This window comes from Saccopteryx bilineata, chromosome 1 (genome assembly GCF_036850765.1).
Source record: "Saccopteryx bilineata isolate mSacBil1 chromosome 1, mSacBil1_pri_phased_curated, whole genome shotgun sequence".
Classification (NCBI taxonomy): domain Eukaryota; kingdom Metazoa; phylum Chordata; class Mammalia; order Chiroptera; family Emballonuridae; genus Saccopteryx; species Saccopteryx bilineata.
Window position 1 is genome coordinate 97,323,229 of NC_089490.1, and position 121,896 is coordinate 97,445,124.

The 121,896-nt window shown below is 41.7% G+C and overlaps 3 protein-coding genes and 1 non-coding gene across 8 annotated transcripts; all 4 read right to left on the reverse strand.

Annotated features, from left to right (window-relative positions):
- Nucleotides 1–14,243: 14,243 nt before the first annotated feature.
- Nucleotides 14,244–17,144, reverse strand: KCNA5 (potassium voltage-gated channel subfamily A member 5). The gene has a single exon (XM_066261680.1). The coding sequence runs from the start codon at nucleotides 16,871–16,873 to the stop codon at nucleotides 15,068–15,070; it is 1,806 nt and encodes a 601-aa protein (XP_066117777.1). The 5' UTR covers nucleotides 16,874–17,144; the 3' UTR covers nucleotides 14,244–15,067.
- A 17,835-nt stretch (nucleotides 17,145–34,979) lies between these two features.
- Nucleotides 34,980–47,639, reverse strand: NDUFA12 (NADH:ubiquinone oxidoreductase subunit A12). The gene is made up of 4 exons (XM_066253124.1): nucleotides 47,489–47,639; nucleotides 46,590–46,672; nucleotides 44,012–44,099; nucleotides 34,980–35,261 (listed from the first exon to the last, which is right to left on the reverse strand). The coding sequence occupies exons 1-4, from the start codon at nucleotides 47,572–47,574 to the stop codon at nucleotides 35,081–35,083; spliced, it is 438 nt and encodes a 145-aa protein (XP_066109221.1). The 5' UTR covers nucleotides 47,575–47,639; the 3' UTR covers nucleotides 34,980–35,080.
- An 8,148-nt stretch (nucleotides 47,640–55,787) lies between these two features.
- On the reverse strand, nucleotides 55,788–121,462 carry NR2C1 (nuclear receptor subfamily 2 group C member 1). Of its 5 annotated transcripts, none has more exons than XM_066261836.1 (15): nucleotides 121,326–121,450; nucleotides 116,336–116,491; nucleotides 91,515–91,587; nucleotides 88,185–88,430; nucleotides 86,308–86,389; nucleotides 85,046–85,225; nucleotides 83,318–83,465; nucleotides 83,128–83,218; nucleotides 78,627–78,811; nucleotides 77,273–77,438; nucleotides 70,018–70,139; nucleotides 63,418–63,557; nucleotides 61,105–61,242; nucleotides 59,402–59,507; nucleotides 55,788–57,493 (listed from the first exon to the last, which is right to left on the reverse strand). In XM_066261836.1, exons 3-15 carry the CDS (start codon nucleotides 91,566–91,568, stop codon nucleotides 57,319–57,321), a joined length of 1,833 nt encoding a protein of 610 aa, XP_066117933.1. In that variant the 5' UTR covers nucleotides 91,569–91,587; nucleotides 116,336–116,491; nucleotides 121,326–121,450; the 3' UTR covers nucleotides 55,788–57,318. The 5 variants fall into 5 exon arrangements, with proteins under 5 accessions (XP_066117933.1, XP_066117923.1, XP_066117942.1 ...); XM_066261826.1 differs by lacking the exon at nucleotides 121,326–121,450 and adding an exon at nucleotides 120,847–120,935; XM_066261845.1 differs by lacking the exon at nucleotides 116,336–116,491 and having other exon boundaries at nucleotides 88,200–88,430; nucleotides 121,326–121,462.
- TRNAA-UGC (transfer RNA alanine (anticodon UGC)) lies at nucleotides 110,119–110,194 on the reverse strand. The gene has a single exon. It is a non-coding gene; the product is annotated as a tRNA-Ala (tRNA).
- Nucleotides 121,463–121,896: the final 434 nt, after the last annotated feature.

Genomic DNA, 121,896 nt, shown 5'->3' on the forward strand with positions numbered 1-121,896 from the left:
TCTCAGGCCTCCGCCTCAGACCCACCTGACAAGGGACACCCAGCCTGTGTTGCACTCTCCCAGCTCCGCGGACCTCTCCGTCAGTGCTTTCTGCTTTTTCACACAAGCCATTCCATGTAGATTTATAGGATTGTCTGAGTTATGCCCTTCTCCCCCATTAGACTAAGCTCCATGGGGTCAGAAGCCATCCAGCTTCCCCACACCTGGCCAACAGCAGGCACTCAATAAATATTTGTTGAATGGATGAATTCATCTTCACTGCTGACATCGCGGGAGAGAACAAGCTCTGGAGCTGGACTGCCTGGTTTGAATTCCTGGCCCTGCCACATCCTGCTTATGAGAACACAGGCAAATATCACCGTCCCGTCTCACAGATAGTTCTCAGTGGCACTCAGAGCAGTACTTACTCCACCTATGATTGTTTTGAGGTTTGGATAAGATAATACATGTAACACACTTCGACCGGTCTCTGGGAAAACGTAAGTGCTCAATAAATACTGGCTAACAGCAGCCCACTTGCAGATGGTGAATGGTGGAGGCAGAGGTTTTTGTTTTTGTTCTTGGCTAGATACAGGGATGCCTTCCACGTGGGTAAGGAGGCCTTTTGGAGAACTAGGACAAAAGAAAACTTTCTCACTGTAATTGTTCAACAAAAGTACTGGCTGTATCTAGAGACAGCGTCTCCACGCGACACAAGGTGGGCATGGTTGCCACAGGAGACAAGGAGACTGTGGGAGCAATCTGGGTGTAAACCATGGCACCTTGGGAGGGGATAACTTAGCAGAGGTATCTAAGGCCAAAGGAGATGAAGTGAGCATCCCAATAAAAGCCTGTTTTATGAAAAGGGAGAAAAACCCCCTCCAGATGTGATGTTTAGGGTTGTGATGTCACAGAGCAAATTCACAAAGCAGAGTGCAGGGGTTAGAGGAGCACAAACTCCAGGTTTAAATCCCCGCTAAGTTGTTACTTGCTATATATATATATATTTCAGACACGTTACTTCACCTCTCTGGGTTTCAGCTTCCTCATCTGTAAAATGGGAGTGATGAGAGGACACCAGTTTCCCAGGGTTGTCGCCAGGATTGAGTGTGTAAAAGCACGCAGCAGCACTGCAGGTAACAGGTCTGACTAAAATGATCAAAAAAGATTGCAGGTTTGTGACAAAATGCCTATCTCTAGCCTGTGGGCAAAGGATTGTTCATTTTTCCTAGACGGGAAGATCATATGAAGTAAAAAATCTACATAAAATTACAGGAAGGACGCAGTAGTTTGGTCCCATAGTTAATGACCTAGAAAGGCCAAAACCAGAAGGATGGGGACAAAGAGGTTCGGGAAGGAAGTTTGACAAAGGACCATCTGGAAAGGGTTCAGGGTATGTGGAGGCCACCAGAGGCCCCTCAGGTGGAGCTGCTGCTTAGTAATCAGGTGGCCAGGTGACTCGCTGGGATGTCGTTCTTCCTCCTCCTCCACTTCCCAGAGTCTACAGTCCCTGAAACGAGGCTGCCTGCCCCACTCCCCGCTCCCTGTCCTTCCTCTAAAGCTACTTTCCTGCTTAAATCAGACCAGAAGCAGTTTCTATTGCTTTTATAGCAACATGGCCCACTAAGGATGCAGCCTTCCCAGATCTACTAAATCTGAATTTCTGGGGAAAGTGTCCACTGATATGGATGTTTGGAAGCACCCTGGGTGCTACGCACGGAGTAAGGAGAGCGACTGCTGTTGTTAGGCTCTGAGACCCCTGCCCTCCCTGTGCTCTGTGATTCTGTGTTTGGTGTGTGAGCTCCATGTTGGCAGCTCCACTGGGCACAATTTTCAGAGGCTGAAGCCATGTCTCTGATGTGGGCAGGACACGGAGGGCAGATGCCCCAGTGCCTCCTTGCCATCCCTTCCCCCCATGCCCACACACCACTCTCACATCTGCCCTAGGGGTGCCCCCTGAGCCTGGGGTGCTTGTAGCAACCCATAGTCAGGGAACTGACACCCTCTTTGGTGGGCTCCTGTTTTTCCCTGAAGCCCTGACTACAATATAGGAGGGTATAGAAAAAAAATTTTTTTTCTTTGTTCTTCATGGACAACTGTCCAGCAGAAATCAAGTATGATGTTACAGAGTATGTGATTTTAGTCTCCCATTTAAAGCCAGAGCCATCATCTTCCCACCCTTCCCCGAATGGGACAAGGGAAATAAATTATGCCCTAAAATTTCCAAGTTGCTTCTGTAATGGCCGGCAGCATTTTTGGCAAGAGAGCCAGAGGTTTGTACCCCCTGTGCTGACAACACACGGTCAGGCTTCCCTCAGGAAAACATGCCTATGGGATCCGCAAAGGCCCCACATGGCCCGGAAACCCTGGGCATGGAAGAGCCAGGCGGGCGGCCCAGCGGGAGCTGGGAGAGCACCTAGGGAGGGCAGGACAGCCTTGGCTGCTCTGGGGGCGCACTGGCAGCTGCGCTGAAGTGGAGACGCAGAGAGGAAGGGAGACCACCGCCCACGGAGCAGCCAGCAGGTTGGGGGGGGGGCTCGTGCCCCTGCCACCGCAGAACCCACCACCGGCTCCCCACCCCAGATTTCCCACGTGTCATTCTTATGCGGGTCTTCTGGAAGTACCACTTCCTCAGGGCAATTTCCCCTCTTGGAGCCGTCCACAGCTGCCCTCACCTACAGCACAGAACCAGTTTTAAGCTCATTCTGCTCCTCAAAGCCCACCACAGCCCTGCCTCAACTTGTCCAAAACATGGCTCCCACGATTCCCACAAACCCCATCAAATGCTCACAGACCCTCTGCTGAAGCGACAGTCCCTCGCTCTCATCCCAGGACATCTCTCCTGTACTTAGAGCAGGCTTTTGCTGTCACACTGTCCCCTCCCAGTTACTGAGCCCTACCCCTCCCAACCTGGCCCCTCCTTTCCAAATATTCATCCAGTGTTTCCTTACAGCGCATCTTCATTGCCCAACCTCGACCAACCAACACGGGTCTTTGCTCCTCTATGGTCAACCCTGAACAGCCCCTACCAGCTGACTGAAAGTATGGGTTCAAATCTAGCTCCTCCAATTATGAGTGGTGTGGTTTCTCCAAACCTGGCAAGGTTTTTCCTGTGGTTGGGGATAATGTATATACCATGTCCACCATGAAATATGGTCCCCATGCAGTGATCAACAAGTAGTCGCTAGCAGTCACAGTAGCCCCTACCACCTTCAATTCTTGAATCCCATCTTTGTAGCTGCTGAAGCTACAATTTGGCTGTTGGTGTCTTCACTGTACTTCCCCTCCCCATGTGCTTAGCTCCCTTCTGGGTTCTTAGAAGGGGCTCAGATCATATCTTCTGGGTCCCCTGGGTGTTTGTGCTCTAAGATCACTAGCTTTTCTTAAGTAAAATAGCAAAGGGTGTGAGGTCTGCCTGAGACCTGCTTTGCATTAATCTGACAAGCCAGTTTCATAGACAGCCCAGAGACAAATCCACCAGTCTCAGGATGAAGTCATCATGTGCTTCCGAGAGGAGAGGCCCGTGAGAGTTACAGCCACGCTCTGAAAGCCGGAGCCTCTCTGCTGAGCTGCCCGGGAAGCCCAGCAGCTCGCTAAGGAAACCGCTTGGTTGTCAAAACACATGCTGGCTTCTCCTGTCAGGAGTGTCAGTGACATCTTAGAGGAAGGCAGAGTCCAGTGCTGATAAATGATTTGTAAATGTCACGTAGGCCCAAGGGGTGGATGCCAGTGTACGTGAAAGCCACCTCTATTTCAAAGCAATGAAAAATTGTGAAACCTCCAGCTTTCTTGTACAAGCTCATGAACGAATTTTTAAACTCATAAACAGTAAAAATGACCATAAATCTATTAGTCGCCACCACACCACAATCATAAAATTTCCCCTACACCAAAAACAGTTTCCTAATGCTTTATTTTCAGTCCTCAGGACCCATAACCTCATTATTTCCTTCACTGAATCCAGGTATACCTCGTCTCTGAGGCATTTGGTTCAAACAATGAACTAACAAATATTTATCATGCCCCACTGTGTGCCCAGAACCCTGTGGGAGGCCAAGAACGATAACAGAAGAAATCACCGCCTCTGTCCTCATGGAACAACTTAAAATCTAGCTGCTCCGTCACATCTGCATCGTCCCAAGCCTGCAGCCCTCAATCAGTAGTCAGTCGATCAGCAAGTGTTTATCAGACACCGCTATGTCCCTGGGAGGCAGGGTGCAAGCCGGCCAGGCCCTGGTTCTCATGGAGTTTGTGTTTCAGCAGGAGCAAGAGGCAATAAGCAAGTAATCAACTGTTATTACAAGTTCAGCAAATGGTAAGTGCTGTGAAGGAAATTAGGTAAGAGCTAGGGAGATGCGGTGGGAGGGGCTGGGGCCACAGAAAGCATTTCCGGAGAAGTGGCATGACTGGTCTGTCAAAAAGTGCTAAGATATAAGATGAGAGACTCTCTGGAAATTCCTTCCAGGAGAGAACCTGTCCATAAACCCTGGGGAAACACAAAGGACCTGGCGGTGAACTCAGAGTGGCCGCCAGCTGTAATGTCCTATGCCCCTTGGTCAAGGTCTATGCTTATTTGAAGCACTGAGCACAGCCTCTGATTCATAGTGGACGCTGGATGACAGTGATGAGCCCCAGTCTTCACAGCTCACTACATGCCAGGCAACATGCTAAGGACTTGCCACGGGCTGTTTCATTTAACTATCGAACAGCCACACAAAGAAGGTGCTATTATCCCCACGTGGCAGACACAGAGAGGCTTTCACGGAAACTAAGCTGGAGCTGGACTGACAACCCTGGCACACTATTTACAGGCCTGCTGGTCTCCACTCCTGCCCCAGAAGGCATGCAGCGTGACTGTGACCATGACTGAAGAGATAAATGGCCCTTCCCCCTGACCCTACATCTCATTCCTTTCCAGGAGGGATACAGAGGTGGACACTCTCTGTTCCAGGGCTGGGATCGTCAGAGTCCATATTATCAAATTGCCTCTGGAACGTTGCTGCACTCAAACATTCACACCTTTTTGAATTCGCAACCAAACAGCTATTTGTCTCAGACAGGAGGCAGTCAGAGAGGGTTCGTTTCTGAGGTTGGGCAAATGAACCAGCTAAAGAAATGGCATTTTTTTCTCTCCCCTGTAGCTCCTCGGTTTGCAAGCAGATTTTTACAGTTGAGTCTTAATCACTGTGAACTCATTAGAGTATTGAGCAATGGTATACACCGTCCTGCTATGGCCGGGAATGGGCCCAGTTCTCAGACCAGTGTTGGCAGGGAAGCTCAAGCGGAGACAGGTGAGAACCAGGAACGCGGGCCAGGCTTCACACACACTGTGACCCTGTGAAGAGCCGGCTTTCTCTCCGTTTGGCAGGACAGGGCCCGCTGCTCAAGGGCCCGGGCCCTCCTGCCTCCAGCCTCTGCTGGAGGGGCTGCCTGGCAGGCTCCCCCCGCCCCGCCCCTCCCCCCACTGTGTCAGTCTCCTCCGTCCTGCAGAGCAACCTGAACACCTGATTCCCACACCCATTTTGGTCATTTCTTCCCTTAGTTTGTGCTGCTTATTAGATTGTGGACATAGGATTCTCTTCATTATTTTACATCTTCCAGCTCTAGCGCAGTGCAGGAGGTATTGGTGCTCATCAAATGTGGCTGAATTCAATGCGACGGTGGTCCCACTTTGGAGGGGCAGGGCTCATGGTAGGCTCTGTCCTGCTCATCATCATTACCATCACCAACGTTGTAACTAACCTTCCCCAATGGTTTCCTGCCCAACAAATATCTAAGTAGTTTATTTCAGAGTGGCTTTATGACAACTCTGAAAAAAGGCCTTATTTTTATTCCTACTTTCTAGTTGGAAAGACTTATTTTACGGTATGCCACTTAGAAAGGTGTCACTTGCATTTGACCAAGCAGCTAAGACATGACTAAACTAGGATTCGGATTCAGATCTACTTGCCTCCAAGCCTCTCACTTAACCAAAACGTACGACTGCCTGGCTGCCTCCTCACGCACTGGCACCAAGCCCCCTCTTCCTGCCTTCCCCATCCTCTCCTGCCCTGTGGCCCGTGTCCTGGCCCTTCTGTTTTTGACCTCCTAGGGACAGCACATGCCCCAGCTGCTCTCCAGAGGCCCCAAGTTCTCCACTCCTCCTAATTCTTGAGCTCACTCTGCCATCCACCATTCCACTGCCAAGCTCTGCCTCCCTGTCTTTCTGCTTAAAATCTCACTTACTAGACTGCCAGATTATAATCAGTTGCATTTTATTTAGCTAGTTCATACCAAAGTGTGAGTGACTACTAGCCCCTTAAAGGTCAGTGGGAAATTTCCATTTGGTAAGAAGATATCTGCCAACTTCAAGAACTAAATCTGAATGTGTTCTCAAAGGTGAAACCCAAAACGTTTTCAGCAGTGGCAGAATTTTCTAGTTACACGCATGGCCTTCTCCAAGATGACCCCTTAGAACACTTATTTGTATGTTTGAAGGTCTGTATGTATATATTTGCTTACAAAGAAATCTAATGAAATGTCTTGTTAATGTGCACTTTTCATTGTGATTCTATCATTGTTCCTTTGTTTCAGGTTAGTCCCTTCCACCTCTGATATTTGGATCCACTCTATAAATCCCCTTGGTTACCCCCAAGCACAAGGGTGGTCCAGGCCCAGAGTCAGAAAGAAGGATCACTAATCCTCTTGGCGTTTTCCAGAAAAGACCCAACAAACCATGCACGGCAGGAGTGGCACCAGAGCATCCCCTTCAAAGCTGCATAATTAAGGTCTCTGTGTGGCTCTGGGAAATTGTATGCTTCACTCCCACTGAGGTCTGTCATGGTGACCACCAGTTGTCAACATCTGGAATCCATTTGCCTGTTCAAAAAAGCCACCCAGACAGAACCGCCTGTGCCCATGATTGGGCTCAGTGATGTGGGTGATGTGGTCCGGGGAGGTTGGGAAGGGCCCCTTGCTAGCTAGGATCGTGGGTCAGTGCCAGGTTATCCAACAAGAAGAGACAACCTGAGCTGAGGCACCAGCTCAAAAGGGGTATCAAAATTTTTTGAAATAACTTGGGGAGCTTTATTAAAGTCATATTCTGGTTAGTATTGTTTTTATTTTGAATTACATTTGGGGGAGCATCATATTCTTTTCAGTGCTTAAGACTTCTAAATCTCTGGTCCAGGGACCAGGGAGCTATACATATAGGACTGGGACTGAGGACATGGGATAAATGCCACATAGGGTCCCCAAGTCTTCTCTGTGCCTAAATCCCAGCATCTAACAGAGCACCTTGCATATGGGAGCTCAGAAGGTGCCTGGTGGCCTGATTAGGCTTGTCCCTGAAGGCCTCATGGCTGCTGATAACCTAGCCACCCAGGGCTCCCCCCATTGCCCTGAAAATGACAGCAGAGCATAATGAAAAGAGAGACCATCACCACCTCCATTGCCCTCCACCACCTCTGTTTGGGTGACCATTCTATCTTTCAAACTGAGACATCTTGGGAATGAGGGGAATGGAGTGTTAGAATTAATTCATAGGCTTCCTTGATCATCAACAGGTATACTCTTGGTTGTCCTTAGCAGACTTGATGTATATCCTTCTACCCCTCACCAAGATTTTATTTTATGCCAAATGAAAATTTCTCTACTCTTCCACCCCTATCCCTCAGACCATTGTCTCTTCCATCCCCACCCAAGGGCTCTTCCTTGGTCTCTGAAACATCCTGACCCATCACCCAGAGAATGTTCCATTTTTCTAATTCTAGGAGCCTCGACTCAAATCAGGTGTTACCACCCCCCTGGACCTCACACATGGTGAGTGAAGGCAGAGCAATGGCACCTGTCAAATGAGAGCCATTCTTCCACAGCTTGCCAGATGCCAGGGAGGGCTGTATCAATGATAGTTCTTCAACATTCAACATGGGAGGCCCACAGTGTTATTGTATTATAAAACAGCCTGTCAAGGACTTAACCCTGTTCCTCATGCATAGCAGGCACCTCATCAACACATCACACACAAAGATAATGATGAAGCTACTTTATATGCCTAGTGGCTTGGAAGGCCCAGGACCTAAGTCTATGATACAGGCAAGAAGTCATAAAAGGAGTCATTTCAGTCCAGAAAGCCTCATGAAGCACCTGCTCTATTCCAGGCCCAAACCTAGGCACTGAGATGAACAGGACGATGACAAGTGAAGTCCCGCTCTGAAGGAAGACCTGTTTGAGCCTGAGCAGGAGAGAGGTGGGTCAGCAACTGACCCCATTGGAGCAGAATGTGTTTATGACAGGAGCATGGAAGACAGGGGAATGGCTTTGGATGGAGAGACTGAGGATGGCTCCTTTGAGCAGAAGGTATCTGAGCTGTGCACTGAAGGATTTCAATAGAGTAAAGTAAGTGTCGGGTATTTCAACCAAGAGGACAACTGATGGGAAGGCACGCCGATGGGTATCATCTGAGGATCTGACTTTGTCCAGTGTAGCTACAAAGTCTAGGTGTCCTTGGGGATAATGTAGAGAAAGGAAAGACTGAAAGGGAAGATTTAGTATTACATTATGGAGGCCTTTATCATTTTTTCCCCCATTGATTACAGAGAGAGAGGCAAGAGGGAAGAAGAAAAAGAATCATCACCTCATTGTTCCACTTAGTTAGTTGTGCACACATTGGTTGTTTCTCGTAGGTACCCAGACCAGGATCGAACCCACAACCCTGATGCACTGGGACAACTCTCTATCCACTGATCTACCTAGCCAGCGCCCATTATGGAGGACTTTAAAAGTTAGGCTAACAGGGCTGAAATTATTCTGTTTAGGAGCCCTGGGAAGATTGCACAACAGAATTGTCCTCTGGAGAGATGAATTTGGAAGTCACGCGTAGGGTGGACTGGAGGCAGACAGGAAAATAAAAGCAGAAAGGCTACGTAGAGGTGACTACATCCACCCCATACCCATTTCACACATGGGGCCCTGATGATGTGGGATTTATAGGTGACACCACTACCACCAAAGAACAACACATAACAATAATACAAGAACGTGCACACTACAGAAAGTACAACAGAGGAACAGAAGCACAAACCCCTGACCATTGTCCACACTGTTTATTTTGTGAGAAAAACTTCATTACTGGACACCTTGGCCACTTAAGCACAGTTGGGACCACTTGCCCCAATTTCCCAGGTGACACCCATTTAAAAAGTGCAAATGATAGCAGTAATAGAAAGTTTTATCAGCTGGGGAGGGAAGCAAACAAACGCGTAGGGCATCTTCTGTCCTGCTCCTACAAATTAAAAACCAAGACCTCATCACTTGCCTTCCAGCAGAAACTCTTACCGTTTCCTTTGGTGAGATGGCCCACTGCGTTTCCTTTGTGTGCACTGCCTACATCCCCAGTGCCCAGTGGCCAGGGCAGGGCAGCGGCTGGGATGGAAAACCCTGCCTGAAGCTCTCCAGGAGGCCTTAGCTTTTTTCCACCCCCAGTTCTGCCCGACGTCTCCACCCCTCTGCTTCTGCAGAAAACCTGGGCTCCCTCCTAATGCCCCAGCATCTCCACGTCCCTGTCTCCCACTCCTCACTTTATTCAATGCCTTCTCACACTTCACTTACATGTCACTCTTCTCTGACAATGCATCTCTCTAAAGTTGTACATCTCTCCTCCAATTACAACACTGCTTGTTTCCTCCATTGCTGTTACCTCAATTTAAAAGTGTTCTAGTAAAATATTTATTTGCTTACACGATTATTGATTTCCCTGACTGGAAAAACCAATCAGGAACCAGCCCTTGCCAATTATTCCCAGTACCTTAGCACAATGCCTGCCTGTCAAATGAATATTTGTTGAATGAATAGAGGAATGAATAAATGAGTGAATGGGCCTGGCCTGTGGGTGTGCAATGAATAGAGCGCTGACCTGGAATGCTGAGGTTACCGGTTTGAAACCCTGGGCTTGCCTGGTTAAGGCACATGTGACAAGCAATCAACCAATGAACAACTAAAGTAAAGCAACTATGAGTTGATACTTCTCGCTTCCTATCCTCTCTCTCTACTCTCTGTAAAATCAATAAATAAAATCTTTAAGATAAGCAAATAAAATAATGAGTGAGTGGTGCTGAGTGAGCAGTGAGAATGAATGCTAGCCCTAAGGACGTTAAAGTGTTTCCGTTGCCCCTGCAGACAGAGCAATGTTTGTATGTAGAAACCTGTTTATCACAGTGCTATACCCTCATTGCCTACACAGGCTTGACATTTGCAATAACTGCAGGTTGAATTGAACAAAATCAAATTGAAGGAGACAGATGAGGATTTCACAAGCATGACTGGAGAGCCAGGAGGCAGCCTTCCCGAGCAGACTGGATGCAGATACACTGATGTAGCAGCTTGCAGGATGTAGCACCTCAGGACGCAGGCTCGAGGGCAGCCCAGTGAGGACCGAGAGCTTCATGCAGAAGGAGCCGCATGCAGCACGGGGAGAACTCCAGCCTAGGAGTTGGAAAAAACGATTGTGGTCCTAGATTGCTGTAACTGGGGTATGACCTTGGACATACCACCTCTTCTCTGTGGGCCTCAGTTTGCTCACCTGGGAAAGTGGGACAGACCAGATGATTGATAAGATTCCTTCCGCTGAAACATTGCGTGATGCAAAGTTTGACATTGAAAATACATCCCAGTAAAGGGAAGGTAACAAGCATCGTGCTCTGTCTGGAGGCCTGTGGTCTGTCGCTGACTCGCTCCCGGCTGGGCCACACTCCCCTCACTGTGCACACAGAGACCACGCCAGTCCAGGGCCCCTCTCCTCAGCCAGAGAAGAGCCAGGCGAGCACGGACGGAGACATGCAGCCTCCAGGCTCCCCGTGTGATCCCATGTCCAGGAAAAAATGAAAGGCCAGATGGAGAAGGAGGTCCATGCCCTGGAAGTCAGGGCCCAGTTCCACTAACAGTTGGGGAAAGCCCACTGCCCAGAGTCCTAGAGAGAATTTCCAGTTTGACATTTTCTTCCTCTTTCCTAGAAGTCGAGCAGCCTGTCCCAGGGCCGCCTAGAAAAATCTAATTTTCATAAGGAGGTAGAAGTAAGTTCATATTTCTAATAAATCTGTCTCTGGTCTAGAAAATGCCAGCCATGAAACCCCCTGCCTGGGCCAGGGGTTGGCATTTGCAAGAAATGCAAGTTCTATGGAGTAAAATCAAATCAGCAGGCAGGTCAGGGCTCACAGGAACCGTGGATACCCAGGAGGCAGCCTCCGTGTGACCAATCACTGATGTGACAGGGATGGAAGCTCTCAAGCCAAGGCTGGTTTTGATATTTTTAAATGACAGCATTTCAAATAGTTATATAAGTACCTACAATAATAGCTTCACTTTTGCCTCTTAGCCTACAAAGACTATAATATTTACTATCTGGCCCTTTTCAGAACTTGGGACAACACTGGCCCTAAACCATCTCTGAGTCTCTTGCCTTTGGTGATATTGGAACTGGTCCCATGGTCCTGGGGAGTGGCCCCGGACCTCACCCCGGACTCCACCCCTGAATGATGGTGATGGGGCCAGGGCAGCCATACCCCTCCAGCCCCCTCTTCCCATCTCCCTCATCCCTAATGCCCTTCCTTCTCTCTAGCCCCCCTACCACCACCCCCACTTCAAGGTTTCTAGAAGCTTCCCTTTTCTACTCCATTCCTACTTCATTAAACCTGGGACTTCCACACCCCGGGCTGATGCTCTACCACGGAGCCAACTGGCCAGGGCCGGAACCAGGATTTTATAACACGTAAAGGCCCTGGCCAGTTGGCTCCGTGGTAGAGCATCAGCCCAGCGTGTGGATGTCCCGGATTCAATTCCCAGTCGGGGCACACAGGAGAAGCACTCATCTGCTTCTCTATCTCTCCCCGTCTTACTTTTCTCTCTCTCTCTCTCTCTCTCTCTTCTCTTCTCTTCTCTTCTCTTCTCTTCCTGCAGCCATGGCTTGATTAGAGCAAATTGGCCCTGGGTGCTGAGGATGGCTCCACTGCAGAGCAATGGAGAAGCGGCCCCAGATGGGCAGATCACTGACCCCTAGTGGGCGGGCTGGGTGGATCCTGGTCAGGGTCCATGCAAGAGTGTTTCTCTGCCTCCCTCCTCTCACTTAAAAAAAAAAAAAGCACATGAAAAAATTTTTTTTTCAAAACCTGTTATTGTTTAGGGTTCAGCCTCCATAGAAGCAAAAAAACAGGCAGTGAGGGAGGGAGCCAGAGGCTCTGCAGGGGAGAAGCCATCCTTACCCCAGGGCCCAGGCCAGTGCAGCCCACTCTCCTGCTGGGGTTGCTGCAGCTGGGAGATTATAAACCCAGGGTGGCTTCCTGCTGCAGGGGCCAATAAGCAACATCTGGATAAAAAGCTTGGCTGAGGCCACTTGATCTAATCTCCTCAGGAAGGTAAAGGCTGTGGCGAATCAATGACAGCAGAGAAGGGGAAGCTGGGAAAGGATAGGAGGGGCCCTTGACCTCAGAGGCCTGAGGAAGAGCCTCGACATTCAGGTCCCTTTCCTGCTAAGCATGCAAACGGGTGAACCATAATGTATGGAGTAAAACAGTGGAGCCTATTCCAGAACCACAGCAACAGGTGCACTGAGAGACAGAGACCCTGAAATACCTGCACGGCCTAGCGGCGCCCCTCCCAGTGTCCCAGGAGAGATGCCACGTCACTGGCCATGGAGATGAGAGGCTGCAACAGGGCACAGGATGCCCAACTCCAGGGCTCCCTCTGGAAGCCCCTGGTCCCCTTTGTAAACCTGCTCTACAGTATCCCCTCCTTTCACACAAAATAGGGAGACTCACTCTCTCATTTCCTCCACTGTGTCCCTGAGGTTTGTATAAGCTTGCACTTGTTCACTGGGCATTTAAAGATGCAGGCCATCAGGCACCTGGACGTACCTGAGACCTGGGCACTACTCTCTTTGCGGCTTAAGTCTAAATGAGCTGACCTCCAGATCCAAGATGGTAATTTCTCTGTTGCCTTTAAGGGAGGTTGAGTCTGGGATTGGCTGACTCAGTCCTAAGCACAGGTGTGTACTACTCCTCACATTGGCTTTAAAGCCAAAAGCCATAGAGGGCTTGGTGGTGAGACTGTGTGGAGTTGAGCTTTGGCAAGATGCCCTGCTATTAAGCAGATTGTAAATTATAAATAAATAAAGTGTCTCTGCTCTTCTTTCTTTGCCCCAACAAGTAATGAGAAACAACAGAGCCCTGCCTGCACAAGCCTTCTGTTTCCTCCTCAGAGTTGCTACTAAACAGCTCCTGCCTGGAAATGACCCCCGTCAGTCACAGCCACTGGCCCTACTATTGTGTAGGCATCTTATTTAAATCTGCAGTTCCCAAATATCCGGTTAGCAGATCCTCCCTCGCCCCACGGAGACCTGGGTACACCCTCACAACTAGCCAGTAAGCTTGCTCACTGCTACTGTGGGGGCGGAGTGATTGTGGACCACCGGCCCACCTGGGCAGGGATGTAAAACAACCAGTCTTTGGATAATTCAGCAGAAAGAGCAACAGCAGGAATCTGGAGCCCCACGGGAACAGCTAATCCCAGAGAGAAATCACAGGCAGTGTTACACCTACTGTGATGTTTTTCTACAACCACCCAGTGAAAAAAGAAACAAAGAGATTCGTTCTAAGTTTAGAGATTACTCCTGATAAGGCAGAAACCAGCCTTTAATGTGGACAAGCAAATGCTTCCATTTGGCCTCTGGCTGGCTCTGTCTACCAAAGGGCCGTGCCTCCTTCTCTGCCACACCATGGTTGGCAGGGTTGGTATAACAGGTGCGGTTCCCTCCCTCTCTTCATGACTTTCACACCAGGGCCTCGTTTGTGTAAACAGGCTTTCTGTCGGAGAATCCAGCCTGCTTCTCAGAGCTGTTGAGAGCCAAAGCAAGGAGGGCGTAAAACCTGCAGGCAGAGGGGAATTTAGAAATCCAGCACCAGGAGACCACAGTAGTTTGGGGGGGGGGTAGTCAGGAAGAATTGGAGGGCCTCATTCCAATTCTTCTGCCTTCTAAGCTTCACCCCACTGCATGCTGATGGTTGGTTCTCATACTAACATGTTACAGGGGTGTCCATGTCATCAATGGCCTGAGGCAAAACAATTCACTGCTCTATGAGTCAAAGAGGGGACCCAGCAAAAAAAAAAAAAAAAAAAAAAATGTTGATGATCAAACCATTAGCATTCTAAGTTTTCTAAGAATGCTAATGCTCTGACTCCAAAATCAAAATCAGCAAGTGACGGATTATTTTTCTTTTATTAAAAAAAAAGGGGGGGATGCATCTGCTGTAGAAAAACTAACACTTGCCTCAACCAAGTAACATTTTATTTCCTGGGATAAAAATAAAGAGAACGAATTATCAGAAGCCTTCCTCCAACATCATTAACATGCTTTTCGAAGAAAGTTATAAGAATTGTTTAAGGCGTACAGAAAAAAATCAGACCTGCCTTTCTTCCAGAATATTCCCTGCTCTAGATGCAAAGCACCGATACCACATCCCAGAAAAGAGAGGCTTACCGACACAGGAACCAGAACAGCTGTAACCAGGGTCTCTGGCTCTAATGTAAGTTTCACAGAAAAACATCACAGTAACTCTCTCTTCCATAAATACAACATATGTCTTGAAAATATATCCAAAATATCTTCATCTGAACTATAGTACAAAAATCCACTTACCAGCCATAAAAATATTTCTCCCTACACACAAACATAACCATATGTAAAGCAAATTTGGAACACATGGATGGGGGGGGAGGTTACAAAATCTCTTGGGATCTGGGCTATTTAAAGTCATTTTTGTTTGGGTTATTCCTCTGCTGGGTATAGGAAACTGGCTACAAATACATCCATCTCATAGTGCTCACCATCTTAACAGCTCCTGCGTCATGGAATGTGGTATTTTTTAAAAATAGGCGACCCTTGATAATCATGGAAAAAAGAAAAATGGGGGGATCCAGGGAGAGAGGGAGAGAGGGAAGGAGCAAAAGGAAGAGGGACAGACTTTGGTTATAGGCTGGGTTTGAAATACTCTGTGGTATAATGCAGACACCCAGGTTCAGGAGGCTTCTGCTGTCCCCACCAGTCAGCCTGAATCGCCCCTTACAAATCTGTCTCCCTGCTGGTGTCCAGACAGAGGGCATACAGGGACCTTCGCAAGTCCACGTTGCTCTTGGCCTTGAGGTTGCACTTCTCTAGGGGGCAGCTGCCCCTCCGGGCTCTTTCCGGATTCTCCAGGGACCCCTTGCGGAACGACCCCCTATCCCAGCTGGCCTTCCGCGGGCCTCTGCTGTCCGGCCCTGGCCCCTGGCTCTGGCTTCCCTGCTCCTCCTTGAGGGCCACCTGCTCCTCGTGGTCCGTCTCCCGGTGGTAGAAGTAGTTGAAGTTGGAGACAATGACGGGCACTGGCAGGGCGATGGTGAGGACACCAGCGATGGCACACAGGGAGCCCACGATCTTGCCCCCGACAGTGACTGGCCTCATGTCCCCATAGCCCACCGTGGTCATGGTGACTACCGCCCACCAGAAGGCATCCGGGATGCTGGAGAAATGGGTCTCCTGGTTGTCCGCCTCTGCGAAGTAGACAGCGCTGGAGAAGAGGATGACTCCGATGAAGAGGAAGAAGATGAGCAGGCCCAGCTCCCGCATGGAGGCCTGCAAGGTCTTGCCCAGGATCTGCAGCCCCTTCGAGTGGCGGGAGAGCTTGAAGATGCGGAACACCCGGACCAGGCGGATCACTCTGAGGATGGCCAGCGACATGGCCTGCTGCCCGTTCTGGCCACCCCCGCCCCCGCCCCCTGGCTGTTGCTCTGCCAGCTCGGTGCCCAAGGTGATGAAGTAGGGGAAGATGGCCACCACGTCGATAATATTCATGATGTTCCGAGAGAACTCCGCCTTGCTGGGGCAGGCGAAGAAGCGCACAAGCAGCTCAAAGGTGAACCAGATGACACACGTGGTCTCTACAATGAAGAAGGGGTCTGCCAGGGTCCGAGGCAGGAGAGGTGCCACCGTTGGGGCAGAGGGAGGCGCCCCGGCTCCGCTGCCGTTGGCGCCCCGGGCCTGCCCAGCAGGCTGGTGAGGCACCGGGGGATGAGGAGGCAGCTCGCTTTCGTCCCTGAACTCAGGCAAGGTCTCCAAGCAGAAGGTGATGATAGAGATGAGGATGACCAAGACGGAGACAATGGCGATGGCGCGTGCGGACCCCGAGCTCTCTGGGTATTCAAAGATAAGCCACACCTGGCGTTGGAACCCGTTCCGGGGCAAGGGCTTCTCCTCTTCTTTAATGAAACCCTCGTCCTCTCGGAAGCGCTCCATGGCCTCGTCCCCCAGCTGGTAGAAGCGAATCTCATCTGCGAACACATCCAGGGAGACGTTGACCGGCCTCCGCAGCCGACCCCCCGACTGGTAGTAGTAAAGGATGCCGTCGAAGCTGGGCCGGTTGCGGTCGAAGAAGTACTCGTTCCTCAGGGGGTCGAAGTAGCGCAGGCGCTTGGCGGGGTCCCCCAGAAGGGTGTTGGGGAACTGCGCCAGGGTGCCCAGCTGCGTCTCGAAGCGCAGCCCGGAGATGTTGATGAGGACGCGCTGATGGTGCAGGGCCCCCGCGCTCAGCCCCTGGTCCTCCACCATGCCCGGGTCAGGGTCTCCTTCTCCCTCCTCGTCCCCCGTTGGAAGCTGTCTAGGCTGCGGCTGCTCCTGGAGCAGCGGTGGTAAAGCCCGCCCTCCCTGGTTCGCGCTCCTCTGCGCGCTGCGCCCCTTCCGCGCCGGCTCTTTGGGTCCATCGTTGAGGCCAGCCGTCGAGGGGCACTGGAGCTCTCCCCCTGTGGCTTGGCTGCAATCTGCCCGGGCCTCACCTCTTTCTCTGACGGTCATGGCCCCGCCATTCTCCAGGGGCACCAGGGAGATCTCCATGGCCCTAGGGCCGGGGGCATGCTGCGCCCCTGTCCACCGGTTCCTTCGCCCCCACGCGCAGCCGGCCAAAGCCTCGCGTCCGGCTACTCTCCAGCCGTCAGTCGGGAGCACAGTGGGGCGGGCTGGGGTGGCTGGCGCGATCCCCTCGCTTGGTCCTGACGTCAAGAAGCCTCTGCCCTGCTCTCTGCCTTTCTCTCGGTCTGGCAACCCGTTACCAAGCAGCCAAAAGCTTCCTTCCAGCAGATGCAACCCTCAGCCACCCCTCTCTCTGGCTGCGCGGCGGCGCCGGGCCTCCACCCTGCGCGCACTCCCGCCTCCTCCCCTCTTCCCCTCCTCCTCCCGCCCCCCTTCCCGGGGACTGTGGCAGCGGGTGTCTCTCCGGAGGGCGCAGCTGGGGCCCGGAGCCGGAGAGGGAGGGGGGCTGAGAAGGTCGCAGCCCCACGAGGGAGGGAGGATGGGAGGGAGTGGAGAGGATGGAGGAACAGGTTGTACCGAGAGCGCTGAAACTCCCAGGGCAACCAGATGAGAATAGCTCTGGATTTCAGTTCACCTGGGAGCCCGCGGAACACAGAGTGGACTCCAGAGGGAATGAATTGTCATGGGTTGAAGGGATAAGGCTTTGGCTGAGTCGGATTAAGAGAGAGGAGACGACAGTCCTTTTCACTTTTCTGCCTTGGAAGAATAACGCTCTTGTTTAGGGAAAAATTTCACACTGAAGGGGGCCAGACGGAGCTATGGACCTTGACAGATAGGTAGATGACAGATTATCTATCTATCCTATCTATCTATAGATAGATAGGATAGATAGATAGATCTACGGACCAATGGAGAAACATCTCTCTTCCCAGCTTCTCACAAACCCATCGAAAGGTACCCGGCTGAAACCTTGCAGCGTTCCTTCCCCTGCCCTTGCTCTGGGGAAAGCCCTTATTCCCAGTTCAAACATCAGCAGTCAGCAAGACAGACCCTGCTCTGCTGGAGTCTGGAAATTTGCTGCCTAGTCTCATATCCCTGAAGAGATGCCACCCTCTCCGCAAATCCATCTGCAAAAACCTTAACAGGGAAGGGGAGGAGGGATAAAGAGACCTTGGTGAGAGCTGTTCCTGCCTGGTGGTGGCAGCTAGCAACTGTGTGGAAGTCTGTGCAGGGACGGTTTATACCAGAGAACTAGGGAGGCTGTGTGTGTGTGTGGGGGGGGGGGGGGGGTAAGACATTCCCAGAAGTAGACTAATAACCAACACTTACTTTACTCTATGCTTCACCAGGCCCATTCTCAGCACTGCTGTATTCCTACAACAATCTATTTTGTAAGTACTATTAGTATTCTCATTTTATAGATGAGGAAAATAAAACACAGAGAGATTGACTAACTTGCCCAATGTCATACAAGTAGAAAGTGGCAAAGCTGGGATTCAAACCTAAGCAAGCAGAATTTGGGCTCTTATTCCCTCCACTCCACTCCACTCCACTCCTCTGTAGAAATGTGTAATCCCTTTCCGGATACACGCACTCCCTCCCCCCAGCATCAGGCCCCAGAGCGTTAGTTCTCTCCTGCAAACAGCAGGGGGATGCGAAGATAACATCTAAACTCTTCTGGTTAGCACACTAGGGTATCTTCCCTGGCCGGCTCCTACAGGGTTTCAGTGGGCATCAAGAGCCATGGGCAATATCTGTCAAGGCACTTCTGGTTCCAGGTGGTTGTTGGTTTTAAGTTACCATAAAGTCACTGTGTATTTGATGTGTGATTAGTTTTGTTCCTGTATGTTTTGGGGGGTTTGTGTATGTGTATGTTACAGCCTCTTGTCTGTGATCTACACACAGGGAATGTTTTGGAAACTTGATTCTAGGTTCACCAATATTTGTTGAAATAGCAGGATGTGGACATGTCAGGGTTGGAGAAGTATATGTGCATACGGCTTTTTGAAGCGTACATGAATTTGGCGAGTGTAAATTTGTTCATTGTGTGTGACTTGGTGTGTGTAGCTGGCTGTCCTTGCCAACAGTCATGAGTGAGGAAGGGGCATGAAAGTGAAAACCAGTCTGAAGGATTTGCCGGTTGACTATGGGCCTTGCACTCCCCTCCCCAGACCACTGCCGTTCCTGTTCTTCTTTGGGTTTATGTTTTCTCTGGCTCTGAGGTTGCCAGTCGGGATCAGATCTGCCCCTGGGGAGCCTGGGCTCACTGAGCTCGCACAGGGTGATCTCAGACCTGTGGCCGTTGCATTTTGTTTACTGACTTGTGCATCTTGTAAACACAGGGACACCTTATGGTTCACGTGAGTTCTCCCTGGGCTCCATAAGAGAAAATGTCCTTTGGACCTTGCATTCCAGGGGCCCTCAGGGAGACTGTTCCCTGAAGAATCAGTACAATATAAACAGTCCTGGAAAAGCACATAAGTCAGGCTTCCTTTAATGTGGTATTTTCCGAAATCTGCTTTCCATCCACTTACTAGCTTTCATCAATATCTTGCAAAATTACCTTCAGATGTCACATGTGGCAGCCATAGGCGTACACTGTTAGGGTCTCCCTTAAAGAAAAAACTTGCTCGTTAGCTTCAAGGAGTACAATTAGCTGCCAGCCTCAGCTGTGAGCCCCTTCTGGTTCTGCCTGGCTTTCCTGCAGAGGCTGAGCTGCTCCTGGGCAGCCCTCTGCCAGTGACAGGCACAGCAGGGTTACAAGGACCAGGCTGTGTCTGACCAATGCAGGCTCTGCACCTCGGTGGTCTTTGCTCTGGACTTCCCCACTGGATTAGCTAAGTCTTTGTAAGAAATGCACTGCAGCCTGACCAGGAGGTGGCACAATGGATAGAGCATTGAACTGGGAGGCAGAGGACCCAGATTTGAAACCCCAAGGTTACCAGCTTGAGTGCAGGCTTATCCGGTTTGAGCTCAGGGTCACTGGCTTGAGTGTGGGATCATAGACATGACTCCATGGTCGGTGACTTGAGCCCAAAGGTTGCTGACTTGAGCCCAAGATCACTGGCAAAAAGTCATTCACTCTGCTGTAGCCCCCTGGTAAAGGCACATATGAGAAGGCAATCAATGAACAACTAAGGTGCTGCAACAAAGAATTGATTCTTCTCATCCCTCTCCCTTCCTGTCTGTCTGTTCCTATCTGTCCCTCTCTCTGTCTTTCTCTCTGTTTCTGTCACAAAACTCCTAATCCAACTCTTCTTCCTCCCTCTTTCTTTCCCCAGGAGTCAGATGAGCATCATGGTCTAAAGGTTTCCCCTACTGAGTTCTGCAGGTTCCTTTATCTTTCTTTTGTGACATCCTAACAAAACGTCTTACCCTCCAAACTCCATCTCATTGTCTTCCTCAAAGAGGATACAGCTGATATGTCACAGGACTGAACCAGCTTTCTTCTCCAGCCCTCGAGTCCTAGGAGACAGGCTCCGTGACAGCACTGCTACTGCTTACTAGTGCACCATTGCCCGGGCGTCCTCAGTTCATGTGTGGAGTCGAACTGGAGTGGGGCTTACTTAGACTGTACTTCAAACAAGCTCCTCACTGTCGCTGAGGCTCCTGTCTCAGAGTCACACTCTGAGTAGCAACCTCCTCTCAAACCCCAAATGAAGAAAGGACTATGTGCAGCACCTGAACTATGTCCCCCGGAATGAGATACACAGAGGGGAACAAATGGGAGGTCTCCTTTCAATTCCACACTGGTCCTAACAGACCACCGGAGGATTTGGAAGGTGTGCAGAACTAACAGAAAAGAATATTATTAGAAAAAGTAAGGCATTGAAAGAAAGGAAAGCTGGACTGAGAGGGAGAGGGAAGAAAAGAGAGGAGGAGAAAAAAATCCTAAATTCCACCTTTATTAATCTATTCAAAAATATTTTTTGAGTGCTTACTATGTTCAAGGCATTGTTACAGGTTCCGGGACTAAATAGATGAACAAGACAGACATATTTCCTCTGTGGGGTTATATCCTGGGGAAGGGAAAATACACTGACTGAGCATGGAATTTTACAGTGGTTGTTTAAGTACAATTTTAAGGGGTACCATCTAGAATATGGGGTGCTGTGAGAATAGTGGCAAGCTCAGCCCCACCTAGGACCCAGGGATGCTTTCTGAGGTGATGAATGGGAAAAACAATCAATTCCAGGTGGAAAAGTATGTCCCAAGGCCCCAGGGAGGAAGAGACAGGGCTGGATTGAGGAACTGAAAGAGAGCTAATGTAGCTTGACCTGTGCTGGTGCAGTGGATAAAACGTCGACTTGGAATGTTGAGGTTGCCGGTTCAAAACCCCAGGCTTGCCTGGTCAAGGCACATACGAGAAGCAACTACAAGTTGATGCTTTCTGCTTCTCTCCTACCCCCTTCCTTTCTCTCTCTCCTCTCTCTAAAATGAATTATAAAAATTAAAAAAGAAGAAGAAGAAAGTTAATGTAGTTGACACAGAGGCTGGGGAAGAGTCTTGTGAGATCGGGTTAGAGAGGTAGAGAAAAGCCAGACCATGAAGAGCTTGCTAGGTCATGTATGTTCTCCCAGCAAGATATAATAATAGCCCCCTTTTTCCATCCTCAGATGCTTTGCTTTGTCTCTATAAAGCAGATGTACCAATATGCTTATTTTAATTCTCTCCATTACATATTTTTGCCTCTTCTCCCTCTCCACTCTCCCCATTGGAATCTCTCTCTCTCTTTCTGTGTGTATGTGTGTTTATATACACACATCTGTATGTATCTATCTGTCTACTGATCCCATTTATAAATAGTATCTACTATACCATTTATCTGTCTATAGAAGATAGGTAGGTAGGTAGATCAATCAATTGATAGAGATGATAGATAGATAGATAGATAGATAGATAGATAGATAGATAGATAGATAGACTGCTCACAAAAATTAGGGGATATTTTATAGCTTTATATTCACTTTGAAATATCTCCTAATTTTTGTGAGCAGTATAGATAGATATATAGATGATAGATAGATAGATAGATAGAGATAGCAAAGACTATATTTTGCTCATCTCTGATTTGCCTTAACAATATCAAACATGATACTATGTCCAATTGTGAATTTTAATAAGTATGTGTTGAGTGCAATTGTACTAAGAGAAAGGAGTTCCCTGTAGAGCAGAGAGGAAGAGGAAACTGAGGGATAGAAATTGGACCACAATTTCTGAGACTGGCTACATACCTATACTGATGGTGGAGGTGGGACCTAACCAGGCAATTGTAAGACTCACTTACACAGCAGTTGTAAGGCTGTGTAAGGTAAGTGTTGAACTCACTTACACAGCAGTTTTAAGGCTGTGTACGGTAAGTGTTGAACTCACTTACACAGCAGTTGTAAGGCTGTGTAAGGTAAGTGTTGAACTAAATCTGTTTTGGACCTTTGTTCAGGTTATGTGTTACTGCATTCTCAATCACTACACAAACTGCCCCAACTTTATGAACTAAAACAGCTTTGTGGCTAGAAACAATTTAATAGCTTGGACTGTGCAATTTAATTCCTAAATTGGGATTAGTGTTTGAGAACTAAAGTTATTGTAGCTCTGTTTGTTATATAAGGATAAACAAAAAAAACCATGGAATCTGTTAAAATTTCATCTAAGTCAAGGAGATAAAACATTACAGAACAGGAGGAGGCAAAAATAAAATCCTGTTGGGATTATGCCACTAGTCTCTTCTGTCAAACATCAGTTTTGCTCCTCTGCCTTGGAGAGTGACAGACCTGGGAACCTGGTTGTGAAAGTGCGGAGAGGTTCCACGCAGTAGCCTGGACTCACCCCTCTGCAAACCAGGGAAGGTACTAACTGGCCAGCCTGGGGCCCTGGGCTCACGCTGCTTCTGCTGTTCCCTTCCAGGGTCACTCTGGGAGGCAGCTCTAGGCGCTGGGAGGCCTACACCCACCAACATCCAGGCATGGCCGAGATCTTGGATTTCTTTTCTTTCTTTCTTTTTTTTTTTTCTTAGAGAGAGGATAGAGGGGGGAGGGGAGTGGAAAGCTTCAACTCATCTATACTGCTCACAAAAATTAGGGAATGTTTTATCGCTTCATATTTATTTTGAAATATCCCATAATTTTTGTGAGCAGTAGAGTTGTTTCTCATATGTGCCTTGTCCGGGTTTCAAACTGGCGACCTCAGGGTTCCAGGTCAATGTTCTATCCACTGTGCCACCACAGGAGGTCAGGCTTGGATTTCTCGAGGAAGAGGAGTACACTATGAGCTTTTTCCCAGCCCCTTTCCTATCACTCTGGTAACCAGTTATTTCAGATGACCCCTTTATCCAAGTCTCCTGTCCATCAAAGAGGACCCTGAAGAAAACCACTGCGTCTCCTCCACAAGGGAAGCTGTCACCACCAGACTGGGGAGACGTGTTCTCTCCAAACTCCCCACAGTCCCTTGGTCGGCATCTCTATAAGGAAACATGAAGGGGTTTGGAGTCAGGACAGAGGGCTCAGGACTTCTAGACCAGGAAGGGCCAAGTAGAAGGCGGTATAGTTAAAATACCCCAAAATATCTTTAAACAGAAATTTTTAAGAGGAAAATTTGATTCTTAGGTGCTTGGTAGGCTGGGTCTTACTGCTGAATGTTACAAAGCATGTACTTCTACAGCGCATTACTACAATACTAAACAAGTTATCGCAAGGGTATGCTGTCCAGCAATAATTGGGAATAGAGCAATAATCAGCAAAAGGTTAAAGCCCTCTCTCACCTAATCCTCTCCCCCAGAGCCATTCCCCATACAGATTTGTAGTAAAAACATTTTAATGAGGGGAGCAGCTGTTCTTCCTCTCCCTGCCCTTCCCTTCTCACTTGCCCCTCAGTTCAACACCTTGGGAAGGAAGCCCTGGAAGTGACCTTCCTTTCCTGTTTGACGGAAGCGTCAAAGGCGGGGTAAAGCAAAACACACGTTCCAAACGATGTGGTTGTGGGGTGTGGGGAGAGAATGTGACTACCGTGTTACGAGGTGGGAGCAGGAGAAGAGGTTGTGGGTTCGGGGAGAGGGAGAGATTATGCTTAGACTGACCCAGATCTGGGCGAGACATCAGGCGACCCTTATGACTTCCAGTTTAGAGGGATTAGAATGAGAGGCCATTCACAAATCAAGGCTCCCATCTGGAGCTTGGCTTTTCCCCTCTCTGCCTCCCTCCTTCTCTCCCTTGATATATAATCTAGGAATAAATTCATTAATGGGTCCAGTGCATTTTCAGAGGGAAAACATGGAAAGGAAAGTGACCTAGATGCCCAGGGGTTGCCTCGGTCAGCCTGGTGTTCCTGCCCCCTCACTCTCCTGACTCATCGACAGAGACGCAACGTGGCTCTTTTTCTCAGGCTCTCTTTTGCTCACAGTTCATTGTGTCCTCCCTCAACACCTCTCACTATGCTCTCTGCTTGCATAAGATGAACACCTAACTTCAGAACTGTGACCCACTGGCTCCGTCCGTTATTAGGGTTGCAGGTATTCAAACTGTTTTTTACTGTCTCAGCAACAGCTGCAACTTGATTTTCCAGCTCTCTGCTCAGGAATCCCAATCAAGGAGAGCATTAACTGAGCATCGAGTATTCAATGGCTTTTCCAGCTCACATACTGCCCACACTGCATAAAGATACATTTATGAATTTAGGTTATATATCAAGCTAGATGAAAAAAAAAGTATTTTAGAAGTGCTAAGCAAGTGTAAGATGGTCTTATTGTCATGTAAGGAGCATCCCTGTTAAGTCTGGGGAAAAAAAATCTATGGCCACAACACAGTTGCTGCAGGCCAGGCAGACAGAGGCCTGGGTAATAGGAGTCCCAGTCCCAGCCACACGGGGCATCTTAGGGCTCTAGCTCTGAAGATGCACTTCCCTCGCTCCCAGGAATGGCATCTCAAGAGTCAAGGTTCTCAAACTGTGGTAAGGAGTTGGTCACCTCCCACACTGACCCCATGTGAAAATTTTCTCCTGTTGTTTAGATCCCTTCAGCCTCCCAGGGGGAGAGGTCTCAGAAGGAATGCCAAGCCAGAAGCATCAAAATCCACCCTCAGGACGTTCTGGTCAGACCGGTCTTCCAGCCCTCCCTGTTTGCTGTCCAGCTTTCCTGTGGTCTTATAATGCTGGGGGCAGGGGGGCTTGGCACTCCTGCCCTCCTCCCTCCCTCCCTTCTTTCCCACTCCCCTCCCAGGCCTTTACTCCATACCACACACACCCTCAAGAGACACTGCTATTACCTTTAGGTAATGGAATTTGTAGAAAAAGACTCAACTCAATCTGTGTTAAGTCCAATTGCCTGAAGAGGGAATAATCATATAGGGTTTGCCAGGGAGACAGACTTGTTTTTAAGAGAGCTATAGTGGGGTAAATGTCACTTTCTTTTTCACTGAAGACACAGGATTACTACCAACCCATTAGAACTGAGTTTCTTAATCTTTTATTAAAAATTGAGATAAGGGCCCTGGCCGGTTGGCTCAGCAGTGGAGCGTCGGCCTGGTGTGCGGGGGACCCGGGTTCGGTTCCCGGCCAGGGCACATAGAAGAAGCGCCTATTTGCTTCTCCACCCCCCCCCTCCTTCCTCTCTGTCTCTCTCTTCCCCTCCCGCAGCCAAGGCTCCATTGGAGCAAAGATGGCCCGGGCACTGGGGATGGCTCCTTGGCCTCTGCCCCAGGCGCTAGAGTGGCTCTGGTCGCGGCAGAGTGACGCCCCGGAGGGGCAGAGCATTGCCCCCTGGTGGGCAGAGTGTCGCCCTTGGTGGGCGTGCCGGGTGGATCCCGGTCAGGCGCATGCGGGAGTCTGTCTGACTGTCTCTCCCCGTTTCCAGCTTCAGAAAAATACAAAAAATACAAAATAATAATAATAATAATAATAAAATAAAAAAATTTGAGATAAGGCCTTGGCTGGTTGCTCAGTGGTAGAGCATCGACCCAGAGTGTGGAAGTCCCAGGTTTGATTCCTGGTCAGGACACACAGGAGAAGTGCCCATCTGCTTCTCTACCCCTCCCCTTCTCCTTCCTCTCTGTCTCTCTCTTCCCCTCCTGCAGCCAAGGCTCCATTGGAGCAAAGTTGGCCCAGGGGCATGTAGGATGGCTCCATGGCCTCTGCCTCAGGCACTAGAATGGCTTTGGTTGCAATGGAGCAACAGTCCAGATGGGCAGAGCATTGCCCTCTAGTGGGCATGCCAGGTGGATCCTGGTTGGACACATGCAAGTGTGTCCCACTCTCTGCCCTCTCACTTCAGAAAAATTAAAAAAAAAGAGAGATAAAAGTCACATGGCATAAAATTCATCATTTAGACTTTTTAAATGTGTGTCTCAGCAGTTTTAATATATTCACAGTGTTGTGCAACCATCCTCACCATCTGATTCTAGAATCTCCATCAATCCCCATAATCCCATACCTGTTCACAGGTGATCCCAATTTTGAATCTCTTTTTAAACTCACGTGTCCTAACAGCTAAGAACTGTACTGAATTTTGTTTCTGGTAGTTTACATTACAAAAATACTGCAATGGAGTGTTTTATTCATGTCAACAATGCAATATTGTTTTATTGTTCGTGTGCTTTTTCAACCTGGAGATGCCTCCCAGACTCTGATGACAACTCCATCCCCTGTGGGCACCTCTCTTAGCCCTGGTGGAATATTACTCTATTAGATGAGATGACACTTGTGAGATGTGTGTATTTTATGTGGATGGCTTTTATATTTTTTGTTTCTCCCACCTAGGTCGAGTTAGAGTAAAGGGTTCTAGTCATTTGTGTTGCCTTAGATGACAGCTCTTAATACTACACATTTATTAACCCTCCCTGCAAAGAGATAGCTTTTCATCCCTATGAAAACAATTTTCAGGGTAACTTAAAATTTAAATTTCAAGTGAGGATGCAGATTTTATGGCATATAAGTTTTTGTTCTCTTTCCATTGCTTTGAAAAGAATATCATAAATCAAGTAAGATCATGGAGTCACTGCTTAGTCTTATTTAGTGACACAGACATGATTGTTAATTTTTTAGCAATTTTATTGTGGCTCAAAGTTCCAAGTCCAGGCTACATGCAGCCAAACGTGCACATCTGCAGGTCTCTCTGTAACTGGACTCCCTAAGGAGAGCTCTCAGATCCAAGGACTTTAAAGACCTAGATAGATCCTCAGTACACATGCGGAGGCTTTATGGAGTGGATGCATCCACTGCAACACAAGTTTGAGTTTCTAAGATACTTACTAGTTTATACCAATAATTCCTAACAAGCACCACTGGCCTGTCATATGCCCATATTTATGAATCAGAAATTCATAATCAGGGTTACAGCTAGTAAAAAAGGTTGTGCATACCATTAACAAATTCCATTGCTACAGAAGAGAGGTAATAATTTCATAAGGATGTTGTTTGAGTGAAGACATTCAGTTGCAAGTGAAAGAAGCCTAAGTCAATCTAGATCCAGGAAAATAATGCTAGGAAAATGTATTGGTTTACATAACTGAAAAGTCTAAATGAATTCTAGCTCCAGGCCCATCTAGAGCCAGGTGTGTTAAACACCATGGTCAGGAATCTGTCCTGTTACCTCTCCTGACTCCACTTCCCTTTGCACTGACTTCCCTTTCAGACTGCCTTCCTTAATGTAGTGCCTCCCAGCCACCAGTGGCATCTATCCTTCAAGCTTCAAGTCTTATAGAGGAGGAATTCTGTTTCTCCAGCATGTACCGTTAAAGTCCTGGGCTTGAATTATATCGGCCTGTCTTGAGTCACTTATTCATTCCTGAACCAATAACGGAAGACAATGAGATGCAATACTCTGAGAATGAGAGAGTAGGTGCAAATTTTCTGATCCTTATTGTTGCAAGTAGGGCAAAGATGATCCCTAAGAGAGGTCAGGATCCCATAACAGAAGCAAGGGAAAGGATGTGTGCAAGCACAGGCCACAGACGTTCACACGTATGCTTTCCAGGAACGAGGTTGTCTCCCTGACATATCCTGGTGGGTGACCCAGAACAAACGTGTCCACAACTCCAAGGGACACTTTCACACTGTCTGCACATAGGGAAAATGTACAACATAGTGGCCCTGTGTAGCAACTTTGCTCTGAGCCAAGAGGGTGGATCAACACAAGACATCAGTTTGGTCAACAATTTTCCAAAACCAGTTCTGTCCCAATGCGTTTGTTAAATGATCTATCATAACACGTCTCCTTCTGTAATGCCAGTATTTCCATAAGTCTTAGGAATATGACCTTCCCGCAGCCAGAGCTCACAAATGTGGCTTGATTACTGTGGACTTACCATGCAACTCCACTTCATACCCATGGACACTTGGCACCAGTGTATGAATTAACTTTTATCTAAGGAGAATCTTATAAATGGGATTTCTCCATAAGTAGGAATATGAGACACACGCCTAAAGGTCTTTGCAAGCTGATCATACAAGTGATTACAAACCCTTGAGATAATCACCAATCCTTTTGGAAACACAGTACACCATCATGGCAATTAGTGTATTCTTTTCTTTCACCTACAAAAATTGCTCAATAAAACATTGTAAGTTTCTTATTTATAACTGTTTGCATACTTCAATGTTATTCTCCACAGGGCTGCAAACCTACCGGGCTATTGCTTCCTAAAAAATCAGAATTCGCTGTTCAGGGCTGCTGCTAAGTCATCATCTCACCTCTAGCAAAATTATTCAATCTGATCAATACTGTTCCACATCAGGGGGACAGTCGGTGTTCAGTAAATACTGAACACACAGATCATTTACTGGAAAAGTCTTGTTCATGCCTTCTCTCAGAAAGGATCAAAAAGTGTCATGAAGATAAGTATGATGAAACAAGCAAATTTACATAAATTTTTAAAATAATAGGACATTTCAAGAGAGCTGCATTAGATTAGAGGGACACAGATATTGCTGAAGAGGTGATACTGGTAAAGTGAGACATCACTGATACAAAAGAGGGAGCTACACAAAGATTATCACTATTCCAGGCAGAAGGAACAGCAAGTGCAAAGGCCCCAAGACAAGAGTGAACCTGGATGTTTAAAGAAATGCCAATCAAAACCACAATGAGATACTATCCCACACCTGTTAGAATGACTATTATTAACAAGACAAGAAATAACAAGTGTTGGAGAGGAAATGGAGAAAAGAGACTCCCCCACACACGCACACACACCCTACCACCATGACTGGTGGAACTTTAAATTAGTACAGCAATTATGGAGTTTCCTCAAAAAAATTAATAGAGCTATAATATGACCCAGCAATCCCTCTTCTGGGTATCTACCTGAAACATTTGAAAATACTGTTTGTAAAGATACCTGCACCCCTATGTTCTCTGCAGCATTATTCACAATAGCCAAGACATGGGAACAGCCTACATGCCCTCTGACCAATGATTGGGTGAAGAAGATGTGGTACATAGATACAATATATATACAATGGAGCGCTGCTCAGCCGTGAAAGACAATGAAGGGCAACATGGATGAATTTTCAGAGCATCAAGTTAAGTGAAATAAGCCAGACAGTAAAGGATAGAAACCATGTGATTTCACTAACGTGTGGGACAGAAACAGAAAGTGACAAATGAACAAATAAACAAACAAACTTATAGACACAGACAACAGTATGGTGGTTACCAGAGTAAGAACAGGGTAAAAGGGGTCAAATATATGGTGAAGGAATGAGACTAGACCTTGGGTGGTGAGCACACAACACAATATGCACATGATTTATTATAAAATTGTGTACCAGAAATTTACATAATGTTGTTAACCAGTGATACCCCAATGCATTTAATTTAAAAAGGAAAAATAGAAAGAAGGTTGGTGTGCCTGACATATGGTAGGTGTTAAGAGGGAAAAATCAGAAATATGATGTCTGAGAGGCAGACAGGGCTTGTTAGGAACACAAGCAGGGATACCCACAGTCCATTGCCTCTTTCTGTGATGTGGGTTTCTTGGCCAGGGACACTATCCTATGTACAACAAGCAGAGGCATTCTAAGTCCATGAATGTTGGTGTTGTGCAAGGAATGATAGGCGGGGAAGGCAGATCCCAATTTAGAATGACACCCCATTTCCATGAAACAAATCAAGCTTCCCCAAAGTGGAAGAAGTTCAATGAAATGAACTTCCCACCATGAAGCTGTTGCCCTATGATGATGTGTTTTGTCTTGTGTTCTGTCTTGTGTTCCTCTAGAAGCCAACGCTGAGATAAGAACTTGTGCTCAGGAGATGACCCTATCAGCATATGGCTGCTTTGTTCTAAATCTCTGGGGATTCTAGGTCCAATCTTCAAGATTCATTTGTAAAGCTCTTGCCAAAACTTTCACACCAATTTTCAGTGTTGCTCTGTTCAAGTTTCTGGTTGGTTATAAAGCCTGACTCCAGCATGTTCCTTCCAGTCAAAATACATGAGAAAAGGCTTTGCTTGAAATCCTGCCCGATTCCTGCTGAAATCCTGCCCTCTGCTGTCCTTCAGGGCAGCTGCGGATAGGGGTGTGGGGCCCAATAGCACACTTTATCTGGTAGTGCATACTGTTCAACAGCTACAAACCGGGCTGGGCTTCTTTTCATTCTCAGTTCATTGGCCAACAACCCTCCACGAGGGCACAGGGGCGGATTGGGAGGCACAAGGTGTGGGAATAGTGCAGTTAATAGCACAGAACGGGAAGAAATATGCTCACACAAACAAAAGGCCTTCGTGGCCTGCTCTGGCCCAACCTGCCAAGTGATAGAGTGTTACTAAAAATGGTCAACTTTATGAGTAGGTGGATCAGAGAGAACCTTATGTCCCGTGGTCCCCAACACACCAGAAGCAAATTGGAGCTGCTGCTGGAAAGGAAAAGAGGGATCTTCCTGAAGGGGTCCATGGCCTTGCTCCCGAATCCTGCGGGCTTCCGTTGTGATTTCTCTGGACTCCTGGAGAGACTTGTTTCTGACTCCAGCAAGTATCCTGATCCCCCAGTTATGTTGAGGGGGCTGAGGGGCAGAGAGCTGCTTGGGTGGCAGCCTGGGCCTCCTACAGAGACTGCTCTTTGCCCTGACAGTTTTTCAGGCTACCTAGTAAGTAATTGCAAAACACCTATGTCCTATATGCTGTCTCTACCACAAAGTACTATGCTTTTTTTAGTTGTAAAATAGACAAGATGTAGCAATTTGTCCTTGATGCCCAAGGGGCTAACTCAACACGTACTACACCACTGAAACCCTGGAGATATTACTAAGCAGCCAAGTGCTTTTACTTTCATGAGCTGTGAAGTTCATTCATCCTTTGGAATATATGTGTATCAACAAGGCATTAGTGTATCTGGTGTTTCCTGCCCTGTATCGACGGTGTGCTAATGTGACATCCTGTGGTTTGGTGATGTATTAAATGTCCCCATGCAGCAAATGGCTGAAGTTGGCATCTTTGGGACAGATTTATAAGGTTATTTCCATCTCTGCCAGGTAAAAGCAAAGTGCTAGTGAACTCTGCAAACCAGTATGGATGAAAATGCAGTGATTAGACCAATAGTTACAGATCAAACGCCAGAGGCTGTATGTACCAAGTTGCTTCAATAGAGCCCATTTCAGGAACAGCAGGGATAATCTGGATCGGCCTCATATAAGTTTTGACATAGTCCACTGTCATTCTCCAAGACCCATCAATCTTTCTCCCTGGTCAAAATGGAAGTTCACTTTACAGTTGGGGGTTTGACAGATCACCCCATTTCTTTCTACCCTTTGATGGTTGTGCTAATTTCTGTAATTACCCCCAAAGACATAATGCTTTTTTATTTATTTTGCTAGGAACTGTATGCACCAATGGCTCCCCCTTGGCCCTTCTATCACGGGAACTTACTCCTCCGAGCAGGGAGCCAATGTTGAGGTTTTGCAAAGGACATGCATCCTAGCTACACTTGGGAGCTGAGGAAATAAACAAGAGAGTCAGGAAGAGGAAGAGTTCAGGGTCCCACTGAGTGGGCTTGCAGTGAGATGGGGTCCAATCTCCGACCCATAACCTCTATTCTGACCAGGGGCCAGTGTTCTCAATCCCCCCAAAGTTCATGCTACTTAGAACAAGTATCCACTGATCCCTGAAAACTCTGGATCTCTCTCTTCCAAGTACGTATCACCTAAAGTAGCTGGGTGCAAGGTTCATAAAACACATTTCTTATTATAGCACAGCCCTTAAATCAAGGGTTCTGGTCCCTAAAATCAACTCAGGTCTAGGAATTGAGAAGCTGTGATTATGTAGCTTGATTCAAATGTCTGTTACCTAGACCTATCAAGTGGGCTTTTAAAAATATCAGGTTAAAACCTAAGGTAGCTGCCTGTTGCTTTCATGCCTGACTCTAAGATCACCTAAACATGGTGAAAGATGGTGTAGGTCAGACAGTTACTACTTACTACCTTTCCGCATTCTTCCTCCCGTGAAGAACACACCCATGGGTGAACCTCCGACATGTCTGACCCAAAAAGAAATGGCAAGCCAGGACAGAACTTCGAATTGCCCAAAAGTTTCCCTTGCCAATCTGTCCCTCATGGCATTAGAAAGCAATGTTTTAGGCCCTGGCAGAAAAGTTACTGAAGCAGTAGGTAGATGATCATTATGAAATCTCAAACGTGCACTGGACACCTTGTAGTGTTTGGTCCTGCTCTACTGGGCCATCAGCAAATCACAGACAGCTGCCCAAAACAGCAAACTTAACCTAGTCTCCCCTGAGGGCACAAAATTCAGCCTGACCCAGCTAAGTAAAGGATTCTCAGTAGGGAGGCTGTAAGAAAACTTTAGATTCCTTCAGTGGTAGAGCGTCAGCCCAGCATATGGAAGTTCTGGGTTTGATTCCTGACCAGGGCACACAGGAGAAGCACCCATCTGCTTCTCTACCCTTCCCTCTCTCCTTGCTCTCTGTCTCTCTCCTCCCCTCCTGCAGCCAAGGCTCCACTGGAGCAAAGTCGGTCAGGGCACCGAGGATGGCTCCATGGCCTCCACCTCAGGCGCTAGAATGGCTCCAATTGCAGTGGAGCAATGCCCCAGAGGGGCAAAGCATTGCCCCCTAGTGGGCATGCCGGGTGGATCCTGACTGGGCCCATGGGGGAGTCTGTCAGCCTCCACCCCCCACCCCTACCCCCTCACTCCCGCTTCTCACTTCAGAAAAATACAAAAAAAAAAAACCCAACCCAAAACAAAAAAGAAAACCAGAAAACTTTAGATTCCTACAACTGAGAAAGAATAGTTCAGAACTTTCTTTAGCTCAGTAGTTCACAACCTTAGCTGCAATGGAATTACTGGGTTGGAACTCTCCGAGGTGCTGGTTTAATAGCTTGTGCCTCTAGAATGGAAAATTACCCTAGGTGACGCTAAAGTGCAACCAGGGACTTTCTAGCTCCTTCCAGGTCGCAACCCGTGAGACAAGTATATTCAGGGTCTTGAGCGGAAACGGTACAAAATTAATAAATACAGACAAAGAACTAAAGACATATAAAAGATGGGTTTTGATAGGAAGCCACAGCTCCTTGCCAGCAGTAACTCCTGCCCAGGCAGAGCCGCAAAAACAAGGCCACCGCCCTAGCCACATCCTTCTTTAGTATCCTGGGCAAGGTGGAAATTAGCAATGCAATGACATTTCCAAGGCAACCCAAGAACTCCACCACGTGTAGAAAACCCCCCACCAATACTTAACATACACAATCCTATACAAAAAAGTAACTTCCTTCCAGCCCTTCTGGGGAACATGGGAGGCAGGACGAGTACTGAAGCACAGTCCCCTGCAACTCAATCAGGCAGGTGGGGTTGAGCAGACTGCCAGCTTACAGTCAGCTCCCAGCACCTCTGTCCCCCAGATATCCAAACTCTAAAATTCCTGTTGATTTTTTGGTCTCCAACACTTCAAAGTATTCCTATACCAACAACCAGGGCCCCACTCTGTCCCTTAATTTTCATGTAAGACACTTAGGATTAGCTAAGTCATATAATTGCTCAGAGCTTCACTTAATAATTTGAGATTTGGGAAGCAAGGCTCATTGTTTCCTTTAAATTATCCAGTGCCCTTGAAAGCAACTCTCTGACTCCATAATCCTTACATTCTTTTCCAGTCCCATTATCTTGTTCTATGGCAGATGCTAACCAGTATCCAAGGGCCTTATCCTCAGGAAGCTCCTGGCTCCTGGTAACTAAAACCAGCAGTTTGATAAGCTCCCTGATTGGTGAAGCTGTCAGCCTTCTATCCAGAATACACTGTCTTCGTCCGAACCAGACACCAACACCAAAGACCCCTCATTTCCTTAAAGGTCTTTTGCTTACCACCTATTTTCTGGAAGAAATCTGAGTATTAAAGTTCTTTTTTTTCATTTTTATTTATTTATTTATTTTTTGTACCCTTCTGAAGCTGGAAATGGGGAGAGACAGTCAGATAGACTCCCGCATGCGCCCGACCGGGATCCACTTGGCATGCCCACCAGGGGCGATGCTCTGCCCACCAGGGGGCGATGCTCTGCCCCTCCGGGGCGTCGCTCTGCAGCGACCAGAGCCACTCTAGCACCTGGGGCAGAGGCCAAGGAGCCATCCCCAGCGCCCGGGCCATCCCTGCTCCAATGGAGCCTTGGCTGCGGGAGGGGAAGAGAGAGACAGAGAGGAAGGGGGGGGGGTGGAGAAGCAAATGGACGCCTCTCCTATGTGCCCTGCCTGGGAATCGAACCCGGGTCCCCCACACGCCAGGCCGACGCTCCACCGCTGAGCCAACCGGCCAGGGCCTAAAGTTCTTTTGTTTTCAAACAGCAACAAAAAAGTCCATGACCCTAGCTAGCTTAAAGAAATAAGAATGTATTAGATGGACCCTGGATGGTTCATAAATCCAAATCAGCTGTGAAAAAGCCAAAGCTCAGGAAATAGAAATCTCTGAAAACTTTCTCCTCAGAGGGAGCGACCACAGAAGCCATACAGCTCTGGTGGCTCTTAACCTCTCTCTCTGTTCAGATTTCACATTCCCTTGAAAAAAACCTGTTGGCCTCAGCTCAGATTTGGGTCTTCCCCTATGGTCAGCTACGGCAGTGAGGCAGGGTAAAGAGACGCAAACGTGACCACTGGCAGGGGGAGCTGTAAACCGGGCAGCCACCCAACAGAAGTCTACACCAACCACGTTTCGTAAGCCTCTGTTCTGTAATTGATACATGACAAAGTTAAGGGCAAAAAGGCACAAGACATTGTTTAATCAAATAATTTTAATAAAGTTACCAGTGAGCAGCAAAAGTGCAATTACATCAAAAGCCCCGTATTTTACATGTTAAATTGTTTTCCATTATCTTTACTTGTAAGGCGCTGAAGGTGGGACCCACTCTTGAATCTTCTTTCTAGTGGTGGAATAAGGTACATACTGATTTGGAGTGCCACTGAGGTTGAACTTATGGTTTTTCCAAATGAATTTACGAGCAGTAGGAGGTTTTGTTGTTGGAGGATCATCAGTCATACAGTGAAGCCAACGATGCCTTAAAGAGGGAAAAAAAGACAGTTATTTATTTACTTTTTTAAGTGAGAAGAGGGGAGACAGAGCGACAGACTCCCGCACGCACCCCGACTGGGATACACCTGGCAACCCCCGTCTGGGGATGATGCTCAAATCAACTGAGCTATCTTCAGCGCCTGAGGCTGACAGTCGGACCAACCAAGTTCTCCTGAGTGCCAAGGCTGATGCTCAAAGCCACGAGCCACTGGCTGTGGGAGGAGAAAAGGGAGAGAAGGGGAAGAGGGAGAGGAAGAGAAGGAGATGATCGCTTCTCATGTGTGCCCAGCCTGGAGATCGAACCTGGAACATCTGCATGCCACTGAGCCAACAGGCCGAGGCCAAAAGAGACAGTTATGAAGAGGCAGTGTAGTATGGTGGGAAGAGGGCTAAAAGGGCAGCTCTGGAGCTATTTTGTTGCCTGAGCTCAAATCTTTAGCTGAACTTTTGTGTGTCTTAGTTGTTTCATCTGAACATCTTTCTAAGGATGGTATAAGAACTAAATGAGATAATACACATAAAGCATCTAGAAAAATTCCTGTGCATAGTAGGTATTTAACAAAGGTTAGCTATTGCTATTATTCTTACTGTATTTCATCAAATCTAGGACTCCAACAATTTTAAGATACACTATTATTTTCTCTATCTCTAAGAAAGAAAAATGCTGCCAATTAAATTATGACACTATTGATTAGAGTATGTATCCTAATTTTAGATGCAAAAATATATTTTAAAATTGATGAGCTACACAGTGTTCCTACGAGACGCCAGAGGCCGCCCCGGAGCTGCCGCGTGCATGGGCTGCGCTGGCTCACGCAGCGGTGGTCTGGAAGCCAGGCCGAGGGAGGGAGGAGAGTCTCCGCACACAAGCCAAGTCCCAACACCAGAGGACACAGAATTTGTTACCTTAAATGATTACATCACAGCTCAAAGCTCACAAGTATTTCAGCTTTAAGTGTTTAACCATTTAATGGAAAGGAGATTGGCTGAAATCCGGCCTACAGAAGGAAGCTGGCTACTTTCCTTGGAGGACACAGTGGAATATCTCTCTAATGAGAGAGAAAGGAAGGATCACTGTCCTGGGTACAATGAGTAGAATGGAGCAGGAAGCCAAGCTGAGTTTATATAAGAAAAGAGAGAGAGAGAGAGAGAGAGAGAGAATTCGTCACAGACCCCTCATGGCTCAGAGCTCATAAGGCAGATATGACCCTATGAAGAAAGGGAGTGAGGAAACAGGTGTAGCGCTGCAACTCCAAGGAAAATAAAGAATAGCCCAGCTACAGAGAAAAGGCCAACAGGAGGAGGTTTCAGTAAAATAATCAACACTAACGACAGTAAGAAAAATGCATGATGCTATATAAGTTCAAGAATATCTGTTGCCTGATCAGTGGCACAGTGGATAGAGCCTCGACCTGGATAGAGCCTGAGGTCTTTGGTTCAAAAACCCGAGGTCACCAGTTTAAGCATGGGCTTGTCGGCTTGAGCCCAAAGGTCACTGGCTCAGCTTGAGCACCCAGTCAAGGCCAGTATGAGAAGCAATCAATGAACAACTATAGTGAAGCAACTACAAGTTGATGCTTCTCATCTCTCTCTTCCCTCTCTCTCCCTTCCTGTCTCTCCCTCCTTCACTCTGAAAAAAATAAAAAATAAATAAAATAAAATAAAAATATATATCTGCTAGCAGTAATTGATAGATATAATTATTAAGTGACTAAAACCATTAAAAATAGAGATAAGTTATTATTATTGTTGCTGTATTTGAGTTGAGTATTATGATCAGCTAACACAATGAAAAATAAAGAAGTCTGTACACCCTGGGCTGCTGGCCCTATCACATCCTCCAGAGGAAACTGGGGATAAGTGAAAGTGACCTGGACCAATAAACTATGAAGATTAATGTGAGTTCTGAAACCTTGTGAGATGTTGCTGGTGAGACAGGCTCCACTCGCCACTCAGGGAAGGAACAGCTGTCAAAACCAAGGCTGTTTGTTAACTTATCAAGGGACTACATGTAAACTTAAGGCAAAGCAGAGATATTTAAACCCTGATGAGTCACCTTAAGTAACTAAAGAAACTTTTATTCAAATAATTGCTGTTAAGACTTCTGAAGGGTAAAATAATATTTAAGGAGCTATAGTCAAAAGATTTGTGTTTTACTCAGCTAAGTGAGGACTTGAAGAGCTCATGAAGAAATAGAAAAGGTTCAAGAAAACTAAAAGATACTTATTACCACAATACATAAAATCAGAAAGTTTATGCAGGAAGGCTACTGGCAACAGAGGATGAGTAAACAATTTATTCTCATCATGGCAGTGGAAGGAACTATAAGAGACAAAAAAGGTTATTATCTGCTGGGCTAGCATAAGCCTTCTGTTATAATTAGTATTAAATAAAGGCTAAGGAAACGTTATCTTTTAGATTTCCACACCAGAGATTTTGCAAAACAGGTTTTCAGCCGGGTCATTTTTATTCCAATTAAAGATGCCAGGGGACTAAGAGCATTGTCCAGAAGACTGACGCAGCCGGTCTAGAACCACTTCATTTTATATCAATTGTTTTCTTAAAGGACAAAAAAATACAAACTTACTTAAACTGGCTGAGAAAGTTAGTGAGACTACCAATAAGACTAGCAGAAAGTTATATAACTATTATTAAGTTTAGAAAAATGGACAAAAGATATTAAAAGATAAGTCATAAAAGGTGAAAAACAGCCCGAACCTACTCTTCTCCCAGTCTTCCCATCTGAATGAATGGTACCACCGTCTACCCAACCTCTCAGCCCATCTATGAATCGTCCCTGATTCCTGCCACCTCCAAGCATTCCCCCACCTGCCATCCTGCTTCTCTCCCCAAGCATCTAGAACATCTATGCCAACCAAAAACCAACCTGACCACAATGATGTTAAGTATCCTAAGTAAATTAATTTTACAAGATCAAAAATATTTAACTGAACCATGTACTGGAAAATTCATTAAGGACAAAATTGTTTTCTGTTAAAAATGAAAATGTTTTAACACATATTATTATTTTTTTTTAATTTTTTTTTATTTTATTTATTCATTTTTAGAGAGGGGAGAGAGAGAGACAGAGAAAGAGAAAGAGAGAGAGAGAGAGAGAGAGAGAGAGAAGGGGGGAGGAGCTGGAAGCATCAACTCCCATATGTGCCTTGACCAGGCAAGCCTAGGGTTTTGAACCGGCGACCTCAGCATTTCCAGGTCGACGCTTTATCCACTGCGCCACCACAGGTCAGGCCAACACATATTATTATTTTAAAAAGAACGTCCGTATGGGGCCTGGCCCGGTAGCTTAGAGCATCTCCTGATACTCCAAGTTGCGGGTTCGATCCTCAGTCAGGGCACATGCAAGAATCAATCAATGAATGCATAAATAAGTGGAAAAATAAATTGATGTTTCTTTCTCTCCCTTCCTCTTTCTCTAAAACCTATTTTTTTAAAAAAAGAATGTATGTATATATTACCTAAATAACTTAACCCTTAATTTTAATAAGAAAAAGCAATATATAAGAAGGAGAGACTAGTGTACTACATAGAGGAAGAAAAGATATGTTACTTAGAAATAAACAAGGGGAAAAAGCATATACACAGTAGATAAAAATCTAGACAAGCCATGTCACTTTTTTCTTTAAGTACTTGATTCAAAAAATCTGAGTTCTAATACTTCAAACCATACAAAAGCAGCTTTGTTTCTAATGTTAAGTGAAAACAGTAATTAATAATACTATGCATAAAACAGTCTAAACTTTCTACCAAGCTATCCTCAGTAACATTTTACCTTGTCAAATTTTTAGTACATACTGATTACTTACTGTTATAATTCACCACCATAAAAATGAAAATAAAGACTTTTGTGCCTGACCTGTGGTGGTGCAGTGGATAAAGCATTAACCCAGAATGCTGAGGTTGCTGGTTCCAAACCCCGAGCTCATTGGTTCTGAGTAGGGGGTTGCTGGCTTGGGGGGCGGGGGGAATCATCCACTCAATCCCAAAGCCCGCCAGATAGAGCCCAAAGGTTGCTGGCATGAAAAGGCCAAGGTCGCTGGCTTGAGTAAGGGGACAATGGCTCAGGCCTAATCAAGGCATATACAGGAAGCAATTAATGTACAACTAAAGTGAAAGCAACTACAAGTTGATGCTTCTCACCCTCTCTCTCCCTTCCTGTCTCTCTCAAATACATAAATAAAATAAAAAGACTGTGCATTACTGTAGAGATGGTGGCAATTAGCTAACATAAGTGGACCCAGGCAAGCTCAAATCCATGTTGTTCAAGGGTCAACTGTATAAACTACCAGAGAGCAAGGATGCAACAAGAACCTGACAGTGCTTGTGTGACATTCCTGCCAAGGAGCATAGTCTGAGCCTCGCCAGAGGAAACACTGGACAGACCCACACTGATGGACCTTCTGTAACATAACTGGCTTGTAATTTCCAAAAGTTTCAAGGTCATAAGAAACAAGGAAAAACTGAGGAACCAATCCACAGTGAAAGAGACTAGAGAGAAAGAAGATACACATAGAATGCATGATCAGATCCTGTTGCTACCATGGATGTTGTTGGGACAACTGGCCAAACCTGAATGGGGTCTGAAGATTACACAGTAGTGGTATACTGTGGTGATTTTCTAACTCTGATGGTTATATCATGTGTAACTAGGAGAATGTCCCTACTTGCAGGAATTATACACAGAAGTATTCAGAAGTGATAGGGCATCATTTTGGCAACTTAATTAGAAATGATTCAAAGACTTGTAACTTTTCAGAAAATCTGGCATTATTCTCAATTTTTAAAAAATTGTAAAACAGACCATTCTTCCAATGACCCCCAAACAATTTAGAAAAAAAGCCATGACTTACAAGATCTACATGATTTGGGCCCTACCTACTTCTCCTACCTCGTTTCCTAATATCTTCCCCTTACTCATTCGGTTCCAGGCAAATTGGCCACATTGCTGTTCTTTGAATATAAGCAATACATCTCTAATACACAGGACTTCTGCACCTGTGGTTCCTGCTGCCTGGAGCTCTTCACCACCCCTTCTAATGTCATTTCCTTGAAGAAATCTTTACTACCCCAGTATGAAGCAGCCACCCGCTCCTCCCATGCTCTTTATCCCTTTATGAATGCCAGCTCCATATCATCTTCCTTGTGTTCACTGTTGCCTAAAATACATATTTGTTTTTATGTCTCCTCACATGAGAGCAAGGACTTTTGTTTTATTCACTGTTGTATCCCCTGTGCCTGCAATAGGTCTTTGCACCTGACAATTATGCAACAAATAAATAGTTATTTGAATGCATAAAGATGATAAATTTTACTTATCCATTATTCTACATGTAAGATAATAACTGGCTCTCTAGTAAATCAACTCTACTTTAAACTTATTCATGAATCAAACCACAGGTAACAATCCAGATTTAGAATTCCACAATACACGACGCTCAGCAAAAGGGAGTCTGGGAAACAAACTGCTGAGCTTGGCCCACATCACTTCTTCTGACAAAGACATCATGGGCCTGTAAGCTTCCCTTACAAACAGGGCTCATCAGAGGTACTTAGCCTGCAGAGGAGGCTCCACCCCACAAAGAAATTTAGCTCCCATCCTCAAATGCCCTCAGGCAACTGCTAGGTGATGTCTTCTAAAGCTGTCAGCTTCTTTTTCATCTGATATAAAAGGGCTTGCTGGGCTGACTAGTACTTTTATCTTTTCAGATCTTTTTAATAGTTTATAATTTTAAATGTTTCACTTCACACAGTTTAAATCAGTTCCCTCCACAAGCCTCGACTCTCCCAAAATACAAACCCTGAGCACCAATGTTAGATGAGTGCTTTGAAGGAGACAGGTCTCAAGACAGCTCATCTGTCTTCTACATTCTCCATGGACCAATTCCACCCCAAAACAATCAACTAAACAAATAAAAACTGGGACACCTCACCCCCTAAAACCAATATTCTACTTTGAGACCTTGGTCCTGAATCATGGCCCTGACATACAAATATCCCTCTGGAGAAGGTGGACAGCTCTAAACCTGAAACTAGTCCTCAGATCTTAACACACCATAAGTTATTATTTCCATCAAAAAGAGCAAAACAGCCCTGGCCGGTTGGCTCAGCGGTAGAGCGTCGGCCTAGCGTGCGGAGGACCCGGGATCGATTCCCGGCCAGGGCACACAGGAGAAGCGCCCATTTGCTTCTCCACCCCTCCGCCGCGCTTTCCTCTCTGTCTCTCTCTTCCCCTCCCGCAGCCAAGGCTCCATTGGAGCAAAGATGGCCCGGGCGCTGGGGATGGCTCTGTGGCCTCTGCCTCAGGCGCTAGAGTGGCTCTGGTCGCAACATGGCGACGCCCCAGAGGGGCAGAGCATCGCCCCCTGGTGGGCAGAGCATCGCCCCTGGTGGGCGTGCCGGGTGGATCCCGGTCGGGCGCATGCGGGAGTCTGTCTGTCTCTCCCTGTTTCCAGCTTCAGAAAAAAAAAAAAAAAAAAAGAGCAAAACATCCAGCCTCAAATGTAGCATCAGTGCTGCTATTAAGAGCTAATTAGTTTTATTATAAAGACACAATCCAATACCATGGATTTCAGACCACATTAGTGACATGGGTCAATGCTCCTAGTGGTCCAAGTAGAAGACTAGTGATTAAAACCTGGTTGTAGGCTGACGTCTTAAAAACATGTTTGATTAGCTCACACAATGTTAAAACAAAATAAAACAACAAAAAAACCTATCTTATCCATTCAAGAAACCCATTTAGTTTAAATAAAATTAAAAATTCACTTCCTTAGTCACATTAGCCACGTTCCAAAAGGCCACATGTGGCTAGTGACTCCCCTACTGAACAGAACAGATATAGAACATTTCTGTCATATATTGAATAGTGCTGTATTTAAGTTGACAAATATTTTAAATTAACATATAAAAAAACCCCAAGGAATCTCACCATGAAGTAGATTTCCCCTTCCTTTTGAAAAATCTTATCTAGAAACCCCTGGCCAAATTCTCACCTGATGGAACTGAGGAGAGGTGAACAGGGCAGCTGTCCTCTCTGACAGAGGGTGCTTTTCGGTTCATTACAATCTTCACTATTCACTACTGCCTCACACTTTACTCACTTAGGTCACACGTCTGGATTTCTAACGGAGCCTTTACAATGGAAGTGAATACCTACTCTGATATTACCCAGTGGCTACTCACTAAAGCCAAAATCTATTTCTGATTATCAAGTTCATTTAAAATAAAATGTCAGTTAATCTGATATACTTATTTCTAGTTTTGTTTGTTTTTGGTAACACTTTCTAAACTAATCAGAAAGCTCTTCAGATCTTCTTGTATATCAACCAAATGGTATTACTTCAGCAACCTATGGAATCGAGATCAGCACTTTGTTCTGAAATATTTAATATAACATTTGGTAATTCAAGTAAGAGCGTTTAGAATTTCATTTCAACATGGTTTTATAAGGGCCTGACCTGTGGTGGTGCAGTGGATAAAGCATCAACCTGGATCGCTCAGGTCACTGGTTTGAAACCCTGGGCTTGCCTGGTTAAGGCACATATGGGAGTTGATGCTTCCTGTTCTTCCCACCCCCTACTCTCTATCTCTTTCTCTCTCTCTCCTCTTAAAATGAATAATAAAAAAAGAAATCAACATAGTTATATTATAAAATCATAGTTTTTAGCGATCTAAAGAATTTGAGGATTCTCATCTTAGAGTGAGAAAACTAAGTCCTGTTAAGGAGCTTGCTTAAGGAGCTTGCTTAAGGTCAAACTGCCAAATGAGATCAGAGCCAGAGTTCTGGCTGATCCCTTCTCCCACAGCCGGTGATACTATAGCATAGAGGGGTTCTGGAGTTACGATAGTCTCGACATACAACATTTCGAGTTTACAATGCTCACTCCCATAAAAACTTTAAAAAATTGAGATGTGAGTGTTCTGGCTTACACCATTAGCGTCGTACTACGTGGGCAAACTAGTTTGGTTGCACACGGCAGAAGAATAAGCAGTACGGTGTACAGTGCAGTATATTTATGTCCTTTCCCTTTTTCTGTGGCTCTAGATTATGATTTTACAACTGTGTTAGGGTAGGTAAATGACTTAGGCTAGGGTGTGTTTCAATTTACACCAAAATTTGGGTTACGTTACTGTCGTAGGAACGGAACTGTGCCATAACCCAAGGACCCCCTATATTGTTTTTCCCCCAGATAGCCGCACCAATATATCTCCCAATATGCAATGTGATATTGTCACACCTCCATCAAGAGACAGGATCTATGCTTTCTCCCATTAAACTTGGGCAGAATTTTCTAAGTGCCTTGACCAATGAAATACAAAACAGATACTGGATGATTTCCAAGACTAAACTGGACAAGGCAAGACGGTTTCTGCCTGGCACTCCTTCTCAGAGCACTTGCCCGAGGAAGTCCTAGCTATGGCCCCAGTTGACTGCCGACATCAACTTGCAGACACTGAGTGAACAAGTTTTCAGATGATTCCAGTATCCAGCCTTTGCATCTTCCATCTGAGGCCCGATATTCTGGAGCAGAGACAAGCCATATAGGCTATATCTTATCCAAACTCCTGACCCACAAAAACTATGAGCTATATAACCAAGACAGATTGCTTTCAGCATACTACTGCCTGCCTTATAAATAAATAAGCTATCCCATAAATATTTGTGTAGTAAAACAAATACTGCCAAGCAAAAAAAAAAATGTTGACTTGGCTTACCATTCAGGGGGCACCATGCTTCCATCCACATCCCAGAATGTGTTTTTGCCATTCATTTCAGTAGTATATATAACCCATCGGTGACGGCCTGAGTGGAAAGATCAACATTCAAAAAGATTTGAGAAAATAAACACAACCCTAAAAAAATAATAATTGCATAACACCAAAGACAACCTTTTCATTAACTTTTATGTGCTCTTCTGTAAGAGAAATGTTGGATGACTAGAACCCTGGGTGTAATAGTGAAGGCAAGCTCCAGGAACTGTATGCCAAGCTTTCATCAACAGCCAGGCAGTTGCCACAGCAAAATCCCTGCACAGGGACTAAGCCTACTCTGTGGGCGGGGTTCAGACCTTTCCCACAGTGGAGAACCTCGGCTTCCACTCATGCCGAGAAGCAGTGGAGAAGGTAGGGAAACGTGTTCCCAGCCAGTTCTGCATCCAGGAGAAACTGCTCCTCCTGAGAAGGGGGCAGGAGAAATGTATTCACAGAAATCATACCTGAATTTTATGTTTCCATGTAAGTATTGTTTTGTACTTCAAATTTTTATTAAATTCATTGGGGTAACATTGGTTAATAAAATTATATAGGTTTCAAGTGTACAATTCTATATAATACATGATCTGTGTATTGTGCTGTGTGTTCATCATACCAAATCAAATCTCCTTCCATCACCATCTATCCCCCCTTTGCTTCTTCTACCTCCCCCATTCCCCTCTGGTAATCATCATATTGTTGTCTGTGTTTATGAGTTGTTGTGGGTTTTGTTTTTTTTCTGCTTAATCTCTTCTTTTTCACCCAGCCCCTCAACTCCTCTCCCCTATGATAGCTATTAGTCTGTTCTCTGTATTTATGAGTCTGTTTCTATTTTGCTTCTTAGTTTAGTTTGTTCCTTATATTCCACATATAAGTGAAATCACATGGTGTCTGTCTTCTTCTGACTAGCTTATTTCACTTAGTAGAATATTTTCCAGGTCCACCTATGCTGTTGCAAAAAGTAAGAGTTACTTATTTTTTATGGCTGAATAGAATTCCACTGTGTAAATGTACCACAGCTTTTTATCCACTCATCTACTGATGGGCACATGGGCTGTTTTCCAAATCTTGGCTATTATAAACAATGCTGCAATGAACATATATATGGATGTATACATTCTTTCAAATTAGTGTTTCAGGTTTCTTTGGCTATACTCCCAGAAGTGGGATTGCTAGGTAATAAAGGCAGTTCCAGTTTTAATTTTCTGAGGAAACTCCATACTGTTTTCCACAGTGGCTGCACCAATATACATTCCCACCAACAGTGCACAAGGGTGCCCTATTTTTCACATCTTTCCCAACACTTGTTTTTTAAATGATCTCTAGAGATCCTTACAGAAACTGGTGATCATACATAATAGGCAAACTATAAATGATAGTTAGATAAGTAGGACAGTTCATGTCATCAAAAAAATATTGCTGCATTTTTTTACACATTTCTATGGAATAGTTGAAGGACTAACCACAATTTACAAGATTGTTTCTATTGGGTCCTTAAGATGGACAAAAACCTACATTTCAATCAAGACTCTGTCACTTATCAGTGATTAGGCAAATTTTATGAGCCTCCGTTTCTTTGTCCATAAAAGTAGATGATTATACCTATACCTTAAGGTTGCTGTGAAAATTAAATATCACACGCATACACCTATTTCAGCATTAGACAGGTAAGTGCATAATAAATATTAATTCCTTCTCCTAATTCCTCACTGTCCCCACCCCACAAACAGGGACTATTAAATGTATCACTATAATGGGGTTTAAACCAATAAGCAAAAGGTAATCTGCATTTACTTTAGTTTTCTTAGGTAAACATATAACCGACAAATATATCTATTTAAAGAAATACAGATTTAAATCAGGATTTGCTTCTTCTACTACAGAAATCAATCTTAAGAATAACTAAAAGTAAATTATAATTCAAAGAGGCAGGGGAACATGAAGGCAGATGAAGAAAACTTTGGGTAAGGTTTCATAGAGTAAGGCCATTATGATAGAGCTGGACTTGAACAATCTCACAGCAGATACAATATATCAAAATTTTAAATGTGTATACCAGACTCAACAATTCCACCTCCAGAAATTTATTCTTAGAACATTTAAACAAGTGAATGTGATGTAGTTACAAGCAAGTTCACTGAAACATTGTTTCTAGTAAAAAAAAAAAAAAAATTCAAGGCAATCTAAATGTCTATCAGTAGTAAAGTGTTTAAAAAAATAATGGTTCTTCTATACAGTGGAATATTGTGCTGCTATTAAGAATGCTGTGAAAAGAAATTTTAAATAAGAAAACAAAAACTAATCTCTAAACAAGAAAGGTAGCTGTAGATATAGCCAACTAACTAATATGGAAAAACGGCTCATGGTTTTTATGTAAAATTATTTCCACTTATAAACAACATGCATGACATAATCCCATGAAAAAAAAGTAAATGTAGATTTATACATTCATCTAAGAAGTTCCTTGTACATTATGGAAGACAGAGTCAAATCAAGTCTCAAGCTCACTCTCATTATTCATTCCAAATAATAAGGCACTCACCAAAAAACTGCTTGTTGTCTTCATAGTACTTGTTTCCATATTTGTCTTCCCCCACTAATGTACCAACCCTCACATCATTTGCCCTGTGAATACCCAAAAGAATAGACAGTTTAGAATGATTCTTTGTTCAAAACACAAACTTAATAAAGTGAGAACACCAACTTTCAGAAACAAAGGCTGCTGTATCCACTAGAAAAATGAAGAAATGCTTGGAGATGTCGCTGGTTTAGACTTCTAGCCTGCATCTCCAGGCTCACATCACCCACTGCGGATGAATTAGCTTTCAGGTAAGAGCTCTAGAATACTTATTTATGTTGCCCCTACTAGTGGACAACACAAGATAAACTGATCCAAGTGATATTCTTAAATTACACTAAATATATAGATCTAAGTTACAAGACTACTTTTATTTACTATCCCTAGGACATGAGGCACTGGAGCAAAAGTCTTTAGGAAATCAGGAAGCCAAAGTGTTCATCTTAAAATGATATGAATGCTCTGGCTTTCATTCGATTCTGGATCTCCAATTGGCTTCCACGGACGATGCTGCTAGTAGGATCCAATAAATGTCAGGACTAGTAGGGACCATTAGGACCACCGCTGCAGAGAAGGTAACTGAAGGGGTTAGGGGTCACGCAGTGAGTGTTTGGCAATGCTCATTACTCTCCAGGGGCAGGGATGTAGCCCAGGTGCCCTCGCCTTCACTAGAGCTGGCTTTGGTTCTGTCTTTGCGAGACCCCTGGAAAGAGAATTCGGCCCCGGGAAGGCAGAGATAGGGCCGTTTGTCCTTGACCAGAGCTGCGGTTTTTCCAAGGTGACCCAAGCCCGCGCCCTCCTTCCAAGAACCCAGCCAGCGCAGGTCCAGTCCAGAGGCCAAGAGCATGGCTCTGGCCGCCTACCTGAAGAAAACTCGGAGATAGCCTCGGAGGCCACCGTGGCCGGTGACCTGCTGCAGGGCGCGCTGCAAAACCTGCAGGTACTCCATCTTGACCCGCAGGCCCCGCCCTCGGGTGCGCCGTTCCAAATGACCCGGAGGGAAGCCAACACTCAGCTGTAGGGACCCGACCACAAAAGGTTCCCAACTCGGACGTCGTAAACGGAGGTGGTTCTGCGCGTGCGCAGAGCTGGAGCCACCCCACCCCACCTCCCGCGCGGTCACTTTGCTATTTCCCGAGAAGGTGCGGTTGGTTTCCCTGGGAGGCAAAGGCGCAATAAACTTTCACCAGCTCTAGGAAGTTGCGTTTAGAAGGCCGGACATGTGGTGGAAAACTCACCTAGACTAGGCTTTCCCCGGTGGAGCTTTTTCATCTCAAATGATCGACTCGGGCTAATTCCTTTCTAGTGCCAAGATTCTTTAGAAACAAGACACCATTAGGGGATTAACTATTGAGCACGTAATGATATTGAGTACATATACTAACGTTGTGTAGGAATAGCGAGGAGGCCTAGAAAAGTCTATGACTATCTGCTCTCAAGGATTTGGTGACTTAGTGGCTTCTCTCCTTTAGTATCTGAGCCCCTGCCATCTTATAACTGTAACTGTCACACAGGAACAGAGAGAGCAACACAGTCACAAACAAAATCCCTAAACTCCTTCCCCTTCACCCAGAGCTGCCAGGAGTGGGGCAGGGGCTCAGTCCGACCAGGAGAAGTCCTGGACCCTCAGAGGCCGATGCCTCAGCACCCTTCCTGAGGCGCTGTGACTCTTCAGCACGTCACACAGTCCCTGCTGTGGGTGTCCTGCTGCCGAGGGAGAGCTGCAGCTTGTCACGTAAGCGTGCTCCTGGTTCCAGGCCTCATGGAATCTCACCCATTCAGCAGCGCCCTTGTAGTATTCAACCAGCGGCAGCATCTCAGAAGGATGTCATTAGTCAGGAAGCTGTCCTGGACTTAGGCCGTCTCCGTACCTGTGCGGATGCTGTAAGTCACTGGGCCTTAGCTTGCAGGGAGGGACACCAGCCAGTCACCACCAACCACCCCAACGTCCTATCCCATGACATCACCGTCCCTCACATCTGCCCCGCTGTGCAGGATATTTAACATTTTAAACTATATAAAGGATATTAGGTGAACATTATCTCTAAATCTCTAGTGGCTATATTTTATTTGGAACATTCTCTCTTGATTCTCAACCATTTCAAATGAGAACTTGAACACCTCACTTCCTTCACCTCTTCTCATCCTTCGCTCTCCCAGACTCTAGTAAACATATCATTTCTCTCAAAAGGTCCAGGTTTATCAGATTTACACTTGAATCATAATTGCAAACTTTCATTATTGTCTATGAATTTAAAAACTGAAACACAGTGTTTCTTGAAAGGATTAAGTTAATATGACTAGACCCAGAAAAGGGATTTAATTTTATGCTACTAAATCTTCAAAGCTAAAGGAAAAACTTGCAAATATCAGGGTCAAATTTTCTTAGACTCTATCAATTACTCAAAATCATGTCACATTTAAATGTTTTATGTTGAACTGTGACTTTCATACATTTTAAAAAAATTATTGAATTTATTGGGGTGACATTGGTTAATAGAATTATATAGGTTTTCAGGTGTACAATTCTATATTTTCTTATTTAAAAAAAAATTCCATCCGAAATATTCCTATATAACTCTAAAAAACATACCATACTATCATTATTTCATATTAAAAAGTTATTAATTCACCTGACCAGGCGGTGGCGCAGTGGATAGAGCATCGGCCTGGGATGCGGAGGACCCAGGTCCGAGACCCTGAGGTCACCAGCTTGAGTGCGGGCTCATCTGGTTTGAGCAAAAGCTCACCAGCTTGGACCCAAGGTCACTGGCTTGAGCAAGGGGTTACTTGGTCTGCTGAAGGCCCACGGTCAAGGCACATATGAGAATGCAATCAATGAACAACTAAGGTGTCTCAACGAAAAACTGATGATTGATGCTTCTCATCTCTCCATTCCTGTCTGTCCCTATCTATCCCTCTCTCTGTCTCTGTAAAAAAAAAAAAAAGTTATTAATTCCTTAATATTAAATATTCAGAGGGTTCAAATTTCCCTCAGTTTTTCCAAATAAGGTCTATATATTGTAACTGGTTTTCATTTAAATTCCTTTTAAGTCTATAGGTTTCTCCCATTCTCCACCCTTTTTTGTATCTCCAATTTGTTTTTAAAATTTTTCCATTGATCTGAGAAAGGGGGAGGGGGAGAAAGAGAGAGGCATCAACTTATTTCATCCACCTGTTCCATCTAGTCGTGCACTCATTGATTACGTCTCACAACCACTGGCATACTGGGTCTACACCTCATCTACTGAGCCACCCAGCCAGGGCATACTTCTAATTTATTTGATGAAGAACCTGACAGCTTCTCCTGTATAGCTTTCCCGTCTGGATCTTGATTGTATCTGTTTGTTCTATCTCCTGTATTTCCTGTATATTGCTAATTAAACCTAGGTGAGGCCAGTTTGGTGGGGTTTTTTGTCTGTTTGTTAATATATTTCATAAGCGATGACATCCTTCCATTGGGAAGCACACAATATGTCTGCTTTTTTCACTTTTTGTGATTTTAGCAGCCAATGATGAACATTGCCTATGTAATACTTTCCTAACTTCCTTAAAGTTTTTTTCCCAACTGAAAATTTTGAGATGAGTTACATGCTGTTGTAAGGTAGTAGAGAGAGATCCTACCATTTATTCTTTTCTCAGTTTCTTTTAATGATACATTTTTCAAACTATATTATCACAACCAGGATACTGACATTAATACAACCTACTGATCTTACTAAGATGTCCCCAGTTTTGCCTGACCTGTAGTGACGCAAAGGATAAAGCATCGACCTAGAATGCTAAGGTTGCTGGTTTGAAACCCTGGGCTTGCCTGGTCAAGGTACATATGATAGTTGATGCTTCCTGCTCCTCCCCCCTTCTCTCTCACCTCTCTAAAAATCAATAGTCTTAAAAAAAAGTATTAAAAAGTCCCCAGTTTTATTTCTACTTGTTTGTGTGTCTGCATGTTTACTTCTATACAATTTTATTTATTCATTTTAGAGAGAGGACAGAGAGAGAAAGGGGGGTTGAGTGGGAAGCATCAACTTGTAGCAGTTGCTTTTCATTATGTGCCTTGACCAGGCAAGCCCAGGGATTTGAACTGGTGATCTCAGTGTTCCAGGTCGATGCTTCATCCACTCTGCCACCACAGGTCAGGCAGTTAGTTCTACAGAATTTTAAAGCATTCAAGTTGCTTTAAATATACCTAACAGTCCTATCACAAGGATCTCTACTGCCTTTTTATAACCATACACACTTCTCTCCTCTCTACACCTCTCACTTGCCTGTCTTCTCTTCCTTAAACTCTTACTATAAAAATATAAGACCTCCTGAATTCTCTAAAGTTATGTTTATTTGCTATTTCTCTGTCTTTTGTTTAGGGTGAGTTCTCAAACAACTTTATCTTCCAACCCTTCTAATGAATTGCTCTATCATTTTTAATATACAGGGGGCTGTTCCTTGCTCCAAATTTCCCTTTTCAAAGCACCCTGTTCTCATTTAAAGGATACATCTACATTATTTTAATATATTAATAAGGGTGGGTATTTTTCTGGTCCCTGCATTATGTCTACCTCTCTCCATGTGTGATCTCTTAAGTATTAGAGATTTTCCTCAAATATCTGGTGATCCTGGTTTTACACTCATATTTAATAGTAGGCACTAAAGAGGTGAATGAAACCCCTGTACACATACATTGACTTGAAGATACTGGGCTTCAATGAAATGACCAAGTGTCAATTAGGCTTCTTACTTAGGCACCAAAAGTGAGTATAGATCTTTTCAAAGGAGGCAGTTAGTTTCTCTGAAGAAAAAAATCCCAGCAAAGAAGGCTGTACCTGATAGCCAGCATTCGGGGAACACTGTTAGGAAGCCCACATTCAGAATGCAGATTTTCACTTAATTCGTATCTTCAACCCTGTATCTAATCCAAGCCTTCTATTTTCCCTAGTATTCTCTAAGTTCCATGAAATTTCAGTTGATCTTTAAGGAGTATTAACCACTGGTATTTTGCTCGAAAAGGGGGTAGTCACCGGACATAATTAAGTATAAAAATAGTTCAATGATCCTGTATATAGACTTGCAATCAATCCTTCGTTTTAGTGTCCCAAGCACCATCTCTGAATATGAGCATCTTTTCTGGATACTGCCAAGTATAATGGCTTCTTTCTCACTGCATTGCCTTTTGCAGGCACTCAGATTAGAGATTCCTTGATTCTGGCTGTTAAGTCAGCCATTCTCTACCTGGATTTTGTTTTCCAAAAACTTATTGAAGTCCCTTATCCTCTGATTTCATCTCTTGTTTTATCTGTCATTCTGTGGTTATTTTCCTGAAATTTCAAGAGAGAAAGAAAATACATTACTAGTCAATTTGTAATATTTAGTGTAGGGAAAATAGCTGTAGTTAGGCTTGTTCACTTGTTTTCCAGCTGCAAGCACTTGCATTAGTGCATAAGCATGTGGCAGAAAGCCATATGTGTATAAGCTATATAAGGCTATGTAAGATCTATTCAGCACAGATCACTGACCTATCACTGTGAGGGGTGGGTGTTCCTGATCACTTGGCCACCATTGCACGGGACAATTTTCCTGACCACTGGCCTCCCACTGTTGGGAGAAGCAGTTTTCCCCTGCCTGTTCGCTTGCCTGCTTCTGCAGGAATCCAATAAATGGGAATGGCCCAATGCCTTTTGATTCTGCAGTTCTTCTGTGGTCTACCCAAATCCAGTGAGAACCTGCCTAGCCATGGCCACTGGCAATATACCTGGTATAGAGGGTAGGATTTGGTTCAGACTAGTATGGAGCTGCCAACATCCTTAAAGAGTGGCCATTCTTAAGCATGTGGTTCCCTGTGGCTACCCTACTGGGGGTTGTGGGTTGTATGCTTTTTACAGCCCTGCAAGCAGTAACTGAAAGCTCTGTGCAAGAGGCTGCCCGAATTTGAGAGCTCCAGTGTGAACTGGAGACTGAGCACCAACAGTGGTAGGAGCTAGAACAGTTGATGGAGGAGCTGAGTTCAAGAATTCCAGTGAGAGCTGGAGGCTGAGCACCAACAGCAAACGGCACCGGAGGACAAGCAGTTACTGGAGAAGGAAGCTGCCTGAGTCCAAGAGGTCCAGTGTAAAACTGCTATCGGCCAACCCAGGGCCCAGCTGGTGGTCACCAAGATGAAAAATCCAGCAGGAAGTGTCTCAAGGCAGGCACAGCCCCCTCCACAAGCAGTTGAGCACTCTGTGGTCCGGCCCTACACACAGGCAGAATAGATGGAGTCAGGGGTGAAATTCAGGCAGAAACCTACCAAAATCTCTGGCAGCTTGGTTGCTGTGGTTGTGGGGCATAGGGGTGAATGGCATCATGCTCTCCGGAGCAGAGATGGAGAAATTAGCTGCCATTACCATGCACTCCTCCTTAAGGCAGCATCTTCATAACTGCTGTGACAACCGAAGAAATCATACCCTATTAGAATGGGTGATGACTGCCATTTGTATGGTCCGGTAGAATGCTGGAGGGAGTTGGTGGCAGTTGGATATTGAGTTGCAGCAGGTTCTCTGGCAATTGGGTATGAGGAATGCTGCTTTCACTCTACGGTCCCGTGGGCCAGATGAGGAAGTATTTACAGCAGGAAGTATTCCTAGGAGCATCCTGTCTGCCTTTTTTGGGTCATTGGTGGTTATTTTGGGCTCCTATGTGGGACAACCCATCAACACCGTTACATGGATGGTGGCAGATTTGGGGAAGGTAGAAGCAGTACAGCACCATAAAGGTGTGTGGGCTACTGACTGTGCTGCATCCCTAACAAGAGAAACAGGCCTGTAAAGGTTACCTGAATGCAGATGAGGGTAGGTTTGATTGCAGCTGGGAAAGATAAAGAGAAATGGAATGGCAGGTCTAATAAGAGTCCTGTTAGAGCTTTGCTAGCAGCCTGAGCTGGAACAGAAGCTCCAGCTGCTGAAAAAGCAGGGAAAATGAGTGGCCCCAGCAGCTGCCAAGAAAATGGTTGACATTTGTGCCACATGGTGGCAAGATTACATATTGGAGGAAGCTGCAATGAAAACGGTTGGTGCTCATTTTGCATAGGTGCAAGATCAGATATTGGAGACGGCTGAGGGAGAGGAGAATCCCCTAAGACCCATTGTTCCAGTTTGAATAGGGGGAAGGCCAAGGGACCATCTAACGGGGATGGGTAGAGGCCAGAGGACCCATGTGGAACTGGCCATCCAATGGTCCCCTTCTAATGTGCAGCAGGTGTTGGGCTTCATAGATAACAGGCACTTTTGCAGCAGTGAAGAGAACTGTCAAGGTGGCATTGGCTTTAAATGTGTTTGACTCTGCCAGGCTCTGTGAGCTTGCTGAAGGGTTTGAATGGGGCTTGTGGCCAACAGACAGAGCACTTATGGTAAGGTGCTGAGGTCTGTTATCAGAGCTATGTGGCTAGCTGTCTGTAATGAACTTTCACCTTGGGTGATTCGCAAAGACAGCTGGGCTGGCTACCATGGACTACCATTGAGCAGTATAATTGACTTTTTTTGTTTTTTTTTTAATTTTTTTTATTTTTCTGAAGCTGGAAACGGGAGACAGTCAGACAGACTCCCGCATGCGCCCGACCAGGATCCACCCGGCACGCCCACCAGGGGCGATGCTCTGCCCCTCTGGGGCGTCGCTCTGTTGAGACCAGAGCCACTCTAGCGCCTGGGGCAGAGGTCAAGGAGCCATCCCCAGCGCCCGGGCCATCTTTGCTCCAATGGAGCCTCGCTGCAGGAGGGGAAGAGATAGACAGAAAGGAAGGAGAGGGGGAGGGGTGGAGAAGCAGATGGGTGCTTCTCCTGTGTGCCTGGCTGGGAATTGAACCCGGGACTTCTGCACGCCAGGCCGACGCTCTACCACTGAGCCAACCGGCCAGGGCCTATAATTGATTCTTGATGCAGGGACTGTAACAAGAGGGCACTGGCTCCCTTGCTGGATGGACAGGCCGTTTGTGGACAGTACTTCAGATTTTGAAACAAAGACCCTGACGGCAGGACCTGGGACCTATGGAGGCCCTCCTATACCAGGCAGCTGCTCCCATCCAGTTGCAAATATACACCAAGGACATTTTGCTCAAGCCAGGGTTTAGGCAGCAGGGCAATATGCTCCTGTCTTCCCCAACAGTCCTCCTTAAAGGCCAACGGCTTCAATGGACATGGGCCTGGTCTGTTTGGCCTCCCACCTATGATGAGTGGCCTTATTGGCACCATGGGGTAGGGGCTTGAAGTGGGCCTCCAGTAACTCTTTGGGCAACAGGCACCTGACTGCCTAAGGTAGAGGTAGGTGTATTATCCCCTGAGTACTCAAGGAGACGTTATTGTAAAGGGCACCTTTGTAATTATTGTCATTTTTGGTATAGCTTATGCCTTAGTAGTCTGTTGCTGTAGTCTCTACTGTTTCTGTGAAATGTGGATGTAATGAACCTCACTCTTTGCACAGGGCCATTGCAGATGATACCTGTTACACAGATTGTGATGTAAACAACCCTAAAGGGGTGGAGTGTAGGAAAATTAGCCATGGTTATTAGGCTTGCTCACCTGTTTTGCGGCCACAAGCACTTTGCATGATTAATGCATGAGCATGTGGCAAAAAGCCACATGTGTATAGTTTGTTTATATAAGGCTGTGGTGTTTCCCTTGGCGTGGATTGCTGATCTGCTACTGCAAGGATGGTTTTCCTGACCACTGGCCCGCTGCTGTGAGAAGTGGTTTTCCTCTGCCTGTTTGCTTGCCTGCCTCTGCAAGAATCCAATAAACAGGAATGGCCCAACACCTTGCAACTCTGCGGTTCGTCTGTGGTCTGCCCAAATCTAGTGGGAACCTGCCTGGCCATGGCCACCAGCGTTACATTTAGCTATAAGTTTTCAACCTGAATTATAATAATCCTAAAATAATGAATATGGAAATGTTTTCCCTTCTGAAAGTACTTGAATACATATTACTGAAGAGTTCTTAACAATGTAACAAACGAAAGAGTAACTACTCAACAAATAAAAGTCTGAAATCATATATACTGTCAGAAAACAAATTTATAATGCAGGTCACATTTTAATATAATTTTAAAAACACTTCCAAATATAACTCAGATTTAATCAGGAAAAATATCTGCAAGAAGCATATGTGTTAATTGACCATTAGTACATGATTTCTAAATCCCTGGCTTACTTCTTTGGGTTTATAAAAGTATAAACCTACTGATTTTCCCATTCGCATATTTTATAGTATATGTAGTTTTTCCTACCTGATGTTATAAATAAACCTAGTGACAAAAATCATAATTTAAATAGGGAAAAAAGTTTCCCTTAATAAGTCAGTAAAGATTGTAAAGTTGATACTTTTCAACTATTGATTTACTATAAAGTAGCTGCTCCCAAAATTTACCTTTTCTTCTATTGCAAAAATCTTTATTAAAAATGTACTGTGTGCAATGAAATCTCATGTGTTTTTTTAAAAAAAATCAAATCGACATATCAAGATAATTCATCATGAAATCAGAGCAAAGAAATATTTAACAGTATCAGGTTTGCTAAGGAAAACATTACTGTGGAAGATATCCAAGGAATTTCAAATGCTGTTGTTGTAGTAAAAACAAGGCTGTAGGCTGATGCTCACAATAAACAGCCGTCCCCTTTCCAGTGAAAAATCAGTGCATATTCCTTTATATATTAAAAAATTTAAATTAAAAAAAAATTATCAACTGCTTTAAAATAATTGTTTCACTCACCTTGAAAACAGATTGGCTATGATAAATTCATCATTTAACAAACCGTGTATTTCTAAAGACCTAAAAGAAACTGGCTAATAACCATGGAAGGGTCAGAAAATTATATAATGCAAATCAGAAAAGAGGGAGAGGGCAGATGCTTTTTGTGGAATGGAAGAGCAACACTTTTAATATCCATTCTGTGATAATGAAACATTTTGGGCCCAATAAGTCTCTACTACTTTTAAAACACAGCAGAAAAACAAACATGAAAACATGAACCCTATGTTATTCTCAAAAACACTTTTCTGCTACATACATAAATAAAAAGTGCCTGTAACTAATAAGATACACCACTAAAAAAGTCAACTCTTACTTAAAATCTCGAATGACCTATGTCTCATTGCCAGCAATGAGAGTGGTGTATGTTAAGGGTGCCATAATATTCACAAAAGACAAAAAATATATATTCAATTATTATTTCCTCTGGTTCTGTTATCTTTATACTATTGAGCATAAAATATCTTTCAACATAGTAATTGAAACAGATTATATTATAGAAGAGTAAAACATAAGGACATCCTCAGAGATTTCGGACAATTGTCTGTACTAGTTCATAATGAAGTTAAACATGAAGAGAACACAATTCTGAAAAAAAAGGACTAATTTATTCATTTTACCAAATAAAATAAGATAAAATGAGAAATCTTAGGTAAAAGGTGACGGCTTTTAGGTATCATCTTAACCAAGAATAAATTCATAGCATTTCTTATTCACTTAAATAAGACAGGAAGGGAAATTCTAATTCCTGCTTCCTGCCTAGTCACTTTGAAAATTCTTCTTAATAAAGTCAAAATAAAAATACCTTGGTTTTTGGTTATTCTATAAAGTCACGATTTCCAGATGCCCTGGAAACAATGAGTTCAATTTGGTGTCTTCTTGTGTTCTGATAAAGAACAGTAAGTTTATACTGAGCTCTCAGCTTTCAAATGCTGTGACCAATTATTTGTGAGTTATAATCTGCAGGTTCCATTTTTAAAATATGTGGGATAACACTGTCAATTCGTACATTGCCAATAAGACCTTTGAAAAATAATTCTTCTGTGATGGTAGCATTCATCAGTCTCAAAGCTGGTAATCTGAGTAGTAGTCTGGACAATCTAAAAAGAAAAAGCCGGGGGAGGGCAGGCAAGGAACAAGGTTATAAATCAAAGAGATTTAGTAGAGAAACGAGTAATTCCTACATGTATATTGATTGTAGCCTAAATGAATAAAGATCTAATTTTTAAAAGTTAAAATGAAAAACCTTTGTATTCAAGCCTTAAAGTGTATGACAACCAACTGGATACAAATGCAGTCTGACAGACAGATAGTAAAGCCTTGCTCTTAAATGCGGTGCTAGTAAACCACGGTTCACGTTACAAATTTAAGAATGGCTTAAGAGCTCATTTGAGATTGTAAAACCAGCAATATTTTGTGGTCAGGGCACACAACGCTCAAAGATAACAGTTTTCTAGGTTTTGCTTTACAAAAACTACTGGGAATGGTAAAACAGGCAATAGTTGTTATTACTTGTAAACCACAAAATATGGAATCATTCGGAATCAACATCACTGGATTTAAATCTTGATTTATTTGCCCCCGAGCTATGTGAATGTGTGTAAACCAGGTATATACTCCTCCTCTTTTCACAGTGCTTTTGTGAAAATTAACGACATGATCTTAGCCAGTTTCTGTGCTAGCTGAAGATCTTAAATTTTGGCATGATAATGCCTTCTGTGAAAGTACATTACACATTGAAAACTGCTATCCAAAGATAATTTATTATTTTTAAGTAACTAGGAATGTAAAAAACCGAGAAAGAATTCCTGAGATCAGTTAAAGTACCTGGAACCTAATAAATAGAAGTCAGTAAACCGCTGTACATTTAACGGAGAAAATATTTAAATACAGTATTTTATGAGATAGAAAACTAACTCTTTAAAAAAAAACAAAAATCATGACAAAACAAAAAACAAAAAAACCACCTTTCCAAAAAGCTTGTGGTATGTTTACCCTTCCTAGTCTAAGGCCTTACGCTCCAAAGCTTGAGGCCAAATGAAAGCAGCAGCCCCAGGATTAAGTAATCTTCCTATAGCCAGGTATCTACTCCTCAAATTACTGAGTTCTTTTTATTCCCACCAGCTGAGGTGCATCGACAGAACTGTAACCAGGATAAGAAAACTGGTTACATCAACTTAAGGTTGATTTTCACAGTGGAACTGGCTTATAAATAAATCTATTATTAAATACGTGCAAAACATCATTATATGTAAAATGTTCTTTAGCTTGAAGTATGTTAAATAATGTTTGTAAACACATTTATATAGCCCTTGCTATGAAAAAGGCACTACTTAAGCTCTTTACACATATTAACTGATTTAATTGTAAAATGTGGATACTATTATCTCCATTTTACAGGTAAAGAAACTGAAACAGAAATGTTAAAATACTTGTCCAATGTCACACAGCTAGTAAGGGTAACGCAGGAGTCAAACCTAGGTATTGTGGCTCTGATGACCATGTGTTTATAATACTATTCACCTTATAAAAAAATTTTTTTTTCAAATTACCCTGGCAAGAAATACATTGGCAGAAATATCATAATTCAAATTTCAAAGTTAATTATAGAAGTCTAATGGCATTTTCCCCCTTTCACTAAAAAAAACAACCCCATTATTCCACTTGAAGAAAATAAACAGTTTGGGCACTACTGTCAGACTACTTGGGTTTAGTTAGGCTCTGCCATTTATTGTGCAACCTTGAGCACGTTACTTAACCTCTGTCTGCTAAAGTCTCCTCTACATAAAATGTAAGAACTAAATGAAATATTACATGTAAAGCACTTGCAATAATACATACTGCTTTTAATAGCATCAGCAGTTGCAGAGGTCAAGGTTGACTAGAACATTTTAATTACTTTCAGAATAGAAAATAATGAAATGATAGTCACAAAAAAGTTTTCAGATGAATTTAATTAAGCAGTATTTAACTAACTAACTAATAAACAGTATTTAACTTCTAGATACCTGTAGGTGTCATCTGGATATGTTTTGGTTATATAATCTTGAAATTCCACATAAGCCTTTTCCTGAAATTTCTCAATCTGTGCCATGTTTTCTAGGCCTGGATGATCTGAAACATGAAACAGTATTCTGTTACCCTACTTCTGAATGTTCATTTAATAAAGCAGCTGCAGTGGAGATGGAGGGGAGTGAGAAGAACAGTTCAGTCACGAGTGAAGCCTCATCATGTGTGTGGTACTTTCCATAAATATTACTAAGTACCAGACACTGTACTTCAAACCTTTAAGACTATTTTATCTCATATACATATTCTAAATATCTCATGAAAAAATGAGACCAATGGGTTTTAACCCAAATGTGGTAGAAGGAATTTTGATCATTTTGCTTTTAACAGGAATAAAAAAAGAAAATGACTTAGCTTAGTTAAAAAGGCATTTTTAATGCAATAAAATATTTGCAGAATACTTTCTATATTTTTATATAAAAAACCTGTTAGATAAAAAGTACTATGAACATCATCTCTAGCAGAAAAATTATGACATAGAAATATAATCTAAAAAACATTTCAATGGTCACTATATTTCACTATAGTGAAATAAACAGATTAAAAGAACTTCATAAAAGTATGCCTAACTTAAGAAACATTAAAAAATACAGAAAGCTCTGTCCTGTGTAAAAAGAATTTAAAAAAGTAATGAATAGGAAATATTGGGAATACTTAAAATAAAATTACATTATACTTTTAACTTCAATCTACGTTCTTCCAATTTTAAGGAAAATGAAAACAGTAAATTGGTTGTAATAAAACAGAAATACATGTTATTAATTTATGTAAAATATTTTAAGAAACAGTACCAAAAAAACTTGAATTATCTTACTGGTATCACTGGGATAAAAAGGTTTCCCAAGATAATTTTATTAGGACACAATACACAGGAAAAGAAATGCATGCCAAAATGAAAAATAGAGAGCCTAAGAGAACAGTTAATTTTTCTTATTCAATAATTAATCATTGAACTCACTGGCACTTTACTACATGTGAAACCTAGAAACTGGCAAGAAAATAGAGAAATGGTTCTCTACTGTTGGTAACTCTAATAAGATGTTGAGAAATTGACAACACAACACTCATTTCTCATTCTGCCTTTTAATGATGCCTAGCAAAATATACCTAAGAATTCAAATGTTGTGACAACAGAACTAAAGGTCAATGATGTCACCGCACTGATTTCAACTTTCCTTTCATACTCAGATAAGTGCCTAACATTCAGAAATTCACCAATTTAAAATGTATAGTTCAACAGTTTTAGATTATTCACAGAATTGTGCAACCATCACCACAATCTAATTTTAGAACATTTTAGTCACTCCAAAAGAACTTTGTACCCATTCATAGTCACTCCCCATTCTCCCCTTTCCTTAGTCCCTGGTAATTACTAATCTACTGTATGTCTGTAAAATTAGTCTATTCTAAACATCCCATATAAATGGAATCATGTAATATGTGGTCTTTTGTGACTGGCTTCTTTCATTACATACTGTTTTCAAGGCTCATTCATGTTATTACTTTTTGTTTCTTTCTTCATTTGTTGATGAATTTGGGTTGTTTCAACACTAACTGCATCATTTATATTTCTACCAGCAGGGTATGAGGGTTCCAATTTCTCCACAACCTCAAAAACTGTTAGAAGTCAGCATGTATGTACCTGGACTGAAGAGGACTATTGCCTTCAGGTAGGCATACTCATAGCCATCAATGCAGAGTTTGACCATGCTGTTACAAAACTCCTGAAGTTTGAAGATGTGCTCCATCAATAACTTTCTTCTTTCTGTTGACATTTTATCTTCAATAAAAAACAAACAAACAATAATAGCTTCTAGTTTTCTGCTAAAATGCATGACTATTTTTATCCAACATACTTCCTTCTCACTAATTTCCAGCTTCAGATATAACCAATCTATAAATGTTTAAAATATTTCTGCAAATATAGATGAAACTAGTTAATGATCTTTGGACACACGACACGGTTCATTCAAGAAAAAACAAAACAATCTGTTAGCATAAAAACCTCTAAATGTAATGTTTCCTTTCAAGATATACCTTTGAGAAGATAAGCTGTAAAGGTAATGATCTGAAAAACTGGCCAACCAAAGTTCAAAACATTCAATTTTGGCAACGTGATTTTATTTAAGCTTATATTAAAATGAGCAAATCATCTAGATTTTTAAGTTACCAACAGTACTGAAATAAAAATATTTAGCAAAAAACACTGCCAAGTCCAAAAAAAAATTGGAAAAAGAAACTTTTATGGTAAACATTTTAATTTCCTGTGGAGGAATATGCTTAAAACACAACTGACTAGTCACCCTCAGCTTTAGTGAAGGTAGACTGTATAATGTGAATTATATACTTATGAGAAATGAATCAAGTTTAGGAGTCCACAAGTGCTGCTTTCTGTATCTATTGTTGATGAGATTTAAAGGTGACTTCTCCATCTTAAATAGGAGAAAGCAGATCACTTAAAAATCATATAAAACAATGGGAAGTGAAATATGGTTAAGGAAATAAAACATAATTCACATTTATAAATTATTATTAAACTCAAATGGCAGTTTCTATTTGAGGATGAAGAACATTCTTGGTCAGTCACATGCCATTTCGAAGGTAAATATTTATATTTCAGTGACTGTCTCCTTACATGAAGAGTTATGATTACCTTGTCATCAAGAAAAGGAAGAAAGAGCCCTGGCTAGACAGATCAGTTGGTTAGAACATCATATCAATACACAAAGGTGCCAGTTCAATCCCTGATCAGGGCACATACAGAATCAGATCAATGTTTCTGTCTCTTTCTCCCTTCCTCTCTCTCTCTTCCTCTCAAATCTATCAATAAAATAAAATAAAATAGGGGAAAAAGATTAAGGATTGTTCCGTGTCTCTTCAATACTTATTTAGAGAGAGAGAAAGGAAGAGAGGGAGAGGAAGGGAGAAACACAGAGAGAGGGAGATGAGACAGAGAAAGAGAGAGAAACATTGATTTGTTGTTCTACTTGTTTATATATTCCGTGGTTGATTCTTTTGTTTTGTTTTTGTTTTGTTTCTGAAGTTGGAAACAAAGAGGCAGTCAGATAGACTCCCGCATGCGCCTGACCGGGACCCACCCGGCATGCCCACCAGGGGGCAATGCTCTGCCCATCTGGGGCGTTGCTCTGTTGCAACCAGAGCCATTCTAGAGCCTGAGGCAGAGGCCACAGAGCCATCCTCAGCACCTGGGCCAACTTTGCTCCAATGGAGCCTTGGCTGCGGGAGGGGAAGAGAGAGACAGAGAGGAAGGAGAGGAGGAGGGGTGGAGAAGCAGATGGGTGCTTCTCCTGTGTGCCCTGGCTGGGAATCGAACCCGGGACTCCTGCACGCCAGGCCGATGCTCTACCACTGAGCCAACCGGCCAGGGCCCTGTGGTTGATTCTTGTGTGTGTCCTGACCAAGGATTGAACCCACAACCTTGGCGTGTTAGGATGATGCTTTAACTGAGCTATGTGGACAGGGTTCCTTAGTACTCTTAATATTACATACACCCTGATGAACTGACTACATAAATAAATAAAAATTTAAAAAAATCTTGGGAGTTCAAAGCATTTCAATGAAGAAAAATGTCTAAAAATTGTCTGGAAGAGTATACTTTGAAGTATTTAATCACTTGTACATAAGCTAACTCTGGATTCCTTGGTACCTATACCAAAGTACAAAATTCACAAGGTCTGGTCAGAAACAGTCAGCCAGACTATAATAAATACACTTGCATCAATTTTGTTGTGCTTTAAAATATTTAAAAATTTAAGTATTCAAATATATTTTTTCAGTGATCAATGAAATTGTCAAAATGTAAAAAATATCTAAAATACAAAGGATATTGGTATCTATGACATTATCATTAGATATGCAACTTTAATAGTAACACTTCATAAAACTGACATCCCTATTACATCCTGGAAAAGGAAATAAATATTGTGCTTTTTACCTTGTTGAAGGCTACTGTGAAGGCAGTTGACAAATGTTGCCAATATACTTGCCACATTCATGACTTGCCAGCACTGGGCAAGACCAAGAGTAAAAAGTTCATTCCAATAAGCTTTCACCAATGATATGCTGTTTTCTTGCCTATTAAAAACACACACATACACAAATCAGATATTATTAAAAAAAAATATATATATATATATATTTTTTTTTTTTTTTTTTTTTTTTTTTTGTATTTTTCTGAAGCTGGAAACGGGGAGAGACAGTCAGATAGACTCCCGCATGTGCCTGACCGGGATCCACCCGGCACGCCCACCAGGGGTGACAGCTCTGCCCACCAGGGGTTGATGCTCTGCCCCTCCGGGGCGTCGCTCTGCCGAGACCAGAGCCACTCCAGCGCCTGGGGCAGAGGCCAAGGAGCCATCCCCAGCGCCCGGGGCAGAGGCCAAGGAGCCATCCCCAGCGCCCGAGCCATCTTTGCTCCAATGGAGCCTTGGCTGCGGGAGGGGAAGAGAGAGACAGAGAGGAAGGAGGGGGTAGTGGGGGTGGAGAAGCAAATGGGCGCTTCTCCTATGTGCCCTGGCCGGGAATCGAACCTAGATCCCCCGCACGCCAGGCCGACGCTCTACCGCTGAGCCAACCGGCCAGGGCCTTAAAATATATTTTATAAACTTTACAAATGACTCATATATTTAAAAATAAAACACTACTGAAGTATAATTATTCTAGAAAGCTCACCTGAGCATGAACCTGATCAATTCTGTGTTCTGTATACCAGACAGCACTGGATGAGAAAGGCTTAGAAACTGAATTAGCTAGCCCCTTAATCATACAGCCAGTTTATAATAACAGTTTTAAACTACAGAAGTTATTGCTTTAATATCACATTTCATGGAAACATAGCATACAGATTGTTTTTATATTTTTTTATATGAGGATGGGAAATAGTGAGACAGACTTCCACATGCACCCCAACCAGGATCCACCCAACAACCCTAGGCTGGGGCCAATGCTTGAGTCAACCAAGCTATCCTCAGTGCCCAGGCTGATGCTTAAACCAGTCGAGCCACTGACTGCAAGAAAGGAAGAGAGAGAGAAGGGGAGAGGGAGGGAAGAGAAGTAGATGGTCGCTTGTCATGTGTGCCCTGACCTGGGATCAAACCCAGGACATCCACACACTGGGCCGAGGCTCTATCCACTAAGCCAACTGGGCAGGACCTATGATTGTTTTAAAAAGCATGCATTTAAACAATGTTTCCCAAGTTTTATTTTGCTTTAAATGCAAGTAAATACACTTTAAAAAAAACAAACAGGCAATTAAAATTATTTGATAGTCGAGTAGGTAAGCAACTAATTTTCTGAAATGATTTCTTCTTTAAGTATATTTCAAATGAGATATTATTATCTCTATAAGTGAGATACCAAGGATTTACTAGGAGTAAGGTGGATAGGAAAGGTCAAAAGTTCCTTCCTGAATTTCTAAATAGGAAATCTCAGAAAATAAAAAACATAAGTCAAGAGAGCAGGGTTTTAAAACCTAGATCATCCACTTATCAATTTGAAATCAGGCAAATAAGCCTCCCAAGTCTCAGCCTGTTTAGCTATCTAAAATGCAGAGACACTATATAAATTATATCTAGCTCAGTTATTATAAGTCACAAATATAAAAATTATGTGAACAGGCCATGACATAAAAGTATAAAAGCCAGGCACTGTTTGAAGCACTGGAGAAATAACAAACAAGATGGATTAAGTATGCCTTCATGAAACAGAAGGGCAACATAATAAATATACCATTCTTCAAAAATATTTTATTTATTCATTTGAGAGAGAGAGAGAGAGAGAGAGAGAGAAAGAGAGAGAGAAAAAGAGAGAAAGGCGGGGATAGGGGAGGAGCAGGAAGCATTAATTTGTAGTTCCTTCTCGTATGTGCCTTGACTAGTCAAGCATGGGACTTTGAACCGGCGACCTCAGCAATCCAGCTGATGCTTTATCCACTGCACCACCACAGGTCAGGCAATAAATATATCATTTTAAATATTTTATATAAATATAAAACACATATACATATAGTATATATACATTAAGTTAGTTTCAAGTAATAAAAATTCCACATAGCTATAAAGTAGGATGCTGCATTATAAAATGAGGGGGAGGGGCTATGTTCAGGAAGGATGGCTGGGGAAGGCCTGACTAAAGGCCCAATTGAGTCATACGAATGGAGAAAGAACTTTAAAAAAATCTAGAGAATAGTAATCCAAGTAAGAATAAAGGCCAAACTTGTTGAGGTGAAAAATAGCATGAAGTAGGTACTCAATAAAGACTATTTAAGTGGTCTGACCAGGCAGTGGTGCAGTGGATAGAGTATTGCCCTGGGACGCTGAGGTTCAAAACCCCAAGGTCTGCAGCATGAGCGCGGGCTCACTGGCTTGAGCATGAAATCACAGACATGACCCCATGGTACCTGGCTTGAGGTTCCCAGTCAAGACACATATGAGAAAGCAATCAATGAACAACTGAAGTGCCACAACGAGTTGATGCTTCTCCTCTTTCTCTCTTCCTGCCTGTCTCTCTTTCTCACAAAAACAAACAAAAAACGTTGAGTGAATTAATAAATGCTATCCTCCCTTCTTTTTTTTTTTACTTTTTTTGTATTTTTCTGAAGCTGGAAACGGGGAGAGACAGACAGACTCCCGCATGCGCCCGACCAGGATCCACCCGGCACGCCCACCAGGGGCGACGCTCTGCCCACCAGGGGGTGATGCTCTGCCCCTCCGGGGGTCGCTCTGCCGAGACCAGAGCCACTCTAGCGCCTGGGGCAGAGGCCAAGGAGCCATCCCCAGCGCCCGGGCCATCTTTGCTTCAATGGAGCCTTGGCTGCGGGAGGGGAAGAGAGAGACAGAGAGGAAGGAGGGGGGGGGTAGAGAAGCAAATGGGCGCTTCTCCTATGTGCCCTGGCCGGGAATCGAACCCGGGTCCCCCGCATGCCAGGCCGACGCTCTACCACTGAGCCAACCGGGCAGGGCCTATCCTCCCTTCTTTTTAAAAAAATTTCAAAACATTTTATTTTAAACTATGGTCTTTTATGAATTAGCAGTTTATTAATTTTTAAAATTAATTTATTAAATGGGGTGACATTGGTTAATAACATTATGCAGGTTTCAAATGTACAATTCTATAATACAACATTTACATACTGCATCGTGTGATGATCACCTGCCAAAGTCATCTTCTTCCACTGCCATGTATTTGCCCCCTTTACTCTTTACTACCCCCACACTCCTTCCTAATAGTAACCACCATACTGTTGTGTCTATGCATTTTTGTTTGTTGGTCTTGTCTGTTCATTTGTTGTTTTCAGTTTTATATACTATATGAGTGAAATCATACAGTTCTTGACTTTTTCTGTCTGACTTACTTAGCTCAGAGCTCACTTAAAAAAAAAACAAAAAAAAACATTCTCTCACCACATTCCCCTCCCAAGATAGTTCATCATTCCCCCTTCAGTGCCATATATTCACTTATATTTTATACTGTTTCACAGTATTCTAATTCATTGCTTTAGGAGGCTGTCTCCTACACTAGATTAAAACCTTACTGAAGACAGACACCCTGCCTCATTTCTGTATCTATCAATAGCACAGTAGATGGTATACAGAAGATATTCAGCAAATGATTTCTTTTTGAGAGAGAGAGACAGGAAAGGAGAGAGGGATGGGAAAAGAGAAAGAGAGAGCAAGAAGCATGGACTCTTAGTTGCTTTCACTTTAGTTGTGCCTTGATTGCTTCTCATACAAGCCTTGACTGGGAATTGGACCTCAGGCTCACCCACGCTAGCAACCCCTTGCTCAAGCCAACCAGTCTGCGCTCAAGTTGAATAGCCTGCGCTCAAGCCAACAAGCCCGCACTCAGCCTTCTGGGTGGATACTCTATCCTCTGCACCACCACAGGTCTGGCCTTTTCCCCCCTAGCAAATGATTTTTCATTGCAGGGGACACAGAGAGGGAGAAAAATTTAGAAAAGGCAGTTATAAAAGCTGTGGACATGGAACCTTTTACTATTGTATAATCTTTAAACCAAAACCTATATATTTTTATTATAAATAACATAATGAAAGTATAAAATTTCCTTTTTCTAAAGAGATTTAAGTTGGTAAGAACATCTGATAGAAATATTTATATCCTGATGAAAGGTACTTAAATTATTTTTCTTCTTAAAAAATAACTTTAAAAATTAGGATAATCACCATGTTTAACAGAAATCATTTACCAAGTTAAAACTCACAGCCTTCTTTATAACATTATATTTTATTTAAGAATTGAATATACTCAAGCAAAAGCTTAAATGGCAACTTTAGAGTTACAAAGACTAATTTTTCTCACTGGGAATTATTCAGGTGAAATTTTTATTCCAGGCTAATCACTCTTCCATTCTGTATCTGAGAAACTTATTTGTCACTGAAAATTAGCTATTTAAATCTTATTTAAAAGTAAAGTTTAAATGAAAAGAAAATCAGTGTTTTTAAATCTCCATATAAAAGTGGTTAACTTTTTGATCTCAAACAAAAGACAACAAGACACTATTTTCATTCATCAGAAAAGATGGATAAAATACAGAATTAAAGACGGTGTGAGAAAATACCCATTCATTCTTATCCTTCCGATGTGCGTGTAAACTATCTCAACATCTTTTTGGAGGACAATTTGGTAGCATCCAATAAAAAACTAACAGGTATGCCCTCTTAGACTCAGCAGTTCAACATATAAGAATATATTTTACAGAAAAACAAGTCTTTGTCTTCACCCATCTGATTAAATCAAACTATAAATCAGTTAGTGATAGTTTACATACCACCTACACTAACAGTTAACCCTAATTACAAAGACTCCTATGACTGTTATACTGAAACCAATTTTCAATACAGATCACAAGGAAATGCGGCTGCCACTATAAAATTATAGTTATAATTGGTTATTTTTGGTTTCTTCAACATTTGGATTATTTCCATAGGATAATCACAGTTACTTTAACAGAAATACTTAAAATCAGTAGTGTTATAAATAATTCAAGTTCGAATCACTACCCCCCAAATCCTTCCTTTTGTTGTTTTACTATAATTGATAGCTTATTATAAGAAATAGCACCAAGTTAATTTTCAAGGCATAGTTTGCCAATTACAAGCTTAGAGAACTACACTTAATGCTTTAACATAAACAAACTGCTAATATGTAAATTTACAATGCATTTTAATTTTTATTAAAAAAGAGACTGGAGAAATTCTGAAAGTTAAATGTTTTGTTTTGAGAAAAAGAGGAGAAGGACAGAGAGGGGAAAGGGTGAACAGGCAGGAGAGAGGGAGAGAGGAGGAGAGGGATAGAGGAAGAAGGGGAGAAGAAGAGAAAGAGAGAGAGAGAAGCATCAACTTATTGCTCACTTAGCTTTGCACCCATTGGTCACTTCTCACACATACCCTGACCAGGGCTTGAAGCACCCTCAGGGTCAAGTAAGTGACCCTGGGATCAAGCCATTGACCCTGGCACACTCCTGGGCAATGTTCTATCCACAGCACCACTGGCCAGGGCATTAAATATTATTTTGAAAGAAAGGGCTAACAATCATTTTAAAGTTTAACAATTTTAAATCAGACTCTTAGTCTATGTAACTATTATTTAAGTACATTATTGAATACATGATATTAATGCATGGTATATCCAATGCTGATTAATAAACCAATTTACAGTGGGGTTCTATGTACGCCTTTGAAAGTCATGATTCAGATATATCTCTTATTTATATTCAAAATGTTCCTTGAGGATGGGAAGCTATTATTGATATTTGGCAAAAAAAACAGATGTACAGAATGTTAAAGTGAATTGTTTATGAAACCATTTCATGAGTAGGGTCCTGTAACTAGAATAAAGGTCCTATAATAAGAATAATACTTTCCTAACTATGGGCTTGACATTTTCCATGGTCTCTTTCTTTCTTCATACCAGTTACTTTAAAGCAATCTAAATAAATTTGGCAAGCTTCAGGTAAAGTTTGGGTTTCTATTAATACCGGATTACTTCAGAACAGAATGCAGATGTGCTATTCAGTAGAAGGAACAAACTTCTAAATTATCATAGGGATACTAATGGGGCTTACATTTTCTGTCTTTTTTTAAAACCACATAATTGGAAAACCATTATTTCTACTTTTAAACATATCCATTGTTTACAAATTTCAGCTCCTTCTTAAAATGCTTGAAATGAACAAGGTGGTAGAGGGGAAATAACAACCCTAGGACCTCCTTACAGGCTCCCTAATTTCAAATCATTCAGAGATGGCCTATTACAGATACTGACCATGATTTGTCAGCTCTACCACATATATCCCATTCACACTGTTAATTTAGTCAGATTATGAAATAAGGATACTCTTCCAAATAAATATAATATACAGAAAAGACTAACTGACATGATTTGTAGCATAAATGACAAAATGTTAAGTTAGGTTATACCATTTTTTAAAATGCAGATCCTCCCAAAATAAAGGTTCTTGCTTAATGTACATTTGTGCTACAAAATCACATTTATATTTAAGACTTCAAAACACTTACCCTAAAGCCTGGAAGGAAGGAATAGAAAGTGCCCAGTGCATCGACAAGAACAGCAGTCTGGAGGCAGACTCCCCGATGTAGTGAACATTCAGGTACTCAGGCATAGGAGAAGGCATGGTAAGCTAGTGTGAACAGGGATTGAGATAAATCATCTTATGACTGACAGTTCTAAATTGTTCTTTCTTTGAAAAAGTTAAATGTAAACATAACATATTACATATGAGTCTAATAGATTCTCCAAATCTTGAAATAAGCTAAGTCATTGGAATTTACAGCTAACAATCAGATTTAGAATAAATGAATAGATCACAGTTTCTGACAAAGCAATATTCAGACAAGCAGAATCCTACTTAATAAATATCAACCATGATATCATCAGATTATATTTTTAAAGTTACTTTCTGTCTTGGTCCAACAACATGTTTTTTCCTTTCCTCTCTTTATTAATGATGATATATAACAAATTTAGTTTAAGAAGCAATTCTGTACATTAAATGTTTCTTTCATTTAAGTAATGGAGTTAAATTCAAATGCTTACTGGGTCAAGAAGTGAAGCAGGCCCGCTGGTGCCACCTGGGAAGTGCATATTCCCAGATGAAGGGCACAGCTTTGACTTGAATCTAACACACCAAAAACACATGGAAATCAGGCCCCAGTACTGCTTGCTTTCAATTTTTCAAAGATCAGCATCTATGTGTAAAAAGCCCCATTTAAACTATAGGTAAAACAAAATGTGTCTGTGACCATAATATTCACAGGCTGCCAGTTTGTACTGTTGACCTCAGGTAGTTATTTTAAATGTGTGATGATTACTGTTGAAAATAAATATCCTACACCAAAACACTTTTAAAAGCATTTTTGAAAATCTTGTTAAGGAGAGCTTTTATTGCTATAAAGGAAATACAATTTTACCCATAAGAAATATTTTCTGATGCTTTAAAATTATCAAAACAATCAATAATATCAAGTGTAGGTGATAATACAGGGAAACAATGACTCACATACTACTGGGGGAAGGTAAAATGAAGGGCAATTTGGCTGTATCTATCAAAGTTTTAAAAACAAGTAAAACCTGTGACCTGATAATGATACTTCAAATCTCTACTCCAGAAAAATACTTGCATGCATGCACAAAAAAGTATGTATAGAAAGTCCACTGTAGCAGTACTCCCGATAGAAAAAGTAATGCTGGCAACAGCCTAATTTCTAGCACTGAAGAAAAGAATAATCCATGCTGTAGAGTACCATGTAGGCATTAAAATTAGTAAGATAAACTGAGATGTAACGGCATAGAAAAACATTGCACAGATATCTCTGTGGAAAAAAGTACAAAAACAGTATGTATAATGACCCAACCTCATATATATATATATATATATATATATATATATATATATGTAAGTACATACATAGGAGAGAAGGAAATGTACCACACAGTTAATAGCAGTGGCTACCTCTGGGGTGGGATAGGTAGATGTGCTCGTATGTATTTTTCTGGAGAATGGACATACAACTTTCATCAGATTCTCAAAGGTGTCTATAATGCTACACAGATCAAAATATTTTTATCAAAACAATACAAAAGTTTTCCAGAAATGTTAGATAAAATGTAAAATATTAACTGCCCTTGTTCAATATTAGCTACAGATGGTTTACCTCTTTCTAAATGGTACTAAGCAATTCAAGAACAGGGCAATTAACAGTTGAGATTCCATGTATTAGAAGGTAATTTGTTAAATGTTTGAGAAGCAAAAGTTAAATGTTTACTGAAGCAAATAAAACACCATTATATAAGATAATTCTTCAGAGAACCATAGGCAAGCAGATATTAAACACCTTAAATGTAATTATTGTGATGCAACTGTTTCTACACGTAAAGGCATAAAAAAACTGGGAACTCATACTTTTTCAGAGTTGCCCAAGGTGAATGGGGAAAAATAAAGCCCGAAATACTAGGGAATTATCAAAGACTAGCAGTTTTAAGAGGGAGGAGTAAGTAAGATGCAAAGTAAAAAAAAATTGCTTTTGAAGAAATGAAACATTCATAATATGTAAAATTGGATACAAAGGCTAAAGGACACCGATGTACCTTGATTTACACCACAGTGATGGTGCAATGTTGCAAACTTTCTGTTGATTTAGTCCTAACATTGGAATCATTTGCAATATACATCACAGGAACTCATTACTTAAAAGGCTACCATGTTGTGTTACTGTATAAAAAACAAAAATGTCTCATAATTTACCTGTTTCACATACTTAATTTTCTTAAAGCAAGGTACACCTCTAGCATTATGATTCAGAAAGCCAATACTGGCTAAAGGAACAACGTTTTTAAAAGCAAAGACAAAGACTTCTTCCTCTACATAGAGAAGGTAAGTTTCTACTACAAAGATATTAAAGCTTCCCCAAAATTCCTGTGGACTTTTAAGTTAATAAATTAAATTATACATATTTTTCATATTATATACATTTAATATACTAAGATGATTTTTAAAAAGTGTTGAGACATGACTAAACTACTGTAGAAGTTATTGCCTACAATTACCTTTCTAGCAGTTTCTGTGTGTAGTTCTGATAATGGGCTAAATAATATAGCTTTTAAAAAAGTCACTTGACTTGAGATAGAAGATCTGAATTCTACTTCCAATTTGTCATTAATTAGTTGTGTGATTCTGGATCACATATTAATTCATCAACCACTTATATAGATTACTGTGAGCCACTAAGCTAAGTGCTGAATGCTGTAGTGTGAACAGAGAAGTAAAATGGAAACCAAATGAGGTATAGAAAAGGCTAAGAAAGGGAAAGGCATGTCTGAGAAACGAGGAGCAACTGAATCAGACTGTCGAGGGTTCGCAAGGTCATGGACTTTCTCTCACATGGGCAATGGGTAGCTATTATAGGCTTAGTAGCAGAGTAACATAACTGGATTGATTTTTAATAATTATCATTCTGTTATTAGTGCACAGGACAAGATGGAGAAGAGAGACAGGAAGGAAAGATACTATTATAACAGTTTTTAAGAAATCTTAAAAGGCCTGAACTATGACAATGAAAATAAAGAGAAAAAGAGAACCTGTGGTGGCGCAGGGGACAGTGTGTTGACCTGGCACTGAGGTCACCGGTTCAGAACCCTGGGCTTACTGGTCAAGGCATACACAACAAGCAATAAGCAGCAATGAACAACTAAAGTGAGGCAACCATATGTCGACACTTCTTGTTCTACCCTCTCCTCTCTCTGTAAAATCAATAAATAAGATTTTAGAGAGAAGAGAGAGAGAAAGAGGGAGGGAAAGGCAGGAATTCAAACAATAGAATGGTTAGGATTCAGTCAGGGAATGAGGTGGGGGAAAATGACAATGACTCTCAAACAGCAAACGTGGTGATTAGGATTGTGATTCTAATATTGACATAAGAGTTTGGGAAATCACCTACCTGTCTCGTACACTTATTCCTAAACAGAAATACTATCCAGCTGATCATCTGTATAAGAAAATTGTAATCATCAAGCAAGATAAAGTATATGAAATCGCAATAAAAATTCTCAAGTTTAATTGATACGTAAAGACACATGCAGCCCCATGTTCATTGCAGCATTGTTCACAGTGGCCAGGACATGGAAACAACCAAAAAGCCTGTCAATAGATGACTGGATAAAGAAGATGTGGCACATATACACTATGGAATACTACTCAGCCATAAGAAATGATGACATTGGAACATTTACAGCAAAATGGTGGGATCTTGATAACATTATACGAAGTGAAATAAGTAAATCAGAAAAAACCAGGAACTGCATTATTCCATACGTAGGTGGGACATAATAGTGAAACTAAGAGACATTGATAAGAGTGTGGTGGTTACGGGGGGGGAGGGGGGAATGGGAGAGGGAAAGGGAGAGGGGGAGGGGCACAAAGAAAACTAGATAGAAGGTGACAGAGGACAACCTGACTTTGGGTGATGGGTATGCAACATAATTGAACGACAAGATAACCTGGACTTGTTATCTTTGAATATATGTATCCTGATTTATTGATGTCACCCCATTAAAAAAATAAATTAAAAAAAAATTCTCAAGTTTAATAAAAATGTTCAATATTTCTACTGTTCTAGGTTCTTCAGAATCAAAACATAAGTTGCATCATTAGACTATTTCGCCTGTCTGGATTTCTTTGAACAAGACGCTGAAAACCTCCAAATCTCTTTTCTCACTTACAAAATTACAATACAAATCTGAACTTTCTCAACAGACTGTAGTGAGGCTTAAATGTAAGAATGTACGTGAAAGCATGCTGCCAAACTACACTGCATGTAAATGTGCAAAAGAATGCTATTTAGCTCAAAAAATAAATTAAGAGAGAATTGATTTTTTGATTACATATGTTAGGCCTGGAAACTTAGGGCCATAAAAACACAATGAAAGAACTAACCATGAAAGTACCAGGCTGGAAAGTCACTGAAAAGTGAAACTCTTTTTTTTTTTTTTTTTACAGAGACAGAGAGTCAGAGAGAAGGATAGACAGGGGCAGACAGGAACGAAGAGAGATGAGAGCATCAATCATTAGTTTCTTGTTGCGACACCTTAGTTGTTCATTGATTGCTTTCTCATATATGCCTTGACGGGGGGGGGGGGGGGGGCTACAGCAGACCTAGTAACCCCTTGCTTGAGCCAGTGACCTTGGGTCCAAGCTGGTGAGTTTTGCTCAAACCAGATGAGCCCGTGCTCAAGTTGGCGATCTCGGGGTCTCGAACCTGGGTCCTCCGCATCCCAGTCCGATACTCTATCCACTGTGCCACCGCCTGGTCAAGCAGTGAAACTTTTGATTCCACAGAGGCTATAAATCAGAAACAGGGAAAGAAGGAGCTGTCTTTTTCAGGAGTGCAAGAAACTTCACTGTGCTGATTCAGGATAAAGCAGGTTAAAGATGGGATGGAAAAGAGAAAAAGTTCTATTTTCCTAATTCATCTGTCCAAAATAAATATTTGAAAGAAAGAAAAAAAAAACACTGAGGACTAACATCAACAATACAAAAAGGTGGAATACTTCTACTTTCTATAGAAGTATTCTTGAGTACTTTTTCCTTGCAGTGGGTCTTCTTCCTACATTTGTCCTCTAGCCTTCCTTCCCATTTAAAACTAATGAAAATACCTTTTACTCAGAATAAGAAAGAGCAATGGGAAAAATCAGTTTTGCTTTGCTCCACCCCTGTCCATAGCACCTACCATATTTCTAAGGATGATAATGATTATCCCCATTGTCTTTTCTTATAACCCTCATGAAAAGTTTTTTTGTACAATGCAAACAAAATATTTCTATGTTATCTTTGTTAAATTTTAAAGATTGGGTTCACTGATATATTTTATTGACTATCAAATTAGAATAATTATAATTATTATTTTTTCTTTTTTTAAAATTTACTTTTTTTTATTCATCTTAGAAAGGAGAGAGAGAGGGGAAGAGAGAGAGAGGAGAGAGAGAAGGGGGGAGGAACAGGAAGCATCAACTCCCATATGTGCCTTGACCAGGCAAGCCCAGGGTTTCGAACCGGCGACCTCAGCATTTCCAGGTTGACGCTTTATCCACTGCGCCACCACAGGTCAGGCCTATTATTATTTTTTCTTAAGTGAGAAGAGGGGAGATAGTGAAGCAGAATCCTGCACCTGCCCTGACTAGAATCTACCCAGCAACCCGTCTGGAGCCCATGATTGAGTACAAAGCTATTTTTAGCGCCTGAGGCTGATGCGTGACCAACCAGACCAAATGAGCCATCCTCAGAAAGAACCCAAGGCCATGCTCAAACCAATTGAGCCACTGGCTGGGGGAGGGAGGGAGGGGGAGAAAAGCAGATGGTGGCTTCTCCTGATGGCCCTAACTGGGAATTGAACCTGGGACGTCCATACATCAGGCCAATGCTCTAAGCCACTGAGTCATTAGCCAGGGCTTAGAACAATTATTATTTAAGTCACTGTGTGTTTCCTCTGTGGTTATTTCTACCAAGTAGTCATAATTTGCAAATATAAATTTTATCATATGCCATTTTAGCCAGAATCATATTTATTTTATGCTCATTATTTCTACCAGTGACATACTCAACTAATTAATAATTCTGTATTTTCATAAGAAACTCATGGAAATGTATAATCTATAGTAAAGTTAAGAAAAATTACACTCATGTACTCCAGGACTCCTATGTATTGCTAAATGTCCTACATGCTTCCATCATTCTGCATACCGTTTGCTAACAGTACTCACAGATGGCGGGGCACAGACAGAGTAGTCAAAATAGAGGGGTCAAAACAGCAGGGTCTTAATTTGGGCCTCAACAGTCAGCATATCTATAGCTGAAGGGCAGACATCATGATGACAAGTCAAATGTTATAAAGTTATTTTCTAGTGTTCTATATGTACTGTTTTTAGCATTCTACATGTATTGTTTCTATCATAAATTTATGTATTGTAAGGGAATAGAAAAGAAATTACAAATGTACTTTCTCTAAAATAGTTAAAGTATAAAAAGTTAAAAACCAAAAGTTAAAATATATTAAAAAATTTTTACTTTTTAAAAATAATTCTGAGAGCTAGCTAACTGGGACAATATATAATAAAAGGAGTTCTCTATAGTTACTACGGTAAGAGCAAAGTATCTGAATCTTAAGATACTGGTTTTATACTACAGTAACAGTAGCTATGCACTGAACAAAACTAGTGCATTCCACACATCATGAACGCCAATATTTATTTATTTATTTATTTATTTTTATTTATTTATTTTTTTAACGCCAATATTTAAAGTTAAAAAAGCGCTGGCTGGGTAGCTCAGTTAGAGCATTGTCCCTATATGCCAAGGTGCAGGTTTGATCCCCGGTAGGGCACGTGCAAGAATCAACCAATAAATGTAAAATAAGTGGACCAACAAATCGATGTTTCTCTGCTTTCCTCTCACTCTCTAAAATCAATCAATAAAATGTTTAAAAAATTTTTTAAGTTAAAAAAAGTATATATAAATGTTGTAAAAGCTAACTTTTATTGACTTAAACCCATTAATTGATACAACTATCACTTATGCACAGGATTTATTAAGCCATTATTTTATATAGGCAGATGTATATGTTCTAGCTGCTATTCTGAATTCTATCAGGGGCAGTTCTGACTTTTAAAAGCACAATAAATATACTTTGATTTTTGAAAGGAAGATTAAAATGAAAATGGATAATACAACATAAAAATTATAAAAAATATATATGGAAATACCCTGAAAGCTACATGTGAATCGCTGAGAAGTGGCCCCTCTTTTTCGATGTAATTTATGCTCGAGTCTCCAGCAATAAGGTGTACGCTTCCTTCCATGCCCTCTACTGAGCTCTGACAGGCTGTGCTCTCTCCGGGAGTCAATGCTTTTGCAAGAGTGTCAAATGCCCTATAAGGAGACATCAGAAGCTGTGAGCTTGGCCAATCTCCACAATAAAATTAAAATTCTACATAAAATTCTGGAATTAAGATTTAGGCCTAAAAAACTGTTTAGAAAATAAAACATTGGTATATCACTGAACACTCTATTTCAGTGATATCTATGACTCTCCAAAAGCAACAAATTAGACTTCATATGTATAATATGAAAAAATATATATGTATTACCAGAGACCTAGTCTTGAAAAAAAGTCTTATGTAATTATTAAGGGGGAGAAAAATCTTTATACTTTGGTATGAAAATATGCTTTTACAAGTTATACATTTGTTAATACAAGATATCAGCCCATGTATTTTACAAATAGCTGTTACTTAGAATAAAGGGCTAAAATTTATGTTGACTTTACTATATTTTACATAACACGAAGTTAGGTCTTAATTTTATTTAAAAAATCAGAGAATATTTTAAAATTTGTGATAACATAGCTACATCTAAACTGTAAGAATCTGAGATTAGAATGGCAAATAATTAACTTCTGGCAAATAATTATTCAAATTAGCTACCCATATTTTTCAATGAGATGCCTTCTAGAATTCCTTAAAAGTTCTTGTTCAACAAAGTACTTATTGAGACTCTGAGATGTAGTTTCTTCAATATTTTAGATGAACAGTGTAAAAAAGCCTGAAGAAACCTCGTTTCTATATCCTAAGTATTAATAGTGAGAAAATTAAAAACAATTTTGATATGAGTTTCCTGAAGTGTAACTTAAAAAATAGTTGATTCAACTAAGTTGTTAAATCTATTTCATCACTAAAAATTGGTGGGAAAAAATGAACATGACTGTCTAATATAACAAATGTTCAACTTTAAACAGAAGATAAAATGTGGTAACTAAACTATCTGAAATTTCTGACCCAAATTCTCATCTTTAGTGGAAAATTATTCCCGAATTTTAGGACTGTATTTCTAACTTATAATACTAACTTATTGCTCATTATTTAGAATGTAACCTGCTAGAAAGTAATTTACATTTAATGTAATCTTTCAGTTAAAATTTACTATGCCTTAAATTTTCTAAATCTAATAAAAATATTTGTTTTCTAAAACTTCTATAATTAGTAGTCACCATAAAAATATTTTTAAAAAATAGTAAAGGCAGTTAAGCAAAAGGACATGTAAGACTAAAACAGACCTTACCTTGAAACATCACCATTGGTATGCAGTTCTTGATTAAATTCACACAAAGAGGTATCACCATTGCTTAAGCCTTCAATCATAGATATTTTATTACTATTTTGAGAAAGATCTTTAGTTTTTCCAAGATTTGCTAATGATGTAACCACACTGGCCAATGTACTTAAATCTCCTTGACATGATTCAGCCTTCAAAAAAAAAAGGTATTAAAATTCGGCAAGTTGATATTAGTAAACTCTTAAATCTGAAATAGCCAATACTAGATTCTAAAATGCCAAAATTACTCCAATTAATATGAAAACTAAAAAGCAAAATTAAAGAGCTCTGAGCATTTAGAAACTGCTTAAGGAAAATACAAGTTTAAAAACATCAGGTACCTTTCCTATGTTTATACGAAATGCTTATACAAAAGTTACTTCAGCTCAAAAACGGCATTTAATGGCTTATCTATCCATGTCACAGTTGCTTCCTCTGTTAAAAGGATATTAAATTATTCTTTTTTAGAATTAAAATTATGATACTGCTATAATTTCCAAAATGTATTATATAAACTGTAAAGTTGTATAGAATGTAGTCAAATTATTATTAGTGAAAAGAAAGAAAAAAAGTAAGTGAATTATTGAACAGACTTCCCAGGATGGCAACTTTTACCACCGACTGTGTTTAAATACCAAGAAATGTATAGTTGAAGAATCTCTACATATTTCAGATATGAGCTTTTGTTACACACTGTACACTTTCTATTTGTTTTCAGCTTTTATTATTGTTAATGTTGTACAGTGATACCTTGAGATACGAACAGACCAACATACTATTTTTTTTTTTAAGATATGAGCTGCAACTCAGTCTGCATTTTTGTTTGAGATCTGAGCGAAATTCCAAGATAGAGTCGTGATTCGAGAAGCTGCTGCCAGTTGGTGCGTTGGCGCACGGGCCCAGTATCGGCAGTTTGATATAGGAGGTGATTGACTTACGAGCTCAGTTACGGAACGAATTAAATTCATATCTCAAGGTACCACTGTATATATATATTTGTATATTATTTATATATTAATTAGCTATAATTCTTTTATATAAAAGGACCTTCCTTTACTCTGACTACCCAGAAATATAATTTGTACAGCAAAGGCACTAGATAAGTGCTTATTTTTTTATTTATCAATTTTCAAAGCAAAAAGTCAATGTTCTAGCAATCTTTAATGGTGATAGAGGAGTTCTGAGTAACATTTTAAAGTCATAGATTTTTATATATTTGATGTGCTTCAATCTATTCTTTAAATGCTCAGAATATTCCATTCTAATCTAATGAGAGGCCTTTAGCTGCCTTCTGTGGCATATTGACAGGATCCCTTAATGATATTTTTGATACTTTCTTGGTTTTTGGTTTTAGTGTTCTTAATCCTAAAAGAATACATGTTTCTGTAATGTTTCAGTTGTTATGACAATTCTTTAGTTTATGTCAAATTAATTTTGGTGATAAAGAGAATGAAAAAATTTTTGTGTTCTCTCCAAATTAATGAATGGTCCCAGAATAATTTACTGAGTAACCCACCAGATTCTGAGTTCTTCCATGATTACTCCAAAATTACATTTTCTGTAATCCTGACAACCCTGTAAAACAGGTGTTATCATCCCCTTACTGGCGACAGGAATTATCCATTGTCACTCCAGCAGTAAATAGGGGAAGCAGGATGAGAAATCAAGTCTGATGGGCAAGTCCATGCTCCCAACCACTTCGCTCCAGCCTTCTTATAAATGACTAAAAGAAATTAACATTTTTAGGTATTTTAATTTTCAACTAAAACTTAAAACATTTATATTCTCTTCCATTTCATAACATATCTATGTAACTTGATTTTTAAGTTTTGCTACTTTAGGCAATGTGGAAAGACCTCATCCATAGTTTGGAGACCATTCATCAGAAACTTAACACACAAGATTGTTATTAAAATTTAATACAGATATATAGAAATACAGAATGTCTGGACAAACTGTAATTCTTCAACAAAAGTTAGTTCTCTTCTTTTCCCAAAGGAGTTAATAGTTAATATATCAGTGAAATTGTAACTACTAATCTAACCTTGAATCACGTAAACAAGGCTAAGTGAAATTTTTTTCTCTCTTTTTTGTATTTTTTCTGAATTGAGAAGTGGGGAGGCAGAGACAAACACCCTCATGTGCCCAACCGGGATCCACCCGGCATGCCCACTAGGGGCGTTGCTCTGTTGCATCTGGAGCCATTCTAGTGCCTGAGGCGGAGGCCATTGAGCCATCCTCAGCACCTGGGCCAACTTTGCTCCAATGGAGCCTTGGCTGCGGAGGGGAAGAAAGATAGAAAGAAAAGTGAGGGGCAAGGGTGGAGAAGCAGATGGACGGTCCCTGTGTCCGGGAATCAAACCTGGGACTTCCACACACTGGGCCAACGCTCTACCGCTGAGCCAGCCAGCCAGGGCCTAAGTAAACTCTTATAATTCCAAAATATGTGGTAAGAGATCAAATCTCCTCACTTAATAGCAACATGCTAAAACCCATCCTGTAAGGTAGAAGGTCTCATTATCTCTATTTTACTGATAAGAAAGAAAACTGAGGCACTGAAATGTCAAATAATTTGCCCAAGCTTACACAGCTGGCAAGTGGAAGCTGAAATGTACAAAAGCACAAGCATTGAGTGCCTTCAAGTATCAAGCAATCAATATATAAGAAATCTGGCTATAAATAGGATGAATAATCATATAGGGAATATAAAACCAGAACACATTAAAGCAGGCGTCCCCAAACTGCGGCCCCCTGAGGCCATTTATCCAGCCCCCACTGCACTTCTGGAAGGGGCACCTCTTTCATTGGTGGTCAGTGAGAGGACCACTGTATTTGGCAGCCCTCCAATGGTCTGAGGGACAGTGAACTGGCCCCCTGTATAAAAAGTTTGGAGACCCCTGCATTAAAGATTGAGAGAAACAAAAGTCATAGGCTCCCTAAAATCTGTTTTTGGATATGAGCCTTCAGGAGAATTTATTTTTATAAATGGGTTTCTGAAGACTACAGAAACTTTATGTGCTCAATCTAAATAAACAAACCTTTTTTGCTTTAGACGCTTTGTTCAATAAAGACCTGCTCCAAATCTCTAAGAGAAGCCAGATGACTTGGATACATAATACAAGAACTCTCGCAATCCTATCCTACTCTTGACTAAGCCAATGATTTGAGTCAGATGTGTTAGAAATTTCTCTTGGCACTATAAAATCTGTAGCAGAATATAAAATAATAAAAAATTTTCACTTACTATAAATATCTATTTATGAGAACTTTATTAGATTTTATTTATTCATTTTGAGAGAGACAGAGAGAGAAAGAGAAGGGAGAAGAAGCAAGAAGCATCAACTCCCATATGTGCCTTGATAAGGCAGGCCCAGGGTTTTGAACTGGCAACCTCAGAGTTCCAGGTTGATGCATTATCCACTGCGCCACCACAGGTCAGGCCGTACTTTTATTTCAAGATGAAGAAAAACTTAAAAGACCTTTAAATGTTTGTCACTTTCACACTAAACTTATAATGGTCATAGGGAAATAATAAACATTTCTACTGATAAAGTTAATTTGTACAGTATTGGGATCCACAAAATGGAGAGCACCACAGGGGCCCTGCCATTGTCACAGATCTAACTTAGCATGTTACTTATAGGAAGACCCATCAAGGAAATCTAATATACACCAACTGTAATCCTCCAACTCAGCTTTAGCTGGTTTCTCTTCCCCTTGGAAAATGGGACCCACTGGCCTTGAAAGGAGCTCCCTGACTTCACAGTCCCGCTTCCCTGTTGCTGCTTCTAAGCTCTATAAAACTCATTCTTGCCCCAAACCCCCCAGGAAGAGTGCTCCCCTGCTCATGAGGCATGGCACTCCTCCAATGCATGGGCTGTTTTTCCTTGAAAAGACATCAAATTAATTACTAAATTGTTTTAGTTTTGTCATGACACTACCAAACATGATAATTTTATTAAAATAAAAAAAGCAACTCAAAATAGGGAACATTTAAGATCAAATCAACTGACTAAATTGGTTTGTTTTTGGGGTTTTTGACAGAAAAAGAGAGACTGTGTCAGAGAGAGGGACAGACAGGGATAGGGACAGACAGACAGGAGGGGAGAGAGATGAGAAGCATCCATTCCTCATTGTGGCACCTTAGTTGTTCATTGATTGCTTTCTCACATATGCCTTGAACAGGGGGCTACAGCAGTGTGAGTGACCCCTTGCTCAAGCCAGCGACAATGGGGTCATACCTATGATCCCATGCTCAAGCCAGAGATCCCATGCTTAAGCTGGTGAGCCCGCACTCAAGTCAGCCACCTCAGGTTTCAAACCTGGGTTCTCCCTGTCCCAGTCCGATGCTCTATACACTGCGCTACAGCCTGGTCAAGTTCAACAGACTAAACTGATAGAGAAGATTAATAAAAACAAAAATATTTCAGAAGCTCAAAAATATTTAACTTAATTTCACTAATCACACCTTCTCTGGTGTCATCAGCACAGCGGACTCAGTTTTTATTCCAGACTGATGAATATTCACAAACATTCCTGAATCTAATAGTCCTGCTGACCTGTAACAAATAAGAACAGATTATAGCCTTAGTTTCAGTGGGAAGAAAAACATGAACAGCTACTTAATTAACATGCTTTCTTTATTGTTTTAACTATACCTTGCAATTTCACTATCTGTTACAAAGGTTGGAGTCGCAGCTAATGGGCTTCGCAGGTCTTTTCGAATATAGATTTTTTCTGTTGACGCGGCACAGTTGGAAGATTTTTCTCGTGATACTTCAATGGGTTTTCTTTCACACTGAACAGCTACAAAATTGTGTTAAGATTATGTCACAAGGCAGAATTTACAGGCAATTATAAACATAAACTCTAGGTCAGTACTGCTGCTAATGGGAGACATAGTTCTCATAAATGAACTCCAAAGATAACCAACTATCAAATTTTTTTTTTTTTTTTTCAGAGACAGAGAGAGAGTCAGAGAGAGGGATAAACAGTGACAGACAGACAGGAACGGAGAGACAAGAAGCATCAATCATTAGTTTTTTCGTTGTAACACCTTATTGGATCATTGATTGCTTTCTCATATGTGCCTTGACAGTGGGCCTTCAGCAGACATAGTAACCCCTTGTTCAAGCCAGAGACCTTGGGTCCAAGCTGGTGAGCTTTTGCTCAAACCAGATGAGCCCGCGCTCAAGCTGGTAACCTCAGGGTCTCAAACCTGGGTCCTCGGCATCCCAGTCCGACGCTCTATCCACTGCGCCACCGCTTGGTCAGGCCCAACTATCAATCTTTAGAAATTATTTGTAAATTTAACAAAGTTGCTTTAGTAAATGGTAACGGTAAGTAGTAATAGTGGCCATTTTGCATCTATCATTCTCTTTTCTCTTCCTATCACTGCCATGGTAGAAATAGAAAGGAATGCTTATTTTTTAAAAGCTCACTGTCAAGAAGAAAAAACTAAAGTTAGGAGTCCCTTACCTATCTGTATGAGAGTTTTATAAAATAAAATCATATTTAACTATTTAAAAATGAATATTAATAAGAGCCACAAGAAGACTAGTTAGACTTTTTAATTAAGGGATGGGGGAATTTTGAGAAGTAATTCAATTGTTTAGTCTTCATTTATTAAATGTAGGTAATACATTTCACTTACTTTATAGAAATTTTATTTCTAATACTTAGGACATGGTACAGTTGTTAAATATATATTTCTGACAAAAAAGCTACCAATCCAAGCTTTGCCACTTATTATTGTGTACCATATTTCCCCACGTATAAGACTCACCCTTTCCCAAAAAATTTGGGGTCTAAAAACTAGGTGAGTCTTATACAGTGGTTGTGGCATTTCAAATGCCATAGATAGAACTGAAGACAGTGATTAGTTATCAGACACAGATGAGGACAAGCTAATGGATGGGAGTTTTGACAGTGATGAGGAGCTGTGTGACTTTTATGATGATTAAAACTCAAGTTCAATAACTTTATGGAATACCTTTTTGTTCAAATTTCGGGGCCCAAAATTAAGGTGCGTTTTATACATGGGGAAATCCGGTAACTTTGGGCATGTTACTAAATCTGTTTACTCGAATGTAAAATGGGTAACAGTAGTACCTACTGCATAGAATTCTGCTCTGATAAAAAAAAAGTTAATTCATACGCCATGCTAAACAGAGCTAGGCATAGTGTTCAAACTAAAAATACACAAATGGCACATAGGCACTCAATAAATATTTGTTGAGTGAATTAAAACACATAAATATGCACATATTTCTATATGTTTTTAGTTGGAAAACTAAATTAAAAAGCATATTTTAATATGCTCAATTTTAACATACTTCTAGCGTTTGCCTGAATCCTTAATTTTCTCCTTTAAAGCTAATACATACAGTCTTGCTTCATTCCAAACGCAATACATCTCTGTAACCTGCAGTATTGACAGCGATTTCGATGGTGTTTATTGATGATACAGTCCTTTGATCCTCGACATGAATAAACTAAATTTTTTCGGATACTTCTTTTAAAAAATCCTTTGCAGCCTTCACAAGTTACTGCTCCATAATGACGTCCTACAGGCAAAATGTTTAGAAAGCACATATTTTAAAACAGAAATGAAATAAGTCCATTTCTTCCCTTTAAACAACAATATATACGAGATCAAACTGAGATTTTTGAGTTTATGACATAGAAAAAAATTTTAGTAGTTGTCAAAACAGAAAATGAAACAACCATATCCTCTAATTCACTTACAAATTATAGTTGTTATTTACCTGTACTGTATAATTATATTTTAATCTGAAAACTATATTCCAAAAAAAGAGTATCAAGTAGTATCTGAACTCTAATAATCATCCCTCACTGTGGGTTTTACTTTTTCAATCTCTGGAAAGATGTGTTGCATTTTGATTAACCTATCATTTCACAAATCATTTCTTTGGCACAACATCTATTAACAAATTGAACACAGTTAAGTTTTAGTGGAGATTTTTATAATTAACCTATGAAATAGACTAAAGAAAATTAAAGAAGACTAACTAATCCCTTAAACTATATCCCACTGGCACTTGTAAATATACATGAATGAACATGGGTTTGTATTTCTAGACTGAAGTAACAATAGCCAGCACTAAAATGACATAACCCCGAGTACTGGTAATAGGGTTGGAGAAATGCCCGCTCACCTATACAAAGCATTAAATAAAGGTTAACCAGAGCTTTTCCTACCTCAATAACTCAAGTAACTCTATATTCCTGGAATGAGAACAAAGTTCAACAGGCAGTTTAACAACTTAATTTTATATATTACTAAGAATCACAATTCATATTTAAGAAATTCTTTGATAAAACTGGTGTCATATTAAAAAAATTTCTACATGTTCAGTTTACTTTCAAAAGGTTAACTGTCATGCATAATTCTTTGAAATATGCATTGTAAGAGCAAATTAAATTGCACCAAAGTGAAAAATCTTTACATGAATAAAAAGCTCTGGGGAAAGAAAATCAGTTAAAAATCAGTTGTATTTTCATGGGCCAGAAAATACAAACCATCAAAACTATAACACGTTCCTTTATTACCTATTTTTTACTTTCAGTAGAAAAAACAGCAGTGTGTTATTTTAAGAACACAACATATACAGGAAGTTATATTTACCTGATGCTTTGTCTCCACATACTACGCAAAGATCAAAAATCTTATTTAGTCCTTGGTCTGTAGAAGAATTATCTGTTAAGAGCTAAAGAAAGTCCCCCAAAACAAAAAGAAAAACAAAACACAATAATGTTATTACTCAATAATGTTCTCATATAAAAAATTCAAATAACATTTAGTCTTATTTTTTGCTTTCTTTTTCATATTATTCTGAAACTTTTAACTCTATTATTATGCATACAGTAATTAAACTATTTGTAATTTTTTTAACATACAGGTTAAAATTTCAATGTTATAAGAAGCAAAAACAGTAAAAATATCTTTTAAATTTGTTCCATAACAATTTCATTAAAGTAAACAGACTGTTAAACACACAAATACACTGGTAGTTTTTAATGCATCTCACAGATTATACATTTAATATTCACACGGAACGTCAAATTATCACAGCAGTTATCAATTCTATCATGACAGTTGTCTTTAAACAGCTTAGAACTTTTCCACATGGAATGAAATGACTAAAATATGCTATAACATAAAAAATTTTTTTAAAGAAAAAGCGTTATATACAAAATGTGTTGATGTATTAAGTTATAATTATGGAAATACAACTGATACACAAAGGTATAAACTTTTCATCAATGAGCTGTTTCAGCTTTGGCTAGGTGTAGTGGTTGAGCACGGACTCTGGAGTCCGATAAATGCTAGCAGGTTAGTGGGCCTCGGTGGGATGGCCGTGGGAAAACTACTAAGCCTTTTTCGATTATACAAAAGGGCTCATCCCTAAGAACAGCTAATGTTGGTAAAGAAATAGTAGTTTCTTTCTTTTAGGTTTATACTTCAACCTTTTCATAATTTTCTTTCAATCTTTTGAAAAGTGAACAAATTAATTCAATCCAAAAAAATATGAGGTAGCATATGATGACAAGAGAAGAGGTAAACTGACAGACAGCAACTATGAGACCAACTTCTTGATTTGGAAGCTGCTTGTTCAAGGCCCAGGAAACTGCAGCTGTAGAAAATGCACCTATGGCCTGACCTGTGGTGGCGCAGTGGATAAAGCGTCGACCTGGAAATGCCGAGGTCGCCGGTTCGAAACCCTGGGCTTGCCTGGTCAAGGCACATATGGGAGTTGATGCTTCCAGCTCCTCCCCCCTTCCTCTCTCTCTCTTTCTCTCTGTCTCACTCTTTCTCCTCTCTAAAATGAATTAATAAAAAAAAAAAAAAAAAAAAAAAAAGAAGAAAATGCACCTGGTCTGGCAGTTTCCTAAGGTCTCTTGGAAACAAGTTTCAAAGCAGTGGTTTTTTTGGAAACCTAACTTAGAACTGTTTCTTCAGGCTTCCCAAAACTTCTTTGAGCTCTATATTCTTTATTAACCCTTTGAGTAGTGAGTTTTTTCATGTTTGCTGACCTCTGGGAGGGAGTTTTTTTCAAAAAATGAAATTAGTTCCAGTTCCAGTTTTATTAACTTAAAATCATGTTTGATAACCAATTTATGGAAACAAGAAGAACATACATTTGCCTTTTTTTAATGTTGCCTTACTCATCTTTAAAATAAATTGGTCATACTCTGGATGGTCAGGAGGCAGGAGGATGTACATGAACATTTGTACTACTCAAAGGGTTAAATCCCTTCCTAGCCAGAGTGGGTCTTACTATATGCAACTAAGAATGCCCCTCCCCCCAAATATATGGGAGTAAGGACATGTAAGAAAAAGTATAGTGGCCTATATGAAAGGGTAGTCAGTCTGCACAGCACATAATTTTATGCAAGATTTTTTTTCTATTGAACATGTAGTACCTAAAGTCTTAATGTCAGGACAAACTTAAGACATGCTTTTTAATTCAAGTGTGAGATAAAAAGATACTCTGTATTTACCTGGAGGTTATTTACCTGGAGGTATTGTGCTGACAGATCAGGACTTGTAAAGAGTAACTGATTGACACCTGCTGCATCTGGAGTTGTGAGAAAAACTTTCCCCGGCGTGGAATCTTGTCTGGCCAGAATGACTTTGCTTGGAGTAGAGCCATCATGATTTGTCAGAATAAACTGCTTGCCTGGTGTGTTATGATCAAGTGCTGTCACAATCTGGATTTTCTGGTCAGTCTGCTGCTCTGTAACAACCTAATACAATCATGTAAAATTAATAATTAAATCAGCTCAATTTTTTTCCCTCAAAGAACACAATTTTGTCATACCTTTAGATAAAGCTAGAAAAGCATACCCATTACATATACATTCAATTTAACATACATATACACCCCTTTAAAATGAGCTATTCTACTCCTGTAAAATCCTATCTTACAGAAATAAATGTACAAATAAAGATACAATAGTAAGAACATTTAGACCCCACTATTTTGATTTCTTACTGCCCCTTCCCTTCCACCTTCCACTTAGACAAACATAGTTGGTGTATTATATTTATAAAGCACTGTTTACTCTGGATCCTGGGACAGACGAATACACAAAACACAGTCTTTGTTCTAATAAAACTTTTATCTTAATGCAAAAAGGCAGATAAATACCAAATAAGCAAACAATATTGTCAGGTGGTACTAAGTGCTATGAAGGAAAATAAAGCAGGGTAAGATGAGAGTCACTGATGGAATGAGCAATGAGAAGGTAACATTTTTGCACAGACCTAGGGAAGAGTTCATCCCAGGTAGAGGAAACAACATAAAAGAAGGCTGGGGCAGAAGTGTGTTGGGCACACATAAGGCAAGAAGCACAGCAAGAGAGCTGTGTGTGTGAAACAAAGTGGAAGAGAGGGATCATGGTAGATGATGGGACCTGAGCGAGGGCCAGCCATGTAAAGTCTGGATTTCCTACAGTGTGAACTGGAGATACACTGGAGGGTATATGGCACAAAGGAGTGCCAGGACCTTTTCCAAAAAGGATCAATCCAGATTTAGTGTGAAAAGTAAACTGTGAATGTTCAAGAGTAGAACTAAGGGAGACCACAAAGGATGTCATTGCAGATACTGGCAATATCCAGGTATGTGGGCGGAGACGGAGGCTGAGAACAGGGCAGTAGCCATGCTAGGGGGGCTACAACTGAATTTGGGATACTTTACGAAGGGAAGGTTGACAGGATGAGTTGTTGTACCACCAAATTTTGATCTGAGGAATTGGAAGGACAGAATTGCCATCAATTCTGAGTCACTAATCAGTTTTATCTAAAGCAAACTGTATTGATTATAGCTGCTGCCAATTTGCATTTTCTTAGTTAACCATTATTTCTGCTATGTCCTATTTTTCTAGTGCAGTTTTAACTGTTGCCAATTTTATTTTATATAAGTTATTTCTACCATGTCCAGACTCCATTCTCTCTAAAAATTAAAAAACTTTTTAAACTTTCAATTATACCTTAAGATATAACTTTGAATGAGTACATCTATAACAAATTATACTATGTAGAGTTTTAGCTGTTTTATGGGATTTTAAAAAATTATTTCTAACAGTAACATTGTAAATTGAATAAAAGTCTTAACAGCTCACATTTGTATCTCTAGCATTAGGCGCATGCATGGTGCAATTGTCATTGGGTTAAAGCATTTTGCTTAGATGAGTAAAAGGACCTTTACTGCAGCATAATTGTAACTGGAAACTTAAGCAATTCAAATGGTCTTCAATAAAGAAGGGTAAATAGATTAAGTAAACAGATTATAGAAGCCATTTTCAGGTCTCAGGATCCCACTTCACCTTAAAAACTACAGTCCCAAAGGCTTTTTATTTGTGAATTATACCGGATATTCATCATATTAGAAATTCAAACAAGAGTAAATGTTAAAAGTACTTATTAATAATTTTAAAATAACTCATTAAAAGTTAATATAAATAGCAATAGTTTTCAAACAAAAATTTAATGGAAACAATGATAGTGATTTATATTTTTGCAAACTATTTACTGTCTAACTTAATCGAAGTATCTGTTGCAATATGCAGTTTTGGTTAAAATATAGAAAGAGAGAAATAATATAGAAAATCCAGCCTTATGCCTGACCAAGTGGTGGTGCAGTGGATCAAGTGTCAACCTGGAACACTGAGGCCTCAGGTTTGAAACCCTGAGGTTGCCAGCTTGAGCTGAGGCTCATCAGGCTAGAGCACAGACTCAACAGCTTGAGCACGGACTCACCAGCTTGATTGGAGGGTCGCCGGCTTGAGTGTGGGGTCATAAACATGATTCCATGGTCACTTTCTTGAGCCCAAAGGTCTCTGGCTTGAAGCCCAAGGTCATTGGCTTGAGCCCAAGGTCGCTGGCTTGAGCAAGGGGTCACTGACTCAGCTGGAGTTTCCCATCCTCAGTCAAGACACATATGAGGAAGCCATTAATGAACAAATAAAGCGCTGCAACTACGAAGTAATACTTCTCAGCTCTCTCCCCTTCCTGTGTGTCTGTCCCTGTCTGTCTCTAAAAAAAAGAAAAAGAAATCTGCCTTATACCTACTGATTGAAAGGGGGGAGGAATACACACTGTAGAAACTGTTCTTTGATACTACACCAAAACTTGACAAGTGGTAGCTTTTTAAAGGTTGCAATGTGGAATCAGAAACTATATTAAGATCCATTGGTCTATCCTGCAATTTGAACCTTTTACTCATAAGTGATTTTATCAGTAACATCATACACTGAACTTTTGGTAAATATTGGTTCACTGAGTTATGTACACCTTTTAAATGTTGTCACAGTTGATCATAAAATATCACATGTCATCTATCCTCTGGAAAATTCTGCCTTATACTGTGAGAGACTGATAGAGAAAAGGCAAATAACATTTTAGTATTATGAAAACCTTGCTGATTCTCTAAACAGTCCCTAAATGATACTTTGAAAACCTCTGGTTTATGGCACCACTTACTAAGTAGGACATAACTGTTTAAAAAACAAAGGTCTGTCTACTAACATGGATCTGCTCTCACTGGCCCATTAACATCACAGATTTTGTATCCTCCAAAAATACTCCCTGACCAAGTCCCTACATTCCTCCATAACTCTTCATCATTTTTTTGTATAGGCTGCTGTTGCATCCTATACAATTATCTATCATAGCAGCTACCATACCCTATTATAATTGATTATTCAAGTGTTTGTCTGGGTTAAGGCTAAGTAGGGTGTGTCTTTAACTCTGTACTCCAGAACCTAACATATATTAGTTTGGTGTAATTAAGTTTGGTGAATCAGTGAATACTGTAATACTAGACATACCTCTCCCATCTGTTGTTCAATAATTTGATGTGCAATTTCTTCTATGGTTGCCATGATCTAATTGCCAAATGTCCTGCCAAAAATAAAAAGATGTCTTTTCATAATTATACCCATAAAAACATATTTATTGAAGAATTTAAACGAACTCACATGAAAGTTATGATTTTCTTCAATGCAATCCAGGTAGGAGGGTGGGGTGGGAGGGAATAAATAAAGCACAATTGGCCATGCACTGACAGTTACTGGTGAAGTTTATACAGTTCATAAAATTATCTTTGCTTTTATATATTTTAAAAATGTCTACTTAAAAAATTGTTAATTGTTGGAGACTGAAAAGTAAACGGTATTTTGTAGTTCGGACATCTAGGGGGCAGAGGTGTTGGGCCCAATCCCCCACTTCACCTGCCTAATTAAGTTAACAATGGGCTATGCTTCAGTACTCCACCTGCCCGCCCATGTTCCCCAGAAGAGACTGGAAGCTAGATTCTTCTAGGTGTAAACTCACATAGACTAGTATGGTGGCCAGGAATAAAGATGGATGTCTTTCTGGGGGCAGCCATGTTTCAGCAACAGAACAGTAGTGACTGTTGGCAAGCCATGGCACCCTCCCGAACCCATCCTGTATGCATATATCTTAAGTCTCTGTCTATCTTTAATTCAATTTTGTACCTTTTCCTGCTCGGGACACTGGAATATACTCAGTTGCAGCTGGGCCGTGGCAATAATGCCAAACAATTTCACTTTCAAAGATACTGAAGCGACCCTGGCCGGTTGGCTCACTGGTAGAGCGTTGGCCTGGCGTGCAGAAGTCCCAGGTTCGATTCCTGGCCAGGGCACACAGGAGAAGCGCCCATCTGCTTCTCCACCCCTCCCCCTCTCCTTCCTCTCTGTCTCTCTCTTCCCCTCCCGCAGCCGAGGCTCCATTGGAGCAAAAGATGGCCAGGGCGCTGGGGATGGCTCCTTGGCCTCTGCCCCAGGCGCTAGAGTGGCGCGACAGAGCGACGCCCCAGATGGGCAGAGCATCGCCCCCTGGTGGGCGTGCCGGGTGGATCCCGGTAGAGCGCATGGGGGAGTCTGTCAGACTGCCTCCCCGTTTCCAGCTTCAGAAAAATACAAAAAAAAAAAAAAAGATACTGAAGCCTAAACAGGTGAACGCTAATGAAGATTACAAGTAGTTGATTAATTCAAACAAGGACAATCCTATCTGTAAACAAACATATAGATCACTGTAGCCATTTAACAGTTTTATCAAATATTGTAAAAACTGACAAAATAATTGCATTTTTTCAGAAGTACAGACAATTTTTCTAGAATCATTTCACTAGTTATTGTTTTTCATTAACTTCTTTGTTAATTTCTTATATATTAAGGTTAATTTGAATTTAATGGGCCCTCGCCAGTTGACTCATGGTAGATAGAGCATTAGCTAGGCATGAGGATGTGCCAGGTTTGATTCCTGGCCAGGACACACAGGAGAAGTGCATAACTGCTTCTCCATCCCTTCCGCTCCCCTTTCTCTCTTTTTCTCTCTTCCCCACCCATAGCCAAGGCTTGGTTGGAGCAAGTTGGCCCCAGGCACTGAGGATGACTCCATGGCCTCCTCGCCTCAGATGCTAAAAATAGCTCGGTTACCAAGCAACAGAGCAATGGCTTCAGATAGGCAGAGCATCACTGGGTAGGGTGCTTGCCAGGTGGATTCCCGTCAGGGCGCATGAGGGAGTCTGTCTCCCTGACTCCCTGCTTCTCACTTAAGAAAAATTAAAAAAAAAAACCAACTCTTTTTGAATTTAATGTAAAGCTGTCTCCAAATGGATTTGAGAACCTATAAGATTAATGAGTTGACTTTAGCATCTTCTCTATACAAAGCAGTCAAGAAAATTACTTTTGACTTTATATTTTGTTGGTCATAACTTCACTAATATTCTATCATATAATTAATATTAATTGCTAAATTATCTGAATTGTTTTTCCTTTGATTAGTTTTATTAAAATTTTAAATGCTTTAATTACTTGTGCTCAAAGCAATATTCAACACTTTGCTAGATTATTCAACTAACTCTCACTAGATTGAAAAGCAGTGGCCTCAACCTCTCCAGAACCAACTGAGGAGCCAGTATTGCTCCCTGGGCCTTTGTGTTCTGAGATCATGGTAACAGTGGCAGACCTGCTACCTTCTAATCCATCTTTGAGGTCATTCTGCCCTTTCTTTGAAGGATAACACATGTTCAAAACTGAATAGCTGTACTGGTCCATCCAGCAGAATACCAAAAGTCCAACAGCCTTCCTTCATTTCATCTCATCTATGTCTTCTTCAGTCCAAAGCTGGCAGCATTTCTGCTGTTATAAAATTCTCAAAAATCTGTTGCTCCATGCAATTCATGTGGTGCAAGCCATCCAAGAGAGTCCTCTACAGATCTCTCCTGAATAAACCATCTCTATTCCTGGCTTCTGTTGAGATGACTGATCGGATCCATAAATCACATGCTCATAATCTCTTTAGCAAATGGATATCTGGTTACACCCTAGACAGTCTCTCCAGAATATGCTTTCTCTTTTTTTGTACTATGAATAAGCTGAGTATTTCCCCAATCTTCAAGTTCTGGTTCTATATGTCTTAACAATTAATTACTTCCTCAATTTATCTCTCTTCTGTCACACTTAATTGTAAGCAGCAAGGGGAAATCAAGCTGCATCTTCAACACTTTGCTTAGAAATCGCCTCAAATATCCAAGTTTACCACTTACAAGTTCTACTTGACACAAAACACTAGAACTCAACACAGCTAGGTTCTTTGCAACTTTATAACAAGGCTCCCACTCCTCCAGTTTCCGATAACAGGTTCATTTTCATCTGAGACCTCATCAGAAGCACCTCTAATGTTCATTTGTCTACCAACATTCTGTTTATGATGCTATGTGCATGTCTCTAAAACAACAGCAACTCTTTATACCACTCTCCTCTTTTCTTTCTGAACCCTCACCAGAACTGACTTTGACATCTGTATTTCTACTAACAATCTCTTTAAGGCAATCCAGACTTTTTCTAGTATGCATTTCCAAACTCTTACAGCTTCTAGACATTTCCCAGTGCACTCCCTCCCAGTACTAAAATTTGTATTGGTTTACTAGGGCTAACATAACAAAGTGGCCCAGACTGGGTGGTTTAAACAACAAAAATGAATTTTCTCATGATTCTGGAGGCTAGAAATCTGAGACAAGCAGTCTGAGTCTGAGCTGGCGGGATTGGTTTCTATTGAATCCTATCGCCTTGGTTTGTATATGGCCATCTTTCTCTCTGTATCTTCACGTTTACCCTGTTTGTATTGTTATCTTTTATTATAGGGACAATCATCATATTGGATTAGGGTGTACCCTACTGACATCATTTTAATTCAATTACCCCTTTAAAGGCTTCATCTGTAAATACAGTCACATTTTGAGGTACTAGGGTCAGGACTCCGATATATGAAGAATTGAGGAGAGGGAGACAATTCAGTCCCTAGCATTTAGGCATAAATCTAATAAGAAACATGTAGCCCCAGTTGGATAGGTTGGTTGGTTAGAGCATTGTTCCAAAGTGCAGAGGTTGCCAGTTCGATTCCTGGTCAAGGCACATATAGAACAGCTCGATGTTCCCGTCTCTCTCTCTCTCTGTCTCTAACTCTCTCTGCCTTCCTCTGTCACTGAAGCAAACTTAAAAAAGAAATGTGCAAGATCTAGGAAAGCTTTACAATGCTCTCGAGGGAGAGGAAAAACTGTGTGGAAGAACATATAAGAAAATGGTTAGCGTGACTACCTTCAAGGAGAACTGGAAACTTGGGAACAAGGATGGGCAGAGGCTTATTTTTCACTGAATAAGTATTAGCTCCTTTAAAATTTTCATTACTGCCTGATGCATATATGTTCATGCTTAATTGTATACTTTGTCATTAGCAATGCTAAAGGTAACAATGCTAATAGATTTGAATGTTAGTATTGTTAGAAGAGTGTTCTTGTGTGCCAAATTCAGGGATATTCAGTTTTGGGGTTTTTTCTCTGTTTAGGAAGAAAAGAGCAAGAAACTACAATGAATTTATCACCTTTTTTGGAGTTACAAACTTAAAAAGAATCTGATTAAAGCTGCAAACTCTTAAAAAATATACACATACATATGTGTATACACACATACATACACTCGATGGATTCCATTCTGTGATCCAGCACAGCAATTTTCTACTTCTCTCTTTATAAACCCTCTGCATTATGGCAGTTGTGTAGAGCCCTTATATCATAGTGTTTTTTAGAGCCATATAATCCAAACTGCTTAGCAAAAGAATGCTCAGGTAAAGTAATTTGGAACATTTACTTTAGTGATCATATATCTCAATTTGTTATGCAAAAACAGAAACAAGAGGGATATGGGAAATATATTTGATCAGAAAGACAGGCTAAGACCAACTTTTCCGACTTTAGATTCCTTTCTAGCCAAACATAGCTTCCATTGCAACCTTATATTATTTATCATATCCTACTTATAAAGCCTGTTAGGTGTCTATCTGGCCAACTCATTATGTTTTTTTTTAAATTTTTGACTTTTCAGTTACACTTGACATACAATATAGGAGGCATACCCCAGTGATCAGACATTATATAACTTACTAAGTGATCATCCTAGTAAATATGTACTCATCTAACACCATGTAGTTATTAGAATGTTATTGACTATATTCCCTATGCTATATTTTATACCCATGACTATTTTGTTATTACCAATCTGTACTTCTTAATCCCTTTGCCTTTCCACCCAACCCCCCAAACACCCTCTCCTCTGGCAACCATCTATGAGTCTGTTTTCATTCTGTTTGCTCATTTGTTTTTTAGATTAAATTGCTGAAAAATATATATTTATTGCAATTTTATGATTTATGCTTTTTATCTTTTTTCTTCTCAAAGAAGACCTTTTAACGTTTCATGTAATACTAGTTTGTTGGTGATAAACTTCTTTAGTTTTTTTCTTGTCGGGGAAGCTTTTAATATGTCCCTTGATTCTAAAGGATAGCTTTGCTGGGTAGAGTAATCTTGGTTGTAGGTTCTTGCTTTTCAACACTTTGAATATTTTGTGCCAATCTTTCTCACCTGCAAAGTTTCTGTTGAGAAATATAGGTAAGTCTTATGGGAGCTCCTTTGTAGGTAATGAACTGCTTTCATTTTTTCTTTTCTTTTTTTAAAGATTTTTACTTATTCATTTTAGAGGAAGGAAAGAAAAGAGAGGAGAGAGAAGGAGGGAGAGAGGGATAAAAAGGAGACCATTGGGAGGTAGGAGCAGAAAGCATCAACTCATAGTTGCTTCTTGTATCTGCCATGATTGGGCAAGCCCAGGGTTTCTTATTTTATTTTTTTTTTTAGAGAGAGAGAGAGAGAAAGAGGGGGAGAAGTGGGAATCATCAACTTGAAGTAGTTGCTTCCTGTATGTGCCTTGACTGGGCAAGCCCAGGATTTTGAACCAGCAACCCAGCTTTCCAGGTTGATGCTTTATCCACTGTGCCACCACCAGTTAGGTGGTAACTAACTGCTTTTCTCTTGCTGGCTATTTGTTGCCTTACTGGTGGTGGTGCAGTAGCTAGAACGTCAGCCTGAGACAATGAGGACCCAAGTCTGATCCCCAAGGTCATTGCCTTGAGCACAGGCTCATCTGGCTTGAATACAGGCTCACCAGCTTGAGCATGGGGTCACCATCTTAAGCATGGAATCACAGACATGACCTCATAGTTGCTGATTTGAGCCCAAAGGTCGCTGGCTTGAAGCCCAAGGTCACTCACCTGAGCCCAAGGTTGCTGGTTTGAGCAAGGGGTAACTGGCTCAACTGAAGAGCCCTGGTCAAGGCATATATGAGAAGCAATCAACAAAAAACTAAAGCAATGGTAGTCAACCTGGTCCCTACTACCCACTAGTGGGCGTTCCAGCTTTCATGGTGGGCGGTAGCAGAGCAACCAAAGTATAAATAAAAAGATAGATTTAACTAGAGTAAGTTGTTTTATAAACATTTATTTTGCCAAACTTAGCGAAAATCCAACATAAAGTACTTGGTAAGTAATTATTATTATATGCTTTAACTTGCTGTAACTCTGCTTTATAAATTTTATAAAGTGACTTCCCTACTTTATAAATCACCATTACTGTGGAACTGGTGGGCGGTTAGAAAATTTTACTACTAACAGAGATACAAAAGTGGGCGGTAGGTTTAAAAAGGTTGACTACCCCTGATCTAAAGTGATGCAACTACAAGTTGATGCTTCTCATCTCTCTCTCTTCTTGTCTGTCTCTATTGCAGAAAAAAAAAAAAAAAAAAAAAAAAAGATTGTCTTTAACATTCTAATTTTGATGTATCTTACTGTGGACTTCTTTGGGATAATCTTGTTTGGGACACTGTGTTTCCTGAACTGTTATGTCTAATTCCTTCACTAGGTATAGGAAGTTTTCTATCATTTTTTAAAATAGGTTTTCCATTTCTTGCTCTCTTCTCCTTCCAGCACCCCTATAATTATAGTGAATGTTGGCACATTTGAAGTTGTCCTAGAGGCCTCTTATACTAGCTTCATTTTTTTTTTTCTTTTTGCTGTTCTGATTGGGTGTTTTTTGCTTCTTTATATTGCAAATCGCTATTTTGATTCTAGGCTTCATCTACTCTATTGCTGATTCCCTGTAAATTTTTATTTATTTCAGTTAGTGTATCCTTCATTTCTGACTAGTTTTATTTTATGGTTTCCATGTCCTCTTCTATACAATTGAAGTTTCTATAAATTCATCTATTCTTCTAAGTTAACTGAGCATCCTTACAACCAGTTTTTTGAACCCTGTATCTAGCAGACTGCTTGTCTCTACTTTGTGTAGTGATTTTTTAGTTTTGTTCTTTCATTTGGGACATGTTTCTTTGTCTCATTTAGGCAGCCTCTCTGTGTTTGCTTCTATTTATTTGGTTTAGCTGCTACTTGTGCCAGGCTTGGTAGAGTGGCTTAACGTATTAGATGTCCTTATAAGGTCCAGTGGCACAACCTCCCAGTTTACTTAAGCTGGGCACTCCAGGTGTGATCCACTGTGTGGGTTGTGTACACCCTCCTATTGTGGTTGAGCCTTGCTAGCCATTGGGACATCAGTGGGAGGGATTTATCCTCAGGCCGATCAGCTGCAAGGACTGGTTGTACCCACCTTAGAGGATCAGCTGTGCAGAGGCCCACCACATGGAGCTGAACTTACTTCAGCAGGACTGTGGTACCTGCTGAGTCTGCCCTTGATCATGTCGCTTGTGGAGGTGGTTGGGTGGTGCTTCAGCATGGTCTGAAGCTGTCCACTGGGTGTCCTGACTCTGGGGCCTCCAAGGAGGTGCAGGCCAAGATCAGCCATGACCTGTGTTCTGCCTAGGGCCACCCAGCATGAGCTACAAAGCAATCTGAAGACAGATACTACTTGTGCTAGGCTTGGAGGTGCCTAGGAAAGCACAAGCTGTGAACCAAGGCTGGCTAATACTAGTGCCAGGCCTGGGGCAACTTAGCAAGGGGCACACTAAGGCCAAATACTGCTTGTTTGAGAGATTTTAGGAAAAGTCTGAAGCATGAGCCAAGACAGGCCATTCACAGGGAAAAGCAACTGAAAACAACTTGGGTGGGCCCACAGCTGTTGGGACGGGGTCTCAGAGAATCACCAGGCCAGGGCAAACAGGTTTATGGAGACCCAGATATGGTGCCTGCCTGCTGGCTCTGTGAGGGGAGGGCTCAGAAAAGGAACAATGGCCTGGGCCAGCACTTCTGTCTGGGAAAAAGCTGCTCCTCCAGCTCATAACCCTAATGCCAGACACTTCAGTTCTTCCCTGTATGTCCCTGGTTCCTTTCAAGCTGCTGCCCCAGTGCTGCAGCTCAGATGGAGCGAATCCGAGTAATTCTGGGCACAGGCCTTTTAAGAGAAATGCCTGGGACTCCAGCAACTCTTGGTCTCACTGGCCACAACCCCCACTGGTCTTCACAGCCAGGAGTTATGGAACTTCTCTTCCTAGTACTGGAACCCAGGCTGGGGGCCTGGTCTGGGGCTAGGACCCCTCAATCCTCAGGGGGGGACCTCCACAGATGTGGACTAGTCCTGCCAGGGGTGAGGACAACAGAGACGCAAAGACCCGACTCCAGAGACCAGGTTCAGTGATGCAGATCCACTTTATTCAGAAAGTAAGCTAGCTTATATACATGGGTTCAGCCAATAGGATGTTACAGCGTGTCCTTCGTAGCCAATGACTGAAAAGATCAGGGGGCTGCGTGGTTGGCGCTAAATCACTTCCTTATAGCGGGTGAGCTTCCTTCCTGGGTATGCCCAGCAGGCTTCTGGGAGCTGGAGTATTTTCACAGCATTGCATCAGCCGCAGCTGCTCGGAATGTGCTCTGCGCTCCACCCACACACAGACAAGATATTGCTCCTGATTTTAAACTACCACACCTGGATATGGGACCAGCCCAGTCCATGTCTCTACCAATCTTGATGTGGCATTTTTTAAAAATTATTTTTTAACTGATTTAAGAGAGAGAGAGAGCCTGACCAGGCAGTGGTGCAGTGAATAGAGCATTGGACTGGGATGCAGAAGACCCAGGTTCGAAACCTCGAGGTCGCCAGCTTGAGTGTGTGATCATAGACTTGACCCCATGGTCGATAGCTTGAGCCAAAGGTTGCTAGCTTGAACCCCAAGGTCACTGGCTGGAGCCCAAGGTCACTGGCTTGAGCAAGGGGTCACTCATTCTGCTGTAGCCCCCCAGTTAAGGTACATATGAGAAAGCAAACAATGAATAGGTGCCGCAACAAAGAATTGATGCTTTTCATCTCTCTCTCTCTTCCTGTCTGTCCCTATCTGTCCTTCTCTCTGTCTCTATTACGAGAGAGAGGGAAAGAGAGAGAGAGTGTGATAGTGAGAGAGAGAAATACTGATTTATTTGATTGTTCCATTTATTTATGCACTCTTGGCTTATTCTTTTACCTGTCCTGACCTAAATCGAACCTGTAACCTTGGCATATTGGGAAGACACTCTACCCAACTGGGCTATCCATCAATGGCTCATTGCTACTTCTTTATATCCTTAGTTATAGGACTTCTATTCAACTAGATTTCAGGAAGTTCAAACGATGGTTGTTCTGTAGTTTAATTTAGGTTGTTCTATAGTATTTTGATGTGGTTGAGGAAGGAAGCGACTACCACATTTACCTAAGCTGACATCTTGACCAGAAGTCTGCTCATCATCACTTATTTTAATATTCAAGTCCAGGAAGATAAAGACAACAGTGCTACAAAGTCAAATCTGTAATCCTATTCTCATCACTACCTACTTCTTATTAAACTAGCCAAGAATATAATAAATATTCAGATGTAAAAAGATCCATAAAATAATTAATACAATCTTGCTCATTTCAAAAAACTTTCACCATTTACAAAAAAAAAGTGGCAGGCTATCTAAATTAATTACAAATCCCATCTAACATTTTAAGATTTATGAACATTCTGAAATTTCTACAGGATAGTATTACTCATTCTGATAGACAAAAATTTTAGCAAGTGGAAAAATGGTGGAAACTGGTGAGAATGAAACAGGTATTTGGCATGAAAGCAAGTACACAAGAGTGCATCAGTCTCTCTAGTTGTGATAAAAGCTCAACTTCTGCTAGTTTAGGCAAAAAAGGTGAGTCAGGGAGACAGGGGAATAGATACTGCTGGGACTGCAGAAGAGCTGACTTCAGGAAAAACTGGAGCTAGGATTTCTGATGCTGTGAGGAATCTCCTCACCTCCGCTACTCCCTACTTGGCTTATTTGCTACTTTGTAGTAAAGCAGAAGAAAAGGAAAAGTAGTTTTCTGACATTCCAATTTTAAAATCTTGGTAATGAATTCAGATTGGCCTTGCTTAGGGTGTGTACTCATCTCTAGATTAATCATGGTAGGCGGGGCAGGAAAAAAGAAAGTTTAATGTGTTGAAAATTTGTTGTTGTTTTTTTGGATAGTCTATTAACCAAAAGATAGTACTAGCACAGACATGCCTACTGATGCAATCATGAAGGCACAGGCAATCACTCCTATTTGTTTCTACCACACAGAATTCTTCAACCAGAGTCTACTGAACACTACTACTAAGTCACTCAAAAAAGTTAATTCAGCATTGACTCTAATATTCTGCAGTCAGTTTAAGAAATCCCAAGAAGAAGAAAAAGAAATCTCTTATTCCTATAAGATACTATATTAAGAGATCTACTTTTGGTTACTTCCTGCTAATTTCTTGCTTTGTGAGTTCTTAAGTAAACGACAAAATTTAGTTTTATAGCTATGTTGTTTTGTTTGTTTTGGCTTTGAAGAGTTTTGTTTTTGTAGCTATGTTGGTTGTTTTAAATAACCGCCCAACTTTCTAGAGAATTCACAAAATAAAATTAATTTTGATGAATTTTTTCAAGTATACCATAAACACACCAAAGACATTTTTTTTTAAGTTGGTAAAAATAGGTAATACAAGTGAAGGCAAGGCAGTCTTACAATCCTTAATATTAAAAATTTGAGGCCTGGAGTCTTAAGAACTGAAGGCTTTTACACTTCCTCACAAAACAGAAGATATTAGGGGTCACCAGTTACCCTAATGTACTGACATTCACAATCTTCTTGATGGGGAAGGTTGTTGACAGTTTGAGAAGAATCAAGTTATGTTCTAGGGTTACCAGTCCAGAGTTTATTCCCACCTTTTGAGGAAAGCTAAAAAGATGAGGTGGCTCATGAAAAGGAATTCAGTAACAGGGAAAAGAGATATATAGTCTTAAGTGTTTTCTAAAGAAAATTAAATTTAAAAGTAATCAAAGTGTTTAAAAAATAGAGAAATGGGGCCTGACCAAGCAGGTGGTTCGGTGGATAGAGCACCAGACTGGGACGTGGAGGACCCAGGTTCGAAACCCCGAGGTTGCCAGCTTGAGCACAGGCTCATCTGGTTTGAGCAAGACTCACCAGCTTGAGCCCGAGGTCACTGGCTTGAGCAAGGGGTCACTAAGTCTGCTGTAGCCCCCCAGTCAAGGCACATATGAGAAAGCAATCAATGAACAACTAAGGTGTCACAACGAAAAATTGATGCTTCTTATCTCTCTCCTGTCTCTCTGTCCCTATCTATCTCTCTCTCTGTCTCTGTCATAACATTAATTTTGTTTTTTTAGCTTTTTATCTTTTGATTAATTTTAATGAGGTGACATTGATAAATCAGGGTACACATGTTCAGAGAAAACAGCTCTAGGTTATTTTGCCATTTGCTTATGCTGCATTCCCATCACCCAAAGTCCAATCGTGTTTTGACACCTTCTAACTGGTTTTCTTTGTGCCCCTCCCCTCCCCCAACCCCTCCCTCTCCTCTCCCCCACACTCTTGTCCATGTTTCTGAGTCTCATTTTTATGTCCCACCTATGTATGGAATCATATAGTTCTTAGGTTTTTTCTGATTTACTTATTTCGCTCAGTATAATGTTATCAAGGTTCATCCATGATGTTGTAAATGATCCGATGTCATCATTTCTTATGGCTGAGTAGTATTCCATAGTATATATGTACCAAAACTTTTTAATCCACTTGTCCTCTGACAGACACTTGGGCTGTTTCCAGATCTTCGCTATTGTGAACAATGCTGCCATAAACATGGGGGTGCATTTCTTCTTTTCATACAGTGCTATGGTATTCCTGGGGTATATTCCTAACAGTGAGATAGCTGGGTCAAAAGGCAGTTCAATTTTTAATTTTTTGAGGAATCTCCATACTGTTTTCCACAGTGGCCGCACCAATCTGCATTCCCATCAGCAGTGCAGGAGGGTTCCCTTTTCTCCACATCCTCACCAGCACTTATTCTGTGTTGTTTTGTTGATAAGCGCCATTCTGACTGGTGTGAGGTGATATCTCATTGTGGTTTTAATTTGTATTTCTCTAATGATTAGTGATGTTGAGCATTTTTTTTATATGCCTATTGGCCATCTGTATGTCCTCTTTGGAGAAATGTCTATTCATTTCTTTTGCCCATTTTTGGATTGGATTGTTTGTCTTCCTGGTATTAAGTTTTACAAGTTCTTTATGAATTTTGGTTATTAACCCCTTATCATATGCATTGTCAAATATATTCTCCCATTGTGTAGTTTGTCCTTTTATTCTGTTCTTTTTGTCTTTAGGGGTGCAGAAGCTTTTAAGTTTGATATAGTCCCATTTGTTTATCCTATCTTTTATTTCACTTGCCTGTGGAGACAAATCGGCAAATATATTGCTGCAAGAAATGTCATATAGCTTACTGCCTATCTTTTCTTCTAAGATGCTTATGGTGTCACGGCTTACATTTAAGTCTTTTATCCATTTTGAGTTGATTTTTGTGAATGGTGTAAGTTGGTGGTCTAATATCATTTCTTTGCAGGTAGATGTCCAATTTTCCCAACACCATTTGTCGAATAGGCTGTCTTTACTCCACTGTATGCTCTTACTTCCTTTGTCAAATATCAGTTGTCCATAAAGGTGTGGGTTTATTTCTGGGTTCTCAGTTCTGTTCCATTGATCTATATGCCTGTTCTTATGCCAGTACCAGGCTGTTTTGAGTACAATGGCCTTAAAATATAACTTGATATCCGGAAGTGTGATACCTCCCACTTTATTCTTCCTTTTCAAGATTGCTGAGGCTATTCGTGTTCTCTTTTGGTTCCATATAAATTTTTGGAATATGTGTTCTTTATCTTTGAAGTAAGTCATTGGTATTTTAATCAGTATTGCATTGAATTTATAAATTGCTTTGGGTAATATAGACATTTTAATAATGTTTCATAAAATTAATTTTGATGAATTTTTTCATCAATAAAAATAAAAACCTAGAAAAAGACTCTCCCTCCCCCCCCAAAAAATAGGCAAATGGGTATGACACTATGTATTGTGTGTATACACAAACATATAGTAGCTATACTACAATAATACACACAGATTTCAAGGATACTGATAATACTGTAGTCCTCAGAAGGGGACTGCTTACTCTACACCAAAAACTCTTTCTTTGAGGTTCATGTAAACCAATTACACAATAGTTCCTAATGACTTTATTACTGTCGTTCACTAATTTCTGTCTCAATGACATTTTTTTTATTTAACATGAAATTCATTTTAACTTGTTTGCATAGATTCTAGTGTCCCCCTGAAAACATCCTCCGCTCCCATGTGTTCCCCAGTACATCCCCCTTGTATTCCTCCCTGTAACGCCCTCCCCTTTTCCCTCCAGGATTTGCTTTTCGGCTCTCATCCCATCCTATCATCCCCTTTCCCTCTGTCCACTTTCCCTCTGATCCTGCCTCTGTCTCTATTTGGTTTCTCAGTTCATATTGTTCATTGAATTCCTCAAATGAGAGAGGTCATATATTTTTCTTTCTCTGCCTGGCTTATTTCACTTAACATAATAGTTTCCAGGTCCATCCATGTTGTCACAAAAAGTGATATTTCCTTCTTTTTCATGGACCCATAGTATTCCATTGTGTATATGTACCACTGATTTTTCATCCATTTGCCCACTGTCGGACACTTGGGCTGTTTCCAGATCTTGGCTATTGTGAACAATGCTGCCAAAAACATGGGGGTGCATTTCTCCTTTGAATCACTGATGTGGTGTTCTTGGGATATATTCCTAAAAGTGGGATGGCTGGGTCAAAAGGAAGTTCCATTTTTAAATTTTGAGGAATCTCCATACTGTTTTCCATAGTGGCTGCACTAGTCTGCATTATCACAGGCAGTGCAGGAGGGTTCCCTTTTCTCCACATCCTCGCCAGCACTTATTCTGTGTTGTTTTGTTGATGAGCGCCATTCTGACTGGTGTGAGGTGATATCTCATTGTGGTTTTAATTTGCATTTCTCTAATGATTAGTGATGTTGAGCATTTTTTCATATGCCTATTGGTCATCTGTATGTCCTCTTTGGAGAAGTGTCTATTCATTTCTTTTGTCCATTTTTGATTGGATTGTTTATCTTCCTGGTGTTGAGTTTTACAAGTTCTTTATAAATTTTGGTTATTAACCCCTTGTCAGATGTATTGTCGAATATGTTCTCCCATTGTGCGGTTTGCATTTTTATTTTGTTCATATTGTCTTTAGCTGTGCAAAAGCTTTTAAGTTTGATATAGTCCCATTTGTTTATCCTGTCCTTTATTTCCCTTGCCTGTGGAGATAAATCAACAAATATATTGCTGCGAGTGATGTTGGAGAGTTTACTGCCTGTTTTCCTCTAGGATCCTTAAGGTTTCACGACTTACAGTTAAGTCTGTTGACCATTCTGAGTTTATTTTTGTGAATGGTGCAAGTTGGTGGTTCTAGTTTTATGTTTTTGCAGCTAGCTGTCCAATTTCACCAACATCATTTGTTAGAGACCGTCTTTACTCCATTGTATACTATTAATTACCACCTTTGTCAAATATCAATTGTCCATAAAGGTGCGGGTTTATTTCTCAGTTTTCTGTTCTATTCCATTGATCTATATGCCTGTTCTTATGCCAGTACCAAGCTGTTTGAGTACAATGGCCTTGTAGTATAACTTGACACAGGAAGTATGATACCTCCCACTTTATTCTTCTTTTTCAAGATTGCTGAGGCTATTCGTGTTCTTTTTTGGTTCCATATGAAATTTTGGAATATTTGTTCTATATCTTTGAAGTATGTCATTGGTATTTTAATAGGAATTGCATTGAATTTATAAATTGCTTTGGGTAATATAAACATTTTAATGATGTTTATTCTTCCTAACCATGAACACGGTATATGATTCCACTTGTTTGTATCTTCCTTGATTTCTTTTAATCAATGTTTTATAATTTTCAGAATACAAGTCTTTAACCTCCTTGGTTAAATTTACTCCTAGGTACTTTATTTTTTTGTTGTTGCAATAGTGAAGGGGATTGTTTTCTTAATTTCTCTTTCAGGCAGTTCATTGTTGGTGTATAAAAATGCTACTGATTTCTGAGTATTAATTTTATATCCTGCCACCTTGCTGAATTCATTTATAAGGTTCAGTACTTTTTTGACTGTGACTTTAGGGTTTTCTATGTACAGTATCCTAACATCAGCAAATAATGATAGTTTTACTTCTTCTTTTCCAATTTGGATGCCTTTTATTTCTTCTTCTTGTCTGATTCCTGTGGCTAGGACTTCCAGAACTATGTTGAATAAGAGTGGTGAAAGGGGGCACCCCTGCCTTGTTTCTGATCTTAAGAGGATTGCTTTTAACTTTTGTCCATTGAGTATGATGTTGGCTCTGGGTTTGTCACAGATGGCATTTATCATGCTGAGGTTATGTTCCCTGTATTGCCACTTTGTTGAGAGTTTCGATCATAAATGGGTCCAGATTTTATCGAATGCTTGTTCTACATCTATTGATACGATCATATGGTTTTTGTCCTTCCTTTTGTTTATGTGATGAATCACATTGATTTGTGAATATTTTACCAGCCTTGCCTCACCAGAATAAATCCCACTTCATTGTGATGTATCATTTTTTTTCAAGTATTGCTGGATCCGGTTTGCTAATCTTTTGTTGAGAATTTTAGCATCTAAATTCATCAGGAATATTATAGTTTTCTTTCTTTGTGTTGTCTTTCCTTGATTTTGGAATCAGAATTATGCTAGCCTCATAAAAGGAGCTTAGAATTTTTTCTTCCTCTTAAATTTTTTGAAATAGCTTGAGAAGGCTAGGAGCTGGTTCTTTGAATATTTGGTAGAATTTGCCTGTGAAGCCATCTATCTGGTGCAGGGATTTTGTTTTGTGGGAGTTTTTGATAACTGTTTTGATCTCATTTCTTGTAATTGGTCTATTTAGGTTTTCTGATTCTTCCAGATTGATTTTTGAAAGATTATATTTTTCAAGGAAAAAAAATTTTGTCCATTTCAGCAAGGTTGTCTAAATTTTTGGCAAACAGTTCTTTATAGTATTTTTTTTTTACAATCCCTTGTATTTCTGCTGTGTCAGTTGTTACTTCTCCACCCTCATTTCTAATTTTATTTATTTGAATCCGTTCTCTCTTTTTTTCTTGGTGAATCTGGCTAACGGTTCATCGATCTTGTTTACCTTTTCAAACAATCAACTCTTGGTTTCACTGATCCTCTGTATTGTTTCTTTAGTCTCTGTCATTTATTTCTGCTCTGGTCTTTATTATTTCCTTCCTTCTACTTCCTCTAGGCTTTACTTGTTCTTTTCTAGTTCTTTCAGTTATAGAGTTAGGTTGTTCAAGCTTTTTATAGCTTCTTAAGGTATGCCTGTAATACTATGAACTTCCCTCTCAGGATTGTTTTTGCAGTGTCCCACAGATTTTGAGTTGCTGTATGCTCATTTTCATTTGTTTCAAGGAAATTTATTTCTTCCTTAATCTCATTGTTGACCCATTCGTTATTTAATAACATGCTGTTTAGTTTCCAAGTGTTTGAGTGTTTTCCAGTTTTTCTATTGTAGTTGATTTCTAGTTTCATGCCATTGTAGTCAGAGAAGATGCTTGATATGATTTCAATCTTCTTAAATTTGTTGAGACTCATTTTATGCCCAAATATGTGGTCTATCTTAGAGAATATACCATGTGCACTTGAAAAGAATGTATATTCTGCTCCTTTAGGGTGAAAGGTTCTGAAGATATCTATTAAATCCAGTTGATCTAGTGCAGTGGTAGTCAACCTGGTCCCTACTGCCCACTAGTGGGCATTCCAGATTTCATTGTGGGTGGTAGCAGAGCAACCAAAGTATAAATAAAAAGATAGATTTAACTATAGTAAGTTTTCTTATAAAGATTCTGCCAAACTTAGCAAAAATCCGACATAAAGTACTTGGTAAGTAATTATTATTATATGCTTTAACTTGCTGTAATTCTGCTTTATAAATTTTATACTGACTTCCCTACTTTATAAATCACCGTAACTGTGGAACTGGTGGGTGGTTAGAAAAAATTATTACTAACAGAGATATAAAAGTGGATGGTAGTTATAAAAAGGTTGACTACTCCTGATCTAGTGAGTGACTTAATTCTGCTATTTCTTTGTTAATTTTCTCTCCTGAGGATTTATCCAGTGCTGTTAGTGGGGTATTGAAATCCCCTACTATTATAGTATTGCTGTTGATCTCACCCTTTATGTTCATCAGAGTCTACTTTATATATTTAGGTGCTTCTATAGTATGTACATTGATATTTATAGTGATTATCTCTTCCTGTTGGATTGCTCCCTTTATCATTAAGTAGTGACCTTCTTTATCCCTTACTATAGTCTTAGTGGGGTTTTTCTTTGTTGTTATTTTAAATAAGAGCTCTAATCTTTTTTTTAATTTTATTTATTTATTTATTTATTTATTTATTTATTTATTTTTACAGAGACAGAGAGTGAGTCAGAGAGAGGGATAGACAGGGAAAGACACAGGAACGAAGAGAGATGAGAAGCATCAATTATTAGTCTTTCATTGCACGTTGCAACACCTTAGTTGCTCATTGATTGCTTTCTCGTATGTGCCCTGACTGCGGGCCTTCAGCAGACCAAGTAACCCCTTGCTGGAGCCAGCGACCTTGGGTACAAACTGGTGGGCTTTTGCTCAAACCAGGCCCGCGCTAAAGCTGGTGACCTTGGGGTCTCGAAGCTGGGTCTTCCACATCCCAGTCCGACGCTCTATCCACTGCGCCACCGCCCAGTCAGGACTATAGTCTTTGTTTTAAAGTCCATTTTGTCAAATATAAGTATTGCTACCTCAGCCTTTTTTTAATTTCCATTTGTATGAAATATTATTTTCTATCCTTTTACTTTTCATCTATGTGTATATTTTGTTTTGAGGTGAGTTTCTCATAGACACCATATATATGGGTCCTGTTTTCTTATCCATGCAGCTACCTTATGTCTTTTGATTGGAGCATTTAATCCATTTATATTTAAGGTTATTATTGATATGTAGTTGTTTATTGCCAGTTTTTCCTTTAAATATACATTCCTCTTTTATTATACCCCCCTCCCCGCTTTGTTCTGTCTACAGCAGGCCCCTTAACATTTCTTGCAGCACTGGTTTGGTTATGAATTCCTTGAGGGTTTTCTTTTCTTTTTTGGTCTGGGAAGCTTTTTATTTCTCCCTCAATTTTAAACGATAGTCTTGCTGGATAAAGAAGTCTTGGTTGTAGGTTCTTGTCTGCATTACTTTAAATATTTCTTGTCATTTCCTTCTGGCCTCAAGTGTTTCTGTTGAAAAGTTGGATGTCATCCTTATGTGTGTTCCTTTGTAGCTGGTTGACTCTTTTTCTCTTACAGCTTTTAGTATTTTTTTTCTTTTCTTTTTTGTACTTTTCTGAAGCTGGAAACGGGGAGGCAGTCAGACAGAACCCCCCCATGCACTCGACCGGGATCCACCTGGCATGCCCACCAGAGGACGATGCTCTGCCCATCTGAGGCGTTGCTCTGTTGTGACCAGAGCCATTCCAGTGCCTGAGGCAAAGGCCATGGAGCCATCCCCAGCGCCCACGCCAACTTTGCTCCAATGGAACCTCGGCAGTGGGAGAGGAAGATAAGAGACAGAGAGGAAGGAGAGGGGGAAGGGTGGAGAAGCAGATGGGCGCTTCTCCTGTGTGCCCTGGCCGGGAATTGAACCCGGGACTCCTGCACGCAAGGCTGATGCTCTACCACTGAGCCAACAGGCCAGGGCCTAGTATTCTTTCTTTTATCTCTTAGCTTTGGTGTTTAGATTATGATGTGTCTTGATGTGGGTCTTATGTGTGTTTTTTTTTTTTAATTTTAATGGGGTGACATTGAGAAATAAGGGTACCTATGTTCAGAGAAAACAGCTCTAGGTTATTTTGCCATTTGCTTATGCTGCATTCCCATCACCCAAAGTCCAATTGTCTTTCGACACCTTCTAACTGGTTTTCTTTGTGCCCCTCCCCTCCCCCAACCCCTCCCTCTGTCCCCCCACCCCGTAACCCCCACACTCTTGACCATATCTCTGAGTCTCATTTTTATGTCCCACTTATGTACGGAATCATTTCCATACATTACTTATGTATGTCCCACTTATGTATGAAATAAGTAAATCATCTGATTTACTTATTTCGCTCAGTATAATGTTATCAAGGTTCATCCATGATGTTGTAAATGATCCGATGTCATCATTTCTTATGGCTGAGTAGTATTCCATGGTATATATGTACCAAAACTTTTTAATCCACACGTCCTCTGACAGACACTTGGGCTGTTTCCAGATCTTCGCTATTGTGAACAATGCTGCCATAAACATGGGGGTGCATTTCTTCTTTTCATACAGTGCTATGGTATTCCTGGGGTATATTCCTAACAGTGGAATAGCTGGGTCAAAAGGCAGTTCAATTTTTAATTTTTTGAGAAATCTCCATACTGTTTTCCATAGTGGCTGCACCAGTCTGCATTCCCACCAGCAGTGCAGGGGGGTTCCCTTTTCTCCACATCCTTGACAGCACTTATTCTGTGTTGTTTTGTTGATGAGTGCCATTCTGACTGGTGTGAGGTGATATCTCATTGTGGTTTTAATTTGTATTTCTCTAATGATTAGTGATGTTGAGCATTTTTTCATATGCCTATTGGCCATCTGTATGTCCTCTTTGGAGAAATGTCTATTCATTTCTTTTGCCCATTTTTGGATTGGATTGTTTGTCTTCCTGGTATTAAGTTTTACAAGTTCTTTATGAATTTTGGTTATTAACCCCTTATCATATGCATTGTCAAATATATTCTCCCATTGTGTAGTTTGTCCTTTTATTCTGTTCTTATTTTCTTTAGCTGTGCAGAAGCTTTTTAGTTTGATATAGTCCCATTTGTTTATCCTGTCTTTTATTTCACTTGCCTGTGGAGACAAATCGGCAAATATATTGCTGGAGAAATGTCAGAGAGCTTACTGCCTCTGTTTCTTCTAAGATGCTTATGGCTTATCACTTAGCTTTGGTATTTTAATTATGATGTGTCTTGGTGTTGATTTCTTTGAGTTTCTCTTTAATGGAGTTCTCTGTGCTTCCTGAACATGTGAGATGTTTTCCGGTCTTAATTTAGGGAAGTTTTTAGCTATGATATGCTTGAACAAAGTCTCTATCCCTTGTTCTTTCTCTTCTTCTTCAGGAACCCCTATGATGCGAATGTTATTTCTCTTCATGTTGTCACAGAGCTCTCTTAAGAGTTTCCTCAGACTTTTTGAATCTCTATTCTTTTTTCTGCTCTGCTTCCGTGCCTTTATCTATCATGTCCTCTAACTCACTGATTCGATTCTCAGCTTCATCCATCCTGCTTTTAATTCCTTCCATTGTGTTCTTCATTTCTGATATTGTATTTGTCATTTTGGACTGATTCATCTTTATTATTTCAATGTCTTTTTTTATATCTGCTATCTATTTAGGTGTTCGTAATGACCATCTATTGTTGTTCTAATATCTTTGAGCATCCTAACAATTGTTATTTTAAACTCTGCATCTGGTAATTTGGTTATATCTGATTCATTCTGGTCCTTTTCTGGGGATTTCTCTTGACTCATTTGTGTTGCATTTCTCTGCCTTCTCATCTTCTCTGTGTAAAAGAAAGTCTTGGCTACTGGAGTCCACTGGGTGTGGCCTGTGTTCCCTAGGTATGGTCTGTCTGCAGGCCCGCCACCCCCTCTGCTGTTGCTGCCTAGGGCGTTTGGGTATGGGTGTTGCCGGTGCCTTCCCACTGGGGCTGTTGCTATGGTTTCTGCCTTTCCTTCACAGGGTGGCTGTGATCACATGCTCGGGTGTACAAGCCTTGGTGGCCATAGCCTTCGCCCCACCCCCGTGGGTGGTGTTATGCTCGGCCCTGAGGGCAGTGGAAAGCACCTCTGCTCAGTTGCAGGTCTCTGCCTGTTTCCGGGCTTCCGCATTGCCCTTGCAGGAGGAGCCCGCTCATGGGACAGCTGCTAGCCTTGGCTCCACAGTCCAGGTAGGACTGCATGCCCACACTCAGTAGCGGGACTCCACCTGTTCTGGGTTTTTGGCTCCACCCCCGCGGGAGGAGCTGGCTCCCAAGTCAGGCCACAAGTCTTGTTTCTGTGGGCGGAGCAAAGCTGTGCTCCTGCACCCTTGCTAAAGGGCTGGTCTCCACCCCTTCCTGGGTTCCCACTATTCTCCCGCAGCCTGGATTACAGACGGCCCCAGCTGGGCTTGACCACTTTTGCACGCTCTCTCCTCCCCAGCTGGGCAAGATTGAGCTCACACCTGGGCCTCAGTGGTGGCCAGCCGGCTTCCGCCCTTGCCGACAGAACCGCACTTCCGCGTCCCACCGCCGCCCACCCTTGGGCGAGCCCTCAGCCATGTGGGTGGGGGCACTGCAGCTCAGACCCTAAGACTCACTACTGTAGTCCCGAAAGCTCCCTCCTTCTAAGCGACTCTGCTCTGAGTGCCGCAGGAGGGCTTGTTTGGCTGGTGTCCTGCTTCCCTTTGCTGGTATTGCTGTTTTCAGGGGAAATATTCAATTCAGATTTGGGGAGTGACTCGTCCCAGGGGTTAGGGTGGCTGTCTCCCAAAATGTTTCTCCCTGTGCCTCCTAGATTACACTCTCTTCCTGCTACTCTGATACTCTCCTCTCTCCCGTTCCCCGGAGCCCCGGGTGAGTGGTTGTAAGAGAGATTTTCTGCGCAGTCCCTTTAAGAAGAATCCTGGGTCTGAGAAATCAGTCTCTGTCTCACAAACAGTATCTTGACTTGTTTCCAGCTAAATATTGTCCATATACCTCTTCTAGGGTCTGGGGCTGCACGCTGGGGCTTTGTTCCTGGGATTCAGGACCCTCCCCTCTCTGCTAAACTCTCTTCCCGCCATGCAAGTCTCTCCCAGCTGCCATTCACTCCGGGGAGCTGGGCAGCCCTCCGCGTTTCTGCTTTTCCTACCAGTCTTGGTGTGGCTTCTTCAGTGTTCCTTGGTTGAAGAGTTTTCTTAGTTTAGTACAGCTGGTTTTTCCAGATGATAGTTCTTAAAATTAGTTTTTAATCCACTTTGGTTCTGGGAGGTGGGAGTTGGTACGTCTGCCTACTCCATTGCCATCTTGTCCTTTGTTGTTGTTTTTTAATGGGGTTCTCTCTGCTTCTTGAATCTGTGTGACTCTTTCCTGCATCAACTTAGGGAAATTTTCAGCTATAATTTCTTCAAACAGGTTCTCTATTCCTTGTTCTTTCCCTTCTCCTTCAGGAACCTTTATTTTGCGAATATTGTTTCTCTTCATGTTGTCACAGAGCTCTCGTTTCCTCAGACTTTTTCATTCTCTTTTTGCTGTCCTGCTTCTGTGCTTTTGCTTATCTTGTCTTCTAAGTCATGATTTGATCCTCTGCTTCATCCAGCCTGCTTTAATTCCTTCTAGTGTAGTCTTCATTTCTGATATTGTGTTTGTAATTTCTGTCTGGTTCTTCTTTATGATTTGTGTCCTTTTTGATGCTTAAAATTTCTTTATTGAGATGTTCATTAAGTCCATCTATTGTAGCTTTGAGATCCTTAAGTATCCTAACAATCATTATTTTATACTCTGCATCTGGTAATTTGATTACTTATGTTCCTTCCAGATCTTTTTCTAACGATTTGTCTTGTTGAAGCATATGACTTATGTTTCTCTGTCTTCCCATTGTTTCTGTGTGTGGCTTGCAAGCTTGTTCCAGTGTGGTCTCCTTAGCTAGTACAGCTGCTTTGAAGTCTTGATTTGTTTTCAGTTTATTTAACTCAGTAGTAGGCTTGTTTACTGATCTCAGCAGGGTCTTATTTGAAACTGTATCCAGGGACCCAGTGGGTGTGACCTCTGAGAATCTGAAGGCAGGTTCTGCCAGCTGCTCTCCCGGCTGGTGCTTCCCCAGCTTCAGAAGGAGGAGGTATATCTCAGATCTCTCTGGAGACGTTAGTTACTGCGCCTCCACCCCACTTCCTGCTTTTAGCTGTGGCTTTTGTGCTGATTGGAGCTGGAGAGCTTTCTGGAGGTGGGTCACCCAGAACCACTTTAGGCTTGTGCTGTGTGGAGGGATCAACCCCTCCCCAACCTATGGCCACCTTCACACTGGCGAAGCTTCTCAGGTCATCCCAGGCATTTCTCTGCACATCACCGTCTGTCTCGCTCTCCCACTTTTGTTGTGGAAGACAAGCCAGTCCTATCAGCCCTCCTCGCCCCCAGGGCCACAGCCAAGTGGCTGTGAGTGGTATTTTCTACTCTGTCCCTTCAGGGCATCCCCGCCGCCCCTTCCCACACACAGAACTTTGCTCTTTGCCCCTCTCAATGCTTCCCATCTGGTTCCTCCAGTCCCTAGATTTCTAGACTGGGTCTCCAATACTGAGACTGAGGGCTCCTGTCTCTCAGGGTCTCTTTTCTTGTAATGAGAGTTTTGGGCTCTCAGCCTTAGCCTCCCCTCACTCCTGGAAGCCCCACTGCGCCCTCGCACTTCCTACCAGGATCAGTGTGGATTCTTCTTTGCTCTTTGGTTTTTGAGACCTGTTCTTTTAATCCAAAGTTGGTTTTTCACAATGATTGTTCCTAAATTAATTTGTAATTCACTTTGGTAGTGTGAGCTCAGAGTCTGTGCATCTGCCTACTCTGCTACCATCTTCTCTCCCAAAAGAGATGCAGCTTGAATCCCAATCTCAATAGAATTTTCATTGACAATTCTGACAGTGCTGTCCCTTTCCTGCCATCAACATGGGTGAGTTCAGTGTCCATGAGGACAATTCAAACTATAACCAAGTCCAATAGTGTTTACCTATTTGCTACTTTAATATTTTGCTTTCAGACTGATCTAACATATATTTAATATTATTTCCCCTCTTACTAGTCATCACAGACTTCCCTTTATCTTTAGGAGTTGCAGTGTTATTTGTTAAACCATACATTCAAGCTATGCACACTACTTGTAATTCTTTGAATTTAGCATGTTGCTTCATGCTTCCAAGTCTCTGCTACTGGCTTCTCTGTACCACAAATGCCACAGAACCACAAGATGAACATATGCTTGTTTTCCAACAATAATTTTAATTCCAAAAATTCAGGCAAAAAGGCAATATTTATATTTATTAACTGAAATCTAATATTTTATAACCTTCCTAGAAAAGTAATTTGCCAATGTGTACCAAAAGCCTTAAAAATGTTCATACTCATTGACCCAATAATTTATTCAATATTCTTATTTGATATTCAACAAATACTTGAGTGTTTACTATGGGCAAGGCTTTATTCTAAGTTTTAGAGATAAAGGAGTATTAAAACAGACTCTCCCTTGTTAAGTTTATATTTTGGCAGGGTTAAACAAGAACAAACAAGTAAAATGTGGAATGGAAAAAAGATTAGGGACTACTGACAGAAGATACTGAAAGGGTGGGGTGGGATGTTATAATTTTTTTTTTGACAGAGAGTCAGAAAGAGGGACAGATAGGGAGAGAGATAAAAAGCATCAATTCTTCATTGAGGCACCTTAGTTGTTCATTGATTGTTTTCTCATATGTGCCTTAACCAGGGGGCTACAGTAGAGTGAGTGACCCCTTGTTCAAGCAAGCGACCTTCAGACTCGAGCAGGATGAGCTCGTGCTAAAGCCGGGCGACCCCAGGTTTTGAACCTGGGTCGTCTGCGTTCCAGTCTGATGCTCTATCCACTACGCCACTGCCTGGTCAGGTGGGATGTTGCAATTTTTAATGAAATCAGAGATGGCCTTACTGAGATGACATTTAACAAGCACAAAAGGCAAAGATTTATGCAAAAAATATTCTCATTAAAATTGCGTATAAGAAAAATGATGAAGAGAATAATGCCTATGATAAACAATGCAAATACCAAGAAACAAAGTATTCGCCTGACCTGTGGTGGCGCAGTGGATAAAGCGTCAACCTGGAAACGCTGAGGTTGCCGATTCAAAACCCTGGGCTTGCCTGGTCAAGGCACATGTGGGAGTTGATCCTTCCTGCTCCTCCTCTCTTTTCTCTCTCTCTCCTCTCTATAATGAATGAATAAAATCTAAAAAAAAAAAAAAGAAACAAAGTATTTACAATTGATTTTAAGTATGTAAGGACTTAAAAGCAAACATTCATAAGGACTAAAACTAAACATTCTCAAATGTTAATGGTGACTTTTCTAGGTGGAGATTTATGGACCACTTTTTTTCTTCTTTATGCCTTTTAAATGGGTATCAAATACTGTAATTAGAAAGTAAGCATTCCTCCACCTGTGGCCCACTGTTATCTTGTGCCCATTTATCTTTTAAGCACCCTGCCCTTACTTGTATAGATGTCTATAGACATCTAAGGTAAGAAGTCGTTTTTCAATGAATTAAAAATTTCAATTAATCTCTAGTGTTTAACAGTGCCTAGAGTTCATACCTGAACTCAACAAGAAATTTACTGTTGACTTGGAGTGGTGAACACTCCAATACAATACAATATACAGGTGTATTATAGAATTATATACCTAAAACCTATATCATTTATTAACCAATGTCATCCCAATAAATGCAATAGAAAATTTTTTAAAAACCACAAATATTTTATGAAACATACTTATTAAGCACATGAGACTTGGGTACTTGACAGTGAACAGGACAAAAGAGATCTCTGTCCCATGGAGCTTGTAAAGCAGATTTTTAAAAATTACCATGTACTAAGTACTATGATGGAAATTACGAGGGAATGATAAAGAGAAAAATAAACTAGAGGGAGAGGATAGAGTTTATACAGATAGTAGAATGTCCTAGACCTCAAGTCAATATATCAGATTGTAACCCCCTTCCTTTTTTTAAGTGAGAAGAGGGGAGATAGAGACTCCTGCATGTACCTGACCAGGATCCACCTGACAACCCTTGTCTGGAGTCTATGCAAACAAGCTGTTTTTTTAAGTGCCTGAGGCTGACTTGCTGGAACCAATCAAGCTATCCTCAGCCAAACCATGGCCCAGTGGGGCCAAAGCTGCAACCAGTGAGTGAAGAGAGAGAGAAAACGGAGAGGGAGGGGGAGCAGGGGGGAGAGAGAGACAGATGGTTGCTTCTCCTGTGTGCCTTGACCAGGAATGAAACCTGGGACGTCCATACACTGGGCAGATGCTCTATCCACTGAGCAAATCAGGGCCCCAGACTAATTTTTACTACTTACCTAATGACCACACATCATTTAACCTGAGGCTCAGTTTCCTCATAAATAAAATGAACTCAGTAAAATCTTCTTCAGAAAATTGTTATAAAACTGTCTGACCAGCCCTGCCGGTTGGCTCAGTGGTAGAGCGTCAACCTGGCGGGCAGGAGTCCCAGGTTCAATTCCCGGCCAGGGCACACAGGAGAAACGCCTATCTGCTTCTCCACCCCTCCCCCTCTCCTTCCTCTCTGTCTCTCTGTTCCCCTCCTGCAGCCAAGGCTCCACTGGAGCAAAGTTGGCCCAGGCGCTGAGGATGGCTCTATGGCATCTGCCTCAGGCGCTAGAATGGCTCTGGCTGCAACAGAGCGACACCCCAGATGGGCAGAGCATTGCCCTTGGTGGGAGTGCTGGGTGGATCCTGGTCGGGTGCATGCAGGAGTCTGTCTGACTGCCTCCCCGTTTCCAACTTCAGAAAAATACCAAAAAAACCTGTCTGACCGGGCAGTGACACAGTGGCTAGAGTGTTAGCCTGGGACACTGAGGTCCCACGTTCAAAACCCTGAGGTCACAAACTTGAACGTGGAATCACAGACATGACTACATGGTCACTGGCTTGAGCCCAAGGCCACTGGCTTGAGCAAGGGGTCACTGGCTCAGCTGGAGTCCCGGGTCAGGGCACATAGGAGAAAGCAATCAATGAACTAAGGTGCCGCAGCTACAAGTTGATGTTTCTCATTTCTTCCCCTTCGGGTCTCTCTCTCTAAATAAATAGAGAAAAAATTCAACATCAGTGAAAATATCTGTATCAATGGCTAACAGTCTCTTATAGATAACAGGTAGTCCCTGAAAGTTAGCTGAATGAACAAAACGCTCAATAAATGAACAAGGGGCGCTCCAAAGAACACCTGACAGGAGAAGTAGGGTCTGGAACACCTTATAGAAGAGACATCTGAGGTAGGCACTGACGGATAAGTATTTTTATCAACCCGAGGGATAGAACCGAAAGCATGAGTATGTTGCTTTACTATTTTAAAGCTAACTAACACACGAAACATATCTTTACTTTTCGTTTTTGTTTTTTTTTTTATTTACCCCATCTCATCTCTATGCACCTTTCCCACAAAAAAATACTATCAGTGGTGCAATCCTTCCATTCAAATTCAAAATTTTAAGTCTAAGCTCTTTGACTAAATCAGTTCATTTTCTTTTCTCAACATCTGCTCTCCCCTACTCCCACTTCCACGTCAAACTTTTTATAAAAACCGCCCACTTTTGCAGTGCTGGTCAACCTGGTCCCTACCGTGCAACCAAACAGCGCCGCGATTGGCCCATCATAAAAGCTGGAACGCCCACTAGTGGGCGGTAGGGACCAGGTCTACCAGCACGGCAAAAGTGGGCGGTTTTTATAAAGTTTGACGACCCCTGTTAGGCTGTTGTCATCTGAAACAGTATGCAAACTCTGTGTTGAGAGGCACTTACGGATGGGGAAATTATGTCTATCTTTATTTTTATATTTTAAAAAGGAAAACAGAATCGAAATTAGTCCATCAGGTATAGTGTAAGATAGTCTCCTAAAGACTTGATTTCTATTTAACCTGTGTCTGTGTGTGAGTGCCGAGTCATATTTCAGAAAAAAAACATATTTCTTCTTGTGCAATCAACAGTCAAAAAAGTTTGAAAATAAGACAGAAAACAATGTTTTTTCTTTTTCCCCTTGTGGGTTAGATCAAATATCTCTGAATATATGATAGAAGTCTTCCCTCACCAGAAAACAAGTTTACATTCATTTACAATGTAAATGATAGTATATGCTGAATTTCAAGGAGTTCATAAAACCTCCTATAGTCAGTCCAAGGCCTAGAATCTTTCAGGTAAAATTTCAGCTACTGCCAGAATTGAGGTTCCTGAATTGTCTATTTAACATATGCAACTTTGTGTATATAAAAGACCCCTAAAAGGCAAGAACCGTCTTTACATGTATTTGAAGTCACAAGAAGGCAAAACCCATCTTTTTGTCAGCAACTTTGGCAAGCAGCAGTATCTCAGGATACTTACAGAACTGAACCACGTCCTTTTTTTTTCCTGTTTCAGAATCATCTGAAACTTTTTAATGGTCAAAAATTTAAGTTTCAGCCCTTCTGGCATTGTTTTTCAATATTTACTAAGCCCCTATGACTTGCCAGGCACTGTAGACACAAAAGAGAGTTCCTTTATAGTCTGACTTCCTCATCTTCTCATTTATCTGCTATCACTCTCAAAAGGGGTCTCTCCCAATACATGATTCCAAGCTCCACCTCCCTCATTTAAAATCTGTCTGATCTTTAAGATTCACTTCAAATGCTTTTTAATCCAATCTTTCTAGGTAGGTTTAGCAATTACTGTGTATAGTAAGGTTTTACCTAGGATTCACAGGCTTATTTGTTAACTTCTAATATTTTATTCAAAATTTTTAGGTAAAGGTGCATTTTTCTGGAAGGCTGGTCCATGGATTTCATAAAAGATTTTAAGGTTATAGAGGGTCCTATTAATGCAAAAACTGTAAATTATTATATTTATACTATTAATTCTTTAGCCCGTGCTGTTTCTTTTTTCTTTTCTATTCCCAAGGGTAAGAATTACACTCTGTGTGCAAACTAGGTATTTTAAGAATGTTGGCTAACTTTGATTTTTGTCTCCCTCAAAACCCTTCGTAAAGGAGGCCTGAAATACCCCACAAGGAATGGTGACATTAGTTACATTTCATTTTTAAAATAAGAATAGAAATACTCTTTGATCTACCAACTGCATACATAAGCAAAATTTAAAAACAATCATCGTGTACCAACCAACAAACCACACAGCATTGTTCAAAAACCTCAAAGCTGAAGGCCTACTTATAACTTCCAGAGACACAAAACCCCTAAAAGTGTTACTTTCAATTCACTGTGTTCTTCCTTCCTTTCTTTATTTATTTTTAACAGGCTGATCTACTTAGTGAAAGGTTATGAGACAACCCAGCAACAGTTGCAATTCACAAAACGGTATCTGCCGAAACTGGAGGCAGTCTCCTAACAAAAGAGCTCCTGGAAGCTTGGCCATGCCCCAGTGCAGGGAGCACCCTGGGCCGGTCCATTTTATTTCTCAAAAGATACAGGTCTGAAAGCAGCGGCTCCTCCCGCCCCATTTGTGGTGAAACAGGAGGGTGTTATTCCGTCCCTCCCGTGCAAGCAAGGGCGTCAGAAAGGGGCCTTCAAGGCAAGGGATTCGGACCTCGGCTCAGGGCCACTCGGGGCGAGGGCCGTCTCCCGCGTCCCGCTGGCCATCGAGCCCCGGGTGCGCGGCTCCCAGGCGGGGGAAGCGGCGGCGGCGCCCAAACGGAAGCTTTCCCTGCAGTTGAAAGGTCAGAGGCGCCGCGGGAGAGGCTGCCGCGCGTGCCTGGCCGCTCGCGGACTCTCTCCAAGGCCACGCCGCCCACCCCGGCCCGCGCGGCGGACCCCGCACCCCAGCTCCCGCCCCGGCCTTCACCGGAGCCCCGCGCGTTCGGCCCCGCCGCCCCGGCCACTCCCCGCCCCCCCAGCCTGTTAACCCGAGCAACTCGCCGCAGGACTGCCATACGAGCCGGCCCCACCGGCCAAAGCCACAGGCTGTTGCGGGACACTGGGGGTGCGTCCGGGGCAGTTGAGAGGAAGGGACCCCCTGACCCCCCGACCCCGGCACGGCCGCTCATCTACCCGCCCGGCACCTCTTACCGCTTCTCCGCCGAGCTACGTCCTGCGTCAGGCGTGGGCCGGCCGGTCCCGCTGCAGCGGCTTCTGGGGTGGCTCCGGGAGGAGGCAGCTTGTTAAAGGATGAAGGAGGAAAGGTAAAGAAAAGTAGAGACCCGGGGCTTTCGGTGTTTGTGTATTTGGGGGTGGGGGGTCAGAGTTCGTGACCTCTCCCTCAACACCGCGGGACGCACTCTCATCCGCGCCTGCGCAGGAGTGGTGCGCAGGACCGGCGAGAAGAGGTCGTGACGTCCCCTGGCTGTAGGGATGACAGAACTGAACCTCTCCAAATCGACTGCTCCCTAGCGGCGAGGAGGGAGACCGCCCCGCCATTGTGCATGTCCCGGTCAGGAACTTGTAGAAGTCGCGTGTGCTTAACATCCCATTTGTCAAGGCGGTCAATAAAGAAGGTTTTGAGAAAACGTTTCAGATTTCAATAATGATAGATAACCTCATCAGTGTTAGGCAGTTGTTTCTAACTTGTGGGAAACTGGGCTCTGTCGTCTCTTATCGTCAACGTTTATTAAGAGGACTAACAAATCTGGGTAGATCCCAG

Excerpts from the sequence above, each read along its gene's own strand:
- KCNA5 (XM_066261680.1), bottom strand. The coding sequence starts at position 16,873 with ATGGAGATCTCCCTGGTGCCCCTGGAGAATGGCGGGGCCATGACCGTC.
- NDUFA12 (XM_066253124.1), bottom strand. The coding sequence starts at position 47,574 with ATGGAGTACCTGCAGGTTTTGCAGCGCGCCCTGCAGCAGGTCACCGGC. Across the intron at positions 46,673-47,488 it reads TATCTCCGAGTTTTCTTCAG|GGCAAATGATGTGAGGGTTG; the intron begins GTAGGCGGCCAG and ends GGGTATTCACAG. Across the intron at positions 35,262-44,011 it reads AGCATGGTGCCCCCTGAATG|GCATCGTTGGCTTCACTGTA; the intron begins GTAAGCCAAGTC and ends TCCCTCTTTAAG.
- NR2C1 (XM_066261822.1), bottom strand. The coding sequence starts at position 91,568 with ATGGCAACCATAGAAGAAATTGCACATCAAATTATTGAACAACAGATG. Across the intron at positions 83,466-85,045 it reads GTTTGGAATGAAGCAAGACT|CTGTTCAGTGTGAAAGAAAA; the intron begins GTATGTATTAGC and ends ACAATTTTGTAG. Across the intron at positions 63,558-70,017 it reads CCTTCCTTCCAGGCTTTAGG|GCAAGAAAACAGCATATCAT; the intron begins GTAAGTGTTTTG and ends TGTTTTTAATAG.